The sequence below is a fragment of the Amborella trichopoda genome, chromosome 9 (genome assembly GCF_054954075.1).
Source record: "Amborella trichopoda isolate Santa Cruz 75 chromosome 9, AtrichopodaSantaCruz75HAP2 v2.0, whole genome shotgun sequence".
NCBI lineage: Eukaryota > Viridiplantae > Streptophyta > Magnoliopsida > Amborellales > Amborellaceae > Amborella > Amborella trichopoda.
The window spans coordinates 15,534,254-15,678,432 of record NC_142344.1 but is presented as its reverse complement, the minus strand read 5'-3'; the positions used below and the strand labels follow the sequence as shown (position 1 = coordinate 15,678,432).

At 35.3% G+C, this 144,179-nt stretch overlaps 2 protein-coding genes across 2 annotated transcripts; both read left to right on the top strand.

The window, feature by feature from the left end:
* The first annotated feature begins 10,272 nt into the window (after nucleotides 1-10,272).
* LOC18424474 (Protein kinase superfamily protein) lies at nucleotides 10,273-19,563 on the top strand. Its single transcript, XM_088845797.1, has 4 exons — nucleotides 10,273-11,959; nucleotides 12,042-12,398; nucleotides 12,483-12,536; nucleotides 18,152-19,563. The coding sequence occupies exons 1-4, from the start codon at nucleotides 10,999-11,001 to the stop codon at nucleotides 19,519-19,521; spliced, it is 2,742 nt and encodes a 913-aa protein (XP_088701923.1). The 5' UTR covers nucleotides 10,273-10,998; the 3' UTR covers nucleotides 19,522-19,563.
* Nucleotides 19,564-84,766: 65,203 nt separating this feature from the next.
* Nucleotides 84,767-143,665, top strand: AGL6 (AGAMOUS-like 6). The gene is made up of 8 exons (NM_001305833.1): nucleotides 84,767-84,948; nucleotides 120,808-120,886; nucleotides 124,820-124,881; nucleotides 125,027-125,126; nucleotides 135,802-135,843; nucleotides 142,942-142,983; nucleotides 143,075-143,211; nucleotides 143,287-143,665. Exons 1-8 carry the CDS (start codon nucleotides 84,767-84,769, stop codon nucleotides 143,366-143,368), a joined length of 726 nt encoding a protein of 241 aa, NP_001292762.1. The 3' UTR covers nucleotides 143,369-143,665.
* The last annotated feature ends 514 nt before the right edge of the window (nucleotides 143,666-144,179 follow it).

The window sequence follows — 144,179 nt, the reverse complement described above, 5'->3', positions numbered from 1 at the left end:
ATTCCAAAATATCAATCAAATATTCCTCAAGGCTTCAAACTTTCCAAAACAACAGAAAAACCATCTCTCAAACTTCAAACCTTGAACACTAAATAAGAAAGATGCCATAGGTGGGGCGTGCCACTCATGGTGGCACATAATGGGCCCCACCCAACATGCAGACCTATTGCGCATCCCATGCATTTTACATTTATTTTTATAATTTAAAAAATAGACAAAATTACTATTTGAATATTTAAATCATTATAAAATTAATACCTCCATTTCTATAAATCCAATTTTGATAAATACAATATCCAAAGTTTTGGAAAAATTCAAATAACAATTCTAAAATAAAAAAAATTAAAATCTTGATAGGAAAAGGACCCATATGGTCTAGGAAAATATCCACTGGGGCACTCCATGTCCAACCGCGAACTACGAACCACACATGCTTTCTCAAACCTACCCAGTGATGCCTATGGCCCACAGTCTATGCAGGGGATCATTAGTGGGGTCACCAAAGTCTAGTCACTAGGCAAGGGTCGCAGTCATAGTATATGGATTTTAGGTCCCCCCCCTCTCAGAAACACAAGCTCATCCTGACCTGATGTAATCCATAGCTCGATAGTGTACATGGATATCTCTCGCACATGCACGTGCCTCACCCTGAAAAGTGGTATGCTTTCTTGAAAACGGCTATCAATGTGCATGCATTGAGATAGTACAAATGATGAGGTTTTGGCCCCGTCCTTGAAGGTCTCCATCACACATAAAGGTTACGCAGTCTCTTGGCTCACTCATTTAGGCATACTCCGACCTCATCAAGGGATAACCTATATAACCCTCATCGGCACGATTCTCAGAGCTCAAGCAACATGGATTTTTCTCAGTCAGACCGACTTAGCACATTAAACACAGTTTAGTATCAGCAAACATCGTTTGCTTAGTATGGTCTACAAGGGACCACAGTCACACTGAGTTCATGTTCCACTATATATTTTCATTTTACAAGAACTTATAAGGCCTTTAATGGCCACACTCACCCAACAGAGATTACATGTACTTAAAAGTTAAAGTAAAAAAATCCATCTAAAAAATTGATTTATTAAGAAGCCCGCATTTCTACATATGCGGGCTTAATCGCATAAAAACTGGGTCCTTATATACAATGAGACCATTTATCTTTAGTACAAAAAGATCACAATTACTTACAACCATGTGATGTGAAAGTGATGACTTGGGTGTATCACAAAATTCGAGAAAATTTCTTTTGAACTTAAGTTTGGTCAATAGAATAAATGCAACCACCTGCAACCACGCAGGAAGTTTGGATAAAACAAATGGCCATAACATGGTTTTTTAAAGTTATTACATTATATTATGATGCAACCGTTGCATGCAATCATTCTTCTTTAAAATATACTAATCTTTTCATTCTAATAAACAAACACAAGAAGGAAAAATTTGAAAACCAACCTAGAAAGTAATTTTTTAGCCCAATTAATGTAGGCCGTCCATTTTGATAAGATGCTTAGGCTTTAGAATGATTTTTTCATTTCCAACTTTTTTAGATGACTTTATTATAATTAGATGAATAATGTTAAGAAAGAAAAAACAATGATTTTGAGTTTGTAAAGGCTAAGATTTTAAAATTCACCAAATGAATAGTCTAGATTCATTGTTGGAGGGGATTCATTTTAAGCATATCTGGGGTTTAAATTGAATTTTTTTATGGGGGTTGATTATTGAGATAAAGAGAGTGCGTGTGCAAAATTTTGGGTCATACAAAAATTACAAACATGGTTTTCTAGAGGTGTGGTTGCATTATAGGAATGGATTCTGTCAACCTAGGGGTCGACAGCTGTAGTGTCAACCAACGGCCTAGATTGAATCTGGGTCGATATGACATTCACGACCTTATTTCATATTTAAATTTTTTTTCTACCAATCCAAATCACTTGAAATTTTAGTCGTACATTCTACTCATCAAGCACACCTAATAAAAATATATAAAAAATAATTCGCAATATATAAATTGATCAAAATACCCCTACATATTTTGAGGGTACTTGGGTCAATTTATATTGTACGAATTATTATTTTTTATATTTTTATTAGATTTTGATATTTTTTTTAAATAAACGCTCAAAATTTCAAGTGATTTGGATTTGTATAAAAATAGTAAACGCTCAAAATTTCAAGTGATTTGAATTTGTATAAAAATAGTAAAAATTCAAATATGAAATGAGATCATGACCATTAGAGATTCAATATGGGCCATTGGTTGACAGTGTAGCTGTTAGTTAATGGGCTGACACGTATATATATATATATATAGTATTTTAAAAAACTGGGTCAGATCCATATTGGAACCACATAAACTCGGATCAAACCCAAATTATTATTTGGATCTAGATTTTGGATTTGGATCTGAATTTTGGATCCAAAACTTGGATCCATACTCAGATCTGAATAGAATCCAAATTTTTGGTTTCGGATCCGGACCTAGTGAAGTCTCAGCCCTATCACCCTATCAATACACATCTAAATTGGTAATTCCCAATTCCAATTGGTGTAAGGACTTGATGAGATTTCTTTTAATATTTTAAAAAGAGCAATATCCAAATTTCGGGCACATTTGGTTCATATGAAAATGATTTCTTAGAAATTATTTTCTTAAAAAATAACTAATTTCTCACATTCACATTTAGTCCTAACAAGATTTACAAATATTTTTACCTCTGAAATTAATTTCCATAAAACGTATCTAAAATTTAAGAAATTAGCATCATAACCACGTGATTCCAATTACTTTCAAAATAATCGAGGCTTTGGGGGGGGGGGGGTGCATAATCACATAATTCTAATTTTTTCAAAATAATTCGGGGTGGGCTGGAAGGTTACATAACCACATGATTTCAATTTCTTTCAAAATAATCGATCGAGAGAGGGAAGGGGGGAGGGCAGGATGGGGCTTTCCCGAGGCTAGAGAAAGCCCTAAATAATCTGTTCCAGCCTGGCAAGGCCCGACTCGAAAACTATACCCCTAAAGCCCACCCCACCTTGAATATATAATATTAAGCCCAATTTGGCCCGGCTTGATAAGAATCTATTGGGCTTGGGCCAGTCTGGCCCATAAGAAAACCCTTATTTATATATATATGTTTCTCTTTTCAAACTTTTTTTGTTTGTAGTAAGCTTTTAAAAAAAAAATATAGGCAAAAATATTTGTTTAGAAAATTTTAAAAATATTGCCTTTTTAGAGAAAGAAAGAGAGACTGGGTTTCTAGAGAGAGAAAATGGGTTTTTAGATAGAGAAATAAAGATTGAGTTCTATAGAGAAAGAGAGCTTGGGTTTCTTGAGAGAGAAAAAGAGATCGGTTTTTAAAGAGAGAAAAAGAGAATGAGTTTTTAGAGAGAGATTGGGTTTTTAGATAGAGAAAGAGATTGCATTTTTTTTGAGAGAGATTGAGTTTTTAAAGAAAGAAAAAGAGATTTGGTTTTTAGGGAGAATGAGTATTTAGAGGGTGCAAGCCAGATAGATTTGGTTTCTAAAGAGAGAGAGTGGGATTTGAGAGAGAGAGATTGGATTTGTAGAGAGAATGGATTTTAGAGAGAGAAAGAGAGATTGGGGTTTAAGAGAGAGAATGAATTTTTAGATAGAGAAAGAGAATGGATTTTTAGAAAGAGAGAGATTGAGTTGAGAATGTGTTTTTAGAAAGAGAATAGACTTTTAGAAAGAGAATAGACTTTTAGAAAGAGAAAGAGAGTTTGGATTTTTAAAGAGAGAGAGGGAATAGGTTTTAGATAGAAAAAGAGAGATTGGGTTTTTAGAGTGGTAGAATGTGTTTTTAGAGAGACAAAAATTGATTGGGTTTCTAGAGAGAATAAGGTTTTGGAAAGAAAAATAAAAACTGGGTTTTGAGTGAGAGAAAACAGGTTTTCAGATAGAGAAAGATAAAATGGAATCAACGTAGCGCTGTTTTCCGCATCATATGCGACTCGGATGGCACAGCTAAACTTGCTCCCCGGAAATTGAATGTGAAGCACGAAATTGAAGAGGAACGATGGCCTTTGCGATGCATTCGACGTTGTCTATGACGCGTATTGCCTTGTCGCAAATGTACGCCATGGTTTTAGTGGACCTTGTACATGCAAAGCTGATGCAATGCGCATTGCGTTGCATGGCCGTTACCCTTACAAAAGGCCGCTGTCGTCTTTACAAATTCTTACTCTGTTCATGGTTACGGGGAGAGAGTTAGAGATAAAAGGAATTTTGAGAGAGAAAAATAAATAAAGATAGAGTAATGTTTTAAAAAAAGACAAAAAGAGTTAATGGCATAGTTGGAAAGAGTTATCCTTAAAAAAAGTTTTCCCCCGCAACTTTGAATCTTTGAGGAGAACTACAACAATATAAAATAAATAAAAAATCATAAATACTACATATAAATCAACATTTTGAGACTCGGTCGAGTTACTAGAAATCACCCACTCGGTGAGTCAAGTTTCCTCGAGTTACTCGGTACAGCTCGGGATATATTAAGAAGTAAAAAAAAAAAAATGGGGATGACGCATAAAATTTTACACAATTTGGATGTTATTGGCAAAGATTAATAATTTTTTTTTTTGCCATGTGTCTTATTTTTACCTTTTATTTTTTATATTTTTAAATATTCTTAATTATAAAATAAAATTTTGTTAAAGATAAATTGTTTTGTGTGGGCGGCTCACATGCCTGCATAAAACTTGCAGCATTAGAGATTGCAGGGTGCCCTTGCAATGTCCACCATCCATGTTTTACGCTGGCAAGGGGCTTGTTGGTATAAAACTGTCTTTTGTTATCAAGCAATCCACGCAATAGGCAAATATTTGCATTATGATTACGGATTAAAAGTCGATTAATTTATTTTAGTTAAGTTCGAGCATCCATGATTACGGATTAAAGCTCTCGAAGATTGACAACTTTTCCCTGTATTAAATCTCTCTCTCTTTCAGTAAAACGTACATAGAAGTTGGCTTTTCAGCGTTTAAGCAGACAAAAAGGGTCATTCTTGAGTTGAGAGCAGCATGTATTTTCGTGCATCGAATGTCCTTTTGTGTTTGGGCTTCTTGTACGCGTGAGTCGGTGGTATTGGTCCTCGCCAAAACAAAAGAGGCGAGAGTGGAATATTTAGGCTGGGCTTGATTGGTTAACGCTGGACGATTTTCAACATTACGTCCTTGGTTCAATTGATTCACGTAACCGTCAATGGCTTTTATGACAAACCCATTCTTAGAAATATAGATCCTGGCCTTTATTCTTTACCTCGCCAGTACGGCCCAACAGGAATAGAGCTTGGTGTTAGAGAAAATATGTTGTAAAATATTTATAAAATTAAGGATCTATTTTTTTGAAGGGGCAAGCTTTTTATGTTTCTTTTATCACATAAAATTTATATACTTCCCCTATCCAACCATACATTTTGAATGGAAGGCTGAGATAACTACAATCACGATATCAAGTCTCTCCACTATTTTATTTTTAAATTTTTTTTACGTACTATTTTGACACCAAATTTTGGACATATGCCCCTCTATTAAACTCGCATATGTAAAAAAAATAAAAAAATATTCTCATTCAAATAAAATAACTAAAATACCCCTAAAAGCTTCACGAAGTATTTTGATTATTATATTTTATCAAAAAATTAATTCTAATATTTTTTTTAGGTGCGCCCTATTGAGGTAATAGGGCATACCAAATTTTATATTCATATAATTTGTAAAAAAAAATTAAAAAAAATACTCTAAGACGTCGGTCTTAGATCAAATAGTCAATTGCTCACTTGATCTAAATGGTACGGCTGGATGAGGGGAAGAATATCTTATATATTGTAGAAGTAAGGAAACCTTTCCCTTTTTTAAATTGTTTTTTCATTTTCTACTCGACTTAAAAGGTGTTTTAAAAAAAAACAAATGAATTTAGAAGGAAAAAGGAAGAGCCACAGGAAGAGAGTGACGAGTGGCTATTGAGATGTAACATTTGGTCTTTTTCTCTCTACACGTTTCTCTTGTAATTTCCTTTAAGTAGCTATATGTGGGAAAATAGTTTAGAGAGGCTTTAATACCCTTTCATGAGCTCTTTATCTCTCTCTAAAATTTATTTCTCTCTCTTAAATTTCTTTGTGAGTTGGGTACAAGAATGCGGCTCTTATTTCTTTGAGAGCCCTCTAGTGTCACATGATAAGATTACAACATGTGATGCCTCTCATAATACTTTCTCTCTCTAGTTTATCTCCTAACTCTTGTTTTACAACAAACTTGTATTCTTTCTTATGCAATATATTTATGGAAAACTCATTCTCAACAAGTTTATCTATTTAGAAAGCGAACCAAATTGGACCTGCAGATGTCTATGAATTTGACGAGTTTGGTCCATGTTTTTGTTCATATTTTATATTTGAAATATTGACTTGAAGTTAAAAAAAGCTTGCATGAGCAAGGAAAACATTATAGGGGCGTCTTTTTTAGTTCGTTGAAATTATTTATGTCAAATTTTGATGAACATATATATATGCTGGGAATTACATTGGGGTTGTATGGATGAGATTTACAATAATCGCAAACAAATTTGGGTTTTGATTCTTTTATGCATGACAAAATTAGTGATCTATGTGCATCTCTTCAGAGTCCTAAAGGAATTTACAGTAAGCTAATTGTGATTGTTTTTGATAGAGTAAGAAAGGGTTGCATCTAGGGCTACCAACGGGCGGGCTTTGTGCCGGCCCAGCCTGAGGCCCAGAAGGCCCAAATATATTTCGGGCCGCTCGGAAATAAGCCCAATAGGACCCGGTCGTTAAAATCCCGAATTTTCATCGGAAATGCATATAGAGGCTGGCCCGGAATTGAAAGGCTCAATTAGGGCTATTGGGCCTGACCCGGTCCATCTCATGTCCATACATTTTTCAAGAATCTTTCTCTTCTTTAAGGCTTTTCTTATTTGAAGCAAGGAAAAAAAATGCTAATTAGTTTTTAAAAAATTTAAAATCATGATAAATAAAAATCATATTTCAGGTTAACAAACAAGCATGGAGCTTAGACTGAATTCTGATGCACCGCATAGAAGGTGAACATAAAAATCTTAGGGTCAATAAACAAGCATCTCTAAGCCTTTAAGACGTTAACAAATCCAATACAGACTTTAACAAATCCAATACAAAAAGAAAAGAAGAGCTCCAAAGTATCAATGCAAATAAAAGAAATCAAATTCTGGTTTCTTCAGCTCTCACCCCAACATCGATTCACTAATGAGAGAGGAACTCATTTTTAACTTTTCCCTCAAATCCAATCCCATGAATAACACTACCTTTGATGAAGTTAGAGAGGCCAAAAGTCCTAAAATGGAGAGAGAGAGAGAGAGAGGTTTACCCAGAGAGATAGAGCGAGGAGAGAGGAGAGAAAAACAGGGCTTATAGAGAGAGAGAGGGCTTTGTGACAGACATAGAACAGAGAAACTTAGGGTTAGGGTTTAGATTTTAGAGAGAAGGTTATGTGTTTTAACTTTTAAGTGAAAGAAAAGTTAGAGAGAGAAAGGGGTTTTTTTATTTGCCTTTACCCAAAGAGAAAGGCGATTGTCCGGCCTTTTAATTAGGGTTTTTAGAGAGATATTAAATTTTTTAAAAAGAACGAGATATTGGGTTTTTAGAAAAAATGTTCTTTTAGAAAGAGAAAGAGAGATTCAGATTTTAAAAAGAGTATGAGTTTCTAGAGATGGAAAGAGAATTTAAGACTATCCCCGATGAAGTTAGAGAGGCCATAAGCCCTAAAAGGAGAGCTTGAAATATTCATGGCTCATCGGTTTAATCCAAACGAAGAGAGAGAGAGATAGGGCAGAAGAGGGATACATGGTTTATTGAGAGAGATAGAGTAAGGAAAGAGGAGAGAAAGATGGGATTTATCGAGAGAGAGACGGAGAGAAAGAGAGGGCTTAGTGACAAGCACAGAGCAGAGAGGCAATAGAGGAGAGAAGGTTTATTGAGAGAGATAGAGTGAGGAAAGAGGAGAGAAAGATGGGATTTATCGAGAGAGAGACAGAGAGAGAGAGGGCTTTGTGACAGGCACAGAGCAGATAGGCAATAGAGGAGAGAAACTTAGTGTTAGGGTTTGGACCTTAGAGAGAGGGTTATATTTTTTTAGTGAAAGAAAAGTTAGAGAGAGAAATGGGGAATATTTTTTTATTTACCTTCACCCAAAGAGAGAGAGACAATTGTCTAGCTTTTTAATTAGGGTTTTTAGAGAGAGATTGAATTTTAAGAGAGAGAATGAGATATTGGGTTTTTAGAGAGAATGTACTTTTAGAGAGAGAAAGAGATATTGGGATTTTAGAGAGAGTATGAGACCAACCCTGATGAAGTTAAGGATACCAAAAGCCCTATAATGGAGAGCCTGACACATTCATAGCTCATTGGTTTAATCCAAAAAGAGAGAGAGAGAGAGAGAGAGAGAGAGGGCTTTGTAACAGGCACAAAGCAAAGAGGTGATAGAGGAGAGAAACTTAGGGTTAGGGTTTGGATTTAGAGAGAGGGTTATGTATTTTTAGTGAAGGAAAAGTTAGAGAGAGAAAGGGGGATACTTTTTTGTTCGCCTTCACCCAAAGAGACCTTTTAATTAGGGTTTTAGAGAAATATTGAATTTTAAAAGATAAAGAGTTATTGCGGTTTTAGAGAGAACATACTTTTAGAGAGAAAGAGAGATTGGGATTTAGAGAGAGGATGACTTTTTAGAGATGGAAAGAGAGTTTAAGACCACCCCTAATGAAGTTAGAGAGGCCAAAAGCCCTAAAATGGAGAGCCTGAAACATTCATGGCTCATCGGTTTAATCCAAAAGACGAGAGAGAGAGAGAGAGAGAGAGAGAGAGAGAGAGAGAGAGAGAGAGAGAGAGAGAGAGAGAGAGAGAGAGAGAGAGAGAGAGAGAGAGAGAGAGAGAGAGAGAGAGAGAGAGAGGGGGAGAAGAGAGACAGGTTTTATTGAGAGAGATAGAGCGAGGAGATGGGAGAGATAGATTACCGAGAGAGAGAGAGAGGAGAGAGAGAGAGAGAGAGGGGGCTTTGTGACAGGGACTGAGCAGGGAGGCGATAGAGGAGAGAAATTTAGGGTTAGGGTTTGGACTTTAGAGAGAGAGTTATGTTTTTTGAGTGAAGGAAAAGTTAGAGACAGAAAAGAGGATACTTTTTTTTTTACCTTCACCCAAAGAGGGAGAGACGATTGTCCAGCCTTTTAATTAGGGTTTTTAGAGAGAGATTGAATTTTAAGAGAGAGAATGAGATATTGGGTTTTTAGAAAGAATGTACTTTTAGAATGAAAAAGAGAGATTAAGATTTTAGAGAGAGTAAGCGTTTCTAGATTGGAAAGAGAGTCTGAGACCACCCCTGATGAGGTTAGAGAGACCAAAAACCCTAAAATGGAGAGCCTAACACATTCATAGCTCATTGGTTTAATCCAAAAAACGAGAGAGAGAGAGAGAGAGAGAGAGGGCTTTGTAACAGGCACAAAGCAAAGAGGCGATAGAGGAGAGAAACTTAGGGTTAGGGTTTGGATTTAGAGAGAGGGTTATGCATTTTGAGTGAAGGAAAAGTTAGAGAAAGAAAATGGGTACTTTTTTATTTGCCTTCACCCAAAGAGAGAAAGAGACGATTGTTCGGCCTTTTAATTAGGCTTTTTAGAGAGAGATTGAATTTTAAGAGAGATAATGAGATATTGGGTTTTTAGAGAGAAAGTGTTTTTAAAAAAAATAAAATAAAATTGGGATTTAGAGAGAGAGTATAAGTTTTTAGAGATGGAAACAGATATTGAGTTTGTAGAGAGAAAAATAAATATTGGGTTTGTTGAAAGAGAACCAGATATTGAGTTTCTAAAAAGAGAAAAAGTTCGAGAGAGAAAAATTGGGTTTTTAAAAAAAGCATGGCTCCATCCAATGGCAATCCTAATTGCATGTCATATGTTTGTTGATTTTTCTAGTTAAGTTAAAAACTCAATTCCCATACCACATCAGCTCTATTTAATTATGAAAACCAGAAAAATCCACAGTATTTAAGGTGAAAATAAACAAAGAAAAAAAGAATAAAAAAAGGGCCATGGGAAGAATGTGGTTGGCACTGGGAGTCTCAAGCTACAGTATAAAAAAACCGGGCCGGCCCGGTTCTAGTGGCCAATTGCGAGCCTAGCCAAAGGCCTTACGGGCTACGCGAGAGCGTGTATCAGTTGTCCTTGTAAGCATTTAATGCTTTTACACTTTACAAACAACCAAAGCTATTAACTCTCCCTTCCATGCTTCTCTCTCTAGACTTTAACCAACTAAACATCTTTCTGGATCCAGGAAGGAGAACCCATCACCCACGGGGGAGCGCACCAATCCTATGCTCAATACCACCAAAAGATGCCATTTCCCTTCCCCTCTGCTAACGGTTTTGCAGGGGTCGGGTTGTGGTATGAGAGAGAAAACGAGTATAGGTTGGTTGCCTAGAGAGAGAAACAAGTGTCCGGTCCGGTTCAGTGAGTGCATTCAACTTGTAAGATTTGGGTTGGTGCAGGAGCGGCTGAATCTCATGGAAATCGTCCTTGCAGCACCCGCATCTCAGACCCTGCGCGGCCTGCCTCGCATTCAATGCGCGTCAGTCCCCATTTGAGAGAGAGAGAGGGAATCGTTAGAGAGAGAGAATGTTAATTTTGGAGCGGCTGTTTCCAGTCTTGTAAGACAATGATTACAGCACGAGTAAATAACCTAATCATGCCCCTTGATTTGACCTTTTCATTTAATTTAATCCTGCTGTGTGACATTTGCCCTCACACTCTCTGAGCAACGAGTTGCACTCCCATGGCGAGAATAGGAGCAGGACCCAAAAGGAGGTCATAATAAATGGCCAGAGATATTCGAGCAGGCTCTGCCTCTTAAAGAGGAGCTTAAGCTGCGTTCAGGCTTGTTTTAGAGGCTTTGCTTTTGGGGTCGTTTCTTTGGATTGATTGTTAATGGTGAGGAAATGGGTGATAAAGGAGATATGATGAAACAGTCTTCTTCTTTTAAAGAACCACAACCACAGGAGGAGCTCCACCACCAATATCAGCTGCAACGCCACCAAAAACAGCAGCACCGGGAGTTTTGTGTTCCGGTGCCGCCGGCTTCCGCCAACATTCCATCTCCATACACCCCCAAAACCCTAGCCCACAGAGAAGAGGCAGAGCGGTGTGAGCCAAGCCCTAAGAGACCGAGATATCCCGTCCATCAGTGGAAACTCATCCCTGCGACCATGGCCGCACCCGCTTCCACACAACAGCAAGTCGTGGGTTACAGCACCAGCGGCTCCAGTCCACAAGCTCATGTCTCAGCAGTGGCGGGCTCGTCTTCGCCCGCCCCCTCCTCCCCTTCATCCTCACCTCGACCCTCTTTCTCTGCGGGCTCTGGTCAAGATCAAGCAAAGCCCACACAATTTCTTCAGATTCGAAAAGGGAAGTTTGTGAGCCCTGTTTGGAAGCCAAACGAAATGCTGTGGCTGGCTAGAGCATGGCGTCAACAATATTGCGGGGGCGACACATCGGAAGTTAGTGGGTCTTCTGCAAGAGCAAAGACGAGGGCGGAGAAGGATAAGCAGGTGGCGGAGTTTTTGAGCAGGCATGGAGTAAACCGCGACGCCAAGACATCGGGGACAAAGTGGGATAACATGTTGGGTGAGTTCAGGAAGGTGTACGAGTGGGAGAAAGGAGGGGAGAACGAGAAGGTGGGGAAGAGTTACTTCAGGCTGTCACCTTACGAAAGGAAGATGCACAGGTTGCCTGCTTCCTTCGATGAGGATGTGTTCGAGGAGATGGCGCAGTTCATGGCGGCGAGAGGTAGGGGATTGCCTGCCTGTAAAGCTTCCACCGGTGAGGGTGGTGGTGCTAGAGATCAGCAGCTTCTCCGACCTACAGAAATGGTTAGGAATTCCGACGAAGGCGAGTCACCTGGTTCGTATTCATAAACACTCTCACAATGAACCTTGTTCTTTTCCATTGCTCTAATGTCATGGCGGTTGTTTTCTTTTGGCAGTATCAAAGCAGCGAGCTATTTTGGCCAGGAACCAGACCGGTCTCATTGCGGGAACGACCCAGAGCAGCGCAATGGAAGAGGCCGGGTGCCGAGAAATGAGGCGAGTGGGGAAGATGAGGATGTTATGGGAAGAGTCTGTGACACTCTGGGCGGAGGAAGGAGAGCAAGAAGGGAGGGGGCGGATAAAGATGGACAACTTGGGCTTCTTGAACGTCAACCAGCTTACCTTCTTCGACGACACCATGGCCGCGAACTCCATGGAGGGCCTCGACGACGGCCCGCTCAGTGGCTTTTCAGCGGACACTTTCGCCTGTGACCAGCAACTCAGGGTTTTTGGCCGCCGAAACTCTTCCGCCGGTGAGTGTCTGAAGCCTTCACTCATTTTTGGAGAACTAAGCTGAGTATTTCCTGTATTGACACCGTGTCGCATTATTTTTCCAGGTCACTCCGAAGCCGCACAGCCGCAGCCGTCATTAGCAGAACCCTGCATGCGCTGTGAGTCGTAAATTGTAAAAATGCTTTTCTCTGAATATTTAAAAAAAAAAAAAAATTCAATTTTATGCGATCCTTAGAAATATTAAAATTTTACAGCTAACTCTAAAATTTCTAACTGAAAGATGTTTAATTTTCAACTGAAAAATGTTCAATTTTTAACTGAAAAATGTTTAATTTTTACCGCTACCTCTTACACATAAAATGTATTGTTATTGACTTTGTTAGATTGTGGTTTAATCATATTTTTAAATGAAAAATGTTATAGACCCTCTTATTTGTGGTTTATCTCCTTTTTCAAAAGTTGTGTTTCTAATTATTAAATTTCTTTTAAACGTCCCTTCATCCTTTCCATGAGTTCATCTATTTTCTAGTTAGTCACCTGTTGCCGTTCAATTTTGCTTCACATTTGTTACCTGTTGCCGCTCAATTTTGCTTCACATTTGTTACCTGTTGCCGCTCAATTTTGCTTCACATTTGTTACCTGTTGCCGCTCAATTTTGCTTCGCATTTGTTACCTGTTGCCGCTCAATTTTGCTTCACATTTGTTTCCTGTTGCCGCTCAATTTTGCTTCATATTTGTTTCCAGTTGCCGCTCAATTTTGCTTCACATTTGTTACCTGCTTTGTAGTTTTTGAGTTGATTTTAGATGTCCCTCTTTTTGTTTTGTTTGTTGGACAGCTATCATACGGTTTATACCTTTCTTATTCTCAAATTTTCAAATCTCAGTGCGTATATACACGAATAAATAATAAACAAGGAACATAAAAAACAAAAAATAATAAAAACCATTAACCGATCAATGCAATAGTGGTTTTCATTCCCACCTATATTACCCCACTAATACCTTAAAAAAAAAAAAAAAAAAAAACTAACTCCTAAGCTACTAAGAAAAATAGGTAAAGCCTTGTCTTCCCCAAAAAAAATAAAAAAATAAAAATAAAACAACCTCTACTCTATACACAACTCTTGAACTTGCACACCTCACCTTGTCAAGCCATAAGTAAACAATTCATTTCTTTTTAAACATGCTCAAATATTTGTTAGAATTAGTGGGAACCATCAGTAAGCAGTTCATTTCTTTTTAAACATGCTTAAATATATGTTAGAATTCGTGGGAACCATCAGTAAACAGTTCATTTCTTTTTAAACAGGCTCAAATATATGTTCATTTCTGTTTAAATATGCTCAAATATATGTTAGAAAGAGAGCACAACAGTGGTTCAAGTCGAAGCTTTACATCCACGGATCCAAAGCCTAACTGGCTACATCTTCACTTTTGGATGAATGTTTACATAAATAAGTACTTCTCTTTTGGATGAATGTTTGCATCAATAAGTACCTCTATATATAGAGGACGATTACATAATTACTATATAGAAGACGCTTACACAATTACTGGATAAATATGGTATGATTATTGGAGATAGGTAAATTGTAGGACTTATCACCAAACAGGACGATTACACAATTACCATAGATAAATATGGTATGATTCTTGGAGATAGGTAAATAGTAGGAGGCCTTATCGAATATCGACTATGGTAGGGTTCTTATCACCAAACTAACTTGACATTTATCTTCTAGCTTCTAGGTACCTAATCTTATCAAGAGATATATACTCATAGATACCTAATTTTATCAAGAGATATATACTCATAGCTAACTAATCTTATCAAGAGATATATACTCATACATCCATAATGATGTATATCAATATGAACTCGAAATATCCATATCCTAACACACACTCTCAAACTCAAGATGCTTTATTATAAAACAGTTGTAGTTTGAACAATACCAAGTTGTTAAAAATGAGTAGTGATCAAATCCATTTTAAATTTCACAGGTTACCATCGTCTTCCAAACAACAACCTTTCTTGGGCTCTCTAGTTTCTTCTAGAGATTTTCTCTCTCTCTCGTCTTTCAAGAAACAACCGACTTTCTCTCTCTAGGGTCTTCCAAGAAACAATCTTTATTGGGTTCTGTACTTTATTCTAGAGACTTTATCTTCTATAAGGTTTTTTTCCCTGAGAGAGAGATTTTATCTTCTATAAGGTTTTTTCTCTGAAGATTTTCTCTCTCAGAGGTTTCTTTTCTTTCTGGAGGCCTTCTCTCTCTAAAGAAGAGGATCTTTCTTTCTCTTTTCTTCTTCTCCCTTTAGAAAAATGATGACTTTCTCTCTCCTCTCTTCTATGCGAAAGAAGGCTTCTTATATTTTTTCCAATACACCAAGAAGAAACAACAAGCCATCGGAACAGTTTCGGGATCGAGTAACAAAAAACTTGATCATCATATAGGATGGAGTAACGGAAAACTCCATCATCCAATAGGATTGAGTAATGAAAAACGCAATGATCAAACATGATCAAGTAACGAAAAACTTGATCATCAACAAGGAGAAATTTGTTCGTCACACAGGATGGAGTAACGTAAAACTCCATCATCAAATGGGATCAAGTAACGAAAAACTTGATCATCAACCAGAATCGAGAAATTCAATCATCAAACAGGAGGAGAGTCAACAGAAATCAAGTGGCAACGAATACTGAAGATTGGTGAAAACTTTTCATTGAAAAATCTTCTAATCATGAATGTGTTCCCCCTGAATGTCATTACATCAATGGTATGACGAAGTTCTCTGCTTACATGGCGAGGAGCTAGGAGCAAATAACGTACGAATACTGACAAGAACTGATGTTTTTATTCATATAGAGGTTACATTAGAGATGTTGACTTCATCTCTCTACTCATCATATCTCCATATCTCCTATATTCTCTCGCATCTCCATATGTCTTATACTCTCCCATTCAAGTTGGGTGTGATGTGGATGTGAAGAAACACCCAATTTACAAAATGCTTTTTTTTTTTTTTTTTTGAGTCCCTTGGGGTATGCGATGGCTGGAAAAAAAACAAGGAGGAAAACGTATGAGCCTCCTCCTTATGGAAGAGGCTTGGTGAACGTGACCAAGGCACGTCTTTAGAAAAAGGAAGGCCAACTCCTGGTTTGAGTCCTTGTAGTGCTGATAGGGTGATGCCCAAGAGAAGATCATCGAGCCAAGTGCTTCCATGAAGGAGCCGGCGGCTTTGGTGGAGGCTCTTCTTATGGAGCCATAGAAATATGCATAAATCGCATCAATCTAATAGGGTGAACCATGAACCAATGGCTTCTTCTGCCGTTGATGAGAGAGAGGGGTACGCTATGTGCTACCATCCTTGATGATGAGCATAATGATGATGGTAATGATGGTTATAATCGCTGATGATGGTGAGCATAATGATGATGGTTGTGGTGATGGGGTTCTTCTCCATGTGAAAATGGGGCTGAATTGGTTGACAAGTCACACAAGAATTTACATAGCGAGGTTTTGCAAGCGAACAATGTGATAAGGTCACTGAACTCTTTTTCTACAGTGGCCCATATTTCTGGCATGGGACTGAAAGTGATTCCAGCAATTTCAATGTACTCATGCCTTCCGGTATTGAATCTCTCTACAAAATATTGACCATCGAAGGCCTACGTGAACTTACTTGCCTGCATGTGCTTGATCTCAATTATAACCGCATCTCTCACATTGGCCAAGGGCTATCAAATTATACACTGATGAAAGTGCTCTGATACCATATTAGAATTCGTGGAAGCATACATGCACTGACATTGAATGGAGAGAAGAGAAGAGAGAACACAATAGTGGTTCAGGTCGAAGCCTTACGTTCACGATTCCAAAGCTCAACTTGCTACATCTTCACTATTTTGGATGAATATTTACATTAATAAGTACCTCTATATATAGAGGACGATCACACAATTATCGAATAAATATGGTATGATTATTGAAGATAGGCAAATAGTAGGAGGCTTTATCACAAAACTAACTTGACGTTTATCTTCTAGCTTTTAGATACCTAATCTTATCAAGAGATATATACTCATACATAATGATGTATATTAATATAAACTCGAGATATCCATATCCTAACAATATAACCTCTTTATCTTGACATAGATTCATAGTTGCTTTAATCAACTTTTGCAATTTCCGAAGAACATTTTTGTGCCCTTTACACCAGCTTATCACTATCAATGAATCACCCTCTATAATAATTTTCTCTCCCATGCTTCCTATCAAATTAAGGCCCTTGAACAACTTAAGCTCTACTTCATAAGCAGTTATCAGTCGAACATGACCACAGTTCTTCATTAGAACTCTCCCTTCACTATCTCTCTTAATCCCACCAATTCCTTCATTTTTCAGGATTTCTTATTGAGCTCCTATCGAAATTAAGTTCAATACCCATAGTCAATTATATACCATTTTATCGCTTTCACTATTAATGTTTAACGGGTGCGGTTTGTATAGAGCCAACGCTCTCGACAATCAAAATAAAGTGCGCCTTCAAATGGTGTTGAGAAATGTGGTTTCAATATTGAAAATCTTTGTTATTAACCTTAAAATATATCCTCATATTTAATAATAAAATTTCAAGCTTAAAAAATAATGTAGATCGAGTAGATCTATGAAAACTTGAAAATTGACAGTCCAAAAATGCATTACAAGACGTATGATTTCTAAAACTTGAAATCCATTTTTGCTCATGTCCATGTATCTTGATGTCAATATGATCATTTTCAGGATATTTAAGTATCAAAACAACATTTTCTAGTGAAAATTTTGAGGTGCCATCTAATTTGATTGTTTAGATCCTCCACTCTATAAAAAGTTTTTCCATATTTAAAACATCTAATTCTCCCATTTCTCTCTTTCCTTCAAAGCTTCTCCCATTTCTCTCTTTCCTTGAGAGATTCTTAAATACATTCTTCCAACCCATTATCACTGTCTAGAACATTCCCTATGAACAATTCAGCAGCCTAATTCGTACAACTTCTCCACATTCTGAACGCATAAGGGCAGTGAGTTATTTACTCATTGACACGAAAATAAATGGAAAAATATAAAAAGCTCCATTTTCTTTGTGTAATACACTCAAGGTTTGTCAACTTGTATCCTTTTTTGTTTTTCTAAATTGCCCCTATATTACCAACATTGGATGGATCTTACATTATTATTATTATTATTATTCTCACTTCAGGGATTGTTCGATGCCCCGAACTTTGGACTGCTTAGTCCAATGAGCCGTCCAAGGTTCAAGGCCTCAGATCACTGTCCTGTGGCAATAGCGTGCAGAACTATCAGGTTCGGACCATTTAAACTTGCAGTCTGATGTTTAGGACATTGGATCGGCCACAACCTCACCAAAAATTGAGCAAAACGGAATTAAGAAACTGATATAATGTTAAAAACATTAGATCAAGAGTAAATTTGGGAAAAAATATCAGGAATTGACCGATCTCTTGCGCAATTTTTGTAGAAAAATAAAATTTTTTGTATTTTTTATTTGTTCTCATATCCGTATGTAAATAATTCAAGCCATTCAACAAACTAGTGATCCATTCTCTTAATTATTCTTGCATATAACACATGCATTTGGCATTATTTTCTTTCCTTTTTTCTCAGCAGCCAGAGAAAAAATCATTTAATTATTTACAAATAAAAAGAAGAAGATTATAGCACTCGGTATTCCATTCACTAATGTTGTGTGATGCGCATGCATGCAGGCGATGCAAAGGTTGAGGCCCCTGACCGCAGCGAGTACTTTGTGGGGCGTCTCAGGGTCCCTCCCCAAAGCCTTCCCACGCTGTTGGAGCTCCCATGGCACCTGCAGGAGCCACCACCGCACCACTCTCGCATTCCCCTTGCCAGGGACGTCTTTGCCGATCTGCCCTCTCCTTCAAGACACTTCTTCTTTGCCCCCTCTTCCGACTGCAATTGCCGTTCTTTCACTTATGAAGTTCTCGGCCCCCTCGTTCGTCCCCACATTGACCCCCTCACCCGCGACTCCTTCATCCCGATCTGGGACGACTGTATCAACCGCCCCATCTCAAAACTCTGCCCTTTCCCTATCACCATTGTTAGAAAGCCTGTCTCAGAATCCTCCTCTTGTACGGACTCGTGGCCCAACCTCACGGCCTTTGTCAAGAACCTCTGCCTCTGGCGCGGTGAGGAAACCGATTGCCTCAGGGAAGGCACTGCCGATCCATCTTCGTCTATCGTGGACAAGAGCTCCTGGACCTTCGGTGATCTCCCTTACATTCTTGGCTACCATGCTGTTGGGTACACAGTCACCTTCTGCGCATTCAGCAGGGTGCAGGATAGGATAGCACGAACCGACCTTGTTTCCATTGATCTGTCCAATCCAGCTGAGCGGCTTAGGGCTCTCGTCGCCTGCTGGCGAGTTGCTGGGATCCTAGCGCTGCTTGCGGATGCATGCGGCACCAGCAGCAGTACTAGTGTGTACAGCGACTTCGAGCGTGTGGACCGTGGAAATGGCAAAGTGGTGGAGCTCACCCCAAACCGAGTGAAGAAGTATTTCACGAGCCGCCGGTGGTGGGCATCCGTGAGGGAGGTTTACAACTTACTAGACCGCCAGTTGCCGCATGCGGAGTACATGGTTGATTCGAGCGAGCGTGAGCTGGCAGTCATCTTCGAGCCACGGGGTCACTCAGTGAGGCCGAGCAATGGAAAGCAGCTCATGGAGGCACTGGCATGCGTGGCGAAGGCCCTAGTGGCGCTGCACGACCTGTCATTTATGCACAGAAGCCTTGGCTGGGAGAGCGTGGTGAAGAGGGCTGACGGGGACGAGTGGTTTGTGGTGTACCTCGATGAGGCGGCAGCAGCGCCGCAGATGTACCGGCATGGCGAAGTGGGTTCAACTGGGCGTGCTCCTGAGATGGGTTGCGGAGCCCACGGGGTAAAGGTAGACATTTGGGGGTTTGGGAATCTCCTAAGGACGTGTGGGTTTGCTGTGTCCCATGTCCTCAAGGAGCTGGAAACCAGGTGCCTCGATCGGAACCCGGAGCAGCGACCTACGGCTGCCGACTGTTACCACCAATTGCTCCAGATACAGTCTTCTCTTTCCACTTACTGAATTAACCACAAAATTTCATTATATTTCTCTCTCTAAAATAAATCTGATCCCGTTCTATCTCTCTCGCCCTTACAAATTCATCAGAGAAATTTAACGTCCGTATTAGTTTTTTGAACTCTTTTGACGAGAAGGGACCAAAATAGCCCGTTGTTACTGTAACGGCTCGATGAAATTTTTAACTTTGCCTCTTGTCCGATTTTTTCATTTCGATGAAGTTTTTAAATTTTTGACAAATTTGCCTCTCGTCCAAACTTTTAATTATTGGACCGCTTGGTCATCTCAATTCCCCATTTAGACCTAATTTTTTGCCCCTTTAGACCTATTTTTTTGACCGGTGGTTTGACATTTCTAAACTTAGACTTCACAATTATTTTAAACCACTGGTTGTTTGACATTTCTAAACTTAGACTTGAAAATTTTTTTAAAGGTTTAAATCGGTCTGCAATTTATCACATTTAAAAAGGTTTAAAGCGGTCTGAAATTTATCCTCTGTCTTTTGGAAATTTAAGGAGGTTCAGACCTCATTTTTCTTGAATGGGTTAAAGATGTTTTAGTAAACACGAACTGCGTTTAGACCTCAATTTTTTAAAGTTTAAGATAGCCATAAAATCAAGAAAATAAATTCTATATACGCTTAAATTTATATCATATTTTTGGATATCACATAAGTCAAATAACACCGTACGGATGTAATTTTCCCTAATCATAAACAAAGCAGTACAATAAGCAATGAAATTAGCTGGTTTAAACTAGGCAATTCGAACCTTATTCCACACGATCTAGCTGGTTTAAACTAGGCAATTCGAACCTTATTCCACACGATCTGAAAAGCGAATCTAAACTGGATCGTTTGGTTTTGGGTTTTGAACAGTTTTCACAAAATTGAATCGAAACGGTTAACCGGACATGGGTCCGGAAGAGGTTTAACTAGTCTAATTGGTCAACTAGCTGATTCAACCGTTCTAATCGGACAAGTTTTAGGCAGTAAAAAAAGTGTTAAAAAAAGATAAAAAAAAAATTTATTGATATATGAAAAGTACATAAACAATGATCAAAATAAAACACATTCAAATAAAGTTTAAAATTAAGGAAAATAATCGATTTTAATGAATTGATTTGTGCTATTTTTAAAAGTGTGTATTTGATCAAAATAATTTTTAATCTTTACCATAATGTAAAGAATATTAAAAAATACATTACAAACCAAATTCTTTATTTAAGGGAATTTATATAAATTTTTTTTGATTTATTTTTTTTTAGTGATCACCAAAACCGATCGAAATCAAAACCGGCTAGTGGTCGATTTCGATCTAATCGGTGGTTTGTGATTAGATCGCCAGGTTTTTTTCCAACAATAGCTTTGAAACACTGCAATATAAATTAGCAGAGGCATTGGCCAAGTGAGAGGATGTTCCATTAAAGCGCGCGCAGCTTCTACCCCACAACACCCCTGAAACCCTTAGTTCCTCTCTCCCGGCACTTCCCTGATCCATACTGAAAGTGCCGGGATCTTCCCCAGTGCAATAGATACCTTTGTTGGCGTCGCTGAGACACGTTGTGGTCAGAACCCATCCCAATCTCATTAAGGGTTTCTATTCTCACAGTGGTAATCATCCCCTGCAACGTCTGTACCATCCACGTTGCCTTCCGACACTTTTCAGTAGCTGAGGGCCTGCTTCTTTTCTTACCTTGCTTTTTAGGCATCTTTTTCATTTTCTTCACCACTTTGCCGTGGCCGCTTACTCCATCTAGAACCACATCTTGGAAAGGGTCACGCCTTATCCACGACGAGCCCAGCTCGCTGCAAGAACCCGGTCCTTTACTGATTTGATCTTCTGGGCGCTCCTTGATTCTCACCGGAATTGCTCCTTTGATCAGTTTCTGATCTAATCCCAAAACCCCTCAACTCGTCCCAAATCTCAAAGCCCCTCAACCACTTGTCTAGCCGCATCATTGTTCTCAAAATTGCCTGATCTAACAGCTAACTGTCCGGCTAGATCATAACTAGTTTCGGTTTTGGGTGGTTAGGGTGATCAACCAGTAGTTAAAAAAAAAAGAAATTTCAAAAATGTATATAAATTTTAAAAAGTAAAGAATTTGATTGGTAATACATTTTTAAATATTATTTATATTGTGGTAAAGATTAAAATTTGTTTTGGTCATTAATACTCACATTTATATTTTCTCATTTTTTTTTGAAAATTTTAAAAATAGCCTTTAAAAAATATAAAATGGGTTAAATCCATTTTTTCATTAATTTTCAACTTCATTTGAATGTGTTTTGTTTTAATCATTTTTTACATGCTTTTCATATTTTAGTAGATTGTTTTTTGCATTTTTTTTTTTAATTTGTAACACTTTTTTGACCGCCCGGGACTTGTCCGGTTAGAGCGGTTGAATTGGCCGGTTTACCAGTTAGGCTAGTTAAACAGCTTCCAGGCCCATGTCTGGTTAACTGTTCCGGTTCAATTTTACGAACACTGAGCCACATAGATCTCCCCCATCTACTCTTATTTGAAACCTTTAAATTTGACCATTTGAAACCTTATATGAAAAACACATTTTGAAGAACCAACCAAAAAAAATTGTGTGTTCTGCCCTTCTGAAGAAGAATCCTTTTGCCTTTGAACTATCAACATTTGTCAAGTCTCAGATCCCCTATGATAAATCCTCTAAAACAAACAAAAAAAAAGAATTGAAAAAATACTATTAAGATCACTAGATCTTTCTGAAAATGGGTTTGAAAAATTGCAATGTATGACATATTTGAAATCAACCGGCCTTTGAGTAATACTCCAAAAAATCCCTCTGAAATATGATTTCAAACCTTTGGTGGTCACGTTCATAGGTCCACATATGTCACTATGAATGATTTCCAATACGCTAGTAGCTCTTTTTGCCATGGTGGTATTTTTTCTTATTAGTTTTCCTTGTATACAAGACTCGTACACTTTCGATAAATCTCCCTTATAATTATGAAGAATCCCGTTCTTTTTAATCTTTCATTTCATTTGATATTAATGTGTCCTAACCTCATATGTCATAAGGTAGCATCTAATTCATTAGGAGACGATACATAGGCAACGTTCTCTTTTATTTCAATAGTAAATAGCCCGTCTACAAGTCGTCCAGTCATGATCACATCTTTCCCCTTCTTGACCACCACTTTCTCCCCAATAAAAATGTTTATGAATCCAACCATAGACATCTTGGGAATTGAAACCAAGCACTTCCTCATATCAGGACCATAAAGTACTTGTTTTAGGATTAAGGTGCTCCCACTCTTTAGTTTCAACTCAAAATCTCCAACTCTAAGTACATCAGTCTTCTGATTTTCTCTCATATAAATATGTTGCTGTTGTGGCCCCATGGGAGTGAAAGAACGGTAACCTTCTTTGGTGTTTATGACATGAGACGTAACCCCCTAGTCAAGACACCAAGAAGCTTCCTTGGGGTCAACTAGCATGGACTCGAAAACCACACATGCCAATTCCTTGTTAGTTCCACCAGATTTGTTGGACCGACAATTATTGACTATGTGGCCTACCTTCTTGCAAATAAAACAAGTTCGTGTCTCTCTCTTTGCTTCCTTATTTCTAAAATCTCTTCTTTGAAATGTCTTTTCTTCTCAAAAGTATTTCTTTCCTTTCCTTTCTTAAATTTAAAAGATGGTTGATATTTTACCATATGCACAGCATCCCTTGGGGTTCCCCTTGAACTCCTAATTTCTTCTTCAGATTTGATGGTCGTGATGAGTTCTTCCAATTTTGGTGTCTTTCTTCTAGCAAAGATGAAAGATATGAAAATCTCTTATGAATTAGGAAGAGAATTCATTAAATGATTCACTTGCATAGATTTATTAGGCTTCATGAATGTATCTTCCAAATCTCTAACTAGCGTACGAAACATGTGCACATGATATGCGAATTTGGTACCTTCTACCATTTTTAAATCACTGTACATTCTCATAGCCATAGTTTGATGAGAGAGAGTTCAACATACTCTCTTTCAAATTTATCAAAAATCGCACTTGCAGTGTAGATTGACTCGTACTTAGAAACATACGAGTCAGTCATGGCACATAAAAGAATGTGTTTGCATATCAAGTTCATCCTCTTCCTGTTGGCATACTCATCTTTGATTATTTGATATGAGTCGTCAGTTGGACGATGATGTCGGTCCTCAAAGAGTACCTCATGCAAGTTTTTTTCATAGAGCACAAATTTGATTTTTCTTTTCCATGAAGCAAAGTTGGCCCCATCAAACCTTCCGATTTTTAGGATTTCAAAAATGAAGGTATGAGCAGCCATTATTTTATATTCTCAAGCAAAAATAAGAAAAGACTCGTAATGGCAGTCAACTAAAACTAGTTCTGATACCAATGAAAGAAAGACCTATGTAATCTTTTGTCGAGGAAATGCAATTTTTTTTTTGAAATAATAATCACCCTTTATAATTTTAGCAACAAGATCACTCATAGATAGTCCTTTTACAAACAATAAAAATTCCAAAAAAATTAAATAACACATCAATAAAATAAATCTCAACTACTTGATGTCATTCATACAATCTAATACTGTGCTTGAGAATATAAAATAAAAGAACAAACAATTAAAAGATAAAGATGTCAGAGATTACCTTAATCGGGCTTTTTACACCCCACACCGAGTCACCACATCCAATGACACGGGATCATCGGTATTGCTTCAGTCTTGAATCGGGAAAGCTAATTTCGGCCAAACTAGGTCACCACCCTTAAATATCTACAAAACCCTAACTCCAAAATAATTAGGCTCAAACCCTAATTTTCCCAACCCTTAGATTAGATCATGAGAGAGAGAGAGAGAGAATATGGGAGAGAGGGGCGTGACCCTTAGGGAAGAGAGACAGATTTCATGGAAGAGAGGTGTGTGTTGAGATGGGGGGAGAGCACCATTTATAGTGAAATTTAGGTGGGTTTCCATAGTTTGCCTTTTCTTTGAGATTGAATATGAACCGTTGATCAAGGTGACTTGTGGGGTGAGAGATCTGAGCTATCCATTCCATAGATGGGCTATCAACATTATGGAATGTGCATGAACCATTATCCCCTTTTCCTTAAACCATTTTCCCATCAATATATTTAAATAAATTAAATCCATTAAAGATATAGTGTATACCATAAATTGCATATACCATCTCATATTTTCTATAAGAATATTTCAATAATATCGAGTCAAGATATTCCTTCAACAATCAAGATAAGATATGGTCAATATTTCCTAATCAATATTTGACCACATGCTACAAGATGTAGTTACCATATTTAATAAATTTGAAGACAAAGTAACAAGATAAGGTATCCAAGGGTGGGGCTTGCCACCCATGTATGGTATGTGGGGCCCCACCTAATACCCACATGGTTGGCCCATGTGCATTATGGGCCCCCATGTATATATATATTTTTAATAAATATTTTAAAATTTAAACAAAATGAATTTTAAAACATTATAACTTTGTAAATTAATAACTTCATCTTTATAAGTCAAAAAATAAGAATAAAATATCAAATAACTTATAAAAATTTAAATAATAAATCTAAAATAATTTAATAATAAAATCAACACAATTAAATTAATATGATGGGAAGTGGATCCATATGGTTCAGGAATTCAATCAACGATTACGGGGTACTCCACCTTCAACTGTGGACTACAAACCACACTTGCTTTATCGAGCCGACCTAGTGTTTCTCATGACCCACAGTCCAAGCAGCGGCTCATTAGCGGATCACCAAAGTCTGGTCGATGAGCTAAAGAGTCGCAATCCCAGTCTGTTGATTACAGGTCCTCCCCTAGAGACAAGTCAAGGTCACCACGACTTGATGCGACCACAGCTCTATAGCGCATAAAGGTATCTCTCGCACATGCAGATGGATATCTAGCTTTCCCGAACGATCTATCTATATGCATGCCGTGTGATGGAACGTGGATGAAGTTGTGGCCCCCGTCTCTGTAGGCCTACCATCACATACAACGGTCACACAGTCACTCGACTCACTCATCTAGGCATAAGCTCCGACATCATCAAGGGCTAACCCAAAAACCCATTTCGGTTTTTTTTTTTTTATGCCCAGGTACCTTGGGTTTTCCAACAACTGACGTTGATCGTCAAACACAGTCCGTTATCCGCACATATCATTTGCTTAGTATGGTCTTCGAGGGACCATACTCCCACTGAGTTTATGTTCTATTATAGTAAATGTTTTTCATTACACATTCATAAGGCTTTTAAAGGCTACATAAACCCAATAGGTTAGAGATATGGGGGGCATGTGGATGATGAGGTCAAAGGGCCACCTTGAACAGGGTGTTGGTCCTTTGATGGAATATGACTCTCTCTCTCTACACATTTCATGGTCTTTTCTAATAGAGGGCAATCTTTCTCATGAGAAGCGTTTGTCCTCTGATAAGATGGCCGTGGGTCTGAAAGGGCTTATCTACTCGGGCTCGTGGGATAAAACCTTAAAGGTGGAGAGAGAGCTCTTACAGTGCCAGAGAGATAGAGAGGAGCATTTAGAGTGGGAATAGTGGAGAGAGAGTAGAGAGTCAAAAGACGGAAAAAAGAGTTGGAAAGGGGTGAGCTGTCGAAGTATCGGACAACAAAAAACAGTTTAACTTAAATAATAGCCTCCTTTACGGTGTTTGTATTGCCGGACAGGGGGGAAAAAAAATACATCAGGAGGAGAGAGGGTGGTACTCATAATTTCAGACAAATGCGATCCCATTTGGTAATTGACCCTCCCCAATAGTGTCCGTAAGTAATTTGCTAAAATAAAATAAAATCCTGATATGCTATTGAAGTTATTTCTATCTATTTAGTTTTTGTATGATCGAGTATGTGTCAAATTTGATGCATCCAAAATCACCTACATTAGATATTCCCATATTATATGGGAGTGAGTTATTCTCATAGGATTGAGAAATTCCCATATTATATGGGATTGAGATTTGACATCGATAAGTTTCCTAAAGGAAATCCAAAAAGATTATGACTCTTGAATATATCTCTTTGGTTTGATATATATGTAATATCTATATGAAGTTTCTTATTTTGTGTATATTCCTAACTTATATATATGGGATGAAAGTGCAGAGAATTTGTTTGCCTAATTTGGGTCACTATATAGGAATGGTGATTCCTCTAGAGAGAGAAGGAAGTAGAGCCTCCTGTACATAAGATATAATTTCTTCTTAGAGAAGATAGCTTCCTATGAAGAGAAACATTGACGATGCCTCCTAAAAACTCATGTAGAGTGAGATGTTGGTTTTTTGTAGAGTAGTAGTTCCCATGGAGATTTTGGGTTGTTTCTCCTTTTAATTAGAGAGAAAGTCAGTTTCCTGTTGCTCTCACATATCTATCTGGTGTTGTCGATAATGGTTTTCAGAAGTAAAGAGAAAGAAGGGATAGTGGTTTAAAAGGGTTTGCTCGACTATGTTTTTATCGAGATTTGTGTCAAAATATTTGATGTAACTTTCATTAGTATAGTGAATTTCAGTTTGTCGTACCGTTGATGAAACCCTTTTTTTGATAAACCACGTAAATCTTTGTGTTGTTGTGGTATGTGTTTCATGCTTTATTTCTCATATTTTATTTGCCAAAAATCAACTCATAAGGTTTAAAACTTCAGCGCACAATAAGTGGTATTAGAGCTTGGTTTTGGGTTTAGTATGGCAATAAGGGTTTTGAATGCAAGGTTCGAGGTGGAGAAATTTGATGCAAATACTATTTTTCAGCAAGAATGATAAATAAATTTAATTGGAAAAAGATGAAGAATTCATAAAGCTATCTAATAGATGTTGGCATGGTGAACATGTGATTTTGATATCAAGGTGGAGATTGTTGGATTTGGTCCAATCCAAAATCACCCAAATTAGATATTCCCATATAATATGGGAGTAAGATATTTTCATGTGATTGAGATATTTTCATATTAGGTGTGATTGATATTGATATTAATAAGTTTATTAAAGGAAATAGAAATCTAAAAGGATTAAAACTCTTGGATATATCTCTTTGGTTTGAGATATATGTAATATCTATAGGAAGTTTTCTATTTTGTGTAGATTCCTAACTTATATATGGGATGAAAGTGCAGAGAATTTATGTACCCAATTTGGGTCACCATATGGGAATGGTGGTTCCTCTATAAAGAGAGGAAGATAGAGCCTCATGCATAAGATGCAATTTTCTCTTAGAGAAGAGAGCTTCCTAGGAAGAGAAACATTGATGGTGCTTCCTATGAAGAGAAACATTGATGGTGCTTCTTGAAGAGCGAGAGGTTAATTTCTTATAAAGAAGTTATTCCCATGGAGATTTTGGGTGTTTTTTCATTTTAGTTAGATAGAAAGTCAATTTCTCGTTACTCTCGTGTCTCTATCTGGTGTTGTCGATAATGATTATCAGAAGTAAAGAGAACGAAGGGAGAGTGGTTTAAAAGAGTTTGTTTGACTATGTTTTTGTCAAGATCCGTTTTAAAATCTTTGATGTAACTTTCATTGGTATAATGGATTTCAATTTGTCGTGCCCATGAACCACATAAATCTTTGTGTCTATATGTTTCATGCTTTATTTTCCATACTTTATTTGTCAAAAATCAACTTGTTCGCTTCCGCACACAACAATATGTTGTTCTGTTACTCGATCCTATCTTTTCTGGTATCGGAACTGTCAAATTTGTCCCGAATATACACCGAGTTCTGTTGGCTTTTCCATTTTCCATCATGTTTTCTCGGCTGACTCAACTATTTTTCTCTCTTTAGAGTACATATGAAGTTTATTTATGTTGCTTGAGCCTATTTTGTTCTGGCCATCTATTCTTGAGGCATGCTAATCTGTTGTTGCTCAAGCCAACTCTGTTCTGGCCTTTTGTTTCTACTACTTGTGGATGCCATTCTGATCTTCGATTGTAAGATCCAATCGTGCTTGTTGATCACGCAATTTGAAGTTGTGCACTTGAAGATCTGACTTTTTGTTTTTGCAACTTATTGTTCAAATTCCAACTGCTCAAACTCTCAAAGCATCTTGAGATTGAGGGGGAGTGTTATGTATCTATATATATATATATATATATATATATATATATATATATATATATATATATATATATATATATATATGTATATATATATATTATGTATATCTTTAATTATAGAAGGTGTATATGAGAATCAATGTGTATGGGAAGGGTATGCACAATATCTTTATTTTATGGTAAGTCTAGGTGTATTATAGGTGTTAGTGATTTTTTGTTTTTGTAATATGTACTTGTCTATATAAGACAAGCTTTAGATATTCATATTTATCAATGTTGGGTTACGTGGCCTTTAAAGCCCTTATGAGTGATTGTAATAAAACATTTGATATAGTGGAACATAAACTCAATGGGAGCTTGGTCTCTCGTGTACCATACTATGCAAACAATATTTTCAAATATCGATTTGTGCTTGACGGTCTGGGCCAGTCCGTTGGGAACAACCCATGTTACCTAGGCATATAATGCAAACCGATGAGGGTTCCAATAGGTCATCCCTTGATGAGATCGGAGTATGCCCAGATGAGTGAGCCAAGGGACTGTGTGATCATTACGTCTCATGGTGGCTTACAAAGACGGGGGCCAAAGCCTCATCCATGTATCATCACACGACATATATATTGATAGACCGTTTCGAAAAAGTATCACATCTTTCAGGGTGAAGCATATGCATATACGATAGATACCTGTATGCGTCATAGAGCTGTAGTCGCATCAGGTCTAGATGACCTTGACTCGTCTCTAGGGAGAACCTGAAATCTACAGACTCGAATTACGACCCTTTGGCTTATCAGCCAGACTTTGGTAGCTTATCACTAATGAGCCCTTGCTTAGACTATGGGTCATGAAAAATATTGGGTCGGTATGATAAAGCAAGTGTGGTATATAGTACACAGTTGAAGGTGGAGTGCCCCATGTTTATTGATTTAATTTCTTGACATATAGATCATTTTCCTATCAAATTAATTTAATTATATTTCTTTCATGATAAATATTATTTTAAAATTATTATTTGATTTTTTATAAATATTTAGATATTTTATTTATAAAATTTGGGATAATAAAATTAAAGATATTGATTTTTAATGATTTAAATATTCAAATAATATTCCAAAATTTATTTTTATTATTTTTTAAATATATAAGATTTTATGGGGCCCCATTGTGCACATGGGCCCAGCACATTCTAGAAGGTAGAGCCCATGAGGCCCTATCTTGGGTGGCACACCACTTTTAAAGGGAGGGCCGATCCCATGGGTGGTAGGTCACCTTTTGAGGGGAGGATTATCCCATGGGTGGCACACCCCTATCTTTATGGGATTTGTTGATATATTTTATTTCAAATTGGTTTGAGTTGATAAAGTGTTTTATCTTTAAGAGATTTAAGTGAATTTTTTTAGCACGCCTTATAAAGCTTATGAATATATTTTGGATAAACACATTATTATTTAATTATTTTTATTTGATGGGATAATGATTAAAGAAAAACGGGGATAAGGGTTCGAATACATTTCGTAGCATGTTGATGGTCCATCTGTGGATTGATGGCTTAGATCTCTCACCCCACAAGTCACATTTTATCGACGGTTTAAATTCAATCTTTTGAGGCAAGCAATGGAAGCCCTAGACCCAATTCTCTATAAATAAGGGTCATTCCCCTTCATTCAAAACACGCCACCCTCTCTTTTTCTCTCTCTTTAGGTTAAAAAAAAAAAGGGGTACGCCCCATCCTTAGAGAGCCTTTCCCTTCCCCCTCTCTCATCTTTTGCTCTAAAAAAGAGAGACGCCCCATATCTCTCTCTCATCGTCTATTCTCTCTCCAATTTTGTTATAAACCATAGGGTTTAGGAAAATAATGCGGGGGGATGTTTTTTAGTAGTATTTTGGTGAATTGATCTCAACGGTCTTGTGAGAGCATAAGGGTTCCATTGAAGTGCTTGGTCTAAATTGGCTTTCCTGGTTGAGATTGAAGGAGGATCGTCGATCCCGCACCATCGGATGGTGGTGACTCGGTGTGGGTTGTAATAAACTCGGTTGAGGTAACCTCCAGTAATCTCCACTTTTATTTTTGCAGCTCCACCTTTATATTCTTAAGCATAAGGAATTGTTTTTTTGTTGTAAGTGATCTTTTGCCAAAACAAAACGGGTATATTTAATAATATTAAAAAAAATTTATTTCCTGGTAAAAGATCACATTAGTCGTATTTTCATTGGTATCAAAGCAAGGTTATTAGGAGTATTTTCTTTTTTATTGAGTCTAGATTTTTTTGCTTGAGAATAAAAGATATAACTGCATGTACCTTCATCTCTGATATTCTAAAAATCGAAAGGTTTGATGGGACCAATTATGCCTCTTGGAGAAGAATGATTCAATATGTTATTTATGAGGAAAACTTGCAAGAGATGCTTTATGAGCATCGTCCTCATCATTCATGTGACAACTCATCTCAAGCAATCAAAGATGAGTATGCCACTTGGAAAAGGAGGAACATGAGTTCTAAGAACATTATTTTGTATGTCATGACTGACTCATATGCTTATGAGTATTTTATGTGCCATGACTAACTCATATGCTTTTGAGTATGAGTCAACTTCTACTACAAGTGGAATCTTTGATAGATTTGAGAGAGAGTATGCTGATTCATCTTTCATGAAGCAAACAATGGCTATGAAAAAGTATAACGAGTTAAAGATTACAGAGGGTACTAAGTTCGCGGATCATGTGCACATCTTTCGTGCACTAGTCAGAGAGATGGAAGACACTGGCATAAAACCATCTGAACTCATACAAGTGATTCTTCTCATGAATTTGCTTCCTAACTCATGGGAAACGTTTGTATCCTCCTTCTCAGCTAGAACAAAGGCACCAAGGCTGAAGGAGCTCATCACAACAACTCCAAGAGAAGCTATACATATGATAAAATCTACTCCTTCTTTTAAAGCTAAGAAAGCAGAGGATAGAACTAATTTTGGAAAGAGAGGAGACTTCAAAATGAGAGATTTTGAAATAAAGGAGAAAAGAGAGAGACCATGACTTCCTTTATTTGCAAGAAGATAGGCCACATAGCCAAGAATTGTCGGTCCAACAAATTCGGTGGGACCATCAAGGAACTGGCTTGCCTGGTCTTTGAGACGTTGCTAGCCGACCCCGAGGGAACCTTTTGATGTCTTGACTCAGGAGCCACGGCTCATATCACAAGCACCAAAGAAAGCTTCCGCTCTTTTACTCCCATGGGGCCGAGAGAGCAATATCTATATGGGAGGAAACCAGAAGACCGATGTACTTGGAGTTGGAGATTTTGAGCTGAAGTTAAAGAGTGGGAGCATCTTGATCCTAAAGTAAGCACTTTATACTCCTGATATGAGGAAGTGCTTGGTTTATGTTCCCAAGATGTTTATGACTGGATTCATGACCACTTTCATTGGGAAGAAGGTGGCGGTAAAAAAGGGGAATAATGTTGTCATAACTGGACGTCTTGCAGATGGCTTATTTTCTATTGAAATAAAAGAGAACGTTGTTGACGTCTCGTTTGCTAATGAATTAGATGCCACCCTATGGCATATGAGGTTAGGACACATTAATTTCAAAAGAATGGAAAGATTGAAAAATGACGGTATTATTCAAAATTATAAGGGCGATTTATCGAAAGTATGTTAGTCTTGTGTGCAAAAAAAGCTAACAAGGAAAAATACCACTGTGGCAAAAAGAGCTACTAGCATTTTAGAAATCATTTATAGTGACATATGTGGACTTATGAACGTGGCTACTAAAATCGACAAGAAATATTTCATCACCTTTATAGATGACCACTCACGTTATGGCCATGTATATCTTATCCACGCCAAGTCTGAAGCCTTAGAAAAATTCAAAGTATATAAAGTCGAGGTAGAAAACCAAACTAACCTGAAAATCAAAGTCCTTAAAACCCATAGAGGGGAAGAATATTCGTCTGAACCTTTTAAAGAACTCTGTGTTGAGAACGAAATTATATACTAGTACACCATGCCCTACACTCTTGAACAAAATAATATTGCCGAGAGACGGAATAAGACCTTAGTTGAAATGGTAAGGAGTATGATGGGGCATGCTAGTCTTTCTTTAGACTTTTGGGGAGAAGTTGTGTTGACGACATGCTATATCCTTAAATCAGACTCCCACAAAAGCTGCTCTACTTACTCCTCACGAGATTTTCACTGGTCGTGCTCTCTCCCTTGATCATCTAAATGTTTGGAGTTGTTCAATCCATGTCCTCATTCCCCACCAAAATAAGACCAAACTTCAAACCCAAACTGTTAAAACCATTTTTATTGGCTACCCAGATCATGATAAGTAGTATCGATTCTATTGCGTTGAAACATGAGCAGTCATCGAGAGCCGCGATGCTCACTTCTTCGAGGAAAAGTTCCTTGAAGCAAGATTGAGTTGAAAACAAGCTGACTTCTTTAAGGAGGCAAGAGACAAGGTCGTGCTTCGAGAACCTGAACCTGAAACTTCCAATAGACTTGAGCCAAAACTCGAACCCTCAAGACAAAGTGAACCTGATCCCGAACCGAGACGTAGTAACCGAATAAGTAGACCTCCTCTATACTTAGAACAATTTGCCTACCTAGGGGAACATTTTGATAGAGTTGAGGAAAAACCAGATTATGAACCTAGAACTTACCATGAACCCTTATCCTGTCCTGAAAAGGAATACTGGGTAGAAGTTATGAAAGATGAATATACTTTCATTAACCAAAACCATGTATGAGAATTAGTGCCTCTACCTAAAAACCGTAAGGTCCTTGATTGCAAGTGAATTTTCAAGAAAAAATTGAACTCAGAAGGGAAAATAGAAAATTGCAAAGCTAGGCTGATTGCAAAGGGTGTTACACAAAAAGAATGGATATCTTATGAAGAAACATGTTCTCCTGTTGCTAATTCTTATCTATCCGAATCCTTATAGCCATAGAGCCTATTTTGATTTTGAGGTTCATCAGATGGGTGTCGAAACAACTTTTTTGAATGGTGACTTAGAAGAAGTGATTTACATGACCCAACCTCAGGGATTTGTGGAAATAGTAAATGAGAACCTACTGTGTAAACTTAACAAATCCCTTTATGGTCTAAAACAAGCATCACGACAGTGGTATATAAAATTTCAAGAGACCCTTGCTCTTGCAAGGTTCTCTACAAATAAGGAAAACCACTGTATCTATCAAAAGGTTAGTGGGAGTGATGTGGTTTTTATTTTTTTATATGTGGAATATATGTTAATTGTTAGTAGCTCGATTGCCTTGGTAGTAGAGACAAAAACTTTCCTTACACAACACTTCGATATGAATGATATTAGAGAAGCTTCATATGTATTGGGCATCAAGATAATAAGAAATAGAAAAGAGAAGACTCCAACTGTTCCAGGCAACCTACTGCAAGAGGAGATTGGAAAAGTTTGATCTAGATAAGTGTAAGCTTATGTCTACCCCAATAGACAAAAAGACAAAAGCTCAGTAATAAAATGTGTTTTACCAAAAATATTGACAGAAGAGCAGTGGAGAGAGTGCCTTATAAGAGCTTAGTTGGGTCTCTTATATATGTCTTGATGGGAACAAGGCCTGACCTATCTTTCGTCATGAGCTTGGTTAGTAGTTACCAAAGCAATCCTAGAGAGGTGCATTGGAAAGCCGTCAAGAGAATCTTAAGATACTTAAAAGGGACTATGAACTATGCGCTCACATATAAAGGGGTAACTGAAATAACAATAGAATGATATTCAGAAACCAGCTATCTCACGGATCCAGATGATGCAAAATCTGCATTTGGATACGTGCTTATGTTTGGAGGGGGTGCAGTCTCTTGGAAATCAAAGAAATATGATACAGTGGCATTATGCACCATGGAAGCTGAATATGTGGCATGCTGTCTAGCAGCCAAGGAGGCCATATAGATTAAGAAGTTTATTAATCAACCCAGCTTTCATCCTGTACGTTGTGAGGCAGTATGAATTTTCTGCGACAACACAGAAGCAATTTGTGTTTCTAAAGAACCTCGTTTTCACAATAACTCCAAGCACATCAAACCATATTTATATTACTTGAGGAATGATGTGAGATTGAAAGAGATCGAGATTGGCTCCATATCCACATATCTGATGATTGCATAAGAGTAGTATTCTGGGGAATTGATCTTAAGGGTCTTATGAGAGCATAAGGGTTCCATTGAAGTGCTTGGCCTAAACTGGCTTTTTGTTTGATATTGAAGGAGGATCGTCGATCCCGTGCTGTCAGATGGTGGTGACTCGATGTGGGGTGTAATAAGCCCGGGTGAAGTAATCTCTAGCAATCTCCACTTTTAATTTTGCAGCTTTATCTTTATATTATCAAGCGTAAGGAATTGTTATTTTTATTGTAAGTGATCTTTTGCCAAAACAAAAAGGGTATATTTAATAATATTAAAAAAAATACTCTCCTATAGAAGTTCACATTGGTCGCATTTTCATTATAGGTATCAGTGATTTATTTTTATTTTTTTAATTTGTACTTGTCTATATAAGACAAGCTTTGGATATTCATATTTTTCAATGGACACTGAGTCTCTTCAAAGAAACTTGAGACTCTTCACAAGAGTAACTCTTGGATTCCGGGTTCCTTAACCTTTAGTCCGAGTGGCCATGCTCGTTTATTTGGAAATTTTCTTTATTTGGAAATTTCTTTTAATGTACTAGTATTCTATCATTTTTCCAAATGTCTTAATTTTTTTCATTAAAATTTTTAGCTTTTAACAAATTCTAATGGGATGTTCTCGGTTTAGTGGGTTTGAGGTTACATTTTGACCATCGAGGTTAACGTGGCTTGCGCTGACTGGCTCAATGTTATCCAATGCTTGGAACTGTACTCTTGCTTAACCGCACCAGTGTGCTTGGGCTGCAATTCCTAACCTTGGAGAATGTCCCTTGGTATAATGCCTTGACTATTCAAGGTAGTTCAGGCCATGAAAACTTGATGGCATTTGGTTCTACTTGGTGGTCATGGGAACTGCCTATGTGGAGACCGAGATTTTCAATTGTCATACTACATTGGCCTGGATTTCACTCACCAGTGTTGGTTTCGAGTGTGATATTCTTGACCTAGGCCAGAAAGGGGTTGTGGATATGGCATCCGAGCTAGACCCTAACCATGCTTGATCTTGAGACATGGTTTACAACTAATATAGGTAATACACCCTAAGAAATAGATTCAGAATTTTTTATATGCATGTAAGGTTAAGGTCAAAGATCGGGGGTGCCATATCTGAAATCAATGGTTTATCTTAGGTACACGCACATTAGGACCAAGCCTACCTTATGGGCATCCATGGTTCTACTCAAGTTAGGGTGAGGCCAAGAATCTACAGAGGGTTCCTCCTATTAATGACACACTCCCACTGCCTTTTCCTCTAGGGGCTAGCTTCCCTTTCTGACTTCAACGCTAGTTCTCGGGTTACAAAAAACACATTTGAAAACATTGAATGTGTCGTACGTGTGTGATTAGTGTGTAACAACTAATAAAGAACTTGATACGTGAAAGAAGCTTGTCAATCAAGCAGTGCATAATGAAGATATAACACAAACCAGAGTGGGCAACAGCACAATATGCACTAGGTACGGTGTGCCTTGGGCCTATTATGGCACGAGCCAGGCACAATGTGGATGGCGAGTCTAGCTACCCTAAAGAGTTTAGTGAACAAAAAAAAAAAAAAAGAGTTAAGTGAGTGGGGATTTGTGCCTTACCCTTTGTGAGAGAATGTAGTCGCGTAGGCTTGTTAGTACTACTACCAAGGCCCTAACCGTAGCCCATTCTCAAAACAGGAAAAAGAGTTTAGTGAACAACTACAAGGAAAATAACAAAGTGCAAAAGAAAAATGAAGCATCAAAAAGGTTCTTCTTAAAAAATAAAAAAAACTAGAGAAAGATCTTCTATCCATTTGGATCCATGGGAAAAGATTATAGGGAAAAATCTATTTCTTGAGAAAAGTATTTTTTATGAAATAGATTTATGCTGTTTGGATAGTACATGGATGCATAATATTTTCATGGCTTTATTTTCTTTCGCACTTTTTCCATTAAATTCTTTTGATTGTATTATTCATTAGAATGTCATTTTTTCATTAAAATCGAGATAGCTTATATCTCCAAAAAAATTTATACAATCTCTCTTTTTAAAAATTTCAAGTTGTTTCTCTCTCTAAAATTTCAAAGTTCTTTTCACTAAAATTTTTAGATACTTTCTCCCTCTAAAATTATCTCTTCATGATGAGTTTACTAGCAATTTTCCTTGAAGGAGGAAAGATGCAACTGTAGAACACTCAGGCAAGGGAGTGTGCACTCGCGTTGGTTCTTGCCTCCTGGAAAACTACCAAAAAGTTACAAGAGGTTGTGAGTACACAAGGGCTGTGCATGACTCTACTATAGAGTGAGGGTTTTGGCACTTGGTTCGGAAAAGGGAGAAGGAATGCATCAGGTAAAAAAGAAAGGAAAATAAAAGAAGAAAGGAGGTGTAGATTGTGTGTCGACTTGACAAGCTATACCCACAGGCTTGGTACCGAGAGTTGACGGATGTGATAGAGTATGTCGATGCAAGGGATCATTGCTTTAGTCGTCGAGTATCGAGCCAAGGCCACTCAAAGAGGTAGGTTGTGCTTGCTGGAGTTGCCAATTGGTCAGATGGGCACAAAGATAAGGTGGCGTACCTAAGGTTCCAGGGTTGCAATTTCCTGCAATTTGTTCTCCCATTCTCCCCGGTGACCATTGTGTATCCCTTTGACCATGATGGTGGGGGTTGTCGAGGTCTTATGGATCCATGTATGTACTATTTTATTATGGGATTGTATACAATAAGATTATTTATCTTTACTACAAAAATGTTACAATTACTTACAACCATCTGATGTGAAATATAATAGCTTGGGTGTATCACAAAATACAATAAAATTTCTTTTGAACTTTGAGTTTGGTCAATAGAATAAATGTAACCACCCAACTGCACATACACTCGTTAAAATTAATTGTGACCACCTTATATTAAAGATAAATAGTCTCATTGTATATTTTTTCTTTTAATATTTATTTTGAGTCAAATTTAAGGTTTAGGTTGCTCAAAGGATGATTAGGGCTATAATCTAGACTAGGGGCTCTGAATCGAGTGTTTAGGTCTGATATAGAAGATTTAAAGGGTTACGATTTGCTAATTTGACAAGTTCTTAGGGTGTCATACGCAAAATCAAGGAGGTTTACCTAATGGTCAAGCCTGATTCGGCAGGTTTAATGATTCTTAAGTGTGTTTGGAGCTCACTGATTAGGAATTTTCTAATGGTGGGGATTTATTTCCATGGGATTGTTAGATTGTATCATGTGGTGCATGGACTATTGGTTTTGTTGCACTATAGAGCACTACACTAGTATGGCCCCTATTGTAATTTAGGGTTGGGATGGTGCATTTGGGTAGGCAAAAGCTGGGTTTTAGGTCAGGGGGATAGGTCTAAGATGACACCTAGGTCTAGGCCCTATTGTTTGGGTATATGGGAATTACCCTAACCAGAGTAGGGTGTCTGCAATATGAAATTTTCCTATTTCCCCCACTCTCCAAGATTTGAAATCTGTAATTATCATAATTTGACAAATGCTCACTGTAAACTTTCCTTATACCCCTTTGAAGCTTCTGAAATAATTAGATCTTCTCATGCTCATACCAATTTTAGCTCCCCTAATGATCAAATTCTAGATGTGCTTTTTTTTGTGGTTATTGTTTATTTTTGGAACATGTTCTTTCAAAAACCATATCTTGTCAAAATTTACAAGCTCACAGTAATCATCTTCATCTTGCATCTCAATTCATCAGCATGATTTTGGGTTCGCCACCGTGAATGGCGACTTTATAAACCTCGAGGTCACAGTGAACTTGTCATCTGTGGAGATCGTTTTCTGATTCAACTCAAAACATAGGGTTTTGTTCATAAAATGTCTCTTAAAGTCTTTTGTTAAAGTACTATCAATACTATCTCAAAAAGATCTTTTACTTGTTCACCTTGAGGCAAAAGCTCAGGTCTCACACAGCTGGTAGATCTCTGATTTTTTCGATTTCTCCATGAGTTCATCCTTGTAATCATAGGGCTTTTGTTTCTAAAGATACCACCTCAGATCTATCAATCCATTGGACTATTTTTGTCATTTGGCAAAGTAGAAATATATATAAAGCCCCATTGAACAAGATTAGGGTAACAAATTTTCACTTTCTTCTCTCTGTTGACCATTTTGTATGAATATCCCTTTAATCCTCCATTTTTCGAAACCCCTGTTTCTTTGCCTTCAAAACAACATCATTTAGGGTTTCCAGAATTTTCTTTCTTCTTTCATCATGCGCGGAGAAATCACGAAGAACTTTTAAGGTGTTATTAAAAGAAAGCCCCATTGGATCCCAGTTCTTCAGCCATTTCGGCTTGTAGGTTTCTTTGCTGGTAGGGGGTGGCCATGACCCATACCCACCGGGTATACCCAACATGGGTCCGGGTATAGGTCCAAATTTTGGACCTGCGGGTAGGGTCCGGGTCCGGGTTCAATAAAAGATATCCGGTACGTGTCTTGCTATACCACATGGCGAGTAGTCGGAACTGAATTTTTAGTTTACCCAAAGGCTAAAGTTTCAACCCTAAAATCGTTTCAAAACTCTTACCCTAGTTCCCCAAACGCCAAACCCCATTACCATCCTCCCTCTCCGCAATTCTCGCTCTCTCAATTTCTTGAGGACATAGGTTTCTCTCCAAATCTCAAATGTCTATCTTTTTAATCGCTCACCCCTCAAATATTAGTTCTTTGTTGCTCACCAATGTAGGCTAAAAAAAAAGACCCTCATAGTGAGGGTGGCAATGGAACTGACCAGACCCAAGACCTGACGGGATAGACCCAGGACCCGACAGGTACGGGTATGAGTCAAATTTTTGGACCTGATGGGTCAGATCTAGATCCAAAAAACCTAGAACCGAATACATTCGAGTCTGGGTTTGGGTGGGAATCCCTAGATTTTACTCGTAGTCATGTTAAGCCGTTCGGTCTTTATTTAGGAGGTTTTATAGGGTGTTAATGGTGTTTTGGATCAATTTGAGGCCCAACTACTATTTGCAACTCCATGAGGGCAAGTTCACCGTAGGCAAAATTTATTTTGCACCATCTTTTCCACCCCATGTTTTGTGGTGAGGTCAAGTTTGGGGGTAGTAATGGACCCGACAACACGCGAGACCAGACATTTGGACCCAACCTCAGGTCCAAGTATGGGTCCCATTTATGGACCCGACAGGTCGGGTCCGGGTCAAAAATTTGGACCCGAACACTATTCGAGTCTAGGTCCATGTCTAGCCAGAACGGACTTGTACCTGCAAATCATCTTTACCTATTAAATGACAAATAGGGAAAAAAAAAGCTCATAGTCATAGCATGAAAATAGACCCGATGCAAATAAAAAATTTGGGGATTTTTTTATTTTTTTTATTTTCTTGATTTTAGATTTGATATTATTTAAGCTTTTTTATTGTATACAATGAGATCATTTACTTTTGATACAAGGTAGTCACAATTACTTACAACCATCCGATATGGAAATTGATAGCTTGGATGTGTCACAAAGTTCGATAAAATCTCTTTTAAAGTTTGAGCTTGGTCAAGGAAATAATTGCAGCCAGTCCCTTTCACATCCAATGGTCAAGATTAATGTGACCACCTTGTACCAAAGGTAAATGGTATCATTCTATACTTTCCCTTAAGTTTTTAGTTTATTTAAAATTATTTTTGTAATTTTTTTGTTGTAGAGATGGGGTATAAAAAATATTTATTTTAGAATTTTAGGAGTTATCTTTTAGATAGAGAGAAAATAAGAAGGACAATCTTGGATGATATGTTCTAATCTTTAGGAAGTCAATCTTTTAGTTAGAAAATCAAACTTTTGATAAACATGTAGTTAGAAAAGTTATCTTTTTTAAGAAAGAAATGAGTTTTAAAATAAGAGATAAATATGTTTTTATTTATTTCATTATTTGAATTGTATTTAAAGGGGAAATGTACATCTTTGCAAAGTAAAGTTGATCTTGTCAAACCATCTTTTGGGTGGATTCCTTTTCAGACGTTATTCTTTCAAACTTTTATTTTATTTTTACTTTTCTAGTTTGTTATTATTTTTCGCTGCATCAGTTGGTCAGTTGGTATAAGTCCAGTGCAATGAAGATTGATTGGGACAGGTTTTAGACAATTTGACCAAAGTCATGGATGATGTTTGAACCGAATTTCGTAATTCGTAAAATGAATCGATAGTTACAAAAGTTGGAGAACAACGTTCATCCCGAAGAAAGTGCTCGTCACCACATCGATCTTGCACCAGTAGTCCTATGACAAACTCAGGGTGCTGATATCGATAGTAACAAAAATAATAATTATGTAGTCAAGATCCACATTCTATAGAGCGTCAATGAGATCTATTTCATACTGCAATCGGGTGAAGAAGAATATGAAGAGGTAGATCTTGATGCAAAAAAATTGTTGATAGCCTAAACTTGCAAGAAATTTTGAAAATCAATTATGAAGAAAACAATATATGCATTGCAGCTTATGAAATATCACCCTGTGAGCCTGAAAGAGAAATCAAGATTTAGTTTGGTATTCCTGAGTTCGGTTTCTCAAACTTTCACTACAAATCGTGTTGGATATATTGTTTATTTATTGAAGAAAAAGTACCGAGGAGTATTGTGGGATTGCTTCACCAACTTTTGAAAATGTCTCTAAAATATTTGAGTTCGATAAGCTCGGTCAAGCTTCTCCCAGCTAGAGAAAAATATTGTAAATACAAAAAATGAAGGTTTTTATTTTATTTTAGATTTGGTATTATTTAGGTTTTTAGTTTATTTAGAATTATTTTCGTATTTTTTATGGTAGAGATTTATGGCTTATAAAAGAAGTTTATTTTAAAATTTTAGGAGTTATGTTTTAAATAGGGAGAAAATAAGAAGGACTATCTTAGATGATATGTTCTAATCTTTAGGAAGATAATCTTTTAAGTTAGAGAGTAAAACTTTTGATAAACATCTAGTTATAAAAGTTATATGTTTTAGGAAAGATATGTGTTTTTAGTTAGAAAGTAAAACTTTTGATGAACATCTAGTTAGAAAGGTTACTTTTTTTAGGAAAGAAATGAGTTTTAGAGGGAGAGATAAAAATATTTTTAATTTATTTTGTTATTTCAATTATATTTAAAGAGCAATGTTTCTCTTTGCAAATAGAGAATAGATTTTGTTTTGGGTGAATAAAAGTGGTATGTCAATGGGTATTTGGGCCCCTATCTTTTGGTGATAATGGAGTCCGAGACCTCACCACGAGGCTTAGTATAAAGCTTGACAATACTTCTATCAAGGCCCATGCCATTCTCAAAACAGAGAAGACATTGGATGGGAATGGAGTAAAGTTGATGTTGTCAAAAAAATCATTTTTGGGTGGATTCTCTCACAGACTTAAGTATATTCTCTCAAACATTTATTTCATTTTTATTTTTTTTGTTTATTATTATTTCTCCTTGCATCAAGACCCGAGCAAACCCAAGACCTGAGACCCAACGAGTACGAGTTTAGGTTCAATTTTTTGACCCAACAGGTCAAGTATGGGTCCAAACCTAGACCCGAATACCATTTGGATCCAAGTCCGGATCCAGATGTACTCGACCGTTGCCACCCCTGAGCCTAGTTCACGACGAGATGTGGGGGACTTTTAAACCGCTAGTTCATCAAAAGATATAGCAAAATTTTTTATTTCCAACCTATCTTTGGTTGTGTTGCCAACTTCCTTGCCAAAAGAGGTCAACATTTGATATCTCGACTTGCTTTGCAGCAAGACTTGAGGAGGGCCCATCATCTCACGCTTTCTCATTCCAAATCTGGTCATGCAAATTTTAAGACAATACGTCAAAATCCAAGAGTATCTCCTTCTGAGCCGTTCATTGTCGAATTTCAATAGCCATGGATAAGAACATGAAGAGGTAGAGATCTCAATGCAAAAAGACGATGTCCATAACCCAAAAGCACCGGAAATTTTGAAAATCAATTATGAAAAGCAAGACATGTGTGATGCAGCATGTGAAGTCCCAATCTTGTGAGTCTGAAAGAAAATCCCTAAAATACGTAAAAAATTATATAAATATCATAAAGTTAGGAAAAAAATGCCCAAAAAACCCTAAAAAACAAAGAAATGTACAAAACACCAAGAGTGCCAAAATGTTAAGAAAATCCCTAAAAAACCCTTAGAAAGTAGGAAAAACCATTAGGAAAACTGTCGATCTAGAAACCCTATAAACCATTAGGAAAACTGTAGATCTAGAAACCCGATAAACCAAAGTTAGGTGTTAGAAACCCTTGAATCCAAATCTAGAAAAATCTAATTATTTCCAACAAAACTCCCAGCCATAGAGCTTTCTCAAATCTTGTTCTCAAGAATGAACATCCAAGTAAGGAGTGTGTGCGAAAGGTGGCCTAATCCAAGCCCCAAGAGGGAGTACTTCCCTTTTAAATACAAATTTCACACCAAAATAGGTCTTTAAATGTTGTCAATTTTTAGGGTTGATTTGGGTATTTCTTGTTTACTTCATAAGATTCATGGATGAGGTATGTGGGGTTAATATGACCTACAATGGGAAATTACTTTTTTTATGGATTTAGGAGATTTAGTCGGAGATTCATCGGAGATTTATGAGGCCTTCATATTGGGAGAGAAGAAGAGAGAGAATTTTATGGGTTTTTTTAATTATTTATTTTCGATTTATTTTATTTTATATTTAAGGGAAGGAGTCCCTCATTGTAAATAGAGATTATTGGTGATTGAGTAAATAGTTTGATCTTATGAAAAAATATTGGGGTAGACTCCCTTGCAGATCGAGAGATAGTATAATCTCTCTAAATCCTTTTTATTTTATTTTTATTTTCTTGTTAGTATTTTTTCGTGCATCATTTTTCTTGCAAATTCGCTCTTTATTATTTGTTTCGCTTCTTTTTTCGGTTCCTTTCCATGGCTAACTCTTCTGGTTCTTAGCAGTCTCATAGTCCTGGCCATGAGGAAGAAATTGAGGGAACTAGGAACTCTCCTCTTGTTCCTCCTCTAGATACTGTGGATTATAAGAAAGGTAATGGTGAATTCATGGCAGGGGATACTTCATGATCCAGGTGATGAAATTTCCATGGGATAGCCAATTTCTAAACCACCATTGCCTTTTGAGGATGATTGGGGTGTCATTTTGATCTATAATACAGATGCGGTCGTTGCTGAATTGCAAATGAAAATTGTGATGAGATCAACAGCCTGAAAACCATTGTTATTAGGCATAACGAGCTACTGAACCACTTGAGGTGCCGGCTCAAGCTAACTATTGAGTGCCTGAACGCCACTTGTGAAAATGTGTCAATCTAGAGATGAATATGGTTTGTTTGTAACCGTAAGCGTGCAATGGCACGTGTCTAAAGTGAAGGTTGGGGAACCTTTCTTGGAGTTGTGGTCACTTAGTTTAGGTCTTTTCCCTTTTTCTTTTTCTTCTTGTGATTTTCTACAAAGAGGAAATTACAGCATTAGAAACAGCAAGAGCAGGTAAAGAAGCTCTACCTGCTAAAACATCAGCCACATTATGCTTCACGATAAACATGAAAAAAAAAGACTGAAAGAGTAGCTATAAGATCCATAATATGCAACCATAAAAAACTTGTTAAAACATCAGCTACATTATTCGCTTCACGATAAACAAGAGAAAATGAGACTGAAAGAGTAGCTACAAGATCCATAATTACCAACATTTCTAGCAATGAAGTCTTCACGTGATTTTCTTCTTTATAATTATTTATAATTATTCTCAAGAAGGAGAAGCGTGTCTCCAATCAATACTATGCATATTTACATTTGCCATAATTAACTTGATTCAATTAATCAGAATAATAATGAGGGTTTCAATAGATCTCCCACACCCTTTCCAATTGATTAGCCTAAAACAGATAGGGAAACCCAATAGATCCCTCAAAAAGAAGGGAAGTTAGTGTTAGAATTCGTAGAAGCATACATGCACAAACATTGAATTGAATAGAGAACAGAGAGAGAATAAGAGAGAACACAACATTTACGTGGTTCAGGACGAAGCCTTACGTCAACGGATCCAAAGCCCAATGGGCGACATCTTTACTATTTTGGATTATTTTTTACATCAATAAGTACTTTTATATATAGATGATAATCACACAATTACATAAGATAAATATGGTATGATTCTTGGATATAAAGGTAAATAATAGGAGGCATTCTCACCAAACTAACTTGATGACTAAGTAACTTTGACTTAGTCACTTCTTATCTTCTAGATACCTAATCTTATATCCATATGATGTATATCAATATATCCTAACACTCCCCCTCAAACTCAAGACACAAAGTAGGAGTTTGAAGAATACTAAGTTGCCAAAAACGAGTAAGTAACTTTGACTTAGTCACTTCTTATCTTCTAGATACCTAATCGTATATCCATAATGATGTATATCAATATATCTTAACACTCCCCCTCAAACTCAAGACACACTCAAGACACAAAGTAGGAGTTTGAAGAATACTAAGTTGCCAAAAACGAGTAGTGATATTCAGATTGCTTGAACAACAAGCACAGATTGTTGTAGCGGATCAACAAGCCTCAGGAAGATATAACCTCAGGAATAATCGGGACATCCGAGATCGAGTAACGAAAAATTCGATCAACAACAAACAAACAGGCATTCAGAACATCCAGGATCGAGTCACGAAAAATTCGATCATCCCACAGTATGGAGTAATAGAATACTCCATCTTTCAATATGATTGAGTAACAAAAAACTCAATCATTAAACATGAGCATCCAAAATAGACAGGATCAAATAAATTCAATCATCGCACAAGATGGAGTAACGAAAAACTCCATCATCCAATAAAATTGAGTAATAAAAAACTCAGTCATTAAACATAATCAAGTAACGAAAAACTTGATCATCAATTAAGATAAAAAACTTGATATATGGATTTGTGACAGTGAACACATAATAGCAATAATGGTAATCAATCTAAGAACCCAAAACCAAATTAGAAAACCCCAAATACCAACTACACCAAATTAGAAAACTCCAAATACCAACTACACCAAATTAGTAGCAATAACTTGACGGAACAATAACTGACAGAAGATTTTTTTTTATTTTTTTGAATGGAAGCACCTTGGACAAGATTTGGTCTAGAGAGAGAAACCTGATAAAGATGTTGGAGCGGAAGGTTTTTGCAGTAGACAAGATTTGGTCTAAAGAGAAAAAGGGGATAAAGATGTTGGAACGCAACGGGTGGATACACCTTGAGGATAAGCAATTTGCAGTAGAGGAGATCTCCTTCATGGTCCTAATGAAGATGCGTGAGATCGTAGAGGCCTACCTAGGATCTACCGTTAAGAATGCAGTTGTCACAGTCCCTGCCGACTTCATTGAAGTGAAGAAAAGGGCCCTGGAGTTACAGGAGTTGGAGAAGAGGGGAGTGGATTTGAACGAAAAGGGGATTAATTTACCATGGCCAGTTGCTGCTGCTGCATCAACGGGAACAATTGCGGCCTTTGCTTTTATGGTTTATCTCAAATATTCTAGGCAAAAGTAAGCTTTTTCTCTCTCTCTCTATAAATTATATTCATTGAGTGAATAATATTGTCTTGGTTCTTATTGGGGATAAAAACTTTTGATTCTTGGATTTTGTACCTGTAAAGCAGAGAGGCCATCGAGGGCTTCATGAGCATGCTCTCTATCAACTGATGGGCCTCGATTAGGAGGCCAGCATGGCCCAGGAGATCAAGCACGCACCTATAGTGCTCGATTTTCGGCTATTCACCAATCAGGGAAATTGTAAATAGAGAAAAATAGAAAATACCAAATCGTGAACCTTGTTCTGATACTTTGTTAGAATTCGTGGAAGCTTACATGCATAGACATTGAATTGATTAGAGAATGGAAAGAGAAGAAGAGAGAACACAACATTTACGTGGTTCAGGTTGAAGCTTTATGTTCACGGATCTAGAGCCCAACGGGCTACATCTTTTCTATTTTGGATGACTACATCTTTACTATTTGGATGATACGTTCACGGATCCAAAGCCCAACGGGCTTCATCTTTATTATTTGGATGATAGTTTATATCAATAAGTACCTATATAGATATAAGATAATCACACAATTACATAAGATAAATATGGTATGAATATTGGAGATAGAGGTAAATAGTAAGAGGTCTTATCACTAAACTAACTTAATAACCAAGTAACTTTGACTTGGTCTCTTCTTATCTTCTAGATATCTAATCTTATCAAGAGATATATACCTATACATCTATGATGATGTATATCCCCCTATCCATCGGTCCGCCACATGTGTATAAAGTACTTTGAGGCACCGACCACTATCCTGCGCACTTCATAACTACACGATCTTGATTATTCTTCGAATAATTCAAGATAAAAATATGTGATATGGCATAATCCACAAGGTGACTACAAAGTATGCTAATGTTATTAAAATCTAGTCTAAAAAAAGGCTCCAATTGAGAACGAACTTATCTGCATGGGCTCTCCCATGGTTCAATGTTGTCATGCTCACCTTGGGTCTCCATATCATAGTTAGGTTGTGCCTTCACGGCCTGAGCTTGGTTGTGGATAACAAGGATGGATGTTGGATCATTGGTCCTGCTGAGACAGAAGATGAAGTGCATTTAGTAACCATTAATCCACAGTAAAGAAATAACGAATATAAGCATGAAATTCAATTATTTTACATGTTCCTGATGGATGGACTAGGGTTAACCAAAATCTGGATGTTGTTCCCCAATTTTGAGATCCAATATTTGGTTTCCTTATACGGAATGGTCATGCTTGTTGGGTCGAAGTATGTTATACTCCTTATATGTGCCTTTAGATGTTTGTAGGCATCTTGTTTAAAATTTGGTTATTTTTCTTCATTTTTTTATATTATATTTAATTTTTAAATATCTAAAAATGCTTTACAAATGCTTAATAAACCCTTAGGGATTATCCTATCCAAATACATCAGTTTACCTTTTTCTATGGTACATAGTCCTTTAGACCATGGTCTCACCCTTCTAGAAATCCTACGAAATCTTTTAGAAGTCCCAAAAATCTTGGAGACCATCTAGAAACTCATCCTAAACCTTAGAACTAGGAAACCAACTTGGGATACGGAATTTCAGGATAAATACTAATCAAGAAATGATAAAATTAAGATAAGAATCAAAAGAACAAAAAATCCCAAAATTTGAGCCACCCAGGTCCCAAACACCACAGTTCATGATGTTTGGACAAATCCCTAAACACCACATAATGCAGCATCTAAACGTAGGAAACCGAAAATTCAACTGACTGAACTCCGAGAGCCCTGGACACCACAGTTCGTGGCGTCTAGACCAAAAAGTCCTAAACACCAGATACTGTGTTGTCTAAATATATTAGACTTATCAACTAAAAATTTTCATATAATTCAATAATAATTATTCCCAATTGACTTAGAACCAACTTTTGAGGCCTATAAAGGTTTTATTCGAGTCATTCGAGGGACCAACACAGAACTTTAGATCAAGAGATCTAGTCTTTAGAGAAAACCTAGAATTAAGAAGCCTAACCCTCAAGATATTTAAGCCTTAGTTTGCTAGACCAAATCCTTGAGAAAAAGCCCTAGTCTAGATCATCTTAACCTTAGCCTAGAGCTTTAGCCTTCAAACCTTAGATACTAGAAGGCATGATCCTAGATCTAAACTACAAAACTGACGCAGTACAAAATTACCAATAAATAACGCCAGAAAAAATAACCGTATTAAGAGAGAAAAATAAAAATCATGAAAAAAATCACAAAAAGAAAGAACAAAACGCACGGATCCGAGTTATCCGCTACAGACCACAAACTCAAGAGAAAAAACAACCCCTAAAAAGGGCCTCTCTCTCTCTCTCTTTGCGGCAAACTGCCACTTTGTTTCATTCACAAAAATCAATCCCTTTACATGGTGTGTGTCCTCTTTTATACATTTAAATCATTATCTCATGTACTCTCAAAAGATAACCCCTAATCTATCTTTTACTAGAAATAAAAAAACATAACTAAATTCCTATCTTCCTTCCTTCCTTGAGATAAATTCTTGTCACGTGCAAACATGGTAACTATCAATAGAAAACCATTTCCTAAGAAAAAAAACAATTCTTCCTAAAAAAACACGTCCAACTAAAGGAAGCAAATTAAACCTAATAAATAAAAATAAAAATCTATCTTATCTCTAAAAATAAAATTAACAAAATTAAAATTAAAATTTTTTATCAACCAGATTTTGATATGCATCACCCTAGATTCAATTTTAACCTCTTTCAACCATCTATTGCTAACATTTTCAACATATCTCAAAGAGGAATATCAACCAATTTCAAAAGAGAAAATTAAATGCAAGAGGTGTAAACAATCCACGGTTCTGATTAGCGTGGCACCACCAACTTCGGGTGTCCCGGGCCAACCAACCCGTGCAAATAAACTTTCCCTTTTTTTCTTCTTAATTTTTAGTTATTTTGATTATTTTAGGTAGTCTTAATTTTGCAATAAATTTCCTTTATTTTGGCAAGAGATCATGCTGGTATTGCCAAGATTTGAAAGGAAATTAGCTTTTTAAGGTTAATTGGTCTTTAACTCGTAATTTGACTGTTTCCACATCATCTCTAGAGAGAGAAATGCAAGGGGAGGGTGAGAGAGTGCAGGGGATGGAGAGAGAACTTAGTGATAGAGAGAGATGCAAGGGGAGGGTGAGAGAGTGCAGGGGGGATGGAGAGAGAACTTAGTGATAGAGAGAGATGCAAGGGGAGGGTGAGAGAGTGCAGGGGGGATGGAGAGAGAGCTTAGTGAGAAGGAATAGAGAGACAAATAGGGATTAGAAAGAGAGAGTCGGAGGGAAACATGGTTGAATTGGGGATTTTAAGCCCTGATCAATCCCAATACTTAAAAAAAATAAAAATAAATAAATAGAAGCGATTTGATAAACATTAGATTAATTTACTAAAAAGCAGTATGATAAAATAAGTATTAAAGCGGTGAAATCTAAAACAAATAAAATAGAAAAAAAAAAAGCAAAAAAAAAAAGATTAAAGCAGTCCGATGTTTGTAACATTAGATTGCCCTACACAAAACAATGGGCCAAAATGTTAAATATTCCGATGTTCCCGTTATTGAACCGCCCCACATATGGCGTGGTTTGATATATTAACCATGAATGCCGCACAAATCCCAACAAATAAATAAATAACCGAGCGTAAAATTTAAAAAAAATCAAAAGAGTCGGATTTCGTGGTAAAAAAGCACAAATTGAGGACCAAAGGGTAATTTTATAATTTATACCCACTTCAAAGATAATCTTTCCTAGAATTTCCTATTTACTGGTGTGTATAATAACTTATATGTGACATGGTTGAAAAGTTGGCAGAGCTCACATCCTTTATACTAATGTAAGTTCGAAACTTGCCTTTTGAACTCATATAACATTTCAATACTTTCGAATACACCCAGTGTTAAGTTGCAATAAATGGAACTAGTTAGTGTTAAGTTTCAAAAGTGCTAACTACTCCTGTAGTGTTGGGATGGCACTACCTAACCCACACTTAGAATGATGCACTTCCTTAGCTCTATTTTGCACCTCGGTTGAAGTCAATAACCCTCCTCATTTAGCTATATTTTGCACCACTTCTCACCCACACCTTCCATGGAGTGGCAATAGCATGGAAAGCATCTCTTAGGTTTTTGGAAGTACGGGGGCCTCCGACAGCTGAACATCTTCCGCCCAAAAAACAAAAAAATGATGGATCAGCTTGTCAGGCGTCTTAGCGCCATTAACACTTTAAAAAATACAAAAAAGAAAAGAAAAAAGAGAGGTCAGATCAGGTTGTTTGGGTTTCATGAAGTTATTTTCATTATCATCGGAGTTTTTTTCCAAATATTTGGTGTCGGCTACACGAATACTAGTTCTTCATTCTGCTCAATCAAGGAACATATCTTTACTGAAGTCATAAATCCTTATATCTTTTCTCACTACTTCCAACATGTCCTTTTGGGCCCCGTACCATTTTTTAGCTTCCACTTGAACCAACTCACACCTATAACACTTGCCAGCCAACCCACTTAAGTCTACTTTCTCTCATCTTATCGCCTAATAGAGTCACAAATAAGTTCTTGCGAATGTATTCATTTTGAATTATATCCATTTTTGTATTGCTACCCATCCGTCTCAATATCCCCATCTCCATTATACTCATCCTAAGGGTATGTTGTTTATTGACCATAGGCCTGCAACAGGGTCCTAAAAACCCAAGTAGATGACCCAAGACTCCCACTTTTTCTCTTTACAAAATGGGGCAAAACATGGCACAACAGTACCGACTGTGAGCTCCCTTCTCTTCTTCTCTCATCTTTTCTCACTCTAAACAATGAGTTTCAAGCCCCTTATACTTGGGAGCTTAGAAGACAGTACGACCCTTGGATTATAAACCAATGGTCTAGAAATATTGAAGAAAAGTCAACAAGAAAATATAAAATGAAGCCCACATATATAAAGCCAACTTCACACATGTATCAATCTCCCACTTGAAGATAAATCACCAAGCCTCTATAACAACCACCATTACATCACTCTCCTTCCACTCGAGGTTACAACTCCTCCAACCCCAAAAGTCTCTTGCACATCTTGTTCTTCTCGGTTGAGATAACCTTTGTCAATATATCAGCAAGGTTCTTGTCAGTGTGGCTCTTGTCCACCTACATATCTCTACACTTGAGAGCTAATCAAATAAAATGATATCTGACCTCTAGATACTTTGTCTTGAAGTGATAAGCTGCATTTTTAGCCAAATGCATAGCACTTTGATTATCACAATGCACAACATACTATCTTGTTGCACCCCAAACGGTCAAGTAGCCTACTCAACCAAATCATTTCTTTTGCGGCCTTTGTCAACATCACATACTCAGCTTCAGTTGATGACAAGGCAACAATATCTTGCAACCTTGACATCCAGCTGACTGCACGACCACCAACTTTAAAAATGTACCCAATGGTAGATCTTTTAGTATCACGACATCCTATATAATCTGCATCTACAAAACTAATAACTTCCAATGATGAGTTTTCAAAACACAACCATACATTTTGTGTCCCCTTCAAATACTGAAGGATCCACTTAATTGTCTACCAATGCTTTCAGCCTATATTAGACATAAATCTGGAAATAACTCTCACTGCATGAGCATTATCTGGCCTAGTACAAACCATTGCATACATCAAACTACCCATTACATAAGTATATTGAACATTCTTCATCTTATTTTTATCTACTTCATTCATTGGAGAGCCCTTTTTAGACAACTTAAAATGTGCAAGTAATAACGTAGAGACAGGTCTACAGTTAATCGTATTGAAGTGCTCAAGAACTTTAAAAATTTATCCAGATTGATTGAACCAGACCTTACCTTGCTTTTTATCTCTATGGATGCGCATGCCTAATATCTCATTAGCTGGTCCAAGATCCTTATTTGCAAAATGTTTGGACCTATCAAGCTTCAAATGCTTAATTTCACTCAGATCATTGCTACCAACAAGCATATCATCAACATATAGCAACAAAACAACAAAAGAATCATATGTTGAATCCTTGAAGTATACAAAATGATCAAATTCGTATCTAAAATAACCTTGACCTAGCATAAAACTATCAAGTTTCTTATACTATTGACTAGATACTTGTTTCAAACCATACAATCCATTTTTCAACTTGCAAACCAGGTTAGGATTGGTTTTTTTTTCTAAAACCTTCAGGCTGACATATAAATTTCCTCATCAAGATCACCATGCAAGAAAGTAGTTTTTATATCAAGTTGTTCTAGCTTCAAATTTAAGTTAGCAACTAAAGATAAAAAAACTCTAATAGAACTATGATTAGTAATAAGAGCGAAAATTTCATTAAAATCAATACCTGGCTTTTTCTGAAAGCCTTTTACTACAAGTCTGACCTTATAGCACATATGACCATTTGCCTCCCACTAAATTACATATACTCATCTATTCTTCAATGCTTTCTTCCCATGTGGAAGTTCCACCAACTTCCACATATTATTATTACGTAAAGCATCAATCTCCTCCTCTATACCTTATGCTACTTTCCAGCATTATGGCAACAAATAGCCTCCTAAAAAGATTCAGGCTCACTACTATCAGTATACAAAGGAAGAAGAGTACCTTGGTATGTGTTTGTGAGGGTGTGTGAATTTTCACAATTCTTACTCAAGTGTAATTGGTAGGCCTTCTTCATCTTCAATTAATTTAGTGTCATTTTCATATCTAGCATCACCTCTATTAAAACTGTCTTAAGTTGGGGCTTGCGTTTCTAGCACTTACCAATGTGAAATAATGGGATTTTGGACTGGTATGTCTACAACAAGCCTTTCTTGCTTTGGCTCTTCTTGATTTTTTTCTGCAAACATCACATTTTCATTAAAGTGAACATCTCTACTTCTTATGGTGGTCTTTGTAATAGGATCTCAAATCCTATAACCTCTATCATCACTACCATATATAAGAAAAGCACATTTTCTTGACTTGCCATCCAGCTTGGCTCTACTTTCACTTGGCACTTGAATATAAGCTTCACACGCAAATGTTCACGAGTGGTCAAATGACACATTTTTTCCTTTCCAAATAATTCAGATATTTCATTATTCAAGGGTGCACTGGGAGATCTATTGATCAAAATTGCATACTAAGACCCAATTGTGAGAGCATGCTTCTTAATCTTTCAATGCTGGTCTTATTCATTTTCTCAATGACATTATTTTGTTGTGGTATCCCAATGACGGTCCTTACTCTGCGAATGACATTCTCTCCACAAAAAGTATAAAAAACATTCCAGCAATATTCACCACCATTATTAGTTTGTAAGCATTTAATAATTCTCTATGTTCCCTTTCCAACCATAGCTTTGAAAACTTCAAAAACTTGACCCTTAGAGTTAAAGGATACAACCAATACTTTCTAGAATAATCATACAAAAAATGACAAAATAAGAAGCTCCACCAAGAGCTTTAACTTTAACAGGGCCACAAACATTAGAATACATCAATTATAATGCTTTACTTTTTAATGAGATTCATTTCTTTTAAAATTGACTCTACGCTGCTTACCATGGCACAATAATCACATAAATCAAGAAAGGAATGCTTAGAAATAGGAATAAGATTTTGGCTTTACAATACCTTCATATACCCTCGCGACGCTGTGTGCCTAGGCACATACCTCGGTGCCCACCAAGCATGCTGCATGGGTGTTCTTAGCTCAGCTACGCATAGGCCCTCGCGACGTCGTGTGCCTAGGCGCACACTACGGAGCCCTCAACCCATACAGCGTGGGTGTGTCTTGCTCGGGCTACTCACAGGCCCTAGCGATGTCGTGCCTAGGTGCACACCTTGAGGCCCACTATCCATAATGTGTGGGTGTCCCCAGCTCGTCTACCCTTGGGCACTCGCGACGCCGTGTACTTAGGCTCACACCTCAGAGCCGTCCACCCAAACTGCGTGGGTGTGCTTAGCTCAGGCTTCCTGGTATCGCTCGTTGCGCCATGTGCCGAGGCACACACCTCAGTGCACACCACCCATATCATGTGGGTGTGCCCAGCACATGCCATCGGTGGGCCCTCGCGATGCCGTGTGCCTAGGCACACACCTTAGGGCCCACCAAGCATACTGCGTGGGTGTGCCTATTTTGGTTGCCAGTGTGCCAAGGCGTAAACCATGAAGCCCTCAACCCATACAGCGTAGGTGTGCCTTGCTCGGGCTACCCGAAGCCATCGCGATGTCATGTGCCTAGACGCTCATCTCGGTGCCTACCACCCATACTGAGTGGGTGTGCCTTACTCGGGCATCCCATCGGCCCTCAACCGTATGTATGGTGATACACCCAAGCACGTAACGTCCTGCATTGAGGTAGTAAGGGCCGTGTTTGGGGAAAATCTACACTAGTTTCACCTGATTAAGTGTCACACATGAATTTCAACTGTTTTAAGACATCACACATTGTTGGGGAGGATGGGCACCTGAGTGGGACGAGGCTGAGTTGCGTGATTTCTGTAAGGAGTTGCCACTGCGTGGGTGTGCTTTGCTCGGGCTGACCCGTGGACCCTCGATGCGATGTGCCTAGGCGCATACCTCGGTGCTCACCAACCAGACTACGTGGATGTGCCCAGCTCATGCTACCGGTAGGTACTCGTGGCATCGTACCTAGGCACACACCTCGGTGCCCACCAAGCATACTGTGTGGGTGAGCCTTGCTCAGCTACCCATAGGCCCTCGCGAGACAGTGGGCCTAGGCGCACACCATGGAGCCTTGAACCCATATTGCGTGGGTGTGCCTTGCTCGGGCTAATCGTAGGCCGTCGTGGCACTGTGTGCCTAGGCGAAAATCATGGACTCCTCAACTCATACAGCGTGGGTGTGCCTTGCCCGGCCTACATGAAGGCCATTGCAGCGTCGTGTGCCTAGACGCTCATCTCGGTGCCCACCACCCATACCGCGTGGGTGTGCCTTGCTCGGGCATCCCACCGACCCTCGAGGTCCCCCTGCTTTCAACCATGCATGTGGTGGTACACCCAAGCAAGCAATGTCATGCATTGAGGTGGTATTGTTCGTGCTTGGGGAAATTTATGCTAGTTCTACTCCATTAGGTGTCACTTAGAAATTTCAGGCGTTTTAAGACATCATACATAGTTGAGGAGGGTGGGCACCTGAGTGGGACGAGGTTGAGGTGGTGATTTGGGCAGGGCGTAGCCACTGCATGGGTGTGCCTTGCTTGGGCTTACCCATGGACTCTCGATGCGTTGTACCTAGGCACACACCTTGGTGCTCACCACCCATACCACGTGGATGTGCCATGCTCGTGCTACCTGTAGGCGCTTGTGGCGTCGTGCCTAGGCACACACCTCGGTGCCCACCAGGCATACTACGTGGGTGTGCCTAGCTCGACTACATGTATCCATGCTCACTGAGATGACCCATGCGACTATGCCAAGTTGTAGCAATGATCTTCTCTGTAGTAAAATTCTTTTGAGACATGCCATGAAAAATGTAGAGACTCTCATCTTTTTTCCCTTTCAATATTGTCATACAACCTCTTGAAATCTTCCATGACCCATTTTCAAAAGTTACAATGAAACTAGAGTTATGTAATTGCCCGGCTGAAATGAGATTTTTCTTCAATTCAAGAACATGCCTCACATTTCTCAATGTATACTTCTTTCCAGCTGATTTCTTGATAATAACATTTTTAATTCCAAATATTGCAAGCTCTATGATCACCAAGATAGACAAAGCCACCTTCCACATTTGTGAAGGATGAAAAGTTTGATCTTTTTAAGCAAATATGAAATGAAGCACCAGAGTTCAAGACCCAAGTATCTTCAGAAGACAATGTTGTGCATATAATACTAAAAGTGACCCCATCTTCACCATCAAATACCATACTTGCTTTGGCATAGCCATCTATGCCCTTGACTTTTTGTTTGCTCTTCAAAGCATAACAATCTTTTCTTATATGACCAAGTTTCTTAGAATACCAGCAAGTAACTTTCTTGCCCTATGACTTGGATTTGCCTGTGCTATGAGATTTACTCCTATTAAATCCCTAGGGTTGATCTCTATGTTGTGTTTTTTCTCTATCTCTTGTTGATTCAGCACATGTTTGTGTGGATGCATTTCTAGTCTCTTCATTTAACAATGAAGCAACAATATCTTTCAAATTAAACTTGTTACCCATTGTATTTGACACAAGAGTAAACAAAGTATCCTAACTAGTAGGTAAAGAACTTAGCAAAAGCAAACATAAAACTTTTTTATCCAAATTCACTTTCAAATACCTCAATTGTGCAGAAATATAATTAAATTCACTCACATATGCTCTAATTGTTGCACCTTCTTTCATTTTCAAAAGAAACAACTTTTTAATGGCGTGCATTTTATTTGTACTAAAGGGTTTTTGAAAGGTTGTTATAAAGATTACCAAAGCTCTGCAGATATTTTACATTGACAAATTTCAAATAAAATTGAGGCTGAAATACAAGGTCTAATGGCTGCCAAACATTTTCGATTAAGAATATCTCATTTCCAATCTTCCATTCCAATAGGCATGGCCTCTTTTCGTCATAGTGGTCGATCCAAATATTTTCCAACAAGATAATCATCCATCATCATATTTCAAATTGGCCAATTACTTTTAGTTTTTCAAATTCCATTGCCCATTCCATTTTAAGAAAAATTATAATAAATAAGTACAATAGGAAAACCCTTATCTTCACAAACACAATTCATAAGCTCTGATACCAGTTATTGGGATTGATTGTGATGAAAATACAACAAGGGTGTGTTTCATTTACAGCTATTGTGCATCCAAATTATCACAAACCATCAATGGAAACAATATGGGATCAAAGAACAAACATGAAATGAAAAATAACGCAACATGCACTCACATAGCACAGAGATTTAACATGGTTCAAAACGTGCTTTCTTTTCACAGAAGAATTGTGCGTGGCCTTACTTGTTAATATGATTATTGAGGCCCAAAGCTCTAATTTCCAACAACCTTACTTCTCTAAGAACAACGCCCAAAACATGGCCCAAACATACTACAAAATATGTGCTTTCTCTCTCTAAAACAGGACATGATCCCAAAATCCCAAGTAGATGACCCAAGACTCCCACTGTCTTTCTCTACAAAATGGAGCAAAACAAGGCACAACAGTACCCACTATTAGCTCTCATTTCTTATCATCTTTTCTCACTCTAAACAATGAGTTTCAAACCCTTTATTCTATTGAAGCTTAAAAGAGATTACAACCTTTAGATTAAAAACAAATCCAATAACTTGAAAATATTGAAAAAAAATCGACAAAAATATATAAAATAAAGTCGTATATATAATTTGGCTTCACACATATAATACAATTAAAGCCTCTTATTCTTCCTAAAATGGCGCGGCAAGGGTTTGTGATATGCGGCAAGGGTGCGCCAACTTAGGAGGAGTGATTAATCACGCAAGGAATTTTAAAAAGTCGTGGGCGGCAGCATAAGACATGGGCCCATTATGTCCCTTTAACTTTAATAAGTGGGTAAAAAAAAAACAGGGAGATGCAGAATTGCCGTAGTGCTGTAAGAAGTCTTTCCATCCAAGTTCTTAACCCCCTGTATCTTCGCAAGTGTGGGGCACGATTTTCTTTTGCATGTTGGAAATTTGACTAGCCGTGGACCGTCTATTCCCAACAATGGACGCTAGAGATGGGCCGTACGATTGCTTATTGATAGCCGTGGATCTTTACGAGCAAAGGCTCAGGCTCGAGCTTGTCCGCTGACGAGGATTGGTAAATTATAAATAAGTACGCCAAAAGATTTCATGTTTGTGGGGCATGTTGTTTATTACTCCCTCGGGAAAAATCCAATCTATGAGTAATCTTACGGACTCCAAATTTTGGTGATGCAACCGCTTTAACCGGTAGCCTAACTTTAACTAAAATAGTACTTTCTATATACTTGGAGAAATAATGTCTCAAGATTGAACGAAGATGTTCAATTTTTTTGATAGTGACACCTAAGGGTTGGAAAAACTTAAAATTCTACTTTTTCTTTTTCAAAATAAGATCGTATAGGGTATAATATGAGATCGTTTATCTTTGTTACAAAAAAGTCACAATTATTTCTAGTCATTAGATGTCAAATTAGGATGTCTCACAAAGTTCAAGTTATTTTATTTTATTTATTTTTATAACTTTGAGTCCAATCATTGACATTATTACAACTACACAATTTAAAATTTGACGGACAAAAATATTTGTGACCTTCTTATACCAAAAGTAAATTGTGTCAAGCATCTAATGATTTTTAAGTGGTTCCTAAAATTTCAAATAGAAAAGATCACCCAAGTGGGCCATCTGCTCAAGGGCGTTGGTGCTAGGTATGCTCTAGTCGGAGCATAGTGTATGCACTCTGTAAGTATATATGAGGAGTGGATTCTTTTTATTATAGTATATTTCAATTATTCTTAGCCATTACATATGAAATCGAGCAATTAAAATATCATGTTAAGCATGCTTAATATTAAATCAAATTTTCTCAAACTCGTTGATAGATCCTAACTACATGATTTCACATCCAACGACAACAATTGTTTGTGTTTATGACTCTTGTACGATAAAGAGCACATGTACTTTTGCTCTTATGAGAGCATAGAGTGTATGTCTACTCCCTCGGTCAGAAGACCTACTTGGAAAGATTTTTTCGATATAAAATTTTGGGAACCACTTAAGCATTAAAAGATGATTGTTTTCAAATGAAGAAATTAGAATTTTTAAGAGTTCTAATACTTCGATCTTACCCTCTAAAAATTGGATAGTCTATGTGTAATCTTGAGACATCATTTTTTTCAAGTGCATAGAGAGTACAATTAAGAAATATTTTTTTATTGATAGTATTTTATCTTGGAAACGTTACATCCTGAAAAATTGAGGTCCTAGGGTCAATACTACATTGCACCTTACCCAAGGGAGTAAATGGATAGTATACTCCCAGGGAGTATACTATCCAAGATATCCAAGGACTTGAATGTCTATTCAGTAAAACCCCACTTACCCCAAATTTTGGTATGTAACCCCTTCAACCCAGAGATTACCATTAACATAAATTTTTTTTTCCTAATTATACCATCTACGTACTTGAAGGAAACTAAGCAATAGAGATACTTCCTGGATTTGAAGAATAATCATTTGTTGATTTTGGGGTGATTCCAAATTTTTCGATTGAAAAAAAGTCTCTCAAGAAGGTAGTCTGACCGATTGAGTAGAAGTACACCGCTCCCAAGGAAAATACATGCCCAAATTTAAAATGTCACAATAATATATTCTTTATATATTTTGAATCCATTCAAATGGAACAAGAACTAATTTTAGTATTGATCTGGGTTTTTATTGTCTCATATTTATTTATCCATTTAGATAACTAAGATAGGGAAAATTACAAATATATATATATATATATATATATATATATATATATATATATATATATATATATATATATATATATATATATATATATATATACCTCCTAGTTTTAAGTTTTATATCTCAATAGAGCTCAAGGTTTCAAAACATACCGTTGGTCATAAAAATTATAAGGAGTAATGATCCAATGCAACGTTTGTATCATAGTATAATGCAACGACACTTCTAAAAAACCATGTTTGTGGTATTTGTATGATCTCAAATTTTGCACATACATTCTCTTCATCTCAATAATCAATCTCCCCCAAAAAAAAGTTCAATTTGAACTAGATATGGTCAAATGAATCTCCTCCAAAAACGAGTCTAGACCATTCATTTTGTGAATTTTAATATCTTAGCCTTTATGAACTCAAAATCAATTTTTTCTTTTTTAACATTGTTCATCTAATGATAATACAGCCATTCAAAAAAATTGGAAATGAAAAAATCCTTCTAAGGCCTAAATCGAAGCATCTCACCAAAATTAACGGCATATGTTAATTGGGCTAAAAAATACCTCCTACATTGTGTTTTCCAATTTTTCTTTTTTTTGTGATTGTTCATTTGAATGAAAAGAGTGTATATCTCAAAATTTGGATCAAACAAATGAACATAAGATGGTTTATATCTTTTAACCCCTCAAGCAAACTTGATCCCCTTTAAACCTATTTTTGTGCTCCCAACAAATATAGGAGAGACATATTCATTCTAAACACCATCTTTTCTCTTTCTTCATGTGATTTTCCCTTAAACCTCTCTCTCTACCTATTCTCCTACTCTTTCTCCCCCATGTCTCTCACCCTCTCTCCGTTTGAGAGACAAAGAGGTTGAATGTTAGAGAGAAAAAAATGTGGGGGGAATATATCACGTAAATAGATGAAGCGTTTAGAATGAGCATGTCTTTTTAATATTTGTTAAGGCTAAAAATATAGTTAAAAGTAGATAAAGTTAGTCAAGGGGTTAGGAGATATATTTTGAATCTTTGGGTCTATTGAGATATGAAAACCAAAAATAAAGGGCACGAGGATATTTCCCCAAAAAAAAACCTAATACCACACTTTCTATGCATATACCCCCAAGGTAACTTTTTATATCATTGTTTTCCCCAAAACAAACTTTCTATACAAATACCCCCTAGAGAAAAAGGTTATTTTTTTAGACAGAAATGACTTTCCCGTACACAATGGCGACAGTGACTTTCGAACCCCAGTAGCATATTGCCGGAGCCCACAATTGCATTGTCGAACCCATTATTCCAAAAACTTAAATGCGAGACCGCCTTAAGACAATTACCGGACCGAAACTGAGTACTGTCGAACTGCCCTTTAGGTAATGCCGGAGCCCTAGAATCCAATAACATATATTGTCGGACCACCTTTTGCGACTGCTGGATCGTTGTAACTCCAAAATTTTTACTATTAGACCGGACCTACACAGTGCTGGAGCCCTGTAACTCCAGAAGTATCTATTGCCGAACCGCCCTTTGCAATTGCAGGAGGCCTGTGACTCCAGAAGCCTTACTGCCGGAGCCTTGTGACTCCAGAGTGTTCTACTGTCGGACCGCACTTACACAGGGCCGAAGCCCTGTGACTCCAGAGTGTTCTACTACCGCACTTACATAGTGTCGGAGCCCTATTTTGGTGGGATAGAGGGGAGAGAGGCATAGGTAAGGTAAAAGTAAAGGAGGGTAGTTAAGGTATTTTATTTTTTATTTTTTATTTAGTGTATTTTGGATAAAAAAGAAAAAAAAATTATTTTTTAATTTTTAGTTAAAGTATTTGCATAGAAAGTGTATTTTGGAGCAAAAAGTATAAAAAAAAGTTAGGCTCGGAATAAATTACATAGTAAGTGTAGTCTTGAAAGGTTTTTTTTGTAATTTTCCTTATGATCATTGCTTTGACAACATTTTCACGAGTTTTCTAGTTTTCAATGAAATAGAAATCAACAAAGTACCTCTGTCGGGATCCACAATATTCTCGTTCTCCTACTAGATAACTCAATGACAATACTACCTTGGTTAACTGACCAAGTGACAAAAATGACACACCTATAAAAAAAACAGAACAATAGGAGAAGTCATAGATTTAACTAAATGGAAATCTACTTTTAGCAACCTTTTCTCAAAGCCAAAATATATTCTACTCCCTCAGAAATATATTATTTATTTAGTCCTTTGGATAAAATTCTAACTAGGATTAATTTTACGAACCAAATTATGGAGATATAACCTCTTTAAGACAGATTAGCCTCAATAAAAAATTCTTAATTGTACCCTCTAGACAATTGAAAACTCAAATTTCAATTTTTTTTCCTTTTTTGGAGAATAATCATCTAGTGATTCTATGTTGGTTACTAATTCTATGTTGTGCTTACTTCATGCCAGGATAATGATACAAAACTCCCATTGCCATCATAGTATTACAGGTTTTCATAATATTACATTATGTGGAGTACAAGTTATATATAGAAATGGGTGTGAAATGCCAAAACTACTTTACTTGTCTATTCTTTTATTCCATTACTATAAAGTGAGTAGCGATATTTTTTCATTATAAAAGATAGTGTTGATATTTACACTAAAAAATAAAGGATGTACTTGTCAAAAATAAAGGATGTATTTGTCATCTCGATAATTACATACTTGAAATATTCACTAAAACAAAAATTGTTTCATTCGGGCTGGACCGCATTTCTACACATGCGATCAAGAAAATGTAATGCATCCATCTTAAAGATTGATATAAGTAAGTGTTCCATCTAAAAACAATGAAAACTAACAGTCCAAATATTTTCTTACTATAATTGTAATTTCTAGTTCTTAAAATTTATTTATTTTTTCATATACATGATCTCCATGTTAGATGTTACATGTCCTTAAAAATTAAGTCATAAAATCCATGTCAAAAATAAATTTTTAAGAGGCCCGCATTTCTACATATGCGGGCTTGGCCGCATAAAAACCAAGTCCTTCACTAAAATGCAAGGGCATTTACATTAATAAAGCACCTAGAACTTCATTCTATAATTATCAGTTTTTAGTGAAAATATCAACAATATCCTATCTAATGATAAAAATGGCCTTACTCGTTTTATGAATATTGAATAATTAAAAGGAAAAATATGATAATTTTTAATAATTCGTAGCCCTTTTCTTAATGTAATCTATACGATTTTTTAGGGTCTTAACATCAGGAAAATCCATTGCATGCTAGCGCGGAAAAAGTTTTGCTCGAATAAGCACTAGTTAGGATCCCTATATCTAGTCTCTAGTCTGACTCGGCTGAGTCTTACGAGTTGACCAAGCTATCTATTCAAGTCTAAGTCTGACTCGGCTGAGTCCTACGAGTAGACCAAGTTTGCTATCGTGTTACAAAATCCATTTTGTTGGACCTACTATTTAACTGAAGGAATACAATACGACCATTTAGCTATGTACAAAAAGGCACAATCATCGCTGGTCAATCATATGTACAATTGGTGCCTATATATAGGAAAACGTTTGTAGAGAGCCTAGGTTCTAAACAATCAAATTAGAGCTTACCTTCAAATAATGTTGAGAAATGTGGTTTTCATACTAGAAATCATTGTACTACCTTTAAAATATAATTTTTATTTTTAATTATAAAATTTAAAGCTTCAAAAATAGTGTAGATCGAACATAATTATGAAAACTTGAAAATCTTGAAAATTGACGGTCCAAAAATGAATTACAAGATCTACTATTTCCAGAACTCGAAATACATTTTTTCTCACGTCCTTGTATCTTAATGTCGAGATGATCAATTTGAGGATATCTGAGCATCAAAACAACCTCTTCTAATGAAATTTTTTAAGTGGGCTCTAATTTGCTTGATTAGAGCCCCGGCTCTATATAAACTTTTCCACATATATATATATATATATATATATACAAAACCCCTATGGGGCAAAATGAACAGTATTTTAGCCCATAGGCTCGGTGCTGTCCGATTTTTTCGGATGATGTGGATCAAAGATCGTCACGGACATAGCATGTTTGTTGCGTTCCGTCACAGATATAGCAAGTCTGTGATGGGATGTTTTCCACGCAAATTTGACACAAAAAACATATAGGAAGTGCCACAGCTCTCGTAGGTCGGTGGCGGGTTTTAGGCAAAACCGTCATAGACATAGCATGTCCGTGACGGGGGCGAAACACTGTAGCAATTCGCCTGTAGGTGTTTCTAAGACTTTTCTATATATATATGGGTGTGGTTTCTATACGGTTGCAACCTTAAGCAATCCACTTAAGGCGTACGTCCAAATTTTATCATAACATGTAATTTTGGTTTAAAAAATCTTAGGATTATCAGAAAATCTATTTTCATATTTAATTATGAAATCAAAAACTTCAAAAATAGTTAAAATCAAGTAGATCTATAAATATATGAAAATCTTGAAAATGAAGGGTCTAGATAATGTAATGTAAGATGCACTATTTTTGGGATTAAAAATCTATTTTTTTTTTCATATTCATACATCAATTAGAGGGTTTTCAACATTAACACAATCTTTTCCAATTGAGTTTTGAGGTGCATCTGTAATTCTACATTTTAAGTTTGAAACCTTATATATATATATATATATATATATATATATATATATATATATATATATATATATGGAAAAGGCTTCTGTGAGCCAATGGGCTCACAAGAAAAAATGAGCCCAATAGCCCAGATTGAATCTGGCTCGATCTAACGATCACGGCAGTCCGATAGTGTTTAAATTTTAATTTTTTTGGACAAATCCAAATCACTTGAAATTTTAGACATATGTTGATAAAAAATAGGTGAATATTCAAAAAATATTCAAAAAAATATTTTAAAAAAAGAGACAAAAATACCCCCGTAAATTTTTTGGGGTATTTTGATCATTTTTATCCTTGCGGATTATTTTCTTTATATTTTTATTAGGTGCGGCTTGATGAGAATAATATTTACCTAAAATTTCAAGTGATTTAGATTTGTAGAAAAAAAAATTAAAATTCAAACACTCTCACCCTATATTCAATCTGGGCCATTGGGCTTATACTATTCTGTAAGCTAATAGGCTCACCCTAACATCTTATATATATATATATATATAGAGAGAGAGAGAGAGAGAGAGAGAGAGAAGAGAGAGAGAGAGAGAGGAAAATGCTGAGATTAGCCCACTAGCTCGTATGAACATATGAGCCCAACGGCCCAGATTAAATATGGGCCGATCTGACGGTCACGACCTCATTTTGTGCTTGAATTTTATTTTTTTTATACGTATCTAAACAACTTAAAATTTAGACGTCAATTCTTTTTATCAATGCGCACCTAATAAAAATATTTTTAAAATAATTCGTAAACAATAAATGCACCAAAATTCCCCGAAAATGTTTATTTTGGTCAATTTATTTCTTACAAATTATTTTTTTGATATTTTTATTAGATTATCCTATTTTTAATAATACATACCTAAAATTTAAAATTATTTGAATTCCTAAAAAAATGTTTCGTCATGCCACGGACATGCTTTGTCCGATGTGGTATCACAACGGACATAGTAAGTATGTTGCAGTCTTTTAATCCATGGCGTCCAAAAAAATCTGACAGCATGAAGGCTATGAGAGAAAACACTATTCATTTTCACCAATAGGCATTGCGTAGTGGCTTATATATATATATTAAAATTTTAGAGATAGAAATTATAGAGAGAAAAACTACCTAAAAACTTTTAGAGATAGAAACTATCTCAAAATTTTAGAGAGAGAAACTATAGCAAAATTTATGTTTTAGAGAGAAAAATTATATCAAATTTTAGATAGAGAAAGTAGTTGAAATTTTTAGTGAGAGAAACTATCTCAAAAAAATTTAGAGAGAGAAGCTCTCATAATTTAAGTTTTAGAGAGATAAAGTATCTCAAAATTTAAACTTTAGAGAGAGAAAGTGTATCAAATCTTAGAGAAACACGATATATCAAATTTTTAAGAGAGAAACTATCCAAAAATTTTAGGGAGAGAAACGATCTCAAACTTGAAGATTTAGAGAGAGAAAGCATATTTAAATTTAGGAGAGTAACTATATCAAATTTTAGAGAGTGAAAGCACATAAAAAGTTTTAGAATGAGAAACTATCGCAAAATTTTTAAAGGAAAATTATATTAAATTTTAACTTTTAGAGAGAGAAAATATCTTAATATTTGAGAGAAAAAATGTCATATTTTAGAGAAAAAACTAGTTAAAAATGTTTAGAGAGAGAAATTATCGCAAAATTAATGAAGTGGAGAACTATATCAAGTTTTAAGTTTTAAAGAGAGTGTATCTTAAAATTTTAGAAAGAGAAAATATCTCAAAATTTTTAGAGAAGCAAATTCAAATTTTAAGTTTGGGTTAGAAAGTATATTAAATTTTAGATAGAGAAACCATATCAAATTTTAGAGAGAGAAACTATTTAAAATTTTTTAACACACTATCCCAAATTTTGAGTTTTAGAAAGAGAAAGTACATTAAAATTTTAGAGAGAGAATCTGTATCAAGTTTTGTTACCAAACAATGAATACAGAAGTAATTGCAAGGAATTCTTGAATTTGTTATAGCTTATTCAAACAAGAGATTTGAGGAATCCATGATAAAAATCCTTGCTATTGAAAATCCATAGATTTTTTTGGATTTCAAATATATAAGATTCTTAATTTCCTCCTGTCTAAACGGGGTGCTCAACAATTTTGGATACTTCTATATTCTTATTTTGTACATGGACCATTTGTTTTAGGAAAAAGCTGGCGCATGCCAACTAGCTCACAATTATATATGAGTCCAACGACCTAGATTCAATCTAGAACAATCTAACGGCTACGATCATGTTTTATATTTGAATTTAAATTTGTTTTCTACCAATCTAAATGACTTGAAAGTTTGGGCGTGTATTCTTCAAAAATAGGATAATCTAATAAAAATAGCAAAAAAATATTTTGTAAGAAATAAAATAAATAAAATAGCTCCAAAAATTTTTAGGGGTATTTTTATCAATTTATTTATTACATATTATTTTGTTAATATTTTTATTAAGTGTGCCATGATGAGAAGAATATACACTTGAAATTTCATGTGATTTGAATTTATAAAAAAAATTAAAATTAAAATACAAAATGAGGTTGTGACCTTCAAATCAGTCTAGATTCTCATATGTAGCTGTAAAGTAATTGGTTTATGCCATCATTTCTTATATATATATATATATATATATATATATATATATATATATATATATATATATATATATATATATATATATATATATATATATATATATATATATATATATATATATATATATATATATATATATATATAGGAAAAATCTTCGTAATGCCTGTAGGAAAAAAGAACAATGATTTCACCTATCATCTTCATCGTCCAAAGTTCATCGTACAGTCACGATTGTCCCGTAGTGTTTTATTTTTTATTTTCTTTTTTACAAATTGAAATGAAGTAAAATTTGAAGCGTATCTACATCTTAGTGAGACACACCTAATAAAAATATAAAAATAATAATTCGTAAAAAATCTATTGACTAAAATACCCCCAAAATGTTTTGGGGGTATTTTAGTCAATTTTTTTATGTAAAATATTGTTTTGATATTTTTCATAGATTCTCCTATTTTTGATGAACACACTCTCCAAATTTCAGGTCATTTCGATTTGTAGAAAACAAATGAGAAATAAAACACTACTGGACAATTATGACGGTGCGATGAACTTTGGACGATGATGAAGGTAAATGAAATTACTGTTTATTTTCACCTATAGGCATTTTGTAGCATCTTTATAAAAAATTTGGTTCTTTCTCTCTTTAAAATTTTAAATTACTTTCTCTTTCTAAAATTTTAGCATATTCTCTCTCTCTAAAAGTTAAAATTTGAGATAGTTTCTCTCTCTAAAATTTTGAGATAGTTCATCTCTCAAAAAAAATTTGGTACTTTCTTTCTCTAAAATTTTAATATACTTTCTCTTTCTTTATAAGAAACATAATTTCTCTTGCTAAAATTTTAACATGCTTTCTCTCTCTAAAGGTTAAAATTTGATATAGTTTTTCTCTCTAAATATTTTAAGATAATTTCTCTCTTAAAAAAATTTAAGTACTTTCTCTCTCTGAAATTTTCATACCTACCAAATGCTCCCTATGTTTCGGGTTCAGGGAGCGAATGAGTGAAATCCATAGGCCTTGGAAATGCTAAAAAAAGGTTGTGTGGAAATGAAATCATGGAAAAGTAAGTCTTATTTCCATGATTTTGATTTTCCTGATTTTAAGTATCCTAGTTATTAGGCAATCCAAATGGTGGATTTTGGCAAAATCCAAGATATTAGGATTCCATGTACCCAAACATGCTTTATATATATATATATATATATATGATTTGTCTAGCGTTAACAACCCCCCTCAAAATACAAATGTTTAGAAAGGGTTATGTTGGGTGTATTTATCAAAACAATCAATACTTTTTTATTAAAAAATCATTTAAATAGATAACTTTACCATTATACAAAACAAATTTGAAATTTTTATAAAAGTACAATGACATTTTGAAAGTTAGTGTCTTGAAACTTTATTTTGTAGAGTGCCCTTGTCATTTTTAGTTAAAATTTTAATTTTACCCTTTGTGGAGATGACAAAAATACTTTTTGTCTTGTAGTAATATTTATAAATTTGTCCAAAAAAATAACTTTTTTTAAAAAATAGATAACAAAATTAATAAACCCACCATTCACAACACTCTTTATCTTGAACTTTCGTAATTTGAAGGGTTGTGAAGTTTAGAATATCCCATATATATATATATATATATATATATATATATATATATATATATATATATATATATATATATATATATATATATATATATATATATATATATATATATAAGTTGTTAGTATCTATAGAGTGATATAGAGTAATCTTGGCGCAGTTATGGTATCAGAGCCAACCCTGTATTAGAGGACTAAGAGTTATCACTAGTTCTTTTATCTTAAGAAACTTAACAAATTAATCCATTAAAGAAAGTTGGTCCGAGGTTTGAGGTTAGAGACGCTCAGACACCCAGTCAGTTGACCGTTTAGGCCAGGAGAGCCACTAAGGTCTAGAAAACGTAAGAGGTAGTCAAAGAAGACTGTCCAGATAACACTCAACTGCAACCTAATAATGGAGAAATTTATTAAGAATCTGACGGATAAAACAACCAGTACAACTAATAGGACTCTAAGGATAAAAAATAAATAAGAAATCATTATTAAAGATATTGAAAATCAAATACAAAATTGGAACATACCCAAAGTACTAATATCAGACGTATATAAGAAAGGCACATTCGATCTAAAAATCAGATATGCTATCAAAACAGTAGAACAGACTCTATCTGTTACAAATAATCAAGAAGATTTTCAATTATTATCCCAAAAAATATTACAAGTTCATAAAACAAAAAACTATAAATATTTACCCGTAGGATTAATCCAAATAGCTGTAAAACCTTTAACTCGTCTAGGATTAAATAATTCTGTCTTAGTATGCTTACGAGATACTAGGCATGACAGATTTTCTGATTCATTACTAGGGATGGTCGAATCTAGTTTATGTAGCGGACCAATATATTTCAATTGTTTTCCAAATTATTCTGTATCTCTTACAAACCCAAATATTTTAAATGTTTTATCTTTAAATCTAAAAACTCAAGGATTTAATATGATGGTAGGTTCTCAAAATATAGCTATAGTTTATCGTATTTATTATAAATTATGAATACATTATGTCCCAATGTCCTTCAGATAGATACAAGACGACAAACAATATTTTTTCAAACCAATATAGAAAAATCCAATACGATTGTACCAAAAACAATATCATGGTCAGATATTATCTTACCACAAATATGGTCCATCCATAATGAAAATCAACCATCACAAACATCTATCTAAAATATTCCAGATAAAATTATTGAATATACAGATGGAAATATTGAAATCCAATTCACAAATAATAGGACTTTACAACCAATGGATGATTCATCCATCTCAGGTACTTCAAGTACTTACTCTTTCCGAGAACCAGAACTAGCAAGAAAATCTGTTACTACTTACAATAGAATTCCTCCCATCATAACTCTTCCATCAACACCAATAAAACCTCCAATTGATGGACTATTACGAATATCTGAAAATATCATTATCCCTCAATATAAGAAGGCTCAGGAAGAATCTGAGGAAGCAGAATTTATTCAAGTACTACAACTTGAAGAACAATTGGATAAAGAGTTTGTCATAAATGATTATTTATCCCACGAAAACAAAAATATCAGAGAATGGTATGAAAAAACTTTTGATCCTAAATTAGTATCTTTGTTTCATAAAAGATTCAACAAATGGAAAAAACAAGGAAATAAAGGAACATGTTTTTTTATTCGTTAAAAGACATCCTACTCAAATACCAGATTCCTATTCCCGACTTTGAAATAAATACACTAGAAACTCAGTATACATTATTCAATACTACCGAAGGAAACACAATTAAAGCCATACATCCTCCTGAACAAAGTCTGAAAATACAAGGAATGGTTGAAACAGTTACTGAATCCACAAACACAGAGCATAATATAGGATCCTCAACCCAAATGATTGTATACGAAACAATAGCTATACCATACAAATTAAATAACGCAAATTTAGCTCGTATGGAATTACTCCCACACATAATTGAACAAAACAATTATACAAATCTCTATCTTCACACTATTGGACAACAAACCATTAGAATAGAAAACTTATTACATCCTCCCACATATAAAGAAAAGAAACAATTATTCTTTAAACCTCCTCCTGAATTAAATAAAGAAAAATTTCATATAGGTGACGATAATAAATCACTAATGGACCAATTAATTTCCAAATTATCCAAATTAGAAATAAAAGATTCCAAACCTAAAGAAAATATTGTTATACCAGACAACGATAAAGGGAAAACAAAAATCCCTGAACATGATAATATGACTCTTTAAGAAGAAATAATGTTCCAAGAAAATGAAAATATCGAACCATCAATTGCCAACACAATATCAAATATAAAAAAAGCATTTGCTGAACATCATATTTCCCCAGATACGATAAATCGAATCAATTATAATAAGAATTGGCAACCAATAAATGCCCGACCATATTACAAGAGACCAACCCCAGTTGATATCCAATTAGAAGAAGACCTTACAAGTCATACCTCTACATATACTGGTCGAACTATTATAGATTGAAACATTGATGGAATTTCCAATCACCGAATATTAGATACAATGAAACATATGACTATGTATGCTTCGGCATGTAAAATGGCTGGTAGTCATGATCAAGAAATTGCAAAAGCCATAGTTTCAGGATTTACTGGCTGGCTAAGAGGATGGTGGAATTCTTATCTCAATGAACAAACAAAGCAACAAATATTAACAAATACTCGTCAATGGACAGCAAAAATTGAACACAACCAGGATATGGTATATTTTGAAAGTGATGCTGTCAGTTCACTGATTTATACAATTGCTCTTCATTTCATAGGAAATACTTCAATACTTGCAGCTCGAACTGCTGATCTTTTATCTAATTTACGTTGTCCTACAGTATCTCACTACAAATGGTATAAAGACGTCTTTTTCTCTCGTTTACTTATACGAGAAGATAGTCATCTTGACCACTGGAAAGAAAAGTTCGTAGCAGGATTACCATATCTATTCGCTGAAAAGGTCAAAGAACGTCTGAAACATAAAAATAGTGGTGTAATCAATTACACTCAATATACTTTAGGTGAATTATCCTCTGAAATATGTGCTGAAGGCTTAGCCCTATGCACAGATATGAAACTTAAAAAGCAACTTGATAAACAAAACATAAGTAGTAAAAAGGAGTTAGGAGACTTCTGCCAACAATTTGGCTATCATATTGATAAAAACAAACCACATAAAATACATAAAATATATAAAAAGAAAAAACATCGCATTAATAAGCCTGAAAAAACACATAAGTCTTTTCCAACCAAACATAAAAAATATAGGAAATTTACTAAACGTTTTGCATCTAAAAAATTCCAACAAAATAGTAAGAAATTACCTGTTTGCTATAAGTGTGGAAAAGTTGGCCATTATAAAAGCCAATGCAAAGTCAAACAAAAATTAGACTCTATTACACTAGATGAAAATATCAGAAATAAAATATATGATATTATTCAAATATATGATTCATCTAGCTCAGATACGGACTCTACTTCAAAAGGTAGTGATACTTCTTTTATAGGCACTATGCATAATGATGATTTCTATTAGTCCACGAATAGTAGTTCTGATGAAGAAATATTTAAATGTCCTATTACAACTTCTGATATTCATACGTTAACAAAAGAAGACAATCTTATTTTAGACCTAATAGAGAAAATTTCTGATCCTGATGAAAAAAGAGAAATAATTACTCAGTTTATTAATTTAACTAAAACAAAAACAAAACATATGCCATTAGTCAAACCTCCTGATAATTATAACTTTTCTGATATAATGAAATGTATCAGTCAGCATGAATCCACACAAAAAGAACCTACTATTGCTGAACTCAAACCCGAAGTAAATATAGTCAAGGTAGAAGTAACCCAATTAAAAAATAGAATTCAAATCCTTGAACTCCATAACAAAACCTCCGAAATAGACACTGATACAGATGTCATTGAATTTGACCACTTACTCAAATCATATCATCCCAATGAATATATAAATCAATGCGAATCATCTACCAGGAAATCAGTAAATATCTTAAATAGAGTAATCACACAAAAATGGTTTGTTTTAGTAACCATTGTCATAAATGATGGATATGAATTCCAATCTCTAGTTTTAGTTGATTCAGGTGCTGATCTTAATTGCCTCAATGAAGGATTAATCCCTACAAAATACTTCGATAAAATTACCCAAATCCTTAATACTGCGGATGGAAGTAGACTATTTATTAAATACAAGTTATCTAATGCTAAAATTTGTAATGAGGGACATTGTTTTCCTACTCCATTTATTATGGTCAAGGGACTCAGCCAGGCTGTAATCCTTGGCATACCTTTCCTCACTCTGTTATATCCAATTACTATTTCCCATACAGGTACTGAAACAAATACCCATGGTACCCCTATTAAATTTGAATTCCTTGATAAACCAAAAATCAAAGAAATTAATACTGTCAAACAAAATATCAAACAAAAAGAAGGTTTTATAGGATCGTTACAACTTGAAATCAAACATAAGATTATCAGTGAAAAACTCCAAACTAATGATATGATACAAAAAATACAACAACTCAAAAGTTTTATTGAAAACGAAATATGTAATGATCTACCAACCTCTTTTTGGCATAGAAAACAACATATTATTAGATTACCATATGAACCAAATTTTAGTGAAACAAAAATACCAACAAAAGCTCGACCTATTCAGATGGAATTATTACAAACATGTCATAATGAAATTAAAGATTTACTTCTTAAGAAACTCATACGTCCCAGTTCATCTCCATGGAGCTGCTCTGCTTTTTATGTCAATAAAAATGCCAAACAAAAACGAGGAGTTCCACGACTAGTCATTAATTATAAACCCCTCAATAAAGTATTACAATGGATTAGATATCCCATTCCAAATAAAAAAGATTTACTCGATAGACTCTTACATGCAATAATCTTCTCCAAATTTGATTTAAAATCTGGTTTTTGGCAAATACAGATAAAGGAAGAAGATAAATATAAAACAACATTTATTAATGTCCCTTTTGGACAATATGAATGGAATGTTATGCCCTTTGGTCTTAAAAATGCTTCATCAGAATTCCAAAAAATAATGAATAATATATTTAATCCCTTCTATAAATTCATGATAGTTTATATTGATGACGTTCTAGTATTTTCTGAATCTCTTGAACAACATTTTAAACATCTTCATACTTTCATTCACACAGTTAAAAATCCTGAGTTAGTAGTTTCTGCTAAAAAGTTAAATCTTTTCCAAACAAAAATTAGATTTTTAGGACATAATATAAATCAAGGGACAATTATCCCAATTGATAGATCCATTCTCTTTGCTGATAAATTTCCTGACAAAATTTTAGACAAAACTGAATTACAAAGATTCTTAGGATGTTTAAATTATATAAGTGATTTTTACCAAAATCTAACTCTTGATGCTAAACCCTTATATGACCGATTAAAAAAGAATCCTCCACCATGGACTGAGGTTCATACTTTGGCTGTATAGCGACTTAAATTCAAAGCCAAAGAATTACCATGTTTAACTTTATCTGATCCTACAGCTTTTAAAATAATTGAATGCAATGCTTCTAAATTAGGACTTGGTGGTATATTAAAACAATCAGTTGATTCTAAAGAACAATTAATACGATTTACTTCCAAAGCCTGGAATCCAACACAAAAAAATTATTCTACTGTGAAAAAAGAATTACTTGCGATTATTCACTGTGTTTGTAAATTTCAAACTGATATTTTAAACCAACACTTTTTTATTCGCACCGATTGTAAAGCAGCCAAAGACATTCTGCAAAAAGATGTTCAAAACCTTGTTTCCAAACAAATATTTGCCCGTTGGCAGGCCATTTTATCTGCCTTTGATTTCTCTATTGAGCATCTTCACGGCTCTGCTAATTCTTTACCTGATTTTTTTACCCGTGAATGTTTGCAAGGGCGATCGCACCTTACCCACACTTCCTATATATATATATATATATATATATATATATATATATATATATATATATACCTTATCCACTGCCTTTTTTAACTTAGAAGCCAGTAGATAAGTTAAAAAAGGCAGTGGATAAGGCCTTTTTTCTAAGTTAAAAAAGGCAGTGGATAAGGTATATATATATATATATATATATATACCTTATCCACTGCCTTTTTTAACTTAGAAATACAGACTACGCAAGGCACGTAATGCATGCCCAAATGCATAGTTGTACAGGTCCGGCTCGCGTCTTAATCGCAAGGCGTGAGGTCCCTGCATGGGCATTTTGGTATTTTACTGCAAGAGGTCTAGATAAGGCTGTTTTTGTAATATGCTGGGTATGAAAAGGGCAATGCAGTAATTTGGTATGAGAGGATAAGAGTTGTTGGGAATATGACATGGTATAAGTTCCACCTAGTGTCCTATGTACCTCATGGAGATATGACATGGTATAACTTCCACCTATGCCCTATGCACCATTTGGAAGAGCCCACAAGTGTCAATTCATGTATTTTGTTACGATTGTTAACTTTTAGGAACCAAAAAACCTCCATGAACCAGTGCAGCTATTGGGTGTCAAGTTAGATGTAAAGTTGTTACTGATGAGTCAAGTTTTGTTTGGGTAACTTAAAAGAGATATGTTAGTGGGGATTTAGGCCCCTACCTTATGATACAAATGGTGTCAATAGAGTAAGGGACTTCGTCATATGGTACAAATGGTGTCAATAGAGTAAGGGTTTTCGTCATGAAGCTCAGCAGTACTACCGACAAAAAAATCGAATGGTCACAAATCTTCATCTTTCGAGGGTTTTTAATTGCCATATTTGGGGAAGTTGTCAGTCACACGTGATATGAACTTCTCTTTTTGGTATATATTTTTCAAAGTTTTATCAGGCCCTCTACTTTCATGTATCCCACTAAAGCAAGGGCAACTCCGATGCTTTGACATTTGTGGTGCTCATGTATTTATCTAGGCAATATATTGATCAATCTTTTGTATTCATATATCTGCGGATAAATTTGCCACTTAGATGTACATTAATTTTTATTGGTCATTTTCAAAAAATATACAACGAGATTGTTTTCCCTTTTTACAAGGTAATCACAATTATCATGACCATTAGATTTGAAATTGGATGGTTGCATTTATTCTAGTGAAAATTACAAAAAAACCCAAAGACCACATTTTTTTATGCAAATATCCCCAAGGGAAAAAAAACATTTTTTTTAAACATAAATGCCCTTCCTATACACAAAAATCCTTTTGGACAGATTTGACGTTGACTTTTGGACCCAGTAGCACATTGCCGTAGCACACCATCACATTGCGGGAGCGCACGAGTGTCGGACCGCCCTTTGCAACTACTAGACCACTCTTTGCAACTACTAAACAGCTATTTACAACTGCCGGACCGGCCTTTGCAATGGCTAGATTGCCCTTTTCAATTGTTGGATTGCATTTTACACCATGCCGAAGCCCTACTACCGGACCACACTTATACTGTATCCAAGCCCCCAATTTTGGTGGGATATAGGAGACAAAAGCATCTTTAAGTATTTTTTTTATTTTTTATTTGGTTGGGGGTTTTTTCATAGAAAGTATATTTTGAGAAAAAAAGCAAGTGAAAAAGTTAGGTCGGGGTAAGTTGCATAGAAAATGTAGTTTTAAAGATTTTTTGTAATTTCCTTTTTATTATATTGACCAAGTTCAAATTTGAAAGAAATTTTCTCGAACTTTGTAACACATCAAAGACATCAAATTTCACATCTGATTGTAACTAATTGTGACCTCCTCGCACAATAGGCATATGGTATCATTGTCTACCTTGCATTTTGTTTTATACTTGTAAATTTTGTACTAAAATACCGATGGGATATGTTGTAGTAATGTCCTGCCCTCCAGTTCGCATAACATTTCAAGAAAACAAAAATGCTTGTTTCTAGATGATTGAATTATTTAGCTGATTTACACATAATTAGTTGAAATTTTCTATCTTACTTCACTGCCTGCTTAGTTGTTTTGAGAGCATGCACATGATCTAGATGATGTATTTCGGTGGAGCGAATATTCTTTCTCTTTTGCATTAAAAAAGAAAATAAAACACGCGTCTTCCCATATAATCAACGTTTTAAAAATATACCGATAAACTAGATTGCCCATCTTGAAAATTGGTTTGTATCGGTGGATCGGCCCCATCTGGTATTAGAAAATTCAGAACAAACAAGTATTGAAAAGTGTTATAAATATTATTTCTTGACATTTTTAAAAAATTAGGGTACCGCATTACAGAATTTCAATATTTTACAAAATATGCAATATTGAGCATCATGAAACGATCATTTTGTTGTAGTAGTTCTATTTTTTACACTAATTTTGTTCCTTTCTTTTTTGTAATTTTTATACTAATTATGTGATACTAATTGTAAATTTTATGAATCAATCTCTCTCTCTCTCTCTCTCAAAATTGATCTTATTAAGTGTGGAGATTAAACAAATATTGAGCATATAATATATGGAAAAAGAAAGAAGAAGAAAAAAAAAAAAAGTAAAATGAAAAGAAATAAAACTACTTTTTTTTTCAATAATGAAGTAAAACTAGGTTTTTTTGAAGAAGTATAGTGAATGTCCAACTTCAAATAAGAAACATCAATGTTATGGTGCTTTATTTATGGTTTTGTTTAAGATTTTAAGCAAGAAACTAGGTTTTAAGCAAAAAAAAAAAGAAAAAAGAAGATCTTGAGAGACCTAATGAACAAACAAGCTGCAAAATCATGAAAGAGGAACTTAACTTGTATTGGAGAAACCCAAAGAGCCCAAAAAGTTTACACTCGGTGGTGGAAGCGCGAGAGTTTAAGAGATAGACAGGTTGCGATGGGTTTTGGGGTTAATGGAGGAATTGGAACTTTGGATATTTATCCTCTGCCTATTTCTCAATACTTTTTAAAAGAAGCCCTATTGGTGTTTTTAAGGCATCCAGGGGTCTTCGCTAAGGGAACCCCATGTCACCATTCATTTTTTTATCTATGCAGAATGCTTTAGCCTGGTGATTCATAAAGTGAAAGGTTGTGGGAATTTCTCTGGTTTTAAAGTGGCTGAGATGGGTCCAAGAGTTTCTCATTTGTAAGATGCGGATAATACACTTATTTTTTGTGAAGCAGATGAGACGCAAGTGAAAAACATTGCTCAATTTTTAGATTGTTGTAATGTGGCTTTGGGTTTGAAGGTCAATTTCCATAAGACCTCAATGACAGGTATTAACTATTCTCTGACTTTGATTCAATATTTGACAAATCTTTTGGGTTGCTTAGTGGGCCGCTTCATCTTTACTTATCTGGGAATGGCAATCTCAAATTCTAGGCACCCTATAGTAACTATAGTAGTTTGGGGTAAGGTGTTAGAGAGAGTCCAAGTGAAGTTGGATATTTGGAAACCGAAATACATGTCTATGGGTGGTAGGGTTACGTTGCTAAGTTCTTGCTTAACTAATTTACCAATCTACTTGATATCTCTTATTCAAATGTCAGCCTCAGTAATAAAAAAATTTGAAAGATTGATGCGTAAATTTCTGTGGGGGTCCTTTGGAGAAGAAAGGAAGTATCACTTACTTAGGTGGGATCGTGTTTATACCCCTAAGACTGAATGTGGTCTAGGCATTAGAAAAATAAAATATATGAATGAGGCATTGCTTTGTAAGTGGTGGTGGAGAAGTTTTTAGTACACATATCAGCTTTGGTTTTAGGTTTTGTCTTCGAAATATGGTCTAGATAGGCAGGGAATGTGGTTAGGAGGGGGTAGAAATAGAGATATGTCTTCTTTGTGGACTTCTATTTACAGATGTAGGCCGATGATTGTGAGTTATTTTTGTTGGAATGTTGGTTGTGATGACAACATTTCTTTTTGACATCATAAGTGGATAGGTGATGCCCCTTTGGAGCTTACTTATCCGGAACTTTTTGCAAAGGTTTCGCGACCTAATGCTAAGGTTTCTGATATGGTTGAAGTGAGACGTAATCATGTTGCTTGGAGTATTAATTTCCTATTTAATATGCTGAATGAAGATATTTACCTTCAATGGAAGGATTTGATGGGTATCTTGGATTCATTTTATAATTCTCAAGGAGCAATAGATGAAGTGATTTGGGAAGTTGAGTGCAATGGGATATTTTTGGTCAAGTCTTATTATAGGCTCCTTTTTAACGAACGATGAAGATGGTCTTTACCTGCGATAGCCAAAATGTGGAAATGGCATGTTCCCCATAAGGTGCAGGTATTTTTATAGTTAGCTATCCAAAATAAGATTTTGACGGTGGATAATTTGATTAAGAGGGGTAAAAATTTTACCTAACATATGTTTGATGCGTAAAGCGGATGAGGAATATGGGGAGCATCTTCTCATCCACTGCCATGTTGCATCAAGAATTTGGTACTGGTTATTTGAGCTACTTGGGGTTCATGTTTCACTGCCCTAATTTGTGATGGGTTTAGTGTCAAAGTTAGCCTTTAATCATTTACTTTCCGAGGGTATTTTGGTGTGGCAAATAGAAAGAGGGGCTACCCTATGGGAACTATAGTAAGAAAGAAATAGACAGACTTTTGAAGGCGATAGTTTATCTTTTGATAGACTGCTGAGTAAAGTCAAATTGTCTATTTGGTCTTGGCTCTCAGTTACTAAGGAGAGTTGGGGGATTTCACAACCAGATGTTTTATTGAATTTGTCAAATTTGTTTTTGATGGGTAGAGTAAAGATGAGACCAATGAGTATTTGGGTGGCACTAGAGAGTGGGGGATTTAAGTTAAATTTTAATGAGAACTATATGGGCAATCTAGGATTGGCAGGCATTGGGGGTGTGGTGCGAGACTGTTTGGGAGAGATCATCTTTTCATATGCTGACCCTATTGGTATAGCCACGGCTACCCGATCAGATTTATTGGCTTTGTTGCAAGGGTTAAAATTTTTTATCTCTAGAAACATTAGGAATAACTACATTATTGAAGGAGATTCAATGAATGTAATTAATTGGTGCTAGAAGGAGAAGTGTATTCCATGGTAACTAAGGTCTAGCTAGTTGCAGATTATGGATCCAGTGGCTCCACTTTCAATTTTTTTTTGTCATATCTTTCATGCGGAAAATTCCTTGGCTGACTTTCTAGTTAAAAAGGGGGCCTCTTTGTCTGCTCTAGCTATCACCTCTGAGGTAATTTCTTTTGAGTAGATTTTATAAATAAAGTAAAGAATATTTGTCAAAAAAAAAGAAGATAGAGAGGTTGAGATGTGCTATGGGTGGTAAAGATGATAGCAGAGAGAGCGTGTGTGTGAGAGAGAGGGGAAGAGGAAATGAGGGGAGAGGCAATGATGCTTGTTTCATCCCACATCGGGGATGTGTGGGAAAAGTTGGGTTATTCCCTTAATAAAAAGAGTGCCTACATTCTAGCATTCTCCCCCATCGTACCAAGTTGTTGTGGGGCCAGCCACATAGATGTGTACGGGCATTGGTAAATATAATAATAATAATAATAATAAATAAGGAAATTGAATAAAACAAAAAGATTGAAAAAAATAAAAATTGAAAAATAATGAGAGAGGATTTTATAAGGAACCGACTACTCCATCAAAAAATCGGTTGGTTCTTACAAGGAACTGGCCAGTTCCTATTGAGAATCAGCCAGTTCCTATTGAGAATCGGCCAGCTCTCGATATGCTGATGGAAACAACCCAGCTCCCCTGGAAACCGATTTAGATGGTGAGATTCTAATTTGGATCAGTGTTTTCTTGAACACTGCATATAATAAAACTCGAAGGGGAAAATTTGTAGTAAATAGATAGTTGTTAAAAAAATTGTTTAGAGAAGATGGACATGTAATATATGTTCTCAATATATATATATATATATATATATATATATATATATATAGGAAGGAGCCATGGTATCTTAGCCAAACAAATATTTGGTGAATTGAGGAGTCCGCTAATACCCGTTGGTAGGTGGATTACATATATCATATTCCTCTTATGCTTTGCAATTAGAAGAGAGAGAGAGAGAGAGGCAGAAAAAGGCATGATTTTGGACAATTGAATGAGGGCGTCTTACATGTTGGGAACTGAGGCTATCTTGATCCCCCCTTGTAGGGATACATTAATTCCAAAAAATCCATCTATCCAAGAATCAAATATGGTACAGTAAACTTGATAAAAATATGATGAAATCAAGAGAAAGTAAAATAAGAACTCTAATAACACAACCATATACTACAAAGCTCCATGGGCACTAAGTATTATTGCTGCTAACTGTATATATAAGCTCAATATTCGTATTTGGTCCCTTACCTACATTTATCATGAAGCTAATATGGTGGCTGATTTACTTTCCAAGCCTAAACGCACAACCAATGCTTAACCTCATATCCTTGAGATCCTTTGTATAAGTTGTTCCTACAAAGCCTTGCATATGCTTGAAATTTTGATAATACTTGCCCATACTTCTCAAATTTTGAAGTTTCCATTGCATTCCAATATTTTCTTCCTAGGCTAAACCCAAACCAATCAAAATAGCGATAAATAAGTAAAATGACATATTTTATAGAAATCATGATAATAATCAAATCAATATCAGAGTAGCATGCAACACTCTAACCGCATCTGCCCTTCCTTCACCAAATTTTCGAAATTAGCCCAAAGGAAATTTATGTGGGGTTTTTGGCTTCACATCCCCTTGTGAAAGATCTTCAATTTCTCCATCTTGCCAAATATTATTATCAAGGTCTTGCTTTGTACTACCAAAATCTTCCATTGCCAAATCTTGTACCGGCAAATCATGTACCGCCTTTTGAGCTTCATTTTTCTCTACAACCAAATTTACTTGTTTATTTATAATTGTGCTCCCTAATAATTTATATAAGTTTTCTTCTTGGACTTCCTTCATTATAACTAAAACCCCTTTTGAAACTTTGAGCACTCCACCTTGCCTGGTAAATTTGTCGCCTTCCATATCAAGAGAAGAAAGTGAAATTAATATCTTCTTTAAATCCAACACATGTCGCACATTATTAAGAGTTCAAACCATCCCATCATACATTTTTATTCAAATCGTGCCTATTCCAATCATCTTACTCATTGAAGTATTTATCATTGATGCCAAACGACACTCGCATAGTTTATATGCATCAAACCGCGATCTATACAGGCACATAATATGCTCCACTATCAAGTTTCCAACTTTGATAGTTCATGGAATTACATCCACTATCAACACTTCATTTTTAATATAACTGGATGTTGATTCCTCAACTTGGTGGGCTTCATTCTTGGCTTTACCGTTCCCTTCCATTCCAGAAATGGACCCTTTAATGAATTTGACATTTTCCCTTGCCAACAAATTTTCTTTATGTGACCAAGTTTGCCACAATATCAGCTACCTCTTTTATCACAAAACACCCTCAACTTTGATCAGCTACTTAATAAATTTCTTGTTGAACCAACCGGTTCATCCAACCAGCGTCTTGCCACAAGTATATCCATTATTGAACCCATTAAATTATCCATGAATACCTTCTTTCAGAGTTCATTGATAAGTAGAGCACTACGAACCGAACCCAACTTGAGGGATTCTTCATTGTTACAATTCAAGGTACCAACAAGATTATCATAAGATTTTTGTAACAAACAATGTAATATCACCGGCTTTTCATCCTCATCCATGTTTACCCCGATATTCTCGAGTTCACAAATTATGTTGTTGAATTTATTTAAGTGTTCCGACACTTTTATACCATCTCCCATCCTCAAATAATACAATTTTCGTTTTAAGAAAACTCGATTTGTGAGGGATTTAGTTTGGTACAAGCTTTCTAGCTTTGCCATTAAATCCGCTTCTGTTTTTCTACTACTATGTTAAATAGTATTTTTATTTGCTAAATACAAGTAAATTGTGGCGAGGGCCTTCCTATCCAATTTTTCCCAACCATCATCCTTTATATATTTCGGTTCCTTGGATTTTCCTTGTAGGGTTTTATAAAGACTTTGTTGTACCAATAAATCATGAACTTTTATTTTCGAAAGTTCAAAATGATTCCTTCCATCAAAATGCTCTACTTCAAATTTTTAAGTAGTCATTTTCCCCAAATTGCTGCATACTTCTTTTGGGCTATGATACCAACTTGTTGGAAATCGAGGTTATCTCGATTACTCCCTCGTTGCGGTCAAGCCCCCACTACAATAAATCTAACACCTTGAAACCGTTCCCTCGATAAATCGATTTCAAGAAATCCATATACCCATGAATCAAATATGGAGTAGTAAAATTGATAAAGAAATCAAGAGAAAGCAAAATAAGAACTCCAATAGCATAATCATACGCTACAAACCTCAATCAAACCATCATCAATTCACAATATACGCGGTTCACTAAAAATGGGGTTACATCTACAGGTAACCAACAAGGAAATGATACGTTATTAATGGAAAAATTACCAGTTTTAGGGTATAGTAGAGAATACATCATACAATTGTAAAAAAAACTCAAATTTATATTTTCTACCACAGTCACACTATCGATCGACATCTTGCTTTACCTCCATCAACTAACACCGTCACCACAAAAGAATCCCGATAAAATTCAGCCCAATAATAAAAAAACCACTAAGAAGCTAGGGTTTGCTAAAACCCAAATTTTTATTTTTACCCAAGTATCCTCCTCTATCTCTTTCGGAAAAAGCTACCAACAAAAAAAAGTCTACATTATTCTATCTACACAATAACTTTTGGTGCCTCCATAAATTTTTTAGGATGAAAAGAGCCTTTAGCATTGAGGAGAATATCATAGGTAAATGGGAGGTGAATTTTTGCATTACCTTCCCAACATTACATTCCTTGTAAGCTTTGCACTTTGAATTGAGGAGGTAGGGGAGGAGGGTGCTAGGCATAGGGATAAGCCTGGTCGGGACGACGAGAGAGAGAGAGAGAGATGCCAGTTATAGCGAGAGATATATGGCAGGCTGCCCAAAGACATGGACGTTTGATTTTCCTTATTTTGCCACAATGACCGCCCGAGTCGTCGTCATTGGCGAACCAAGCCCAAACAAGGTGGGGGCCACTGGTCCAACCCCTACAGAAAGAAAGTTGCGTCGCTGCACGCCGTCGAAAACAGCACTCCTAGTGGGGGAATAATCCCCACCATAACTCCAAATACAGGAAATTAATTTCTACAAATTTCTCTCTCCCAAGTTTTCCCAATCCAACGCCTAGGGCACCTAATCTCTCATCTACATCATATGCATAACAAGCCCAAACGAGTGTTTTTTTGCACTTTTTGGGCAATAAAATATGTACTTCGTTAACTCTAATGATTCGAGATTTTGGGAAATAAAATATCAATGAAGATTAGTGCAATTGCCTTATTATAATGCATGTCAGAATTCGTTTCCTAGACATTATCCCTGTCCCCATTACCTTAGGTAAAAATTTTCCTAATCCGAATATATGCCACATCAGCATTAGTCCGTAAGAAATCCCCTGACTCGTTTAAGTAAAATAAAGGTTTTTTTTTTTTTTTCTTTTTTGGAATTTCGCCCTAGTTTTCTTTTAACAGCAAAGAGTGAATAAATAGGGAAAAGGTAAAACGCTGACGGCCGGAAATGGAAACGAGGGAAAGGGATGGGTATGATGGATCATTTGACAAGCATAGGGTGCGTACGATGATCGACACGTAGCCTGCACGTCCCACCCCACATTTATTCACTGCAACAGTGCCCACCAGAAAACAAACGCAACCCAAACAAAGCCTCGGCTGCACCACTCCCTTTTGCCTCCAAGACTCTCTCTCTCTAAAAAACTCTCTATAAAGAGAAACCTCTTTCCTTTTGGGAGAGCTGAGAACGGCAACGGCAGGGGGTAAGAAGTGTGGAGAGGTAGTCGATTATTTGGGGTAAGTCGAGAGAAGACTTGGGCCTGGGCCTGGGCCTCGGACCCCTCCCCCTCCTCTAATCTGAACATCGTTTCAGAGAGCCCCTATTTTTGGTAGAGTGAGGCATTATCATCTGAGTCGGGGTGCTTTCTTTCCTATAAAAGAGGGCCAAGCGAATTTACCTTTGGATCTCACTGCTTTCTTACTTTCTTCTTCTTCTCCTCCTCCTCCTTCTTCTTCTTCTTCTTCTTCTTCTACTTCTTCCCCTTTTGAGTTGAGATCTGAGAGAGAGGGGGTGAGAAAATGGGGAGAGGAAGGGTGGAGCTGAAGCGAATCGAGAACAAGATCAACAGGCAAGTGACCTTCTCCAAGAGGAGGAACGGTTTGCTCAAGAAGGCGTATGAGCTCTCTGTGCTTTGCGATGCCGAGGTCGGACTGATCATCTTCTCCAGCCGCGGAAAGCTTTACGAGTTCGGAAGCGCCGGGTATGTCTCCTCCTCTCTCTCTCTCTCTAAACCACTTCCCTCTCTACTCCTTCCTTTTAAGCTGTAGTCTTAAGCGAATCCTGCTGCTAGATCTATAAATTACAACGTCTTCTGTTCTGCAAAAGCTTGATTTCTTTGTGCTGTCAACTGTAGCTAGAGAGAGGGGCGATGGTGCGTTATTTTGGTATTTATAATGTATTTTATTTGAAGTTACGATGATTCTTGCGAGGTTATTGGAAAAGAGTTTGTGGCCAATGGGGTGTCGACACGCTTGGGGCTATCTGTTCCCTAAAGCCTGCTGCTTGGGAAACCGTGGCCCGTCGTCTTTAATATATTGTTTCCACGCCCCACTTTCTCTATCTCTCACTAAAACGACCTCCGATCCTCCCTGTAAACACCCTCTATCGTGAAACCATTAAGGCTAAGTCCGATTATGATTTTACTGGACAATTTTGCGGTGCAACTTCTTCCTCAAAACCCTAGGCTCTACTCTGAAGAAAACCCTAAAACAATCTCATGCTTTCTTGTCTTTCATTTTATGCACTCCAAGCTTTTCTGGTTTTCATGTTAGACAACCGGCTCGGCGGCCATCGTCTCTCTCTCTCTAGACTCCTCTCACTTGCTCTTTTTTTTTTGGCATACCTCATCTTCTTTCTATCTTCTATATTTCTCTTTCTCTTATATTTCGGTAAACGCGCATGGTGAACAAGAAATTTTGTGTCCAAAAAGAAAAAAAAGAAATCATAGAAGCTCCATTACTCGTTTTCAACTTGCTATTAATCCATGTCTTTCAGTCTTCCTCCCTGTCCCTTGTCTTGATTTTATGCGTTTGTTTAGTGTTATCATTCGACTGTGTAAAAACACAGTCAATGTTGGGAAGCTCCTTCCCTGATTTGTAGCCATGATCTTCATCTCCCTCTCCGCCCTTTTCTGACTCTCTCTACCGTTATCTTGAGTATTCAACGATGATGCTCATACCGAGGTTAGAGACTTCCTTTCTGTCCCCGGTCCCAAATGTGACCTAAAGAGATGAGACTTACAGAGAGAGAGAGAGAGAGAGAGAGAGAGAAAGAGAGAGAGGTTCTAGGCTTCCTGGGTCCTAAATCCTAGCTAGTGTTGTCGGACACAGATACGAGGTTTAAAGATTCTGACCTACTTTTAATAACCTCTGTCAACAACGCTTTAGACCTCCTCCGTAACACGATTTAATAAATAAGCACTAGTTTGGGCTCGCAGGTCGCCGTGTAAGCTCAAAGAGGGATCACAGATAAATATGCATATACATAAAAAAAAAATTTATTTTTTTTGAAAAGTAAAATGAGCTGCCGGGCCAGTATAGGCACGTTCATTGTGTAAACTCAATGACCAACGTGTGTAAGCAACATTCTATTTTCATTTCTTTAAAAAAAAAAACTTGTTTTTTTTTTTTTTTTTTTTTTGAGGGAATTGTATAGGAAAGGCATGGAGAAATATGCCCTTTCTTCCGCACGGCATTTTACTGTAATTTGCTTCCCAATTTTTCTCAGCTTTCTGTTCACGGTATGGTCGTTGTTTCTTTATGCAATTAAACGGTTCTGTAGGCGTCGTCCTCTCCTGGGTACTATATCCTACTCTTGTCTGGTATCTTTGGCGAGTATTTTGTTTCGGATAATGCCGGTTTAGCACCCAAAGTCTAGACGGGCTCCTAGAACCTCAGAGTGCATTTTCATGTGTATTTAAAAGCATATGAATGCAGATATTTATGTTCATCAATTTTTTTGGACCCAGTTCCTATGCGATCAAGCCCGCATATATAAAAATATGGGCATGTTAATAAATCTATTTTTGAGATAAATTTTTGGATTTAATTTTTAAGGACATATAATCTCTAATATGGAGATCATGGATATGAAAAATTAAGTAAATTTTAAAAACTATAAATAATAATTTTAATAAGAAAACATTTGAACCGTTAGTTTCTATTGTTTTTAGATGGAATGCCTACTTCCATCCATCTTTAAGATGGATGCTTTACACTTTTTGGGTCGCATATGTAGTCATGCGGTCTAGCCCGCATGAGACATTTTTCCTTTATGCATTAGATTTAATATGTATTTTTTTCTAGCAAATATATATGCATGATTCTTGCGAGGTTATAAGTAAAACTTATATGTAAACTGCCTATAAGGTTTTTTTTAATAATTTTATTCAATACTCTCAAATAATAGATATTTTTACATGATGAGGTACCGTGGTACATGTCATAGTTTTGATTGATGAGACTAGAAGCGGCATAAACACAAAGTAAGAACTTTGGAGGGATGCGCTAGAATCTAAAGCGTTTAAAGTTAACCACATTAAGATAGAGAATATGGAATATAATTTTTAATAATAATAGGAATAGAAAAGAAAAAATAGTTAGGATTGATAACCCAGAAACATCTCAAAAGGATTATTTTCGATATTTTGGGTTGATAATCCAAGATAATTGACAGATTAAGGATGGTGTTGCACATAGAATTAAAGCTGGGTGGGTCAAGTGGAGATGCGCATTTGGAGTTTTATGTGATCATTGCATACCAATGAAACAAGAGGGGAAGTTGTATAGGACAGTTGTGAGACCAACCATGTTTTGTGGGACGAAATATTGGATGGTTGATATAGCACTAGGTCAACGATCATAGTCAGTGTCAAGGTGGATGTCTAATCTGCGTGGTTGTTACCTAGGTCATGGTTATTGCATGATACATGTGCATGAGTTTATTTTGCTTTGAAAAATAGTATCTATGGAAAATATGAATCGTGTATTAAAGTTAATGCCTTTTACATTGGAATATACGTTTGCATGTGTAGTAGGTTAGTTTTGCATGTAATAAATGTTTTAAGAGGTCCAAAAGTAGGTTTGGTCTTCCAATGTACATGGATTTGATTAGTGGATCTTTGGAAACATGTAGACTTAGGTTTTGAGTTAGAAAATCGGTATAAAATGTCTATAAAGCAGGATAACGAAGTTTGAATGAAAAAAAATATTTCTAAGTGAACCAGGATTTGTGTAGTAGATTTCAATTAGTTGGGAAAAAAAAATTGACAATGATGATGATCTTCCAATATATAGGGACTTGATTAGGAGGTCTTTGGAAGCATGTACACTTAGGCTTCGAGTTCACGAAAGGGGTGTACAATGGTTGTAAAGGAGGAAGGCGAATTTTGAACGAAAAAGAAAATATTTACAAGCATTCTTGCTGCCTTTTAGAGTTGAATGATTCTTCCTTTGGAATTGAGTGAGTCTTTCTTTGGAATTGAGTGATTCCAACTTACATTGTCGGTTTAGTGATTTCTGGCTACATCTCGCCAGCAGTCAAGAAATAATATATCTATAGGATGAGTGTAGTTGAGATAAGAATGTTGAGATGAATGGGTGACAAGGCAAGAAATGATAGAATTCAAAATGAATAAATAGGAGGGAACTTAAGGGGCTCCAACAAGCGATAAGATGAGGTAAAATAGACTCAGTTGGGCTAGTCATGTGCAATGTAGACCTAATACAATACTAGTTAGGAGGGGCAAATTTGTTCAAGTCGAAGGCTCTAAAAGTGCAAGGAGAAGGCTCAAAAGGACAATGATGGAAGTAGTGAGAGGAAATCTGATTGAGGACATGGCCTTTAATAGATAAGAATGACATAACAGAATTTGGTATCCTACCCCAAATAGTCGGGATAAGACTAAGATGATGACGATTGTCAACTAATGGATATTTCATTATTACTTTATGAGGAATTAGTTTTATTACAACATTGAATTATCAATGATAATAAGTACATTCAAACAAGCCTTATGGCTATTTTTTCTATTTTTCATTGTTTTAAAATGCGGGATGTTGTCCCGATGCGGTCCAGATGCGGCCTTGATGCGATCAATAAATATAAATTTTTTTAAAAAAAATCTCAAAAAATAGGTTAATACATGAAAATAATATGGAGATTATTTTTGTGATAGTAGGTAGTTAATTTATTCATTAACTCCAAAAGCATCAGCTGTCGGAGATTTTGTATCCACGATCCCCTTCAAGATATAGAATACCTTAAAAAATAGAAACTAGAATTTTGAAACTAACTTTATAGAAGACAATAGAACTTAAAAGACAATACCGGTATCTTCTCGGCCCTTAAAACCCTCAATATGTTGTCAAATCTTTGACCAAACTTCCTTAAATCAACACCCAAACTAATTCTAATAAACAAGCAAAAATCCACAAGACAAAATCTAAAGATTTTCTCAAAAAAGAATTTTCATCATTCTTTTTTTTTTTTTTTTTTTTATCGATTAGATAGAAAAAAAGCCACGAAAGTAACTGTTTTTACCATTTTGGGGGATTTAAAACTCCCATCACGTTGTTTCGGTGCATATGCGGTGCACCTCCCAGCACATACCACATGATGGGGTCACATATGCAGCGATGCGGCCGCATTTAAAAACAATGTTATCATGCTTGTGATGAGATCGATGCAAGCATCGTCAAACTCGAAATGATTAGGCATACGGAATTGCTAGACTTCTAACAAGTAAGCCTTGCCTCTAGAAACTAAGGGTGGCAATGGGCCGGGTGGCTAGGCTTGGCCCAAAAAAACTAGGGCAGCCACAAAATGTGGTTCGAGGTCCAGACATAGCTAGTCCATTGGGGCTCATGGGCCTAATGGGGATGGGCTAGTGAGTTCGGCCCGGCCTGATCCTCATTTTTTTTTTTATTTTTTTTTTTTTACTTTTTTATTGTTTTGGCCTGTCACGGCTCTGAGGGGGCTAGGACTAAGACTGGGCTAAGACCTAAGGGGAGTTGGGTCGGGCCAGGGCCAGGGCAGGCCCAGTCTGTCGCGAGCACCTACCAGAAAAAATAAAATCCTAGTGGCATTTTGTAAGAGAAGGTTAACATAAGACTCGCTGGTTGGCTAATGAGGTACTTTTGCTGACGACACTCTTCAAGTTTGGAGATATAAAGCCCCAGATACAGATACACTATGGCTTTTTACTTTATTATATGATGCTTGGGACAATATTCAATGTAAAAATTGTCAAATCCAAAATGATTAGAGTGTACTTAAACTAGCCAGAAGAACCCCACTTACTGAAAGGCTAGGGCATGGAATCGTTGCCATTCCTTACAAATAACAAGTATTGGCTTGCATCTTTGCCTCGAGAAACCCATAAAATCTCAGTGGGATCGCAAAACAAACTGCTGGCTACTTGGAATTTTCTGATTCCTGCCTTGGGAATGGACCATTCTCAACTCTATTGGATATCCCTAACTTCTAATTAGTGCTCTTTAAGATACCTGGTTTTCATGAAAGAGACTTGAAACGTCACGAAGAACTTGAGAATATGGTTATGGCTATGGGGTACTTTAGTCGGTGATACTCGTGTTTTGTGACGTAAATAGATACATAATGATAGGGGTGCATCATCTTTGGGAGGCAATTCAAGGTAAACGTTCCTTAGATACAAAATGGTAGGGGTGCACCTAAACTAGTCAGCCGAGCCACCGTTGCTAAGATGCTAGGGTGTAGAATATTGGGAATGTGATATGTCAGGCTTTTTTTTCATTGGAATTTATTTTTCAATAATGGTACAATAGTATATGTAAAATCTCTTGTGGTTAACATGAGGCAATGTCATATATACTTGGATCCATTTTAGAGGATGTTGCATTTGAAGGAAAAAACCTAGTGTCGGAAAAACCTGGTGGTGTGTTTGGATTTCTTATTAGAATTGTTTTTTTTATATTATAAATGTACAAAGTTTATTTAATTTTTAAATATCTTTTATCAAATTGTAGGAATGCTTGGATGACATCCTATTATATGACTCATTAATGGATTGATGACAAATTTAGCTCACCTCATTATATAAGATTAACAGTTTGGTGGAAACTTGTTAATCCTAATTAACTTCACTTAAAGAAATTAAAGCAAAAATTATAGTTGGATCTCAACTCTTATAGACCATGAATGAGAGAGTTACATATCAAATATGTTCTCTATAAAGAATAATAAGAAAAAGGACGGAGAAAGATGAAAGAGAGAGATGCAAGGTGAATGAGATTCACCAAAGAGGACTCTCAAAGCTGCCTATTACCGGATGACTTGGTTTATAGGATTTGATATAGAACCTTAAGTCCCTCGTGTGATTTAAGGACAGATCCGACTAAGTTTAATATTGATTTATTTATTTAGTATATTTTTTACATTACTTCTTATGTTGTTGTTTTTTTTATTGAGACTAAAATAGGACCGATATCCTTGGTAAAAAAAAGTGACAAATATCTTGCTGGCCTCTTTGCCTCATTAACAAATGAAATCTCAGTGGGAGTGCATGAAAGAGAAGTTTGAGAGAATTTTTATTTTGTTTTATTTTTTTATTTTATTTGGACGTAGTTGGGTGAACTAATGTTCATTGTGTAAAGCCTATTTAAGAGGCATGAAGTAGGGAATGCAATGGACCCAAGGTGTAGACCCAATACGGTCCAGGTATGGGTTTAAAAATTGGACCCGACGGGTCGGGTCTGGGTCTAAATCTTGGACCCGAATGTTGTTTTGGTCTGGGTCCCAATATATAAAATATATTTAAATACAGTTAAATACATGGATATTTTAATATTTGGGTCGGGTCCGATTGAGTCCAGATCCGGGTCCCATACTTTATTTTTGGGTCCGGATCCGAGTCCGGGTCTCATATCATTTTTCAGGTCTCGGTCTGGTCCTCAGACCCGACCGGACCGGACCCGTTGCCATCCCTAGCATGCAGTGAATGGAATGCTGCATATGTTTTGAGTTGATGCTTATCCCTCTCGAAGCTTGAGTTTGATTAAAATTTATCCAAAAGAAAAGAGAGTGGTATCACATTCTAGTAGCACTTACGTATTTAAAAAAAGGGAAAATATCTCTATACTCGTTATTTTTAGGTTTTACATCTCAATAGATCTAAGATTTCAAAAGATATCTTGTAGCATAGATACCTTAACTTTTATATCTTCTAACCCCTTAGACTAATTTTCCCCACTTTATTTCTTTTCTTTTAACCCAAATAATTTGTTTAACGACAATTCTTTGTAAACCACATCATTTCTCTCTCTTCCCATAATATTCTCCTTATTTATCTCTCTCTCTTTCCATGAGACTCTTCCAGCCCCTTCTCTTTCTCTCACCTTATTATCCCTCTCTCTCTCTCATGTGCTATTTTTTTCTCCTTGAGTGACTCCTTAATTCCTCTCTCTTTCTCACCGTGACTTTCCCCAATTTTTCTCTCCACTGTTACTCTTAATAATTTCTCTCTTTTTCTCTCTCCACTATGATTCTCCCTAATTTTTCTATCGTGTGCTAACAAAAGAACTCTTTGTAACAAGAAGATAAGCAAAGGCCACTAGCTATGGGAAATCAAAGGAAATCAAAACAAAGGCCTCTGGTTATGTGATCATTTGGATACAGTGACCTCCAAATGATCAGTGGGTTGGGGCTGCAACAGGGCAATAGGGCATTAGATATGTAGGTTTTTTTAAGAGAGTTTGTGGTATATTGAGGCTGCAAAAAAGGCTAGATAATTTTTGTGAAAGAGAGGAGAGCGAGACGATGTAGAGAGGGTCTCTGCAACTTTGGATTTTTTAGAGAGTTTGTGGTTTACTTTTTATGGAGAGAGGGGAAACAGAGACAATGTAAAAAGGGGCAACTTTGGGTACTAGAAAGAGAGATAGAGTGTTGAGAGAGAGACGGTGATTTGAGAGAGATAGTGCTTTGAGGGATAGGTGTCATTTTAGCATTTGTGTGGGTAAAAAATTACAGTGAAAGAGGTACAGGGGGTTGCAAGATAAAAAAGATAGACACTATATGCTACAAGTAACATTTTCAAACCTTAGGTTTGATGAGAAATATAAGTGAAAAATAAAAAGTAAGGAGATATTTTCCCTTTAAAAAACCCAACACAACACTAGTAGTGTTAAAGGTTCCGTAAAAGCATGCATATTGGCGTGAATATTTCTTGCTTGGAGAGGTGAAGATTAAGGACCTTTAGAGCAGAGATAAAAATAAGACAAAATGTGTAGAAATCTATATCACTCTATTGATTTTATAGCATTATTTTATATGGCAAACAAATAGTAGTCATTCTTCTCAACCATCCATTCTTGTTTTCAAAGGTGTATTTTATGAGTATTGAAGCATGAAAATAAAATAAAATTTTAACTACAAAATTTATGGGATGTTGTTGAGAATGGTTTATGCAGAACATAAAGTGAAGAGGCTAGACTTGCTGTAACCCAGAGGACAAATTAAAAGGACTTAAAGGCAGTATTTCTTATATAATAAGCAAACTATGAGTCAATTGTCGAAGTCAACTAAAAATATTTTGCAACTCCAATTAGTTTGACAATTTTGAAATTTTGTTTATGTAAAACAATGAGTAGATTCAAGATTTTCTTGCGTGAAAGAAACTATATATTTTTATTTTGTTCAATTTTAATTGTGGCCTTATATAATTTTTAATCTTCTTACAAATGAAGATTCTCTCTCCCAACAAGAGTCTTGATCATCAAGTTTCTTTCCACACTGGACAAAGAGAGATTCCACAATTTACTATATTTTTTCATCTTAAAGTAAATATTAAGAATTCTGATATGTTTCATATCCTCTAAATTTTAAATATTACATTTATAATATAAAAATAGATTATGCAGAGTCTTCAAATAGAGATTTAAATAAGTAAATTTTCTTCATACAGTAGAGTCCTAATAAATGTGGCTTATTTGCATATACACTCATAAAATAAATTCAGCTTTTTAAATTGTGTTAGTATTTTAAAGAATTTGCATAAATTTGAGGAAAGGAATTTAAATTTTGCTTTTCACATCGGAAGAGCTTGTTTCAATCAGCTTTGTAGGGGTTTGTTCTTTTAAAAGAGGTGTGCTCAAGATTTTAGGTTTCCTTCGTCATGCTAAACTTAACTGAGTGATTCAAACTGCTCAGATGAACCTCAACCTGATCTCCTACACCCGAGAGCCGAGATCATACTCGTCCTAGCTCGGCTCAACTAATTCTTTACACCCAAAGGTCCTTTCAGAAAAAATTCATTTACACTTTATGTATTGGACCAAATATATTATGAAAGCGCTGAGACATGGAATCATCTCCAACCCATTCTTCGAAAAATCTCCCGATCTAACTGTTAATTGCCCGGTTAGATCGGAACTAGTGGCCGGTTCCGGTTTTGAGCGGTTAGGGTGATCAACCAGTATTTTAAAAAACAATTTCAAAAAAATGTATGTAAATTCTCAAAAATAAGAAATTTGATTTCTAATGCATTTTTAAATATTCTTTACATTATGGTAAAGATTAAAATTTGTTTTGGTCATTAATACTCATTTTTATATTTTCCCATCTTTTTAAAAAAATTTTAAAAATAGCTCTTAGAAAATATAAAATGGGTTAACATCCATTTTTTTCATTTATTTTCAACTTCATTTGAATGTCTTTTGTTTTAATCATTCTTTATAGGGTGTGGTTTCCATAAGGTTGCAACCTTAAACAATCCAAGGTGCACTTTCAAATTTTATCATAACATGTAATTTTGATGTAAAATGTTCATAGGATTATCTCAAAATCTACTTTCATACCTAATTATAAAATTTTAAACTCAAAAAATAGTTAAAATCAAGTAGATCTATAAACATACGAAAAACTTGAAAATTGACGGTCTAGATAATGTGTTGTAAGATGCACTATTTATGGAACTCAAAACCCATTTTTTCTTCATAGTCATACATCTCAATTTCAAGATGATCAATTAGAGGGTTTTTTAACATTAAAACAATATTTTTCAATGGATTTTTGAGTTGCATCCATAGTTCTACATTTTAAGGTTCCAACCTTATATAAACTTTTTCCTTCTTTATATGCTTTTCATATTTTAGTTTGACCTGAAACCGATCGATCTAGCCATGAGCAGGTTGAAGAGATTTTTTTTTTTTTTTAGCACTTTTTTGACCGCACAGGACTTTCCCGATTAGAGCATATGAATCGGCCGGTTTACCGATTAGGCCGATTAAACCGTTTTCAGGCCCACCGCTCTGGTTGGATTTTGCAAACACTGCTCCAACGTCAATAATCATGCATAAATTCCAGAATTGTACGTGCACTACATCTTTTTCTCTTTTATAGTACCATGTCCTCTCTCTCTTCAAGCGAAAAAAAAATTAAGAATTTTATCTGAACCTTCTCTACAATTTTGTATGCTCTTTTGCCCATTTTCTTTATCAGCCGCCAACTCGGCTCTCACACTTCATGTTTCCATCAACTTCACTTTAGAATATGTATCCTTTTTGTCTTTTGGCAATCTCAAATCCTATTCTAATTTTCATTTTTTGACAAGACAAAAATGCCCATGGTGGGTTTTCGTTCCCAAGATCTATTCTAATTTTCTCTTGCATATTTGAAACCATTAAATAATCCTGTATTTTTCTCTAAAACATTATATATATATATATATATATATATATATATATATATATATATATATATATATATATATATATATATATATATATATATATATATATATATATATATATATATATATATAAAAGTGTATATCAAAAATCCCATAGAAAAGGGTACATTCGGAGTTAAAAAATTCCAATTGATTATCTTAAATTCGAGACGTATGGATATAAATGAATAATAGAATTTTAAATCCTAAAAGTAATTTTTTTGTGACAAATTATATGAACCATCTATTTTTAAGATTTTTAAGTGTTTATAGATCTACTCGATTTGCACCTTTTAAAATTTCAAATTTTTTGGTTAGCCTTGATCGTGGATTTTCAAGTCATTGCAAGGTGTCTCACTGGAATTATATTTTCTGGCAAAATTTATGGTTGCGCCTTACTTGTAAAATATAAGGCAGGCACTTTATACAAACCTCAGGCTATATATGCACAAAAACCATAGCTCGTTCATTGATTCCATTGTCACTCTACAACGTAAAACCTTATTTCAACCAACTTATATTAGTTGTGAGGGTCTTATCTGAAGAACGAATTCTCAATCTAGTGAGGTCAGTCCTTATTGCTCTCCCTGGACTGGGAGCCACCCTTTGACACAACTCTTTAACTTAGCATGGCAAGTTTTGGTGGTTAGATTATTTTTGGCGTTGTATGCGAGTTTGTTACCATAAGAATGTTGTTTATGTTGGATATGATGATATCCAAAACAACGCACATAAGGAAATCCCATATTATGTAGGATTTGGATTGACATTGATAAGTTTTTTTAAAGAAATAGAAATCCAAAAAGATTAGGACCTTATAATATATCTCTTGGTTTTTGTGATGTATGTAACATCTATGAGAAGTTTCTTATTTAATATATATATATATATATATATATATATATGATGAAAGAGGAAAGAATAGGTATGCACTATTTGGGTTATGATATGAGAAATGCGGCATATGGCTTCCTGTAGAGAGAGAAGCAGGGCCTCCTGTGCATGAGACGTAATGCTTCCCTTTAGAGAGAAGTGCATGACAGGCAAGGCAAGCCGCTTCCCCTTAAAGAGAAGTACATGAGGTAAAGCAGGTCTCCCATTAGAGAGAGAAGTGCATGAGAGGCAAAACTTTCCCTTAGAGAAAACTTAGAGAACAGAGAGAGGGCCTCCCCTTAGGGCCTTTAGAGAGAAGTGCACGAGAGGCAGGGCCAAGCCTCCCCTTAGAGAGAGAAGTGCATGAGAGGGAAGGCCTCCCCTTAGAGAGAAGTGCATAAGAGGCAAGGCCTCCTCTTAGAGGGAAGAGAGAACTTAGTGAAATTATTGGTTGAGTTCTCTTCCTAGACATTGCTTTCAAGGTTCTCTTTCAAGGTCTCTTCCTTGATAGCAGTTTAAGTTTTAGTTAAAAAAATTCCTAGTTTCTGTCAAGGTTCTCTTCCTAGACATTACTCTCAAGGTTCTCTTCTTTGACAATTGTGGAATAGAGATGGGTGTCTTTCTTGACAGTATGGTTTAGCTTTAGAATAAAGATGAGAGAACGGTGGTGGTGTCAGTCGGGAGAGTCGGTCTAAAAGGGTTTACTCGAATAGAGATTAGAGATCGGCGATAGTTCTGGTCTGGAGAGCCGGTCTAAAAGAGTTTGCTCGACTGGGTTTTGTCGAGGGTCAAAGAGGTAATTCTATATCTCAATGATGTAACTTGATTGGTATATAGGATTTCAATTTGCCATGTCTATAGATGTAGCCCTCTTAAGGGAACTACGTAAACCTTTGTGCTCTTGTGGTGTGTAGGTTTTATACTTTGTTTCTCGTATTATGACTCGTACTCTAACTTATTTTGTTTCTAGCTGAAGTACATGCTCCTAGTGAGATCCAACTTTTAGTATTCCACTTTTCACATCTAAAACGGCTATTAAAATCCTAACAATCCAAGATGATTCTCCTCCTTCCATGTTAGTTATTTTCTATCGCTATGCACTACCATGATGTCATGGCAAACTCCAGCGAACTCGAGTCACTCGAGCTCTACACTCCATTGAACTTGGAACCCCAGCTACTACTTGAGCAGGGAATACTAGATATGTACTCAACCAGGTTACCATAGTAACTTGGGTGAAATAACATTGGCCCTACAGTCTACTCAGGGGCCATTTGGATGCCTAAAAATACATTTCCAAAAATGTTTTTCTATGGAGATAGCACATTTTTTGCGCATGGATTGAAATTTTGAGACAAAAAAATATTTCCGATACAAATTAGTTTTCTCATTTCAAGCCAAAAATAAGCAAATATGTACCCTTGCCTTTACGCTCATAAATTAATTTCCAACCAGATTTTCTGCTATAGAGGCACCCACATATAAAATACAATTAATTCAACCAAAACACCCCCACGAATTAGAGAAAAAACTATCCCAATATTTAAATTATGTTAAAATTTCTATGAAACTATATCTGATTTTATAGAGAGAAACTACCTAAAATTTTTTAGAGATAGACTATCTCAAAAAATTTATAGAGAAACTATTTCAAATTTAAAATTTAGAGAGATAAAATATATTGAAATTTTAGTGAGAAAAAATTTGTCAAATTTTAGAGAGAGAAACCAAAATTATTTTAGAAAGGGAAAGTATCTCAATTTTTAGAGAGAGAAACTATCTCAAATTTTTAGTTTTAGAGAGAAAGCACTATAAAATTTTTAAAGAGAAACTATCTCAAAATTTTTAAAGAGAGAAACTATCTGAAATTTTAAGTTTTAAAAAGAGAAAGTACTAGAATATTCCTAGAGAGAGAATCTATCTCAAATTTTAAGTTTTATACAGAGTACTTAAAAATTTTCAAAGAACGAAACTATCTCTAAATTTTAGAGAGAGAAACTATCTCAAACTTCAAGTTTTAAATAGAGAAGATATCTCAATATATTTGGTATCTCAAATTTTAAGTTTTAAAGAGAGAAACTATCTCAAAAAGTTTAGAGAGAGAAGCAATCTCAAATGTTAAGGTTTAGAAAGAGAGTCTGTCTAATTTTTAAACAAAAACTATTTTAAATTTTATGTTATAGAGAGACAAAATACATGAACATTTTAAAGAGAGAAACTATCTCAAATTTTTTTAAAAAAGAAACAATCTCACATTTTAAGTTTTAGAGGGAGAAAATATGTCAAAATTTTTAGAGAGAGAAAATATCTCAAATTTAAGATTTAAAAGAAGAAACTATCTCTCAAAAGGTTTAGAGAGAGAAACTATCTCAAATTTTAAATTTTAGAGAAAGTACCTAAAAATATTTAGAGAGCGAAAGTATCTCCAAAATTTTTAAGAGATAAACTATATCAAATTTTAAGTCTTAGAGAGAGAAACAATCTAAAAGACATTAGAGAGAAACAATCTCAAATTTTAAGTTTTAGAGAGAGAAAATATCATATAACTATATCAAATTTAGAGAGAGAAACTATCTCAAAATTTAAGTTTTAGAGAGGGAAAGTACTGAAAATTTTTAGAGAGAAAATATTTCAAAATTTTTAGAGAGAGAAACTATCTCAAATTTTAAGTTTTATAAAGGATGAGTATTTTAAAATTTTAGAGAGAGTATCTTAAAATTTTATGTAGAGAAACTATATCAAAATTTAGAGACAAAAACTGCCTAACATATTTTGAGAGAGAGAGACTATCTCAAAAATTTTAAAGAAAGAAACTATTTCATAAATTATATTTTAGAGAGGGAAGCATCTTAATTTTTAGAGACATAAGTTTATCAATTTTTAGAGAGAGAAATTACTTGATATTGTTAAAGAGAGAAACTACCTTAATTTTAGATAGATTAAAGAGAGAAACTACCTTAATTTTAGATAGATTAAAGAGAGAAACTACCTTAATTTTAGATAGATTAAAGAGAGAAACTACCTTAATTTTAGATAGATTAAAGAGAGAAACTACCTTAATTTTAGATAGATTAAAGAGAGAAACTACCTTAATTTTAGATAGATAAACTATCTCAAATTTTAAGTTTTATAAAAAAAAACCTGAAAATTCTTAAAGGGAAATTATATCAAATTTGAAAGAGAGAAACTATACGGAAAATTTTAAAGACAAATTTATCTAAAAAATTTTAGGGAGAGAAACTATGTTAAAGTTTATGAAAAAAATGATATTATAATGAATAATATAATAAAAATATTAAAAAAAACCAAAAAAAGAAATGCCATGAAATATTATAGATCCATGTAGCAAAAATGTATTTTATAGAAAATACTTTTCACAAGAAATACATTCTAAAAGAATAAGATTTTTTTAGGTAGGATCTAAACGGGTTAGTCGTTAGAGACTTCGAGTTTTTGACAAATCCACCAATTCTGTCAGAGCTCGTCAAACGCATTATGTTTGTCGGGACTTGGAGTTTATAAGGGGGCCCTAGAGTAACGCCCTCGCCTCTACTGGGGGATATTTGGTGTACTGTGCCTACACACCCATTGTTCTATACTTGTTGGATGAATTTACTGTCACGACTGCTTGTGCTTACTAATTAGACCCCCCTTATCTGTTTTCAGTATTTCAGTATTATTTCTAGACTCAGCTATGTCCAATCGGACTTGGCTGTTACAGGCGAGTTGGGGTGCCGATCTTGCAGGGCATCAAAAAATCAGCCTTGGCTATGATAGGCGAGACGGGGTGGTCATGACTCATTGTGTTTAGGAATTTTTTTTTTTTCAATTGGTTTAAAAAGTTTAAAGAATGATCAAATTTCTCAATAATCATAGATTTTTTTTGTTCTAGTCTTCTAATGATTTATATTATTTCTTGCCTTTTTTAATGTTTAATTATTTGTTACATATTTTTTTGTTCTAGTCTCTTTTTTGCTTTTTTGTGACTTCACCTACTTTCTAGCCTTGACAAAGGCCCAAGTACCTTCGGCTGTCGAACCTTGATTATGAGGAATAAGTGGTCTTAGGACCCTAAGGTAGAGAACCTTTCATTTTCAATAACTGGCTAAAGGCTCTACCATTATGCTATAGGCATAAATTGAAAAGTGGAACCATCCTCCAAAACTTAATTGAATATGAGTCACCTCGTAAAAATGAGAATTTTTAAAGGCACATAATCTCTAACATGGAGGTCATGAATATAAACAATTAAATAAATTTTAAAAATAAGAAATAATAATTCCATTAAGAAAGGAAAAAGTTTATATAAGGTTGCAACCCTAAAATGTAGAATTAATGATACACCCCAAAAGTCTATCGGAAAAGGTTATTTAATATTAAAAAACTCTCTAATTAATCATCTAGACATCAAGATGTATGAATATGAAAAAAACAAGATTTTAAGTCTAAAAAATAGTGCATCTTGCAACACGTTATCTAAACCATCCACTTTCAAGATTTTCATATGTTTACCTATCTACTTGATTTTAAACATTTTTGGAGTATAAAACTTTATAATTAGATATGAAAATAGATTTTTAGATTATCCTAAGAATATTTTATACCGAAATTACATGTTATGACAAAATTTAGACGTACGCATTAATTGGATTTTTAAGGTTGTAACCTTATAGAAACCATTCCCATTAAGAAAAAATTTGGACCATTAGTTTCAATTGTTTTTAGATTGACCACCTATTTGCATCCATCTTTAAGATTGATGTTTTATACCTTGGGACAACATATTGTAGGAATGCGGTCCCGCTTGCATGAAATAATTTTCCATTTATTTTTTATATTTTTATCTTTTAGGTATGGGTGTGGTTTGTATAGGGCCGAGGCTCTAAACAATCAAGTAAAATGCACATTCAAATAGCGTTGAGAAATGTGGTTTCAGTACTTTGTGATAACCTTAAAATATATTTTCATTTTTAATTATAAAATTTAATGCATACAAAATTAGTGCAGGTCAAGCAGATTTTTAAAATCTTAAAAATTGATGGTCCAAAAATGCATTACAAAATGCACTAATTATAATACTTAGAATTAATTTATTTTCTCATGTCCATGCAACTTGATCTCAAGATGATTAAGTTGCCGATATTTGAGCATCAAAACAACATCTTTTAGTAAAAATTTTGAGGTGAGCTCTAATTTGATTGTTTAGAGCTGCAGCTCCATATAAACTTTTTCCTTTAGGTATTCCTCCTGTCTCTTCTTCTTTTTAAAAGAAGTTTGACACGTTTCTCTATGAATAATAATTCGTTAAATTTTCTATAGTTGATAGTTTATATACATAAAAGAAGTTTGACACGTTTCATATGGCTTTTATCGTACTGAGTCGATGTGACTGGCATTTCAACGTTCATGACAGAGGCTTCGGGGTCCCTATTCATGAGTTGACATAGTGTCTTGTTTTATGCACTGATTTATCGTTTACCATTTATCCCACGATGCGGTTGGCATGCTTCCAAGCCGGTCATTAATAAATTTATTTTTAAAATAAAATTCTATTTTAAATTTTATTTTAATATATAATCATCATGGATTTTATACAATAAGATCATTTATTTTTTTATTATAGAGTGATCATGATTACTTACAACGGTCCAATATAAAATCTGATAGCTTGGATGTATAACAAAATTCGAGTATATTTCTTTGAATTTTAGGCTTGATCAATGAAATAAATACAGCCACTTAATTTTACATCCAATGGTCAAGATTAATTGCTACTATCTTGTACCAAAAGTAAATGATCGCATTATATACCTTTTTTAATCTTCTAACATGATGTTCGCAAATATGAAAAAATAATTAGATTTTAAAAATTGAAAAAAATAATTCTATGAAAAAAATATCTGAACAATTAGTTACAATTGTTTTCGAGTTGGCTTGCATATATGTTTAAAACGGGTGCTTTATACGTCAGGACCGCATATTGTACAAATGCGCTCCATCCCTATCTTGCTTAATGGATTTGGCTGGGATTTCATTAACGGAGGCTTTGTGGTTCTTATTCAACGAGTTGACGCATTGTCGTGTTCTTTGCATTGATTTATCGTACTCAGTGGATTTGACTGTGATTTGAATATTCATAACAGAGGATTAACGAATCTTATTCATGATTTGACATATTATCTTGTTCTTTGGCTCACTCGTTCTATAGGGTTTGTTTTCTATTGAAAAAAAAAAAAATCGCAAAAAACAATGGGTGAAAGGCGAGTGCAAATAATGTGCCCACAGGCCAAGCTGGAATGGCAACTTCCAGCTCTAAGTCGGGTACCATTTTCACCCCTTGGAGCTTTTGTAACCAAAATGAAATGGTTTCTACTTTAGGGTTTCTTAGTTTTTTAATACCTGCAACGATGGGATGAATTTTTTTAGTACAACAGTGAAGACCTAATTTTGCAAGGAAATTGAGTACGTGGTTGGCAGTGACCTATCGTCAGTTTTAGGGTTTAGGGTGAAGCAGTCTAGTGTCCCAGCTATGTCGTGTTGGCTTAAATATCCACACTTTACGGGAGAGAAAGATACAGAACGAGAGCAGGTAAGAAGTGCTATGCCATTATTTAAGTTGTACTCTGGTCTTTTAGTGAGAGAAAGAGAGAGAATTGCAATCTTTGGTGCATAAGGGAGCAGGAGAGAGAGATGTATGGAGCTCTGCATACTTCCACTGATCCAAAGTGAGCAGCAGTCCTCCATTTTATTGATTTTTAGAGACCAAAAGTTATGGGATAGGATGTTGTGGCGGGATTTGATATATGATATTTTTGGTTTCTCTCTCTAAGGGTTAGCGATAAATGCAGTCAATGAGGCTGTGGTTTCTTTCTCTACAAGGTTTTAATCTTTTGATAAATGCAGTAAATGACGTTGTGGTTTCTCTCTCTACAAGGTTTTAATCTTTTGAAATTTGGAAACGATGGGTTTTCCATAGTGAAAGGTTTGGGGAAGTGGAAAAGATGGATTTTTCATAGTGAAAGCTTTGCAGAAGTGGAGAGAAGGGTTTAATAATCTCGGCCTCTTCGAAAGAATGAAGTTGGTGCTTCATTTTCTTTAAGAAACGATATAGAGGATGAATATGACAGATGATGAAGAAAGTATAGCGATTGAGTAGGATCCTGAGATTCAATCAGTCCCTGAGTTTTGTGAAACAAGAGGTTTTGAGATTGAAGCGGAGGTTTCAAGGCTTTCACAATGGGTTTGGTCAGAAATCGAGTTTCTCGCTCTAGGGTATGTAAGATTTTAGGGTTTTTCGCTTATATTTCTTAATGTGTTCTTCCTTCTCCTCTTTATGTGGGAATTTAGCGGGTCTCTTGGATTTCGTTTTTCTTACTCTAGGATTCTCACTAGGAAAAAGAATATTTCTTTAAAATAACACATTTCATGCATCACATATGCATGTGGTCCCTCCAAGACTCTCTATAAATTTTCTAGAAAAACTTATTATTTTTATGGGTATGGTTTCTATAAGGTTGCAACCTTAAACAATCCAATTAAGGTACACTTCAAATTTTATCATAAAATGTAATTTTGGTGTAAAATATTATTAGAATTATCTTAAAATCTATTTTCATCTCTAATTATAAAATTTGAAACTTTAAAAATGATTAAAATCAAGTAGATCTATAAACATATAAAAATATTTAAAATGGACGGTCTAGATAATGTGTTGCAAGGTGCATCTCAATTTCAAATTCTTTTTTTTTTTTTTTTTTCTCATTTTGATACATCTCGATGTCGAGATGATCAATTAGAATGTTTTTCAACATTAAAACAACCTTTTCCGACGAATTTTCAAGGTGCATATATAATCTACATTTTAAGAATGCAACCTTACATAAACTTTTTCCATATATATATATATATTATTTGAAATCTAAGAAAATCTATGGATTTTCAATATCAAGGTTTTTTTTCCTTGACTCCTCAAATCTATTGTTTGGATGTACTATACAAAATTCATGGATTCCTTGAAAAGCACTACCACGTCTATTGTTTGGTAACAAAACTTTGTACAATTTCCCTCTCTAAAATTTTAATTTACTTTCTCTCTCAAAAACTCAAAATTTGAGATAGTTTTGAGATAGTTTTTCTCTCTATAAAAATTTTGAGGTAGTTTTTGTCTCTAAAATTTGATATGGTTTCCCTCTCAAAAATTTAATATACTTTATATAGAGAACTTAAAATGTGAATTTGTTTCTCTAAAAAATTTGAGATAGTTTCTCTCTCTAAAATTTTTAGGTTCTCTCGCTCTCTAAAATTTAATATAGCTTCTCTTTCTAAAAATTTAAGATAGTCTATCTCTAAAGCTTAAAACTTGAGATAGTTCCCCTCTTTAATAATTTTGAGATAGTTTCTCTCCCTAAACATTTTTAAGTAGTTTCTCTATTTAAAATATGATATACTTTTTTTTTCAAATTTTAAGATACTTTCTCTATTTAAAAGTTAAAATTTGAGATAATTTCTCTCTAAAAATTTTGAGATAATTTATTTTTCTAAAAAAATTTATTTACTTTCTCTCTTTAAAATTTGATATAGTTGCTCTTTTAAATTTTAAGTTGCTTTCTCTCTCTAAAACTCCAAGTTTGAGATAGTTTTCTCTCTAAAATTTTGAGATGATTTCTCTCTTTAAAATTTAATATAGTGTCTCTCCAAAATTTGACATGCTTTCTCTCTCTAAAGCTTAAAATTTGATATACTTTCTCTCTCTAAAACTTAAAATTTGAGATAGTTTCTCTCTCAATTTTTTTTGAGGTAGTTTATCTCTCTAAAAATTCATGTACTTTTTCTATCTAAAAATTGATATAGTTTCTCTCTATAAAATTTTAAGATACTCTCTCTCTAAAACATAAATTTTACGATAATTTCTCTCTCTAAAAATTTTGAGATAGTTTTTCTCTCTAAAATCTTTTCGGTAGCTTTTTCTCTAAAATGAGATATAATTTCTATCTTTAAAATTTTAATATATTTTCTCTCTCTAAAATTCAAAATTTGAGATAGTTTTTCTCTAAACTCAAAATTTGAAATAGTTTCTCTCTCTAAAAAATTTTGAGATATTTCTCTCTAAGTTTTTTTTGGTAATTTCTCTTTCTAAAATTTATGATGGTTTTTCTCTAAAATTTTAGGAATACTTTTGTCTCTCTACAGATTTGAGAATACTTTCTCTCTCTAAAACATAATATTTGCTTTAGTTTCTCTATATAAAAATGTTGATATGGTTTCTATCTCTAAAAATTTTTAGGTACTCTCTCTTAAAGTTGATATAGTTTCTCTCTCTAAAAAATAAAATTTCAGATTGTTTCATACTCTAAAAATTTTGAAATAGTTTCTCTCTCTAAAAATTTGACTCTCTAAAAATTTTCGTGTAGTTTCTTTAAAATATGATAGTTTCTCTCTAAAAAATAAAAATTGAGATTATTTCTTTCTCTAAGAATTTTGAAATAGTTTATCTCTAGTATTTTGTTATAGTTTCTCTCTCTAAAAATTTTCGTATATTTTCTCTCTCTAAAATATGATAGTTTCTCTCTAAAACTTAAAATTTGAGATAGTTTCTTTCTAAAATTTTGAGATAGTTTATCTCTCTAAAATATTTTGATACGTTTTCTCTCTAAAATTTTAACATACTTTCTCTCTCTAAAAGCTAAAATTTGATATAGTTTCTCTCTCTAAAATTTAAGATAGTTTCTCACTTTAAAAAGTTTAGGTACTTTCTCTCTCTAAAAATTTCATACGTCGAGGGAGACTTCATGGCCCTTAGAAATTCAAAAAAGCATGTTTTGGAGTGGAAATGAAATCATGTAAAAGTAAGGTCTTATTTCCTTGATTTTGATTTGCGTGCGGTTTCTATAAGGTTGCAACCTTAAACAATTCAATTAAGGCGCACTTTAAAATTTTAAAATCCAAAAATAATTAAAATCATGTAGATCTATAAACATATGAAAATCTTGAAAATGTACAGTCTAGATAATGTGTTGCAAAATGCACTACTTTCGAGACTCAAAATTATTATTTTTTCCATATTCATACAACTCGATGTCGAGATGGTCGATTAGAGGGTTTTTTCAACATTAAAATAATATTTCCGATAGATTTTTGAGGTGCATATGTGACTCTACATTTTAAAGTTGCAATCTTATGTAAACTTTCCCCTTTTGATTTTCCTGATTTTTAGTATCCTAGTCATTTAGCAATCCAAATGGTGGAGTTTGCCATATGTAACATATTAGAAATCCATGTTTTAAACACCATGTACTCAAACAATTAATATATTTAATATTTTTTGACACTAATTACCCTTGCTGTGTAGTACAAATTTTTTTTAAGCAAAGTTTTTTTTTTGTCATTAGAAATGATATGATTGATGTGGGTGATGTCACACCCATATGGATGATGTTATTCTCCACTAGTAAATGTTTTTTTTCAATCATGAATTTTTACTTTGCCTTTGAATAATCACCAAGCTCAAACTTCAAAAGAAATTTTCTCGAACTTTGTAACACATCTAAACCATCAAACTTCATATCAAATGGATGTAAGGATTGTGACCACTTTGTATCAAAGCTAAATGGTCTTATTGTATATATATGTATATATATATATATATATATATATATATATATATATATATATATATATATATATATATATATATATATATATATATATATATATATATATATATATATATATATATAATTTTAAAAACACCTATAGGCGAATTGCTACAGTATTTCAGTCCTATCACGACGTGATGATTTTGCCTAAAAACCGCCACGGACCTACGAGAGCCATGGCGGTCCTTGTAGTAAGAAAATCTCATCACGGACGTGCTATATCCATGACTAACAGCCACAGACATGCTATGTCCGTGACAGTCTTTAATCCATGCTATTAAAAAAAAAATTGGATGAAGTCGAGCCTGTGGGCCAAAATACTGTTCATTTTTGCCCATTGGTGTTTTGTAGTCTCTTCATATATATCTATAGGTGAAGATCTACATTACTTCACTAACACCTCATCACCGTCCAAAGTTCATCACATGGTCACAGTTGTTCGGTAGTATTTGAATTTTTACAATTATCATATTAATCAAATTTATTTAAAATTTCGGTCGTGTATACATATGACCAAGTCACACCAAAATAAAATAGTAAATAATAATAGATATAAAATAAAATAACCATTTTACCCCTGAAACTTTATAGGGGTATTTTGCGTAATGTTTATCATTCAAATTATTTGTTTTATATTTTATTCATGTGCATCTCACTAAGGCTCACACACTTACAAAATTCCTGATCATTATGATTTGTAAAAATAATATTAAAATTCAAACACTATCTGACATCTGTGACTGTGTGATAAACAATTAATGGTGATAAAGCCGTAAACTTCACCTATAGGCATTTTGTAGTGTTATATATATATATATATATATATATATATATATATATATATATATGAAAAAGCTAACAATAGCTAGACCACTATAATGAATAGTAATATAAGTGGAATCTCTGAGGTGCATATACCTAACATTATATCGCATGCTATAAAAATATAAAAAATTTATTTTTGATAATTTAAAATTACCAAATTACCCCCATCATTTTTAGGGGTATTTCGATCCTTTATATTTTTAGAAATATTTTTTAATTGTGTGCCTAGTTTTTGGTAAGCATGTCTAAAATTTTATTATGATCATATTTTTAGAGAAAATATTAAAATTTATATAGTGATATGCATTCTGAACCACATAATGAAAATTTGACCATGGAGATTCCATTTATATTACTATTTATTATTGTTGCTCTGCTCTATATGGTGCTATGAATACGGATATCTGTGATAATCATCCTGGCTTAATGATTAAAGTTTTATGTGGATAGATATCAATATTTTGCTATAAAATTTTTATATCATCTTTTGTTATTTTGTTATTGTCCGAAGGTAGTTTATAATCAATAAAGAGTTATACGAACCATATGGCTTAGATTATGTTTGGACACCAATTGTAATCTTTATTGCCTTACACTCAACCTAGAATAATGTTTGGCAAGTCAAAGATTCAAGTTTCCATACAGAGAACTCTGTATATTATCTTAATCATACGAATTTTTTATATTGACAATGCATGGACGGTAGTTAAGAAAATGGAAAAAGCTAACAATGCTGAGCAGCTAGAATGGGAGCCATCAAAATTTTATCATGTGGTTCAGAATATATATCACTATATAAATTTTAATATTTTTTAAAAACATCGGATCATAATGAAAATTTAGATGTGTGGACTAAAAAATAGGTGGCACAATTAAAAAATAGATAAAAAATATTGCCCAAAATATAAAATAACCCAAATACACCTGAAAAATTACAGGGGTAATTTAGTCCTTTTAAATTATTGAAAATAATTTGTTTTTATTTTTATATGGTGTGCATTAGTGTTAGGTTTATATAACCAAAATGTCATCTTAATCAGATTTATAGAAAAAAAATTAAAATTCATATGGTAATATGCATTCTAAACTACATGATGAAGATCTGGCGGTTGAAATTCTACTTATATTTCTATTCATTATAACTGCCTGGCTATTGTAAGGTCTACTCTATAAAAATATATTATGGACAACTACACTAACCATAAATACATGAGACTACATTCATTATTTGCTATAGGATAGAAGAGACACCAATGAGTTGAAGAATCCACTTCAACGGAAAGAAAATAGTGAAGTGGGCCACGGTCCTTCATTTAAAAGCATATGAGTATCACGGAAGATGATAGAATCATTGATAGTGAGCACCATCTCATCAACAAAGAGAAGCAATATGGTATGATCTTTAGGCTTTAGCCGATTGATGAAGAGAAAAGGAAGGGATTCATGGGGCGCTTTGAGTGGACTAGTGGGTAATAGTAGTAGAGCAAAGCCTCTCAAACCAAACATCAGGTGCCTATTTAAGACCATAAAATGATCGATGAAGGTTGCAAAACTAATGACCTCGATGGGGTAGACTAAAAGAAGATTTCATATATTCTTTGCTAGTTAGCATGGAGGAAGGCATTCTTTACATCCATTTGATACAATGATCAACCATGGAAAAAAGCAATAACACTATTTGGTCAAATAAGCAATAAGTGTAAATATCTCTTTATAATTAATCCTATATTCTTGAGTAAACCCTTTTTGTAACTAGTTGTGTTTTGTAGTGTTCAATTGATCTCTCTCTTTGGTCTTAATTTTGTAGATGCAACCATAGTGAATTGTAGCATGTTCAGGAGATAAATCAACATGTCCCTAGGTATGAGTTTTATGGGAGACATGTAGTTCATTTGTCATTGCTAAGCTCCAGTTAGGATCAAATGCAACTTCTTTGTAGGTCTTGGGTTAAGAAGCGAAAGAATAATGGTCAAGAAGTAATGACAGTCTAGAACTAAGATGCACAATGTACTCATGCAAGGTAGCGAAGTTCAGTGAGAAGGCAATTTGGATCACTACTGGGAGTTACAGAATCAAAATGGGATGTATCAAGATCGAGATCAGTTACGACAATGTGATTATACTGACTAGTCCCTTGAAGATCATCTAGAGAGACTGTGGAAGGACAGCAGATGTTTGATATGACAAATCACGATTAATGGAATCAGTGAAGGGATCAAGAAACTAACAGGACTCAAGAGATGAATTAGAGAGATGACGAAAGCAGGGAATAGAGCAAAATGGTAAATGCTCTAAAAAAATCATATTGTGTAAAATACCTAGGTTTGTTAAATAGATATATACCTTCAAAGCCCTTTCTGCTTAATACCTTGACTGAAAAACAGATAAGGCTGGTTTCTTGGACAACTTATTATGTTTAATTTTAGGTAAGAAAAGAAAAAAAATTGAAGAAAGAGGACAAGGTTGAGAATAATAAGAGAAGTAAAGTTGTTCAAAAGGAGACAAGGGACTTATATAAACAGATGATCAATTAGTGAATTTTTCAGTGTTCACTTCTACAGTATGAGCTTGACACTTTGTATTAACTTTTTCCATACAATACTATACCTCAAACCTATACAATAATATGCTACTAACCATTACTTTGAGTATTATATATACATGTACTATAATATATGCTGCTATATTTGAATTTACAATATACAATCTACAGTGTATCTATACTATATAGTTATATTACTATATTATACCAAACTACTGGACTATATTATATTGCTACATTGTTCTACTTCCATATTCCACACTATTACACTGTATTACTATACTACAGTACTAGGGAATATGAATCCCTTTGTAATTCAAGATCTCAATCCCAAATAGAAACAATAAAGATTGTAAAGTTTAAAAATGGATGCGGACCGATATTCCTTTCCTTGGAGAGCAAGAACATGATTTCATAGCAGAATTGATGCTTTGTTTTGAAGATCTCGGTAACTATGTGCTAGACTACTATTTACTATCAAAATCAGAGGAAAAAAGTGCAATGGTTTTAAAGATGGGTTTTAGATATCTGTCGATTAATAATGGCTTAAAATTTTATTTTTGAAAAAGAATAACTTTTCAACGAGCATATGCATTAAAAAGTTTTCTTGCATTGTTCATTTTGCTTGTTTACACGTCATTATGCTATTTCGCAAGTTGGCAAAGGAAGGTTTTAGTTGTTCCTTAGGCGTTGACATAGTGATAGATATATCGATTTGGGTGACGGAAGTCCAGAGTTCGAACTTTTGAAATTTGTCCCAAAAAGGCAAAAAAATGTTGATCGTCATTTTTTTTTCCTTTAATCTTTGACTTAAAAGAATTGTTGGTATAATTGAGGGCAGAGGTCATAGATCTATTTGTAGGATTAAGACTTGGAACGTGAAAGAAGCTCTAAAATGGATGAAGATAGAAAATGCTTTAGGACCAGATGATATCTCGATAGAGATTCGGAAGTGTATGAGGGAGATTGGCATTGACTGGCTGATGAAGGTACTCAACAAGGTATGAACAACAAATAATATGTTAGATGAATGAACGAAAAATATTGTGGTACCTATTTAAAAGAACAAATGAGACATACAGAATAGTGCGAACTATTAATGGATCAAGCTTATGAGTTATACTATGTAGCTCTGGGAGAGAGTGATTGAGCAACGACTAAGGCACAAAACAAGTATATCTAAAAATCATTTGGGTTTTATGCCAGACAAGTCAACAGCTGAGGCTATTCTCACGTAGGCAACTGATTGAGAAGTTCAGGGGGAAGGGCAAAGACCTATACATGGTCTTTATTGATTTAGAGAAAACTTATGATAGAGTACCTCATGATTTCATTTGGTGGCTACTGAAAAAAATAGGAGTCTCCAAAAATTGTATCAACTTGGTAAGAGATATTTACAATGGAACGCTTAGTAGTGTACACATAACTAGCAGAGACACGAGTGAGTTGTTAGTAACAATATGTCTACATAAAAGGTCAGCATTGGGGCTGTACCTCTTCGTCTTAGTTTTGGATGACTTAACTAGGCACCTACACGATGAGGTGCTATGGTACCTGTTTTCGTAGATGACATAGTTTTGATCGATGAGACCTGAAATGACGTCAACATAAAGTTAAAACTTTGGAGATTTGCTCTAAAATCTTAAAGGTTTTAAAATTAGCCGGATTATAACAGAGTATTTCGAATCTAATTTTAGTGATAATAGGAGTAGAAACAAGAAAATAGGTAAGATTGATGGCCAAGAAGTACCAAGTAGACTGCACTTTCGATTCTTTGGGTCGATAATCCAAGAAAAATGAGATATTGAGGAAAATGTCGCGCACAAAATTAGAGTTGGGTGGGTGAAATAGAGATTGTGCAAATGAAATTTTATGTGATCGTCACATACCCGTGAAGCTGAATGGCAAGGTCTATAGGATAGTTGTGAGACCAGCTTTGCTCTACCAGTGGAATGTTGGGTGGACAAAAATAATATACTCATAGAATGAGCTAAGCAGAGATGAGGTTGTTGAGATGAATGAGTGGCAAGACAAGAAGGGATAAAATTCGAAATAAATGTATTCAGAAAAATTTGGGTGTGGCACTAATAGACAATAAGATAAGAGAGAGTAGACTTAGGTGGGCTTGCCATGTGTGGAACAGACTTAGTACAATACCTATCAGGAGCTAGGAGTTAGTTCAAATAGAAGGCTTAAAAGGACAAGGGGTAGTTCCAAAAGGGCGTGATTGGAAGTTGTCCAAAAAGATATAGGGACTTGTGACCTTATTGAGGGTGTGACCTTTAATAGAGCAGAATGACAAACCAGGATTCTTGTAATCAACCCCAATTGATTGGAAAAAGGGTATGGTGATGATGATGATAAGGCTTTGACTTAAAAGTAGACATTTTGATTTGGTAAGGGAGATCAATTGTTCAAACTCTTGAACCTTGTCCAAGAAATCCCAAATATGTTAATTAACATTTTTTATCCTTCGGTATTGGCTTAGTGGCAAAGATGATAGAGATGAAGGGTTCACATATAATTGAAAATTTTCGCAGTTTGCTTAAAGAGGCTATCATAGCTTTTCCTGTTCATGAGTTTTCTGCTTAGCCGGCAAGGACAAAGGTTCAAACCAGTCTTTTCCAAAACACCAAAACACTTACCAAGAGAGAGAGAGAAAATAACAAAAAATGGATTATGAGCTGAAATATCACTGGAAAGGAAATGCATTTACTTTTCATACAAGAAGATTACAACCATCTTTGATAGTTGGATATGAAATCGGATGGTTGGGAATTTATTGTTGGTAGCACCCCACACTTTAGTTTGTGGTTTCTATTCCTACAATTAACACCACCCTACTAATACTTTCAAAAAAGGTAACTCCTATTCTATTTTGAAAAAAATAGGTTTAATTAGTCAGAGATCACATTCATTGGCTGAAAATGACTGCCACCTTCTTTTTACCAAAAGTAGTGGGTCTTTCAATCTCAATTAAAGCAAAGAGAACAAACTATACACAATAAATATTACTTCAAATCACAATATCAAAAAAAAAAAAAAAAAAATTGCTTAAAACCTCTAAATGCTTTCTATGCACTTTATGCCAGCCTAATTTTTTTAACATATTTTTTTTCAAAACCAATTTTTTTTAGCTAATACTCTGAATACAAAAAGTTGATTTTTTTTTACGAAATACCTTTCCTGGACATAACCAATTAATTTTGGATCCCGATGAAAGGAAACATCGGAATTTACCCAAAATCTGTCGACAAAATGGCTGACTCATGCGTCGAGGGCATGTACAAATTATCTACGGAAGAATCACCAACTGAAAACAGCTGTTCTGCCTGCTGGAAAGTTGGTGGAGACAGGATAATCAAGTTTTGTCTTTTGATGCATCGGCAGGAATAGGGTTGAACTTGAGGTTTCTTGGAACCCACTTAAAATAAGATTTTCTAGGTTAACTTGTCCAGACTCTTTGGAGCCCTTGAACCCCTTTACACAATTAACTGAGGGCTTAATTTGGTTCCTGAAATGGTAGGGGCATTAGGGTCTTGTAAAAACCAGTGGAAAAAGCAATATATGGACAGGGTTTTGTCACACAAGTTTCGTAGGTTAAAGATGATGGAGAATTTTGTTTGGATGAGCTAAGAGATAATGGATTATGAAGAGATGAACTTAGGATGATGGAATCCATCATTAGTAATCAAAGGTTATTCTTGTCAGTTCTTACGTCTCTCTTACCTCCGTTGATTCTGCTATGCTGTACCATTTGATTTGGTCTCTCTGTCCTGTATAAATGTAAAAATGTTTAGTAACTGGGACTGCTTTAGTTCTTTCATCATGTGAAGGGAGGACAATTAGTTATAACTGATTTCGGATTACCATTTAGTTTAGTAGTTGGGTGTTGATTTGAAGTGCAAATCTAATTGTAAAGACTAGAGAGAGGAGGCTACTTTTGATGTCCATTTACACCCTATGAAGACAAATTCGCCTTGAAATTGATTGCTTAATTTTCTTGTACCAAATTCAATAACTTTTCCTGAAGGACTCCTTTGGCAACCATCATATGTTACTAGATCTAGCAAACCTAATTAATTCATGAGATGACTGAAAGTAGGGTATTATATTACTATTAGCAGTGACAAAGCCGTAGTTCACAAAACTAGTTTAAGGAGCCATTGATTGCAGTGGATCTCCGCTTTCCTCTTGCTTTCGGTAGTCCACACTTGCACTCTAGGGTCCCCTTCATGTGACACTTTCCTTGATTTTGAGAAGGAAGTGGCAGACAATGGAAAGGGTGGGTTGGCCTTTTCAACGTAATCAAGAGGCAATGCAGCGCACAATTGTGGATTGTGCTCTCACATGCTTGCAATTTTCGCTTGATCAAACACGTTCTAACATTAGTTCTGGCACCTGTTTTGTGCTCATGCAATTTACTTACATTCTTTTTTTTTTTTGTTTTCCTTTTGTCTCCTTTCAAGAATGTGATCAAATTGACACATTGTTTTTTTTTAAAAACTATTTGATGAAGCAATCAGAATATTTTCTGAATAAAACGTGCCTTAGTCGGCAAATTAGAAATTTCTGAGTTGTTCTAATAGATAAAAAGATGTAATATTTGGCATCAGTAACGTAATATCATTACTTAGTAACTTAATGGAATGATTTAACACATACAATTGATGTATTATGGATTTATATGCACACCTGGATTACAAGGCAAGTTTGTTGTTTTTGATTGTTCCCACATTGTCCCATCAGAGGCGGGTTATCTGTTCTCTTTTCTTTGTCTTTACTTTTCCTAGCTTTGCTGTTTTTGGATGGGATGGGGTCCGTTGGGTAGATAAATAGGGTATTTGTTGCACTATCCTCTTGTTGTTAGGCCTCAATTTTCCCCTTGTTGCTTTATGTTACATGTGCAAGCAAGGCTTATGGTGTGACATTCCTTTTTGTTCATATTATGTAGCATAACATTTTTTCTTTAAACTATTTTTATGCGCATAATTTTTTTATTTGTATGTTTGGGGGCGGGACAAGTATGACAAGTATGTCCTTGAGGTGAATGTAAATCAGTGTGATCTATTTTTCCTGAATTTTTCTCACACTCTAGTAAGATTCAATAGGAGGTTTATCACATTGACATAGTGTGCTTAAAGGTTGGAGACTTTGCAAGTAATTTGGTGAAGCACATTGAAAGTCGAATCTCATTTTTTTTAATAAGTGCCTCAAAATCAAGTCATGAAATTTTTCACACATTAAAACATGTCATGGGTTTTGGATGAGGCAGTTAAAGAGTTCTATGTTTTCCGAGTAAACTGATCATCTTATTTGTCTTGAAAGGATGAGGAAGAGGAAAGCAACAAACAGTGAATCCATGTTATGGTATTGTTTGGGTTTTTGTCTCTGTGTTTGTGTGGTGCGTGGTGTGTTGCGGTGGGGGGAAGTTCATATAGGGTTGCTACCTCAGAATATAGAAGTAAGGTGCACTTCAAATTCTAGTAGAAAAATAGTGTTATGAAGTTGGAAGACCTTCCAATTGATCATCTCAACCTCAAGATGTTTGGATATAAAGATCCGAAGTTGAAAAACCTTCCAATTGATCATAGCGACCTCGAGATGTATGGATATAAAAAAATAATAATAATTTCTAGCCTTAAAAATAGTGTATCTTGAAACAAATTATCCAGATCGTCTTTCTTCAAAATTTCAAGTATTCATGGACCTGCTCGATCTGCATTGTTTTTGGATTTTGAAATTTAAACATTAACATATAACATGAATTTTCAAGCCATCATATAATTTTTCAATTTGGAACTACATCTTCCAGTTGAATTTAGAGGTGTGCCCTACTTTTATGGTATAAGGTGGGCACCTTATACAACCTCACCCATATATATATATATATATATATATATATATATATATATATATATATATATATATATATATATATATATATATATATATATATATATAAATGAATGTATGTATCTATGGGAGTCCCTAGCTTTCCTCTATAGTAGACACTCAACGCCGTAGATTGAATTTGGTTCGATTGCATGCCCAATATTTTGCAATATACTTTTATTTTTCACTTTTTTTAAGAAATCAGATTGACCAAAAAATTGAGCTATTTATAGATTTTGTCAAGTGGCGTCAAACTAAAATATAAAAAATGCTTTTGAAGTGCGAAATGACCTAACTATCCCTGCCTTTTCCATGGGGAGTTCGGTCATTTTTTATGTTTCAAAATATGTTTTTTACATTTTATTTGGATGCGGCATACTGAATTTAAGTAAACCCTAAAAGTTCATGTAAACTTGATTATAGAAAAACATAAACATATGATCACGCAACACGGGATGTCAAATCGCCATGTTTTAATCTCAAATGTTGGGCATTTGCTTCTTGTACACGAGTGGGCATACAAATGAGTTTCCCAATATATATATATATATATATATGTATATATATATATATATATATATATATATATATATATATATATATGGGTGCAGTTTTCATACGGAAGAATCCGTAGGTGTAGAGGTAAGGTGCACCTTCAAATTTTATCATGGTAAATAATTTTGATGTAAAATGTTCTTAGGATTATTTCAAAATCTATTTTTATATCTAATTATAAAATTTTAAATTTAAAAAACGGTTAAAATCAAGTAGATTTATAAATATATGAAAATCTTGAAAATGGATGGTGTAGATAATTTGTTGTAAAATGCACTATTTCGGAGACTTAAAATCTTTTTATTTTCATAGTCATACATCTCGTGGTCGAGATGATCAATCAAAGGGTTTTCAACGTTAAAACTACTTTTTTCGATAGGATTTTTTAGGGGCATCTGTAGTTCTACATTATAAGGTAGCATCATTATAAAAACTTTTTCCTATATATATATATATATATATATATATATATATATATATATATATATATATATATATATATATATATATATATATCATCATCATCATTATCATCATCATTTTAGCATTTTTCTAATTAATTAGGGTCGGCTACATGAATCCTAGTTCTCCGTTCTGCTCTATTAAAAACCATATGTTTTGTGCGGCTGCAAGACCCCATATCTTTTCAAACTACTTCGAACCACACATTGTTAAAAAAAGCGGACCCCCCCGTGCCTCGGCAGCTAGGAGGTCCAGAAGCCCAGGCCTAGGCGGCCAAACTAAGCAGCAGTCCTTGGGCGACCGTTTAGGGCTTGGGCCACCTAGGGGCGGAAATGAGTTTTTTTGTTTTTTTTTTCTATTGAGTTTTTTTGAAACATAAAAACTTTAACGATAAGTTTTAGGTTCATTTGAAACCTAAACCCATAAGAACTCTTTTTAGGTAGAAAGAAACCTTAAAAAAAACTAAATTTTGTGATTTTCATTGGATCTAAGTGTTTATCTAAGTTACGAAACATAGATTCAAACATCACCCAAGTAGATTAGATTTAGTTTTGGAGTTTTTTAATCTTATTAGAGGGTGTTTTTATAGGTTTAGCTTTAAAAAACACCTCAGAGGTGGGAGTTTGGAGTTCGAAGAATCAAAGTAGGTGCAAAATTTTATTTTTTAGATTGCTTATTCTATTTTGAGATGTATTCTTCAGGATCTAATCAACGTGGAGATTCGGGTTGGAAATATGGATATAACCGGAATCCAAAAGACAAAAATTGCATTAGAAGCAACTATTGTGGGAAAGATATAAAAGAGGGTATAAACCGGTTTAAGAAACATCTTGCCGGTATCAAGGGGGATGTTGCCCCTTGTAAAAATACTCCTGAAGCTATCAGAGAAGAGATTAAGCATTATATGAGTTTTGTAAAACAAAAACAGAAACAAAATCTTTTTCATTTGAATGGATCTATTTCCGGTTCTTTTCGAAGAAGTGACCCGGGTTGGAAGTATGGTCATAACCCGAAATGATAAAAATTGTATAAGGTGTAATTTTTGTGAAAAAGATGCCAATGGGGTATTAACCGATTCAAGAAACACATTGCCAGCGTTAAACGAAATATTGCTTCTTGTAAAAAGATTCCTGAGCTATTCAGGATGAGATTAAACAATTTTTTATTTTAAAATATCCAAAAATGGATGAAAATGAGTATTGTTCTATGAAAATATCTTCTCTAGATTCTTCTAAAAGTGGTGATCCAGGTTGGAAGTATGGTTATAACTAGAATCCGAATGACAAAAATCGTATTAAATGTAATTATTGTGGAAATGATACTAATGGGGGTATTTATCGGTTCGAAAAATACCTTTTCGATCTTATGGGGGATGTTACCCAGTGTAAAAACGTTCCTGAGGCTATCGGGGAGATTATACAATATTTGAGTTCACGGAAGCACAAAAAAATAGAAAAGGGTAAAGCAACCAAGACTCCTAGGGCCTCATTTGCACATAGTAAAAGGGAGGTAGAAGAGGAGGAGGAGGAAGATGCAGATTCAGAAGAAGCAGAGGAGGACTAGCGTTATATTGAAGAGGGAGATGATTCTGATGATGATGGCCTCGAATCTGATGCATATGATGAGGCTTACCCCATTTTTTCTGATGATGATGATGATGGTGATTGAATAATGAAGAGTTGAAGATGCTTGAGTGCTTGAATCTTGGTGTTGACTTTTGAGTGTTGGCCATTGTGTCCTAGACTGTATATTTTCTGAATTTCTGTATATTTTCTTTTTCTTATTTTTAGTCTCTACTATATAACTTTTGTGTGTACAGTGTATCAGACTATCAGTGCATGCTTGTATGGTTTTACTGTTTTAGCATTGTATGAAAATATAGATTAACATCTTATGGATTATCAAAATTCTTTTTTTGACTTCTATCCTTTTTTTTTTTTTTTTTCAACTGGGCTACCCAGGTTCTAGGCGCCCACCTAGGCGGCCGCTTAGGCGCTAGGCGGCCTTATTCCCCACTGCCGCTTGGATGCCGCCTAACGCTTTTTGAAATATTGTAATCACGTCTTTTTGGTCCTACCCTTAGCCCTTTTCAGTCCTTCTACTTGAACTAACTCGCACCTCCTAACAGGTGATGTATTTGGTTGGTGCCACATGTAGCCAGCCCACCTATGTCTACTCTCTCTCATTTTATCGCCTATTGTTGCCGTGCTTAAATTCTCTCGTCTCTATTCATTTCGAATTCTATCATTTCTTGTGTTGCCACTCATCTATCTCGACTTCCTTATCTCTGCTACACCCATTCTATGAGTATATTGTTTTTTGTCTGCCCAACATACCGCCCCATAAAGCAAAGCGGGTCTCACCGCTGTTTTCTAGAACTTGCCCTTTAGCCTCATTGGTACGCGACGATCACATAAAATTCCAGTTGCACATCTCCACTTCTCTCCCCCCATCTCTAATTCTGTGTGCGACATCTTCCTCGATCTCTCCATTTTCGTGGATTATCGACCAAAGATATCGAAAGTGCGGTCCTTTTTGTACTTCTTGGCCGTCAACCTTAACTACTTTCTTGTCTCTACTCCTATTATTTTTAAACCTGCAGTCCATATACTTTGTCTTAGTCCGACTATTTTTAAAACCTTTGGATTCTAGAGCATCCCTCCAAAGTTCTAAGTTTGTGTTGACGCTTCCTGTCTCATCAATCAAAACGATGTGATCTACGAACAACATGCACCACGATACCTCATCCTATAGGTGCGTAGTTAAGTCATCCATTACTATCTTAAAATCTATTTTCATATCTAATTAAAAATTTTTAAATTCCAAAAATAGTTAAAATTAAGTAGATCTATTAATATATGAAAATCTTAAAAATAGACGGTCTAGATAATGTGTTGCACGATGCACTATTTTCAGGACTCAAAAACTTTTTTTTTTCATATTCATAGATCTCGATGTCGAGATGATTGATTAGAGTGCTTTTTTAACATTAACACAATATTTTCGATAGCTTTTTGAGGTGCATATGTGATTCTACGTTTTAAGGTAGCAACCTTATATAAACTTTTCCCATATATATATATATATATATATATATATATATATATATATATATAATTTTCGATAGATTTTTGAGGTGCATATGTGATTCTACATTTTAAGGTTGCAACCTTATATAAACTTTTTTCATATATATATATATATATATATCGAGAGAGAGAGAGAGAGTTTATGAAGTCATGCTCTTGATAAATGACATAGTGATATGGCATATTGTGTTGTTCTTGATTTGTTATGTTCTAGAGGACTTTAAAATGGATTCTCTTGGTTGTATTTAATGGAAACAAGTGGAAACACAAGCTTCATTCTTTGTTTATTTGTGAACATGCATTTCAATGGAAAGTTGGCAGTCAAAAAGGGGAAGAAAGTGGAAAGCTGGTGGAATTTGTGTTTTAATTTCTAACACTACTGTATTGTAATTGATATGGGGATGTGGACAAATTTAGTCTTTTTGTACATGATGCCAATACTGCAATGTCGTATTTTCAGTCTGAGCAAAACCCTCGAGAGGTACCAGAGGTGTTGTTACACCCCACAAGACAATAGTGCCACTGATCGTGAAACACAGGTATTTCTTCAGAGTGACTTTTAAGCAATGGGGTTATGAGCTTGTAAATGCTATATCTGTTTGAAATAGGATTTTGGATGAGTTTAAAGTGTTCACCAGAAATGATTGCATGTCACATTTTGCTAGCAAAAGATTCCGAATAAAATAGAAGAATCTATAAGCCCAATTGCAAATAGACTGGCTCTCTATTTAATTGTATACTTTCCGCAAGTGTCATTCTATATGAGATAAAAATGAATTTTGCATGAATATTATAGCATCATCTCATTTTCAAAGAGAAGCATTGACAAAGAAACTTAGGATTTCAAATATTTGAAATAAGATAGGGAGCGTTACAAAAAGCCTAACCAACCACAATATGGAATATTAGCCCCTTTTTTAGGGTTAATGACATAAAGGATATGAGATCTACTGTAGCAAGAGGTGTGTCAACCCAAAACGTTGCAATTTTTATTCTATTTTGTTTTTCGATTTTATGTGTTGTCTTCTGTTGATAAAAGGGATACCCATGTGAGTAATGCCTTTACATCTAAGACATGTCTCACCTTATAGTTTAAAAATCCTGGTTTGTGTGTCATGTCGAGTTGTAGGCAGTCTAAAAAAACAAAATCTTAAAATGGGATAAGCTTTCAGAGCTAGGCGGCAATAGTTTTATGTTCTTTTACCTTCAGAATTTATTCATAGTCTAATATTATCTGATATTGGATTGTGATCAATTTCGGGCCTCTGTACATTTGAACCTTCAATGTCAAATAAACCTTGAGCTTTATTGAATTACATTTGAGAATGATTACAAGATTCTGTATTACAGCATTCACAATCAATTGAGGATTTTGTAATTTGCATTTCCTTGACCATGTTCTGTTGCCGTTTCAATGTGAGGGATGTTTCGGTCAGAGAAACATCAGAGTTCTGGCATATCACATTTTTGGTGGCATTTACTGATTGGGCAACTTGTCAAAATCATTCATAGCTTTACTGTGATGGGAAATACTGAATCACCTTTTTTTCTCATTGACACTGAGAAATGAAATTAACTGATAGCGGTTGAACTTCAAAAATGTCAAATGAATCAGTACTTCAAAAAAAAAAAAAGGTCAAATGAGTTAGTCATTTTACATGAATGAGTTCCTAATTTTGAGATAGATTTTTTACTTTCATAAAAATACAAATTTAAGAGGTTCCATTAGAGTTGGCAAATTGTTGGTGTTGCCCATCATGTTATTTGATTCAGTAATTTGGTGGCTTAGACTGCTGAGAACAGTACAAATAGGTTAGTCAGCCTAAAGGATCTAGAAGAGTTTATGGAGCTAATGAATTTGTTCTAGCGATAACAAATTGTATGCAGTGAATGACATGGTGATGCTATATTTGTGATGAATTTCAGCAACAAGACATTCATGAGTTCCATTGGCATACTTGCATTGATGGCTGTTAGCAATAATATGTGATAGCTTGCCGTGATACCATAAATATTGAAGCTATCCTTGTACACTGAGAACAATGTCACTGCTTGTCTTAAGTGATTTGCGATGAATCATCTCTGAAGTTGTCTGCGAAACAAAATAAGAAGACTGAAGTTACGGTTGGATTTTCTTTTTTTCTAAAGTTTCTTATGCTTTATAAACATCATGTGTGCGAACTCTACTGAATATGGTGGATCTAACATTTTTAAATTTTTGCTTCAAATGACTTTGAAAGATGAAGGCTTTACTTCTATTTCCCATACAATTTTCTGTACTTCGTGTTTTGGTTACCTCTGTTGTATTTCAGAGGGGGCAGGATTATTGTCTTGGCATTGTGGATTTTAGTTGTCATTTCAGTGTTTATTAGGCTTCCTGACAGTATTGAGGTCTTCCTTTGTCTCCTCCAAGTTCCATTCATTTTGAATGTCTGCCATTTCATCTTGGTCCTGGGATCTGATTCAGAATAGAACAAAGACATCAATGGTTCAGGAAAGACATGACTCAAAATAGTTGTGATTGCCTGTTCATGTTGCGTATGTAACATTCAGTCATTGTTTCACTGAAGAGTTTGTGAGATGTTCCTCTTCTTCCTTCAAGCCATTTAACTTTCAATATTTGTAGACCTTTACCCAGGAAGTTTTCTGTGGGTTTGAGCACCATAATTTTAGGACTCGTAGGTGTTCAAATCATCATTAAGTTTGTTCTTGCTAACCTAGACAATTTTCCAATCATTTCTGCCGAGAACAAAAAATAAGGATAATAAGATTTTTAGATTTTCTGGTTCTTTTATTTTTGTGTAAATTTTCTGGTGCTTTGGATATTCAGATTTTTGTTTGACTAGGAATTAAAAACTCGTTTTCCACATTGAAAATCTCGCTGCAACAACTCAACTTGGCTAGTTGCTGAGCTTTTTAAGTGCAAAACTCAGGATGTACCAGAGTTTCTTATATATATTATATAAAATTTTAGGGGTTGTCTTGGCTTGCAAATGGTATTTAGTGCGATGGTAGGCATGTAGGTTGACTTGGTTTCACCTGGATTTGAATCTCTCCATGGAGGCTTTTGTTCATTTTTTAACTTTTTTCAAAATTGACAAGTCACCTGAGCTTGTGCAATTTTACTGTTTCATTTGGTGAGTGAATTCAGTTTTGGCAATGACAAGTTTTTAGGCTCTTTTGGGGTTTCGATCCAAACCTGGGGACTACCACCCCCAATTGGTCTCAGTAGGGAATTTCCTTTCCATGTTTGCGAACCCTTGATGTAATGGGGCATAGTTTGAAACAGACATTCGACTGATGATCGTTTTGGTTACTCTGTTTATTCATCCCAAGTAATGAGGGATCATCCATCAACTTATCATTCGGATACAAATCTGGTGGTTCTTTTGATTGGTTAATCATGCCCAATTCGTCTATAGTTATGTGTCGATGGAGAATTGGATAGCTGTATTATCCCAAATCAGTTAGAGAATATGAGCATCCAAATTGCATCTCTAAAGTTGAGTAACATAAACTTCCTTCCATGGTCCCAATTAGTGATCATCGTTATGAGCTGTTTCTTGGCACCTTGGTTCTGTGGAATTTGAGGTGGGACCAGTCAAGAAAATTGGGTTGAAGTGAATTTGCCGTGTTCCTAGAAGAAAAGAAATTACTAAGACATATCTACTATACCATGGTATCCCCCATTACAACTGGAGGGTGAAAGCAGTGAATGAATAGTAGTTTTCTTTTAAGGGTGGTATGAATGGGATGAACAGCTCTTATTCATTGCTTTCCCTTTGTTCCTATGAGGACGTATGCACAGCAAACAGAATGAGGAACATAAAAGGTTGAAGTTATTGGTTGGACAAATTATTGGACACATGACAAAAAAAAAGTTTCTGGAATCCATAAAATGTTGGAGTTATTGGTTGGACAAATTTATTGGACACATGACAAAAAAATAGTATCTGGAATCCATAAACTTAACTGGTCTCTTTGTACACTGTGATCAAGGTATCTCTACTAGTTTATGTTACTGAATGAACAGGATTGCCGACTAGAATTTCTTTGTGGGATAATGGAAATTTATTATTTTCTTGTTTGTGTGACCCTTTGGATTGAATGGAATTGTTTATATACTTAATATTTTAAATCATCATTCAATTCCTAATGCTACTTGTTGATTCTATTTTTGGTTCTATTAGTGCTGAATTTTCATATTAAGATGGGTATTATATCAGTTTCAATCTTGATTAATGCGATTAATAAATATGAAATTGGATTGATGGATTTTGGTTAGGCTTCCCAGACTCCTTTCTTCTGTTTTGAACTAGTGATTGCATTTTTAATATAATTTTCTAGTGTATGCTCTATATGCTCTTGCAAAAGTGCAGCTTAATCTATCTAATAGATGTGTGATGTGGATTCCTTTGGATTGTTGCTTAGGGCATGTTCTATTCTTAATCCTATTTGATTCATCGATGCAGAATTGGTCTCAAGAATTGTCAAAATTGAAGGCAAAATATGAGACTCTACAACGATCACAAAGGTTACTGCCTTGTCGCTATTGTTTGAAATTCATCATCGTCCGAGCCTTATCCCAACTATTTGGGGGTGACTATTATTTGCTGCTATTGTTTGAAATTGCTTATCATTAATATTATGTTTAATTTCTGATAATATATGTGCCATAGACATTTGCTTGGGGAAGACCTTGGACCTCTGAGTGTCAAGGAACTACAACAACTTGAACGACAACTTGAAGTCGCTCTTTCTCAGGCCAGGCAAAGAAAGGTAATTAATACTTTTACCTTTATTTGAGATGATGTTGTAACTGCAAATTGGACTTTATAATGGGAAACGTTTGATTGCGGTCCCCTATTCAAATGTGCCCCGTTTCTAGAATTCCATATTAGACATAGATTTTGGATCTAAAATTCTATAGGTCAATGATGTCAACAACCAGGATCATGAATATGAGAAAATGAGCATTTGCAACCTCAAAACTGGATTGTTGTAGAGGAATTAATATGAATGGTTCAAAACATGTCCTAAAGCAACTTTAGGAGGCCCGTCACCGATGACGTGATAAGATATTTCTCGGCATTATCATCTATTCTAGCCCAGATCTTTATCCCTCTATCTGAGGAGGACAAGATTACTTGGTCTCCAGTTGCCTTGGGGGATTTCTCAGTAGCCTTCTTTTATCAAGCCATCAATCCACCAGGCAATTCTTCCACTGGTTCTCCCTCTATTGTTGCTAAAGCCTGTTTCCCTGCTATCCCCCCCCCCCCCCCCCCCCCCCTGACTTACCCTCCACAAAAGAGCCCTCACTCTTGATCAACTTCAGAGAAGAGGGCTTTCCCTTCCCAATAGAAGCGCTATATGCTTGAAGGCTGAAAAGATTAATGCCCATCTGTTTATTCAATGTGAAGTAGCATCTGCACTGTGGTCCGATGTATTCCACCTGTTCAATTGGTATTGGGTTACCACTGAGTCGATTCCCCATCTTTTTTCAACCTGCCTCCACACCCCTTGGACTAGCTATGGTTATTTCCCTTGAAGAGCATCGATTGCAGCCATCTTGTGGACTATATGGCTCGAAAGGAACAGTTGTATTTTCAGGGAGGAGAACGCCCCCAGATTGATACCCTAGTCTCTTTTCGTAGCAAGAACCACAAAATTCTCAGAAATTTCTCTTTTGCTGACCTTTTTCATACCTGGCACACCCTTTTGAACTTCTGGGCCCAAAAAATATCACGTGCTTCTTTGTGGAAGCTGCCTGAAGATGGGCAAATCAATCTCAATTTTTATCGTTGCTCCCTTGGCAACCCAGTCCCCTCTGGCCTTGGAGCCATTTTTAGAAATTCCGAAGGTTCTATTCTCCTTTCTTTCTCCTTACCCAGTGGCACATCGGGTTCTACCACTGCAGAAGCCTTGAAGGGCTTCAAAGATTCGACCCTAGCTGGAACATGGATTTGTTTGCTGAAGGTGACTCTAAAAACATTATTACTTGGACTGCCGGTGCTGCTCCCTGCCCATCGAGATTAGATCACAATTTTGATGAAATATCCCTCATCACCAGTACCTTGTGAGATACATGGAGACACTTTTATGGATGCTAATGATGCTGCCGATGCTCTACCTAAGGAATGAGCAATCCTCAACAGCCTTCGGGGACTGTAGCCATTTTTAAGCTTGCACCCCCTCTTTTCTTTTTTGATGTAGAGCATTTTTGGGACCCTTGTGGTTTTTTGTACAGGGCACCCACTAATTGGGTAGCTTATTTTTTGTATACGTTCTTCTTTGTACTCCTGCTTACAAATTAATATAATAGTACTTATTAAAAAAAAATTGTCCAAAAGCAAGTTTATAATTTTAAGTTCAACTATCGTCTTTTTCATATTCGTGATCGTGGTGGTCGAGATTATCGATCTGTGAAGTTTTGGATCCCAAACCCATATCTAAGATTGACTTTTGTTAGGAGATTGCTCTTAAATTCGTAGGTCGGCTGGCATACAAAACCCCTATGCATTATTCTGTAAACCATTATTTTCTAAAGACCATAATATTTATAGTTGTGTTTATTTAACTTTCTGTATGCTATGGATGCTGTATTCCATTTGATTCATGAAACTTAGTATATGCTCATGGTTGATGCATATTTGCTTTTCATGTGGTACTAGAGCATTGTGGTGATATAGTCTTTTCTCTTGGATCAGTCAAATGTTTTCCATTGCTGAATGAAAATCACTTTTGCTATTTCACACATTTGTGATCAAACTAGGGTGAATGCATTTATTTTTGAAGCAGCAGATTTAGGATATCCAGTGTTCCTTAACATTGCACAACTGCCAAGTACAAACTGGCTGTTTGATTCATAACATGACTCAAAAATTTGGGTAACAGTCACTCTGGGAATACCACCTTGCTAATTAGTTTGTATTGATGCTCAATGCTATATGTTTCACTGCATTTCTTTTGACAATATTTTTTAGGTTTTCTCACATGTATTGGACTGGATTCTGCTAATGATCTCTGAAGCGCCGTTATTTGGGAAGTCCTAACACCAAGTGTGCAAGAAGTTTGGGGGGGGGGGGGGGGGGGGGGGGGGGGAGGGGGGGGATTTCAGGCAGATGTTGCTGAGTTGTTGTTCAGTAGTCCACATTTCATAACTTGTGGCATATTAGGATTTATCATCTAGATCTATATGCATGGTGCATGTTATGCTTCTCACATTGTATTTGTTGTGGGTCATTCCATGTTTGAAGGTGTTCAAGTGCATATTTTAGGTGATGGCACTGTAAATCCAAATGGTGGGGTCATATTCTTTTATGGGAGAAAATTGATTTTAGGTTCATGTGAATTGCCCAATTAGGTGTACCATCAATCATTAATTTGCAGTAGTAGTTGAGTAATAGCATGATTTTGTCAGTTTGCATGTTGCTAGTGGACTGTCTTTCCTTTAGTCTCATTAATGTCCCTGACCAAGGGTATTTACGACCATTTTAAGAGCTTTATTCTCGAGATATTGGTGATAGTAACCAAATTAATCGAGGGAGTTATTACCTTAGAAAATGATGTTTGTCGGAATTTTAGTATTACAAAATGCTTTGAGCATCACTTGGTTACATTACTGAACTATATGTCACTTCCTAGTAAGAAAGAAAGACCACAAACCCTGGGTTGCTTGATTGAATTTTGTCGAACTACACTCTCTTAATTTATAATGTAACCCTCCTTTGAGAAGTGATCTGAGAAAAACTGAAGAGAAATAAACCAGGTGGCCAATCCATGCATATTGCAATAAGGATTTTTATGTTGTGGGCAAGTGTTGGTATTGGCACAAGTGAGTATTGTATCTGAAAGCCTGGGGATTTCGTAAGAATCAAGCATGTCTAGTGAATTCATATCTATCCTAGTCTGTTTCAGATGACATCTTCTATGGTTTTATACTAGGCTTAATGGGATTCGAATTCACTTTTCTTCTCCTTCAACACTGTAAGATTTTCTTTTACTCTTCAACTATATCTTGTTTTCTGAGTGTCTAATTTTTTTACTGTTCTCACATCTGATCTCCTCTGAATTCTTAGGCAAACCCTTATGTGCCCTCTTGCTGATAACATCTATTTAAAATTTATGCAGTGTGAAGAATAAAAAAATTTGTCACAGTAAAATATTAATGTTGTTCCTCTGGTACTGAAACCTCATCTCCTGCTTCTCCAGGGAATCGTTACTGACAGTTCAATTTTTTTTATGTCTGGAATCTGATATAGGAACAGCAAGGAATTGAAATAACCCATTGCCTGCTTAATATGAAATTTTATAATTATCACATCTTGCATTATTTGAAAATATCCTATGCAGTTGAAGGCATTGGTTGAAACCAGTGGTTTAAAAAACGGATCGGTGCCCCTGATCGGGCACCCCAAAAACCCATCCGGACCGGTGAATTGACCATCCGGATCGGGAATCGGCCGAATCGGTTTGATTAAGCCTTAAAAAAATATCCAAAAGAATTATTAAAATTCGTTATAGATGTTGTTTTTTATGAATCCAATAAGAAATACGGGTATTACATTATTAACTTTCATTTTTTTATCAATTTAAGAATATTGAGGTGTTCTTTTCCCGTATGAACTTATGTTAACCATTAAATTTGCATCACATAAAAAAAAAAAAAATAGAATTATCATGGATAAAGTATATTATCATACATAGACTACAATAAATAATAAATTAAATCGATAAAAAAATAGTCACTAAAATCTCGAATTGGCAGAAAAAAAGGATTGCTAAAAAAAAACCCAAATTATTACAACCCAACTAACTATAATCCAAAAGTATTGCAACCTTACTAACTACAATATTATATACTGAAATTGAAATTGTTGGTTTACATTTTATAATTATTTTATTATATAAATAATAACAAACTCAAAATATCTTATAATATCATTCAATTTAAAATTTATTATTGACAACTGTAAGAAAAATAGTACATTACATGGTTTATAATGCAAGTAAATTAATAAAAAAATAAAATATTTGGTTATCAATGTAGAAATTATTAGAATGCATATTAATTTTTGAAATAACACTTTAATTTTTCAAAAATTTAATTTTTTAGTCTAGAATAAATTTAGTGGAAGAGATTGTTAGTAGAGACAGAGAGATATTTCAAAGGGTCTCATTGTATAAATCCTATCTTAAAATTAATATTCCTAAATTTATGTTAAAGATTACCATATTATGAAAATAAAAATTATAATTAGATTAGTTATTCCTAGTTTGTGTTAAAAAATATTTGGTGTATTAAGAAATACCTTTTATTTTTTTCACAAAAAATACTTGTTGGATTACCTTTTTTTTTTTTATGGGAAAATATGTTACTTGTATTACCTTTTATTTTTTTTTGACAAGAAGAAAAAGATATTGTGTTACCTTTGTTTTTGCTTGTTGTATTGCTTTTTAGTTTTTTACAAGAAAATAAGAAAATGATGCTACCAAAGTACTTTTTATTTTTTATACCTTTTATTTTATTTTTTTTGACAAGAAATACTTGTTTTATTACCTTTTTGTTTTGTACAAGAAAAAAAAGAAGTTGCATTGTTTTGTGTGTTTTTTGGTAAGAAATGCTTGTTGTATTACCTTTTTTTTTTTTTCCATTTATTTTTTTGATGACATTATTTTCTTCTTTTTAATTTTTTTTGAAGACAAAAGTAAAGCATATTTTTTCCTTTTATTTTTTTGATGATATTATTTTTTCCTTTTATTTTTTTTATGATATTATTTTCTTCTTTTTATTTGTCTGTTTTTAATGATATTATTCTTCTTTTTTTCTTTTATTTTTTTGATGACATTATTTTCTTATTTTTATTTTTATTTGAAGACAAAAGTAAAACATATTTTTTCCTTTTATTGTTTTGATGATATTATTTTCTTCTTTTTATTTGTCTTTTTTTTATGATGTTATTTTATTCTTTTTATTTTTTTTTGAAGACAAAAATAAAATCACAGAATAGCGTCCCAAGCTCGATTCGAACTTGAGACGTCCCAATAAGAATTGTAGTTGATAACCACGGCAGCCCATCGCTCTATGTTGAATACCTTTCTACAATAATTGTTTATATTGAATAACGTTTGAACGTTATATCACTCGGCTCAAGTCCCACATCGAAGAATCAAACAAACTTTAAGAACTATAAGTACCTCTTCAATAGCGTTACCGTCAGCGTGATCGAGAGAAGGGGTACACCTGCAGTGTTAACTTTTAAACTAAATTACCAAAATATCTTTATTCAGTGACTCGCCGACCTATGACATCATAAGCCGCTGAGAATCCCGATTTATGACGTCATATGAATGATTTACTATTCAAAAGCGTTGATTCTCTTGTAGAACCGGGCGATTCCTGGTTTTACATAAGAATCAACACCGGGTGACCGACTCCCATGTCGACTCGGGCGAGTCCGTTGCGACTCGCCGATTTTTAAAACCGTGGTTGAAACTCTCTATGCGCTTAATAGATTATAGAGGTGTAGAAGGCACTAGCACTAATTGAGCTTGTTTGAGTTTCTAAGTTGTTCCTTCAAGTATATCGCCAAGTATTGTTGCCTTCCAATGCTGTCCAATGCTGAGTATTCTGGGGCCAACTTCGCTTTGATTTGGCTAGAAGGCTATGTGTGGCTTTGCAAAACCCTTGTAGTATGCAGGCGAGAATCATCATCTAGTTCAGGTGTTTAAGACATTTTCCAGATGATATATCTCTTATAATTTCAAAAAACTTACCCATTTGATACAAGGCATCTGTTTACAGTTACTTCATTATAGTCAAACCTTAATCTTGGATTCGCTGGAAGAAGTGTTTGGTTCCCTTTTTTTTTTTTCGTCCTCATAAGAACAGAAGATTGTGCTAGTAGTTGCTGTACAAGAAGATTTACTTGTTGTTCCATATTAATTTACCTAAAGCCAAAATAACTTGCTTACTCCCATGAGGATCCGTGCAATAAATTTCCTTAAGAAAATATGCATTATCTATTCACAGGAGGAACGGTTTCAAGTATGTCATGTTTGATAACTTGAAAATTTGTAATATTATTGACGAATGCAAATCCTGTGAGTACACCCCTAGTTGAGTTCTCTTCTCTGCTTGTTTGATTTGTTACATTTGTGGGATCACATGCATATTCTGATATATTATGCTAGACCACGAGGCGTGGATTGATATCATTTAGTATTTTAATGAAGAAGAGAAAATTTAATGGGGGTCTTATGATTTCATTCTTTGGCCTCCAAGGCTGCTTGTATTTTGGATTTATATTGTGAACCTTCACTACAAATAGAAAAAGGCCCGTCTATTAGAAAAGAGAATTCTAAAAGTGCATTGAAGAAGTATGGAAACATCCAATCAGATGACGTTTCCAGATAAGAGTAGGAATCAGTAGGGTTTTATGGGTATGGGAGAGGTAACCTTGGCACTATACCAATATCTCTTTGCTCTTTGATTTGAGGATAGTGAAAATACTTGTCATTATAGTGATCTTGGCAACAGGATTTGGTTGTTACTTTTTTTTAAAAAACCTAGTAGAGTGTATGCATATCGAGTGCCAACCAAACTTTCAGTTAAAGTTGTATGTAAATAGTGTGGGCAGGTATATCAACCCTGGTAAAATTTAAGAGGCATGACTGTATTTTCAAAGGTCCAAGATCACACAAGTGGCTAAACTGGGTTTGTGTTTGAAACATAATCAAGAATCAAGGGGTACCGGAATGGCTTAACTGAGTGAAGAAATGAGTTGTCATTAAAATCTGGTATCAGTCACTGACGTTGCCCAAAGTTACCGGGATCCACTTACGAGGGGTCAATTATGCTCCGGAATCCCAATCCTATCTGCCGGGGAAGTATCTAGCTCCTCCACGATTCAAAATTTGAGAATCTCAATTCTTCTTATTAGGGATCGAGGTCCTATATTATGCGGGATCCATGTTCATTAGCATTATAGTATTGTTAGTAGCATAGTGCAGTATGGCGATCTGGTACAACATAGTTTTGCAGCATAGCAATATTTTATAGTATAGATGTGTCATCATTATTATCATCATCATCATCATTATCCAAGCCTTGTCCCAATTATTTGGGGCTGGCTACATGAATTTGTTTTTCCTCCACTATTCTCTATCAAAGGTCATACCCTCATTAAGCCCAAAATTCATTGTAACTTTTCTCACTACGTCTATCCATGTCTTTTTCGGCCTCCCCTTGCCTTTTTAGAGCTTTCCACTTGAACTAGATCACACCTCCTAACCGGTGTTGTATTAGGTCTATGCTGCACATGGCCGGCTCACCTAAAGCTACTTTCTCTCATCTTTATTGAATCCACACCTAAGTTCCCTCGTATGTATTTATTTTGAATTCTATCATTTATTGTCTTGCCACTCATCCATCTCAACATCTTCATCTTAGCTACACTCATCTTATCAAAATGTTGTTTCTTGATCGCCAAACATTTCGTCCTATAAAGCATGTGTGGTCTTACAGCCATCCTATAGAATTTCCCCTTGAGTCTCAATAGTATTCAACGATCACATAAAACTCCAGATGCACATCTTCACTTTGCTCATCAAGCTCTAATTCTATGTGCGACATCTTCCTCAATCTCTCCATTCTCTTGGATTATCGACTTTAGATATTGGAAATAATTTCTCTTAGGTAATTCTTGACTATCAATTCTAACTACTTCCTCGTTTCTACTCCTAGTATTGCTAAACTTGCATTCCATATATGGTCCATCTAATTTTAAAACCTTTAGATTCTAGATCGTCATTTCAATGTTTTAACTTTGCATTGATGTCCCCTCTAGTCTCATCCATCAAACTTATGACATCCGCGAATAACATACACCACGGTACCTCATCTTGTAGGTGCTTGGTTGACTCGTCCATTATATATTTATAAGCTATATGGTACGTATTATATAGTTTTACACAGTAAGTTTTAGGGAAATTATAAAAAATATTTCTAATTTCCCTAAAACTTACTGGGTAAAATTATATAATACGTACCACATAGGTTATAAATATATAATGGGCGAGGTTTTTTGGATTATTAGAAATAAACTCCAAAATTTTCAAAACCTCATCCATACCCCTTCTTAGGTCCGTGAAGGCATCATAGTTTTCCCAAAACCGTGATGGTCGTTGATGGCTCAAATGTTGTTGGTGTGGGGCTTAAGTCATCACGGTTCTATTTGGACCGTGACAATGGGGCTACATTAGACCATCACAGTACTTAGATAACCGTGATGATAACCTTGACTCTCACGGTTATTTAATTGCCGTGATGCTTCAAAAACTTAAATCCAATACAAATTGGCTTAGAACCCATCACGGTGCTTTAAGTGCCGTTATGCCTCAAGACTTAAACCAAATACATATTGGCTTAGAACCCGCTGTGACCATCACAGTTCTAGGTTGACCGCGATGACTTTACAAATCTAAGACTACAGTGAAGGGTATTTTCATCAAAAAATGCAAATAGTGGTGAAAAGGGGTACGAGTGAGGTTTTGGAAAATGAGGTATATTTTTTATAATTTCCCCAAATTTTAAAATAGTAACATATAGTATAGCGTAGTAGAATATAATATATAGCAGTGTTGTAGTGTGCTATATTAATATGACAATGTGTATCAATGTTGTATATTATTGTAGTAGTATGCTATACTATTATACTAGTTAACCGTGATGATAACCTTGACTATCACGGTTATTGAAGTGCCGTGATGCTTCAAAAACTTAAATCCAATACAAATTGGCTTAGATCCCATCACGGTGCTTTAAGTGCCGTGATGCCTCAAAACTTAAACCAAATACATATTGGCTTAGAACCCGCTGTGACCATCACAGTTCTAGGTTGACCATGATGACTTTACAAATCTATGACTACAGTGAAGGGTATTTTCATCAAAAAATGCTAACAGTGGTGAAAAGGGGTATGAGTGAGGTTTTGGAAAAGAAGATATGTTTTTTATAATTTCTCCAAATTTTAAAATAGTAACATATAGTATAGCATAGTACTGTATAGTATATAGCAGTGTTGTAGTGTGCACTATATTAATATGACATTGTATATCAATGTTGTATATTATTGTAGTAGTACGCTATACTATTATACTACTATACTAGTTAAGTGTTCTCGGTGGGCTCAATTTATAAGCAGATGGAGTTCGGTCTAATATAATTTATCATTCAATCCTGATTATGTTTGGATTAAGCTCCCCCACATATTGGGATCGAGATCCTAGATTTTAGGGTGTATGGACTACAATCCCTAGCATAGGGAGATTTCGACTTGTCCCAATCCCTATCTTGGATCTGATTCGACCCTGATCCCAGTAACTATGATATTGACCATGAGTGTTTCATTGGGATAGGGTACTGTGGTGTATTGGTTTTGGTGTATTGTTGTTTTTACCATTGAAACGGAGAAACTCTAAAATCTCTAGGATTACATTGGAATGATGGAAGTAGTCCAAATTAAAGGCTTCATCCTGACTCTGAACTGCATCATTCTAGATTGAAAAAGAATGAAACAAATTCTTAACAGCTAATTCCAATCAAGTTTTCCCTGGCATCTGTAAACTCTAGAAACAGTTACTTGGCTTATGTTGGGTCGTGCCAAACTCGGTCTTGTTTGTCCTGCTAGAATGCCAGAAGGTGACCAACGTGATTGAGAAGAATATGGTTTCAATTCTCTTAGGATTTTAAGCACATAGTGAAATTTCTATCCTTTCATGCATGCACAATTACCTGAGATATCTGAAGAGATACAAAAAGAAATTCCAGAAACACACAAGCAGGAAATGTTAGAAATATGTTTTTCAGCAAGCTTTGAGCCTTTCATCTTAACATTTGAATGGGCACAAGGGACAACATTGATTACTTCAAAATGAGGAAATGAGGAACTTATAAACTTAGAAATTCCCATGTATTAAATGAAGTAGAGCATTCTGTGATGCCCATGACTTAGACAGATTGAAGAATGCTTTTTGTATAGACTCGTGCTTTATAATCAAGATTTATATGGTCTGCATGTCTTTTTATGTTGAGGCCATGACCTTTTCAATCTCATTCACCTTCATTCATATCTATGTATTTATCAAATATGGATTAAGAATGCCAATCAATTTGCTCCATATGTGATACAATACCGTTCTGGCAAACCTTTTTATTTGTTACTTCTAAATTTTGGGCAATATTATTGCCTAGTACGCTTGTTATTCTGCCGTGTATTACTAAAGGAATATACATAGGAAATATGGCATGATTTTAACATTCACTGATGTAGATCTTCTAATTTGTGTCTGATTAGTTAGTTTTAAACCATTATTCTCTCAGCTGAGAATCCTTTTGAATAGTTTGGAAGTTGGACTCTGAGGTGTAACAGACCCTTGTTATTGTTTTTTACAGACACAAATATTGATGGATCAAATGGAAGAGCTTCGCAGGAAGGTGACGATATTGATTTTTAATGGAAAGCTGCTTCAAATGTTTTGGCTCTTGCTCTGTGATATATTCTGTCCTTCATTTTCCATGTCAAACAAGGACTTGTAGTCGAGTTTTGTGAGTTAGCTGCCTGGGATTTTTCTTTTGAATAAATATTCAGAAGAGAATATCTCAAGAAAGCAGAAAAGCTTTGCAACCTTGGAGCATGGGAAACTTAAGTTAGAAGAGTAGAAGATAGATGCTTTGTGGAAATCAATTAATCCTTGTTGTGTAAGGCTACCTTAATTATGTGGATTCTATAGACTGTTAGGTTTTATTGAATTTGATTAATGTGTCCATTATATATTGCTTGTTCTCTGATATTTCAAATTCTTTTTAGTATGATTGATTTCATCTCTAGCAGTACCTGTGTAACATAAGCAGTTGTCCTATATTCTATTCCTCATATGGTGTTCTAACTAATTTTTTCTTCACTTTTGTAGTTTCTTCTGTGACACCAGTACCGGAGGTTGCATCAATACTTCAAATCACAATTGATAATTAATCTACAGCAACCTAGATATATCGTACAATTGTTCTTTTGAATGCCATGTAACTTGCTATTATGGGTGGCCTTCTTGATTTGTCTTCTCATAAGCATATCCTAAGAATGCATTATAGAACTCTAATCACTTTTCATTAGATACTAAGGATTCTTACATGTAATGAGTAGGATATTTGAGATACGTGAGCCATTCATAATTATTTATCAAAAGGAATTACAGCACTTTTGTATTTCAGACATGACCAATGCTTTATTTCACCTGTTGATGTAAATGTACTCCAGTATGCTTCATTTCCTCTTAAGCGCTTTAGTGCTACAATTCTGGTAGTCAACTCCAATCAAATTTAGTTAAAGTTCATTATGGTCACAAGGATGCAAGCTGATATTTAAACTTTTCTGGGATAACTTATATAACAAAAATTGTAAGCTTGTGTCTAGAATTTAACAGTTAGAACCAGCATTTTTAAAAGGCAACCACTTCGTCCTCCTAGGCACCATGATGCAGTCCTGCGATGAGCTATGAAACCGACCAAAGAAGGGAAACAGTCTTGAACAAAAGACCCTTCTTATGTTTGGCATAATTAGAAGCTAAAGGAGAACTTTCAGGAGGACAATGAAATCTACCCCATTATTGTGAAAAGTGTAGAATATAGTAACGTGTAGTTGGAGATGAAGAAGAATTCCCTGGAGAGGGCTTGACCTAGAACCAAGCTTGTGAGGCTTCTGGGAGCCCAATTAGCCCGATCACTTGATCTCAATTTTGGAGGAAGAGGTTGAGGAAAATGAGAGGAGGATGAGGAGGAGGCATGCTCAGAGGAGAATTAGATGCAGCCACTTGAGATGGAGATGCGGTTGGTAGCATTGATGAAACACATTTACCACTTTGAGTTCATCATATTTGTTGGGATTCTTTGAGTTTTGTTGGTTAGTCTTATGAGTTTTGGCTTCTGTTAGATGTGAGTTGTGAGGTTTTGACTTTTTTTGCTATGGATGAAGTAGATTGTTGACCATGGGCCTATGGAATTCTTCACATGTGATACCAGATGGTTTATGTGAATAATAATTGACATGCAATTTTTTATGAATTTTTGGCAAGTGTCGAACTTATAAGGTTTTAGAATTTCAATTTCAAGTGTCAAACTCATGTATTTATGAGATTGAAATAGTTCAACTGTATAATACAATAACACCTACAGAAGCCCCTGAATTTTTTTTTCTATCCATATGTTTTATAGTACAATTAGGGGGGGTTTGGTATCCAACCCAAACCCCAAGAAACACCCTAGACAGTCTAAACCTGATTCCTCTCTATTTAGGCATCTGCGGCTGCATCTGCATTCTCCAACTCTTATCATGCCGGGAAATGCCTTAGGATCTCAACCAGAACAAGCTATTTCATGTGCTTATTTTTATGGAAATTTATATGCCTTGATCTTTGGGAATGGGAGTGATCTGATTGATGGCCAAATCAAGCCATATCTCGATATATTTCACCACAGATTCATGCGGTTTCTGCCTCATGTGAAGAGTTCAACATATATATCTTTTTCAACTTTGTTGAACAATGCACAGAATTCTTCCTACATCTGTGACCCAAAGTTATAGAGTTTGACAGGTGCGGGGAGTACCCTTTGAAGGGAGCTGTGAAAAGGGTTACCATGAATTGGTGGAGCATTAAGTGGTCGCTCATGGCTGTATCACTGCAAGCTGACACAAAATGTGGAATATTTTGTTGAGGTGAACATGTCCCATTGAACTTTGGAAATTTTCCTCTATGTTAACCAATTGAGAATGATGTCTCATGAATATATAAGGGATATGGCTTTTAGTATAACGCAGGGACTTTCATACTTAGGATTTGGATACTTTTCAACCCCTCAAACTATTTCAAGTGTCATGGTTTGGTCTGAAGCATGTGTCAGGTACGAGGTACCCTACCTTGGAGGTAGTGAATGTGTTGTTGGAGCAACCAGATTGGTTCTTTCATGCATTAGGCATTACATGTGGTGTGTTTTTTTGTTCGTCCTGTTAAGTGGTGTCATAGCCCTTATAATTGAAATGGCTTGATGTTTTGCCGGAGGCTTTCTATCTTGGCATTCTTTGATGGCAACTCCTCTTGCATCTGAATTATTATGGCTTTGAGTTGTGCCACCTCATCTTTGAGGGAGTTGGCCATGTGGTTCACCACCTTGACTTGAGGGCTGTTGATGAAGTTGAGAGGATTTGAGTCAGGTGAGAAGAAGGGTCCAGTGCTGGGCTGCCGGTGGTTTGGCTGTCATTTGTCATTTGATCATCTGCAGCACCAGTCGATTGTGTAGCTTTGATAGATTGCGATGTCTCTGAGCCAAGGCTGTTTTTGGCATATATTCGGCTCGAACATGAGTTGTTTCGGGATGCGGAGACACCTGATTTTGTGCCTCTCAGATACTCTTAGAAAGTCTGTCAATTTTGGGATGCCTTTGACTTAACCCCACTTAAATGAGTGATGGTTATAGGAAACTCTGGAGTTGTGGTTTGAGTGATGGCAGGTCAACCATTTATCTTAGCCCCTGATGATACAGGCTGCGTTTGAGCCGAGGATGAAGACAAATCCATGCAGTGCTTCCTTCTTGAGCATGGTGTTGGCAAAGAAGAGGATAACCCTTGAAGTTTTTCCTCGAGTATCCTCTCAATATTGACTGAGTAGTAGGACTTGAGCCCAGAAGTTATGGTTGGAGTAACTTAGCCATTGATTAAGCCTTGCCAACAGAAAATTGTGCTGAAAGCAACGGTCTCGTATGGGATGTGGCAATGCAATTCTCTCTCTCTCTTACCCTCCCCCCCCAACCTCAGAAGTCTTTGTTGGTTTTTTTCTCTCCAAGGCTTTAAGGATTACTCTCCTTCTAGGAATGATCAAGGCCCTCTTTTGGCAGATTGCCCAAAGAATTATTTTGGACAGATGGTATTTCAATCCATGGACGTTATAGTTGTAGCACCCTATTTGATGCATTTTTGTATCTTTTACCGAAATTTCCTTTATAGGACAATCATTGAGTTGAAGGTGGATATGACACATATTTTTGTGGCTTTTTGCCGAATTTCCCTTTATAAAATAAATCATTTTTATTGAGGTTATGGCCCTTGACAGAGCATAATAGTAGAACAGGATTCGTATAGCCAAACCCAAGTAGTTGGGATAAGGCTCTAATGATGATGAGGAGGTTGATAAATCATTTTTATATCCATCCCATGTCTTTGTATTTTTGCAAGGGTGGATATGGCCCATTTCTTCTATTCTCAAGGCTTTGTGCCATGTTTAGGCTAATTATCTCTGGCTTTCCTAGGTGACCCAAAATGCACCCAAATAGAGAAAGTGTGTTTCACTCATATGCATGTATAAACTTACCCTCGCTTCGTTTCAATATCGCTCTTCAGTTTGGAGCATATGCCTTTGGGCAATCCTATATCTCTTAGGGTTGATGAGTAGATGAGTGTTTATAAACCATGGATTTCTTATAACAAGATCAAGTGGGCATAAATTAGCATGAACCTAATAAGTAGTTACAAAAAATTCCAAATTTGTTTGTGTTCTCATTTTTCTAATCTTCTATGTAGAAGGGTTAGTTATTAGGTATACATAAAACGTTGTCTCAGTACAATGTAGAAACCCATATGCATGAAGAGATTAATACTAGGAGTAGCATTTTAGTAGGGTTCCACACCCCGTACACATTTGACCTTTGGACATGCATGTACAATTGCCTCAATATATAAAAACGTTACAAAAAATATGTTAATAAAACTGTAGCATGCATTAGAAGCTCAAAATTAACATTTATAAAATTGTTTCATTACGTGTTTAGTGCATTATACAATGTAAATGCGCTATTAATATTGTACTATCTTGTTCCTTTGTCTAAGACCAACTCCATTATCTGCTGGTTCTTGTTTCAAGTACTCTACAATCTATTGGGTTCAGAAGATTGAATTGACACTTCTATATAGAAAAACTTTACTGCTCTTATTTGGGGTTATGTGGCTTGGTCTAAAAGGGTGAGGTCCTTAAACTTTCCCTCAACCTGTCCTAAGCCCGAGTAACGAAGGTGGGTTGCGTCAGGTGGGCGGTCAGCGTAAAACTTTGCTATATCTTATCCTAAATCCTGAACCTATAGAATGAAGGAAGAGATCCATATAGCTGGCCCCAAATGATTGGGATAAGGCTTGGATGATGATGATGAATTGAAATTAAGAGGTTAAATTTGAGGTTACTTTGGTCCAGATGGGATCTCATTCTATTGATACAGGTTTAACCAACCATTCTCATCTTGTGTCCAAATATCGACTTGCTATCACTAAATGTGATGTTTTTGCTTGGAAAATTGCTAGATATCAAATACTTGGTGTCTATGTCAAAGTGTTTTATGGTTTTCTGACTAGCTATTCTATGACTATTATCAATGGTACAAGGCCTGTTTGATTTGTGGTACTTGGAGACTCGGAAAATTTTCACTTATGGAAGATCTCATGGAAGTCCAGGCCCTTCGGTTTTTTGAGGTCTGATTTGAGATGGAGATGGCGAAGTACTTCGATGTTTCATATGGTTCCTAGTAGTTGTTGACTTTTATACTGTGGAACACCAAATCTGCTTGTTGGTGGCTCAGTTTTTTGAGTACCTTGTCACTTTTTCATTTTCTATTGTGAGGTTTTTCCGAGTTTTTATATGTTGCCATCTATGAGGCAGGGTGGTGTTGATGTTTTGTGAGAGTAAAAGTGTACTTACTGAAGTTGTTGTGAGAGTCCAGGTCCATTGCGTTTTGATGTCATAGGTGAGATGAAAGGCGGTGAAGTACTTGAATATTTAATGTGGTTCCTGGATGTTGTTGATCTCTCAACAGTTGAATGATAAATCTTTTCGTTGGTGGTTCTATTTCTTTCGTAATCGGTACCTAACCCATGTTTCAGTTGTCAAGGATGAGGTTCTTGTGATTTTTTATATGATACTCTGATAGTGGGTGAAGAGAATCATGTTCTATGATACGAAAACTTGGCTTGCTGATAGATGGGGTAATTTGATTGTTTACATGAGGGGAATTATGCCACGGTAAGTTGATTGTTTACATGAGGGGAATTATGCCACTTGAATTTTTTAACTGTATTATTTTATAATGGAATTTTAAAATTTTGTTTTATGCATCTTAACCTAGAAATATAAAGAAATGATTTTCAAACTGCCTGAGGTGTTCTTCTTGTGTTATACTCAACTCTTTATTTCCCTGACATAATTGCACGCCTATAGTATCCATACGGTCCTTGGTGACTTCCTGATTTCTTAATGACATATCATAAAGGTGGTGTTTACTGATTAAAAAGGAAAATCCATTTTACAAGGATTGCATAAAAGTTAGAACTTGCAACATTCTATTTCTTCTAAGTTTGTTGCCGTCCTCTAAAACCATCCCAAAACTTGGTGTCATAACTTATTGCACACATTGTGGAACTTGTAACTTTCTGTCTTATTGGGGCAAATATTCACCATGATATGGAGAGGTTTTTTATGACATTTTCATTCCTCCATCTGCGTCTGGTGAGGGTGCAACTGCAGGTAAGAACAATGTAGTGCTTTTCTTTGCAACCTTTCTAGGGATGATTGTCTTTAAGACTATTACTTTTCTTCCAGTTCTTTATTTGGCTGACTTCCATTCTCTGTAGCTCGGAGAATCCACTTCATGTTTCTGCTGCTCTTTGGAATTCATATATGGTTCTCATATGTGTCCATGTTTTCTTCAAAAATATTTGAATAAGGAAATACCTCTCCAGATGGTCCTTAATTGTTATTATGTTTACTATTTAGATGCAGCTTAAAGACATGCAGGAGTACTCGTCTCCTTTCACCCGTTGGTCCATGTAAACCATAATTTAATCCATCCTGCTGACCGTTGAAGAAAGTGAATATCACTGGATATTTATTCGTAGGCAGTGGATCCATTGCATCTTGCATTGGCTGGTTAATGCGTTGCAATTTCAGTCACTCACTTATTTCCTTTCCATCTCAACACATTTGCCTGCCATCCATGTTGACTGCTTCCTTCTCAAAAAATTGTTTGGTTTAATATTTTTATTCTTTCATGTTCTGCCACTAATGTAAAGCAAGCTGTACATAGTAGATTCCCAACGCTGTGTCATTCAGTGTTGCTTATTTCCATGAGTGAAAAACAAAAATTTCGGTAGATCAAGTAAAAAGGTAAACTCATGTATATATCTAGCATGTTGTGCTAAGATGATTATGGGAATGCTGCTTTGCTGTTAAAATGTTTTCATCATGAGTCCATATTGTGAAATTTAGTTTCTAAATTTATTTGAAAGTGTTTCATGTGTACATTTTGGTCATCTTCATATTCGTATTTCAATACTTAAATGATAGTTGGCACTAAGAATAATATATTATAACGGAGGATATGAAGATGTGTTGTCTAAATTATTATTTAAGTAAAAGTTCTTTCCCACAGAAGTGACCTCTGCCAAATTCTTTAACTATTGTTAGCTTATAATTTAGACATCAGTTTTAATATATGCATTTGCAGGAGCGGCGCCTCGGAGACATAAATAAGCAGCTCAAGAGCAAGGTTTGATTATTATCGACATAATCTTGACTCTCACAGCATAGCTTTATGTTCAAGCTGTAACTTATCTCCTGTTTTCATTTCTTGGTAATAGCTGGAGTCAGATGGTCAAGGCTCTTTCAGAGGCATTCAAGGGACATGGGAATCTGGCACTGTAGTTGGGAACAACGCATTTGCTGTCAACCCTTCGCATGCTAACCCCATTGATTGTGAACCTACCTTACAAATTGGGTATGTTTGGTGTTTTTGTTTTCCAAAATGTTTAGCAATGTGTGAGACCAACTCTGATGAAATTACTGGGAACAGGTACCATCACTTTGTTTCCCCTGAATCAATCCCTAGGACTGGGCCTGCTGAGAGTAACTTTGTTCAAGGTTGGGTCCTATAAGGTGTTTTCCAGCAATCACTAATCAGATCCCATTGCTGGATTGCATAATTGAATAGATATGTATACAGTTGTTAGTGATGGGGTTCACATGCTCTGTCTTGTCATTGCGTGTTCCATGTCATGGTAATTACTGAAGTTCTCGTCTAGCATGGAACCATTATGCTAGTTATTATTCTAGTTAACAACTTCTATTGTATGAATGCAATAATTCAGCAAACAAAGGATGGAGTAACTCCAACGGCCAAATTTGTAACTCCTAACTTATTTTAATTAGGTTGATGCAATTTGGGCAGCAAAGAAGGAAATTGCTTTCTGTCATGTGCATTTTTCCTTATATTCTATTCAGTCCCTTTGAATGGTATGCTATCGAACTACATTACTGGCTTTGGGTTAACCTAGATATAAGGTGTGGGCTTGCTGGCTCTGGGATGACTCGGGCCCAGCCCCTTAAGCTGACTGCCTTAAATATAAGCCCAGCCTAGCCCGGCTCGTCCATGAAGGGGCCAAAACCGGGCCCATGTGGGACTACACCTTTGAGGCCCATAGGGTTCGTCCGGCCCATTTGCACCCTTGTTAAATTGAAAAATTTGTATAATAGGGGCCTATCTGTCCTTAATAGTATGGCTTGTCCTGGCCTACTTTGCTAATGGGACTTAACTCATGCCCGCCCCACCCTCGCCTGATGGGCCCTATGAACGGGCCCCAAGGCCTGCACATGCTTCAAGGCCTGCAGGTTTGGATCGGCCCATTTGCACCTTTACCTAGAGCTTTATGTTTTGTAGGCTTGCACTTCTGATTGATCATTCTTGTT

What these genes read in the sequence shown, in the direction of transcription:
- LOC18424474 (XM_088845797.1), top strand. Translation starts at nt 10,999, where the DNA reads ATGGGTGATAAAGGAGATATGATGAAACAGTCTTCTTCTTTTAAAGAA. An exon ending in CCGCCGAAACTCTTCCGCCG is followed by an intron (nt 12,399 to 12,482) that starts GTGAGTGTCTGA and finishes TTATTTTTCCAG; the next exon opens with GTCACTCCGAAGCCGCACAG. An exon ending in AGCAGAACCCTGCATGCGCT is followed by an intron (nt 12,537 to 18,151) that starts GTGAGTCGTAAA and finishes GCATGCATGCAG; the next exon opens with GCGATGCAAAGGTTGAGGCC.
- AGL6 (NM_001305833.1), top strand. Translation starts at nt 84,767, where the DNA reads ATGGGGAGAGGAAGGGTGGAGCTGAAGCGAATCGAGAACAAGATCAAC. An exon ending in CCACTGATCGTGAAACACAG is followed by an intron (nt 120,887 to 124,819) that starts GTATTTCTTCAG and finishes TCATCGATGCAG; the next exon opens with AATTGGTCTCAAGAATTGTC. An exon ending in GAACCTACCTTACAAATTGG is followed by an intron (nt 143,212 to 143,286) that starts GTATGTTTGGTG and finishes TACTGGGAACAG; the next exon opens with GTACCATCACTTTGTTTCCC.